This window comes from Oncorhynchus keta, unplaced genomic scaffold, assembly GCF_023373465.1.
Source record: "Oncorhynchus keta strain PuntledgeMale-10-30-2019 unplaced genomic scaffold, Oket_V2 Un_contig_14950_pilon_pilon, whole genome shotgun sequence".
Lineage (NCBI taxonomy): Eukaryota > Metazoa > Chordata > Actinopteri > Salmoniformes > Salmonidae > Oncorhynchus > Oncorhynchus keta.
In genome coordinates, this window is record NW_026279044.1 from 367,405 (window position 1) to 496,453 (window position 129,049).

General features: G+C 43.8%; 1 protein-coding gene and 1 pseudogene across 2 annotated transcripts; one reads left to right on the forward strand and one right to left on the reverse strand.

The window, feature by feature from the left end:
* Window positions 1–568: 568 nt before the first annotated feature.
* Window positions 569–53,996, reverse strand: LOC118361450 (poly(rC)-binding protein 4-like). 2 transcript variants are annotated; one of them, XM_035741394.2, is made up of 14 exons: window positions 53,639–53,996; window positions 34,900–35,095; window positions 34,529–34,552; window positions 32,932–32,964; window positions 31,204–31,320; window positions 23,244–23,375; window positions 22,412–22,540; window positions 20,914–20,988; window positions 19,790–19,861; window positions 8,038–8,079; window positions 7,531–7,612; window positions 6,428–6,477; window positions 1,910–2,079; window positions 569–1,669 (listed from the first exon to the last, which is right to left on the reverse strand). In XM_035741394.2, the coding sequence occupies exons 2-14, from the start codon at window positions 35,005–35,007 to the stop codon at window positions 1,312–1,314; spliced, it is 1,392 nt and encodes a 463-aa protein (XP_035597287.1). In that variant the 5' UTR covers window positions 35,008–35,095; window positions 53,639–53,996; the 3' UTR covers window positions 569–1,311. The 2 variants fall into 2 exon arrangements, with proteins under 2 accessions (XP_035597287.1, XP_035597286.1); XM_035741393.2 differs by having other exon boundaries at window positions 8,038–8,094.
* Window positions 53,997–109,108: 55,112 nt separating this feature from the next.
* Window positions 109,109–127,165, forward strand: LOC118361451 (dystroglycan 1-like; annotated as a pseudogene).
* The last annotated feature ends 1,884 nt before the right edge of the window (window positions 127,166–129,049 follow it).

The following is a 129,049-nucleotide window of genomic DNA, read 5'->3' on the forward strand; positions in this document are numbered from 1 at the left end:
AATCGACACGCTGCAGTTTGGTCCGACTCTTCTTCACCATTTGAAAACCGTGACAGTAACCCTGTCTGTGTGCCGGGTATTTGTGAATGCAGGCGGAGCCCTCTGCTCCAGTGGGGTTGAGGAGCCTGTCTGTCTCACTGCAGTTATTGTTCTAGGACAAGAGCACAATGATGCGAAGAGCATCCCTCCAAAAACCTGGCATTTGGAATGACGTGCCACCCACTGGCTCGTGACAGTTAGGGGGGAAATAAAAATAACCTGGCTGGAGGAGAATTGGTGTTATGTCATTTTTATACGGTGTGTAAAGTGGTTTGACAAGCGCCTTCTTCACTGTGGTTTCAAAAATATTGATTAACTGTAAAAGAAAAAAGAAAAGCAGGACCACTACTTGGGTGTTTCATTATATTTTGCAGTATGTTTGGAGCACACTGACTGGCTTTTGTTTTTGAGTGTGTTTTTGTTTGCACATTGACTGTTTGAGCATTTCTTCTGGTTACCACAGGCAACAAAGAAGTTGCAGACTCCACCTTTAATGGACAAAGGTAGAATTTAAAGGGAGACTCATACCTGCAGCTACCTCAAGAAACAAATGCTTTTAATAAACAAAACAACACAAAGAAACAAGATAAAAACTAGTTGCACATTTCAAAAAACCCAACAAAACAACATAACACTGAACAGTACAGTACTAGCTATAGCACAAAGGCATAAAAACACAATATTTTTCTTCCCAAACAGATTTTCTTAAAAACTTCAAGAAGCAATCACAGACATTGTATAAAAGCATCATACAGTTGAGCAGCCATCCGTATCAGATTATAATTTACAAATTCACTGAAGGATAAATACTTTTGGGCCTATTCCTAACTCGAGAGATACACACTTACCATTACATCAGTGCATGATTTACATGAAATTCCAAGTGCATTTCCCAAGTTAGGACTGTGCTCTATACGAGTGATAAATAACAATAGAATGAGGTGGGGGTGAAAGCGGTCCATTAATTCATGGGGAACTCACAAATCATCTATATATGTAATGTATAGTATACCTTATGATAGCTTTCTTCCAAATCTCTGTTGGTCTCTTCCTTGTGGTGAATTATAAAGTACAGCCAAGATAAACTCTGGCAGCAGATATGGCTACATCAGGGCGTGATTGGAAGAACATAGGGCAAGTCTCACATGAAACCCTATTCACCATAGAGTGCACTATGTAGGAAATAGGGTGTCATTTGAGATGTAGCCGTAAGAGACAGTTGTCCTTAATTCCAGCCTTCAGAAGAAGGCTAGCGACGTGTAGTATGTAGCATCAGTAGGGTGCAAACTTCTGCCTGTCGGGTTTCTTGATGCAGTTGGCCGAGGAGATTTTGGTAGTGTAGGCTGCCAGGGAGGCTTGGGAAGGGGAGGCAGTGACAGCGACCTGGGGGGCGGGGCTGGAGAGAGTCAGGAAGGGGACAGACTTGACCCCTAACAGACTGGAGAAGGGTAGGGCGCCATAGGGGTGGCCCATGACGGGGGTGGGGGAGAGGGTACCCATGGCTGCCAGAGTGGAGGCGGTGTGGGGGGAGGAGGCCGGGGAAGCGGGATGTGTGAAGACCATATTAAGGTCAGCCATGTTGGTGGTGGCCATGGAGGCTGCCTGGGCCGTGGATTTAGCTGTCTCTAAACTATGGAGAGAGAAGAGTGGCTTACAATACCATATATTAGAATACAGTACAATGCAATACAGGTGTATGAATTATCTAAGGGGTTATTACCAGAACAAGAGCACAATGACCTCATCACTGCCTATCCCCAAGTTATTTAACCTTTAACCTGGCCTGTTATGGAAACAGAATTCCCTCTACCTGCCAAATCCCCTCTCCTGCTGATTGGTTAGCCTGGATCGCATTGGCCAATGGCCTTACCAGGAGGTGATGAGGTACTGAGCCAGGTTGATGCTGACTGGTGTGCCAGTGATGGTGACGTGTCGGTCATTGGTTCCGTCCAGCTGGCTGCCGATCTTTATCTGAGCCCCCGACACCTGCCTGATCTCATTGATCTTAGTGCCCTGTCGGCCGATGATCGAGCCTATCAGCTGCAAGACATAGAACAATAGGTGGATGGATGGATGGATGGACAACTATATCCAGTGGATATCTATTTAAGCAGAGATTTGCCTAAGAGTTATTTATTACATTGACAGTTGTTTCAAGTCTCAATATTGCAATACATCAAACAAAGCTATTGTAGGCTATATGAAAGTGGTGTTGATGATGATGATGCTAACTATTAATAATGATTAAAAATGCTAACAATAATTGCAAAAGCTTGTGTTGAGAATGTACTTACATGCTATTGTTGGTCTTCTATGGTCTGTGTATGAAATGCACTCCTCTCTAAACATTGTGATCACATTGTTTGTATGTTATGGCCCTGTCATCTATCACGCATGTGAAATACACTGTTTTTCCAACCTCTTCCTTAATTGCAGTGCGCCGTGCCCCGGTAAAAGATACAGGGTAGCGAGAGTCGGCAAATTTGCCTCTTATTAATCTGAGTAGCTAAAAGGTTATTGATTTCCATCACCGTGGCAACTTTCCAAACAAATCACTTCCCAAACACGACCCAGAAGAGAAGCATCTCTTGGCTAATGGAAAACGGAATAGGAAAATAATTCAAAACATGATCTACAGTATAATCCGGACGGTTTGTGTAGTGTCTTTTTGCTGACATTAGTTCACAAGATACTGACATGTGTTTATATTGGGTCTTAGAAGATGTTATCCTCTTTCTATCAGTTTCTGTTTCTAGAGAACAATGGCCAAGGCCGGAGGATCATGCTAGGCCTAAAGATCAGAGTCTATTCCAAGGGTCGAAGGGTGAGTGCAGGGTGTCAGGCCACAATGGCAGGGTTATGCTGTCAGTTATGCTGTCATGCAACACTGCTTCCGTGGCCTCCAACTGCTCTTAAACGCTAGTAAAACCAAATGCATGCTTTTCAACCGTTCGCTGCCTTCACCCGCATGCATCACCACCCTGGATGGTTCCGACCTAGAATATGTGGACATCTATAAGTACCTAGGTGTCTGGCTAGACTGCAAACTCTCCTTCCAGACTCATATCAAACATCTCCAATCCAAAATCAAATCTAGAGTCGGCTTTCTATTTCGCAACAATGCCGCAAAACTTACCCTTGTAAAACTGACTATCCTACCGATCCTGGACTCAATATAGCTTCCAATACTCTACTCAGCAAACTGGATGCAGTTTATCACAGTGCCATCCATTTTGTTACTAAAGCACCTTATACCACCCACCACTGCGACCTGTATGCTCTAGTTGGCTGGCCCTCGCTACATGTTCTTCGCCAGACCCACTGGCTCCAGGTCATCTACAAGTCTATGCTAGGTAAAGCTCCGCCTTATCTCAGTTCACTGGTCACGATGGCAACACCCACCCGAAGCACGCGCTCCAGCAGGTGTATCTCACTGATCATCCCTAAGCCAAAACCTCATTTGGCCGCCTTTCCTTCCAGTTCTCTGCTGCCTGCGACTGGAACGAATTGCAAAAATCTCTGAAGTTGGAAACTTTTATCTCCCTCACCAACTTTAAACATCTGCTATCTTATCAGCTAACCGATCGCTGCAGCTGTACATAGTCCATCGGTATATAGCCCACCCAATTTAACTACCTCATCCCCATACTGTTTTTATTTGATTTAATTTTCGGGCTATTTTGCACACCAGTATCTTTACCTGCACATGTTCATCTGATCATTTATCACGCAAGTGTTAATCTGCTAAATTGTAATTATTCACTCCTATGGTCTATTTATTGCCTACCTCCTCATGCCTTTTGCACACAATGTATATAGATTTTTTTTCTTTCTTTCTACTATGTTACTACTGACGTTTATTGTTTATTGTTTACTCCATGTGTAACTCTGTGTTGTTGCCTGTTCACACTGCTATGCTTTATCTTGGCCAGGTCGCAGTTGCAAATGAGAACTTGTTCTCAACTAGCCTACCTGGTTAAATGGGTGAAATAAAAAAGTAAATAAAAAATGCTGTCAGATATACAGTGAGAGGCCTTGACATTGATGGAGTATCCCCAGTATGTGTGTGTTGGCAGTTTAATGATGGATGACTGATAGTGGCCGCTGCGACACACACACACACGCACGCACGCACGCACGCACGCACGCACGCACGCACGCACGCACGCACACACCCACACACACACACACACACACACACACACACACACACACACACACACACACACACACACACACACACACACACACACACACACACACACACACACACACACACACACACACACACACACACAGTTCTCCTGCTTCTGTCCTTCTCTCTGTATTTCACATTCCTTTCCTGAGAAGTCACAGTCCTGTTTCGCAGCATCAGATTGGTCACACAGAATCCTGGTTGGTCTCTGGCTATTCTTGGCACAGCAGATTATTCTGGGAGCAGCTAGCTAGGCACTGGCACAGCACAGCCAGGCTAAAGAGCAGCCCTGGGAGACAATGAGCACCACTAACACAGACCTCCCCTGCTGGGAGAGTACCTCAGAACAATCCATGAATTCTCAGCAAACTGAACCAATTCATCCTGATGCTTATCTTAAATTGATTGTTAAAAACAAAGTTATGTTTAGACCATTGTAATCCAAAAGCAATGTGGAGTAGAAGGCTCATTTTGAATGTCTGAAGGGCCAATTTCAGAGGTATGTGTAGGAGCTCTAGGGGCTTCCTGATTTAGTGTAAAGAAAGGGAAATACCATGCAGCAAATAGAGCATTGTATACGCTGGTGATTACCAGTCCTAAGCAGGGCATACACAGTACAGTAACACTGCATGCCTCACCTCAACTGTTTCACCTCAGCTGCTACTGTGTAACTGGCCTATATTATCTTAGAATTCCTGCTGAAGTAGTCATTTGGAAAATGACACAGGAAGAAGGATGTGGTGGGAGAGTCACCATTTTTATCCATCCTAAATCTTCCCTAGGCAGAAGTACAGTATATTGCTGACCATGTCTAAGCTCTTCCTCAATGCCTCTGTCTCTGTACCCTAAGGCTACATCTCAATAGTATATGTGACCTATTTACCTCATCTCCTTTTCTTCAGCTGCAGTCCCGTGGGAGGGTAGGACAGGGGAAAGCAAATGCCTCGTATGTCCACAGATTGTTTTTACCTCTGCTATGTATTCAGATCAGTGCAGATCAAGATAAGCTGATGAGGAGAGGAAGCTGTTTCAGACTATTGAGATGGACCCAGCCTAAAACTCCCACTGCACCTCTAAGAATGGATCTTCAATCCTACAGTTTTTTGCTCTGATTCTGAGAGAGAGAGAGAGAGAGAGAGAGAGAGAGAGAGAGAGAGAGAGAGAGAGAGAGAGAGAGAGAGAGAGAGAGAGAGAGAGAGAGAGAGAGAGAGAGAGAGAGAGGGAGAGCTTAGACTCAGCTGTCCCAGTCATGTACCCCACTCTACAGCACCAGCCATTCCACTGATGGATTGGAAGGTTTGGTATTTAAGGGTTTGCTGGGGTGAAAAGCGTTGTCCAACAGTTATGTCTGGTTGGCATGTCATCTTGAATAGGAGAGCTTATTGCATTCTGTCATGGTGTGATTCATTTCAAGACTGTAGAGTACATGAAGTCTCTGATCCATTCAAATAGTCAGACAGCCAGTCTTCCTTTCCGAATGTATTCCAGCATCTCTGTCTTTTGCTCTGATTGGAGAGGCATCACATGCGGTGTCTGAGTGAGAGGGAGAGAATTGCTGGCTGTTTTTTATTGGCTGTTTTGACAGCAGAGAGAGAGAGTGTCTAAGTAGGTCAGGGAACATGAGAGGATTTACTGGGTATTCATGGGAGTCCCTCCGAGACACTGCAACTGGAACCCAGACAATAACACCAGGGGATCCATATCGGCTCAAAATCCCAACGACCTTGGGTTCGTCTGGGGTTATAATGACTTGGATAATTAGTATGTTGCCAAGATGTATCCCCATCTCTCCTTTGAAGTTACCCAAGACTACAGTCTCTCGCCCACTTTCAACCCTTGAGCATCTGTCTAGCTGGTGTCACCTGCTTCTATGAGTTGTTTACGTGCAATGTGATATTTCTGCTTATGCTGCTGTTTGATGTGTTGTTTGGAATGAAGCCTAGAGTAGATTGTTCTGAATAACAGCATTTTGGGTTGCGGGTAAATGCCATTTAAATTCAGTCAATTTAGGAGATTAATTTAAATTCACATTCAATGATTGAAAAGCGGCAATTATTTTCAATTAGTATATTTCAAATTTCCTAGAATTTAATTGCAAGTTCAATTCACCTTCTGAATAGACTTAACCCAGAGGATATCTGAAAAAAATAATTTAAATGTAGAATGTAATATTGTGTTCAATTAACTGCTCACGTCATTTGGAATAAGGAGCTCCTGCGATGTCTGGGAGTTTGATTCCATCCCTAGTGAGAGAAAATATATAACTTAACAATCCCTTTCATACATTCATACATTAAATGTGGTTTGCAGGTCAAGCAAACCAGCCACATGAGGTTGGTGGCACCTTAATTGGAGAGGATGGGCACGTGGTAATTGCTGAAGAGGAATAAGCGGAAAGATATCAACAACATCAAACACAGGGTTTCCTTGTGTTTGATGCCACGCCATTCACACCGTTCCAGCATGTATTATGAGCCGTCCTCCCCAAATCAGAGCCTCCACTGAAACTAGCATAATGATATATATATTTGGTGGTATAACAGCTAGATTTAGCTAAGCAGCTCATTTCCATTTGAATAGACTTATGTTTAACACGCCACCTTTCTCCAGGCTCTCTGAAACAGTGGCGGAACACATCATTTCTTATAATACGTTCCCTTTTCACTGCCAAATATGAAGAGCTGTAGGGAGCTTCCTCTCATCTTCACCGCCACAAGCACATAATCAGTTGGGTTGATGACATGGATCCCTTCACTTAGCATTGTTGTAACAGGATATGTTCTGTCCCTGCAGCTCATCCTTCCCCGACAAACTGTTGATGGTACTGATATTTGGCAGATGATATTAAAATATGACTAATAGAATATAAGACAATTTTGGGGGGGTATTTAATTGTAACTTTATTTAACTAGGCAAGTCAGTTAAGAACAAATTCTTATTTACAATGACAGCCTTCCCGGGGAACACTGCCTTGTTCAGGGGCAGAACAACAGATTTTTAGCTTGTCAGCTGGGGGATTTGATCCAGCAACCTTTCGGTGACTGGCTCTAACCACTAGGCTACCTGCCGCTGCAGTAAGTGTTACAGTACCAGTAAGTGCCAAGCCAAAATCTAGCTGTAGTGTAGTTAGTGGATAATGTTCGCTGGGGACTAACATCAGCCATCAAGAGAGGACATCAGGTTCAGTTTTGCTGCATGCTTTCTGATCCCTACCTCTCCTACAGCTTTTATGACTATTGTTACTCACTGTTAAATGTATTTGACTGCCATTTGGGCTAAATAAAGTAAGCTCATACCAGGGAGAACGGTTGTAGTCGGCTGGCACATGGGACTCTGCTGCATGTTCTGCTGCATGGATAGCTGATGTAGCTTGGCCAACTGAGATACAGGAAGAAAGAGTATCCAAAATATATGTTCAACTTTTACTGCAGTGGGCAGGGTCACACAGAGTGTTTCTTGGTAGTCTTAAACAAATCTACTTTGAAACAAATGTTTACACCTCACACACATAGTTATGGGATTACAAAAAATTAAACACATGTACCATGTCAGTTATAGAGTTGAAATGTATTCCATTTTGAATTCTCATCCCAATATTACACTGAATATACTGTATATTACAGAAAACTGAAATATAATCAAACACCGGATTTTCAACTGTTAAAAAAACATGTTTATTCATTATGAAATGATGAAAAATATGGATAATATTCCACCCATAAGGCCACGTGGTCATTTGACTGCATGAAAGGGCTACATAAAAAATGACAGTGGGATAGGTAGGTTACTATAACCCCACTTACCTCTGTATGTGGAATGCCATATTGGTTTGGTACAGAGTAGGCCTGGAAGAGATCACTCTGCATTAGGCAAATGACAGTAAAAAAACACATTGTTATGCCAATAACCACTTAGAAGACAGTGTACATAAGTGCATCACTGACATATGTAATATTTATACAGTATACTACATCAACAATGGCTAAGTGTGTGGAAGCAAATACAAAAATGCATTTGTTGTGTATTGCAAAGTGGTTATTGAGTAATATACACTTGGTATAGGACTGTATAGCTTGTGGCTCTATAACAGGCTATATAATGCCATAAAATGAATCCATAATGTATTACACAACATAGAAAGTGTTGCACATAGAAAGTGTTTCCAGCATCTTTAATGTGATTGCACTTCAGTCCAGATTGGACATCATCAGGGGTCTGCAATCTTCACAGCAGAGTGCCATTTAACCAACCTTCATACTCTGTAACGTGCCTCCTGTAATTTCTCTCTCTCTCTCTCTCTCTCTCTCTCTCTCTCTCTCTCTCTCTCTCTCTCTCTCTCTCTCTCTCTCCCCTTCCTGTCTCTCCTCTCCTCTCCTCCCACCCATCCTCTCTCTTTCGCTGCTCCTCATCCCTCATAAGTTAGGGTGGTGTCCATGTATCCCCATTGTCAGGCCAGACAGCACTTAGCTAAACTCAATTCTGACCGACGGCAGCAGTCTGGCTAGTATTACCACTCCATGGAGACGCAATTCCCTATTATGCACCAAAATGACACAATCAACTCCAAGCACAGGAAACAATGTCAAATCATTGGTAATACTGTCATATTTTTATCACTAGAAGAGATACAGCAGGATCAATAACCATGATCGACTTAAGGGAAAATTAAAAGCTGAAAAGTCAATAAGTATTCTACCCCTTTCTAATAGCAAGCCTAAATAAGTTGATGAGTAAAAACGAGCTTTAGAAGACACATAATAAGTTGCATGGACTCACTCTGTGCAATAATAGTGTTTAACATGATTTTTGAATGACTACCTAATTTCTGTACCCCACACATACAATTATCTGTAATTATCTGTAAGGTCCCTCAAATAATGAATTTCAAACACAGATTCAATTACAAAGACCAGGGAGGTTTTCCAATGCCCCACAAAGAAGAGCACCTATTGGTAGATGGGTAAAAAAATAAGCTGACATTGAATATCCCTTTGAGCATGGTGAAGTTATTAATTACACCCAGTCACTACAAAGATATAGGTGTCCTTCCTAAATCGGTTGCCAGAGAGGAAGGAAACCGATTGGGATTTCACCTTGAGGCCAATGAAGACTTTAACCTCTTCAACCTATTAGGGCGCTATGTCATTATTAGATTAAAAAAAATGTGCCCGTTTTAAGCGCAATATTTTGTCACGAAAAGATGCTCGACTATGCATATAATTGGCAGCTTTGAAAACTTTGCAGTTTTCAAAACTGCAAAGATATGATCTGTGAGTGCCCCAGAACTGATAGTACAGGCGAAACCAAGATGAACGAGCTTATGCTCTCTGCCGTTCGTCCAAGATGTCTGCAGCATTGTGACGTATTTGTAGGCCTATCATTGGAAGATTGGCCATAAGAGACTACATTTGCCAGGTGTCCGCCCGGTGTCCTTTGTATAAATTGGTGCGCAATTCTCAGTGGCACTCATTTTACCATGCGATACAGAGGGAGAAGCACACTTCCAGGAACGATACATCATGGAAGAGATATGTAGAAAAACACCTTGAGGATTGATTCTAAACAACGTTTGCCATGTTTCAGTCGAAATTATGGAGTTATTTTGGAAAAAGTTCTGCGTTTTTATAACTGAATTTTCGTTTTTTTTTTGGTAGCCAAACATGACGCAGAAAACGGACCGATTTCTTCTGCACAAATAATCTTTCAGGAAAACTGAACATTTGCTATCTAACTGAGAGTCTCCTCATTGAAAACATCCAAAGTTCTTCAAAAGTAAATGATTTATTGAATGTTTTTGCTGGTTTTTGTGAAAATGTTGCCTGGTGATGCTAATACTAAATGCTAATGCTAAATGCTAACGCTAAATGCTAAATGCTAGTTTTGCTATGGTAGAGAAGCATATTTTTGAAAATCTGAGATGACAGTGTTGTTAACAAAAGGCTAAGCATGAGAGCTAGCATATTGATTTCATTTCATTTGCGATTTTCATGAATAGTTAACGTTGCGTTATGGTAATGGGCTTGAGGCTGTAGTCATGATCCCGGATCCGGGTTGGCTCGTCGCAAGAAGTTAAAACAATTATACAGTTTAATGGCTGTGATAGGAGAAAACTGAGGATGGATCTACAACATTGGAGTTACTTCACAATACTAACCTAATGAACAGAGTGAAAGAAGGAAGCCTGTACATACAATGTTTGCAACAAGTCACTAAAGTAATTCTGCAAAAAATGTGGCAAGGAATTAACTTTTTGTCCTGAATAAAATGTTATATTTGGGGCAAATCCAATACAACTATTACGTTTCATGTAAGACCCAGATGCAGACAAAGTTGAAGTAACAACAGTTTATTAATCCAACAGGGGCAGGCAAAAGACACGTCAAGGGCAGTCAGGGGTCAGTAATCCAGATAGGTGGGGAAAAGGAACAGGATGGCAGGCAGGCTCAGGGTAGGGGTAGGCAGAGGACAGTAATCCAGAGGTTGAGCAAAGGTGCTGGATGGCAGGCAGGCTCAGGGTAGGGGTAGGCTGAGGTCAGTAATCCAGATAGGTGGGGCAAAGGTATAGGATGGCAGGCAAGCTCAAGATCAGGGCAGACAGTGAGGTCAACACCGGGAAAACAAGAAAACAGGAGCAACCGAGAGACAGGAGCAGAGGAAAAAACACTGGTAGGCTTGACGAACTGGCAACAGACAAACAGAGAACACAGGTATAAATACACAGGGGACAATGGGGAAGATGGGCGAAACCTGGAGGTGGGTTCGAGACAATCACAAAGACAGGTGAAACAGATCAGGGTGTGACAACACATTACTGAGTACCACTCTCCATATTTTCAAGCATATTAGTGACTGCATCTTGTTATGGGCATGTGTCACGAGTCCGACCGAGGGTGGTTCCCCTTCCCGGGCGGGTGGCGCTCGGCGGTCGTCGTCACCGGCCTATTAGCTGCCACTGATTGTCTTTCCTCCCCCTCCTTCTATGTTTATTGGTAGCACCTGTTTATGAATGATTAGTTTGTCTTTATTAGACAGCTGGCCCGCCTGGTTGTTGTGCGGGATTATTCAGTGTAACCTTCGGCTCTGTTGTAGAGGTACGTGTTAGTGCCTGGCCGTGCATTTTTCCGTTGTACATTTTCATCCCCTGTGTTTGGGGCCGTTAATATTGTGAGCACCCTGTGGTGCGTTGGTGCTATTAAAGAAGCACACCATTGCACTCTCTGTCTCCTGCGTTTGACTCCACACACACGACACCCGGGGCATTACAGAATCCCGCACCACAAATTGAATAGAGTCAGCAGGAGCAGCAGCCAACCCTCTCCCATCGATGGAGGAACGGGTTCTCCACCACACCACCGTCCTCCATCGGATCGGATCCGCGATGGATCAAGTGATGGAGAGAATGGACCGATGGGAGAGGAGTGGTCTCTTCTCTCCACCTTCGGCACCCCCGGCTCCGGACTCCCCATCTCCCGACTCCAGCACCCTCCGTCTGACGCTACCGAGGGCTTATGATGGAGCGGCGACGGGTTGCCAGGGGTTTTTGCTTCAGCTGGAGCTATACCTGGCCACGGTCAGACCCACTCCTTCAGGAGCGGAGAGGGTGAGTGTCCTCATCTCCTGCCTCACGGGTCGTGCTCTGGAGTGGGCGAACGCAGTCTGGAATGGCCCAGACTCAGCACGGGAGCACTACCCTGAGTTTTCCCGACGCTTCCGTGCAGTGTTTGATCACCCTCTAGACGGCCGAGCGGTGGGAGAACGACTATTTCATCTCAGGCAGGAGAGGAGGAGCGCCCAGGATTACGCGCTGGAGTTCCGGACCTTGGCAGCAGGATCTGGGTGGAACGACAAGGCCCTTATGGACCACTACAGGTGTAGTCTCCGAGAGGACACCGCTCTGTCACTGGATCAGCTGATTGACATGTCCATTCGACTGGACAATCTGCTGGCTGCCCGCGGGCGTTCAGAGAGGGTCCTGTGCGTTCCACCACCCAGCCCCTTCGGTCCCATTCTGATGGAGTTGGGAGGGGCTGCGCCAAAGGGTACCGGAGGAGGAGGCCTTCCCTGCACCAACTGTGGTCGGAGAGGACACACGTCTGATCGGTGCTGGGGGGGGGTCCGTCTGGGAGTAGAGATGGCAGGCGGAACGCTTCTCGGTCACCCCAGGTGAGTCAGCATCAAACTCACCCAGAACCCCCTGTTGGTCACATGTTTGTCTTAACTTTTTTCCTTCACTTTTCTCCCTCTTCCCAGCATAGGGCGCTAGTCGATTCAGGCGCAGCTGGGAACTTTATGGATCGCGGACTCGCCCTTAAGTTAGGGGTTCCGCTGGTGCCGATAGATTCTCCTTTCCCCGTGCATGCCCTAGATAGCCGGCCATTAGGGTCAGGGATGGTCAGGGAGACCACGGTCCCACTGGACATGGTGACGCAGGGGAATCATAGGGAGCGCATCAGTCTTTTTATTATTGATTCGCCTGCGTTTCCAGTGGTGCTGGGGATTCCCTGGCTGGCCCGGCACAGTCCTAAAATTTCGTGGAGACAGGGGGTTCTCCAGGGGTGGTCAGGGGAGTGTTCTGGAAGGTGTTTGGGAGTTTCCATCGGTGCCACGTCGGTGTAGAGTCCAGACCAGGGTTCCACGGTGTGCATTCCCCCTGAGTATGCCGATTTGGCAATCACTTTCAGTAAAGCGACTAAATTACCACCTTATCGACCGGGAAGGGAATGTGCGATAGATCTCCAGGTAGACGCTGCGCTTCCCAAGAGTCACGTGTACCCGCTGTCCCAGGAGGAGACGTTGGCAATGGAGACATATGTCACGGAGTCGCTGGGACAGGGGTACATTCGGCCCTCCATCTCACCCGTCTCCTCAAGTTTCTTTTTTGTGAGGAAAAAGGAGGGAGGTTTGCGTCCGTTTATTGATTATAGAGGTCTAAACGCCATCACAGTGGGGTATAGTTACCCTCTACCTCTCATCGCTACGGCGGTGGAATCATTCCATGGAGCGCAGTTCTTCACAAAACTGGATCTCAGGAGCGCGTATAGTCTGGTGCGTATTCGGAAGGGAGACGAGTGGAAAACCGCATTTAGTACCACATCAGGCCACTATGAGTACCTCGTCATGCCGTATGGGTTAAAGAATGCTCAAGCCGTTTTTCAATCCTTTGTAGATGAGATTCTCAGGGACCTGTGTAGGCAGGGAGTGGTTGTTTATATTGATGACATTCTGATCTACTCGGCCACTCACACCGCGCATGTGTCTCTGGTGCGCAAGGTGCTTGGTAGACTGCTGGAGCATGACCTATACGTCAAGGCTGAGAAATGCGTGTTCTCTAAACGAGCCGTCTCTTTTCTGGGTTATCGCATTTCCACCTCGTGGGTAGGGATGGAGGGCGACCACATTAGGGCCGTGCGTAATTGGCCAACTCCGACCACGGTAAAGGAGGTTCAGCGGTTTTTGGGTTTTGCCAACTACTACCGGAGGTTTATCCGGGGTTTTGGCCAGATAGCGGCTCCCATTACCTCACTGCTGAAGGGGGGCCCGGTGCGGTTGCAGTGGTCAGCAGAGGCGGACGGAGCATTCAACAAGTTGAAGGCGCTGTTCACTGATGCACCCGTGTTGACGCATCCGGACACCTCTCTAGCATTCATAGTTGAGGTGGACGCGTCCGAGGCTGGGGTGGGTGCCGTGCTATCACAGCGCTCGGGTACGCCACCAAAACTCCGCCCCTGCGCTTTCTTCTCAAGGACGCTCAGCCCAGCGGAGCGTAACTATGATGTGGGGGACCGGGAGTTGCTAGCGGTGGTTAGAGCTCTGAAGGTGTGGAGACACTGGCTTGAGGGGGCTAAGCACCTCTTTCTCATCTGGACCGACCACCAGAACCTGGAGTATATAAAGGGGCAGCTAGGAGACTTAACCCACATCAGGCAAGGTGGGCCATATTCTTCACCCGGTTCCGGTTTACTTTGTCTTATAGACCGGGCTCCCAGAACGTAAAGGCTGACGCACTGTCCCGCCTTTACGACACAGAGGATGGGTCCACCGAACCTACTCCCATCCTTCCCGCCTCAAAGCTGGTAGCACCAGTGGTATGGGAGGTGGACTCGTACATCGAGCGGGCGTTACGGGCGGAACCCGCGCCTCCTCAGCAGTGTCCAGCGGGGCGAAGGTACGTGCCGCTTGGTGTTCGGGACAAACTGATTCGGTGGGCTCACGTCCTACCCTCCTCGGGTCACCCTGGGGTAGACGAGGACAGTGGAGAGCCTTCAGGGGAGGTATTGGTGGCCTACTTTGGCTAAGGACGTTAAGGGTTATGTCTCCTCCTGTTCAGTGTGCGCCCAGAGTAAGGCTCCTAGGCACCTTCCTAGAGGGAAGTACAACCCCTCCCCATTCCACAGCGGCCATGGTCACATCTGTCCATAGATTTCCTGACCGATCTTCCGCCATCTCAGGGGAACACCACGGTTCGAGTGATTGTGGATCGGTTCTCTAAGTCCTGCCGTCTCCTCCCGTTGCCCGGTATCCCAACAGCCCTACAGACTGCAGAGGCGTTATTCACCCATGTCTTTCGGCACTACAGGGTACCGGAGGACATCGTTTCTGATCGGGGCCCCCAATTCACGTCTCGGGTATGGAGGGCGTTCATGGAACGTTTGGGGGTCTCTGTCAGCCTGACCTCCGGTTATCACCCCGAGAGTAATGGGCAGGTGGAGAGAGTGAACCAGGAGGTGGGTAGGTTCCTGCGGTCGTACTGCCAGGATCGGCCAGGGGAGTGGGCACGATACATTCCCTGGGCTGAAATGGCCCAGAACTCACTACGCCACTCCTCTACTAACGTGTCCCCTTTTCAGTGTGTGTTGGGGTACCAGCCGGTCCTGGCACCATGGCATCCGAGCCAGACCGAGGCTCCTGCGGTGGAGGAATGGTACAGCGCTCCAAGGAGACCTGGAGGGCCGTCCAGGAATCTCTACAACAAGCGAGTGGACGGCAGAAGAGGAGTGCTGACCGCCACTGCAGTGAGGCCCCCGTGTTTGTACCGGGGGACAGGGTCTGGCTCTCGACCCGAAACCTACCCCTCCGCTTGCCCTGCCGGAAGCTGGTTCCGCAGTGTGTAGGGCCCTTTAAAGTCCTGAGGAGAATAAACGAGGTGTGTTATCGATTACAACTCCCTTCCTATTATTGTATTAACCCCTCGTTTCATGTGTCTCTCTTCAGGCTGGTGGTAGCTGGTCCCCTGCAGGACAGTGAGGTGCCGGAGGTCCCTCCTCCCCCTCTGGACATCGAGGGGTCCCCGGCGTTTACGATCCAGGCCATTCTGGACTCAAGACGCCGGGTGAGGGGCCTGCATTACCTCGTGGACTGGGAGGGGTACGGCCCGGAGGAGAGGTGCTGGGTACCGGTGGGGGACATCTTGGATCCATCCATGTTGAGGGATTTCCATCGCCTCCATCCGGATCGCCCTGCACCTCGGGGGGTACTGTCACGAGTCCGACTGAGGGTGGTTTCCCTTCCCGGGTGGGTGGCGCTCGGCCCCCTACTTGTATGTTTATTGGTAGCACCTGTTTATGAATGATTAGTTTGTCTTCATTAGACAGCTGGCCCGCCTGGTTGTTGTGCGGGATTATTCAGTGTAACCTTTGGCTCTGTTGTAGAGGTACGTGTTAGTGCCTGGTCGTGCATTTTCCCGTTGTACATTTTCATTCCCTGTGTTTGGGGCCGTTACTATTGTGAGCACCCTGTGGTGCTATTAAAGAAGCACAGCATTGCACTCTCTGTCTCCTGCGTTTGACTCCACACCCACGACACCTGGGGCATTACAGCATGCTTGTAATCGTTAAGGCCTAGGGAGTTTTTCAGGATAAAAAAGAAACAGACTGTAGTTAAGCACAGACAAAATCCTAGGGGAAAACCTGATTCAGTCTGCTTTCCACCAGACACCGGGAGAAGAATTCACCTTCCATCAGGACAATAACCCAAACCACAAGACCAATTCTACACTGGAGTTGCTTGCCAAGAAGACAGTGGATGTTCCTGAGTGGCAAAGTTACAGTTTTGATTTAAATCTACTTGAAAATCTATGGCAAGACCTGAAAATGATTGTCTAGCAAGGATCAACAATCAATTTGAAAGAGCCTAAGAATTCAAAAATAATTATAATTATGTGAAAATGTTGCACAATCCAGGTGTGGAAAACTCTTAGAGACTTACCCTGAAAGACACAGCTGTGATTGCTGCCAAATGTGACCGACCGCCTTGATTCGGTCTTATGTAGCAAAATTTAAAATTGTGTTTTTTTTTACATTGGATAAAAGCAGAGACAGAGATACAACATGGTATATCATACACAGGATTTGAGGAACAATGGGAAAGTAATTCTACATTGAAAGTTGATAAACTTGTAACCTCCTCGTTCACACGCTCTTAAGCTTTAGCCCCACCCATCTCTTTATGCAGATGACTTCGTCAACCATTTTGAAAAGAAGGTCGACGACATCCGATCCTCGTTTGCTAAGTCAAACGACACCGCTGGTTCTGCTCACACTGCCCTACCCTATGCTCTGACCTCTTTCTCCCCTCTCTCTCCAGATGAAATCTCGCGTCTTGTGACGGCCGGCCGCCCAACAACCTGCCCGCTTGACCCTATCCCCTCCTCTCTTCTCCAGACCATTTCCGGAGACCTTCTCCCTTACCTCACCTCACTCATCAACTCATCCCTGACCGCTGGCTACGTCCCTCCCGTCTTCAAGAGAGCGAGAGTTGCACCCCTTCTGAAAAAACCTACACTCGATCCCTCCGATGTCAACAACTACAGACCAGTATCCCTTCTCTCTTTTCTCTCCAAAACTCTTGAGCGTGCCGTCCTTGGCCAGCTCTACCGCTATCTCTCTCAGAATGACCTTCTTGATCCAAATCAGTCAGGTTTCAAGACTAGTCATTCAACTGAGACTGCTCTTCTCTGTATCACGGAGGCGCTCCGCACTGCTAAAGCTAACTCTCTCTCCTCTGCTCTCATCCTTCTAGACCTATCGGCTGCCTTCGATACTGTGAACCATCAGATCCTCCTCTCCACCCTCTCCGAGTTGGGCATCTCCGGCGCGGCCCACGCTTGGATTGCGTCCTACCTGACAGGTCGCTCCTACCAGGTGGCGTGGCGAGAATCTGTCTCCTCACCACGCGCTCTCACCACTGGTGTCCCCCAGGGCTCTGTTCTAGGCCCTCTCTTATTCTCGCTATACACCAAGTCACTTGGCTCTGTCATAACCTCACATGGTCTCTCCTATCATTGCTATGCAGACGACACACAATTAATCTTCTCCTTTCCCCCTTCTGATGACCAGGTGGCGAATCGCATCTCTGCATGTCTGGCAGACATATCAGTGTGGATGACGGATCACCACCTCAAGCTGAACCTCAGCAAGACGGAGCTCCTCTTCCTCCCGGGGAAGGACTGCCCGTTCCATGATCTCGCCATCACGGTTGACAACTCCATTGTGTCCTCCTCCCAGAGCGCTAAGAACCTTGGCGTGATCCTGGACAACACCCTGACGTTCTCAACTAACATCAAGGCGGTGTCCCGTTCCTGTAGGTTCATGCTCTACAACATCCGCAGAGTACGACCCTGCCTCACACAGGAAGCGGCGCAGGTCCTAATCCAGGCACTTGTCATCTCCCGTCTTGATTACTGCAACTCGCTGTTGGCTGGGCTCCCTGCCTGTGCCATTAAACCCCTACAACTCATCCAGAACGCCGCAGCCCGTCTGGTGTTCAACCTTCCCAAGTTCTCTCACGTCACCCCGCTCCTCCGCTCTCTCCACTGGCTTCCAGTTGAAGCTCGCATCCGCTACAAGACCATGGTGCTTGCCTACGGAGCTGTGAGGGGAACAGCACCTCAGTACCTCCAGGCTCTGATCAGGCCCTACACCCAAACAAGGGCACTGCGTTCATCCACCTCTGGCCTGCTCGCCTCCCTACCACTGAGGAAGTACAGTTCCCGCTCAGCCCAGTCAAAACTGTTCGCTGCTCTGGCCCCCAATGGTGGAACAAACTCCCTCACGACGCCAGGACAGCGGAGTCAATCACCACCTTCCGGAGACACCTGAAACCCCACCTCTTCAAGGAATACCTAGGATAGGGTAAGTAAGGGTAAGTAATCCTTCTCACCCCCCTTCTCCCCCAAAAAAAAAAAAGATTTAGATGCAAGTGGCTGTTCCACTGGATGTCATACGGTGTATGCACCAATTTGTAAGTCGCTCTGGATAAGAGCGTCTGCTAAATGACTTAAATGTAAATGTAAATGTTAATGGGTTAATCCGAGCATTATGTCCTAACAACAACAGGCAAGCACCCAAGCTAACTGGCTAACGTTGGCTAGCTTCTTCCAGACACAAATGAGAGAACAGCTCACTGACCATTTTACTCGCCCTAGCAGAGCTGAATAGGCTGTTATGTTATCCAGAGCGCTGGTGACCACAACTGCGCTGCTGGAAACAATTTTACGCTGACACCGGCCATATTCAATGAGTGTTGAGCGTTCGTAAATTCGTAATTTATTCTGTATTACTACGTGATACATGTTTTTTTTAAAGCCGCTTTAGACAGGATTACCTACGCATACAGACCAGCCCAAATAGACAGAAGATTGCTATATGGCAGACCAATCTGAATTCATCTCTCGGCATACCCAGCCCACTCATTATCTCAGCCAATCATGGCTAGCGGGAAGGTTGCCAACATTTTCTGTGGCTAAACCAACTAGGCTTGTAATTTTAACAATTTTATTCGTATTTACAGATGGCATACAAGTCTGTTATTAAGGCACATTAAGGCACATGAAAGTTTACAATTTCCAGAAGGCCAATAAACAACATTTTTTACATAAAAAAGTTTACGTTCAAATGCCTCTCCTGTGATGTAGTGACCTGCAACATACGCCTAGTTTCATGAGACGAGTCACAAATGTGCTTATACAAAGCATTGACTCAGAGGTCTGAATATTCATGTAAATTAACTATTTCTGTATTACATTTTCAATACATTTGCAAAGAATTCTAAAAACATGTTTTCACTTTGTCCTTATGGGGTAGTGTGTGTAGATGGGCAAGAAAAAAAATCTATTTAATCCATTTTGAATTCAGGCTGTGGAATAAATCAAGGGGTATGAATACTTTCTGAAGGCACTGTATGTGTCTTCTGTAGTTATAAAGAAAGATCCTTCTGTGACATCCCAGAACAGGACTAAAAGTAAGAAAAACTGTCATTTTCAAAAACTGCAATGAGTTTCTAGCCAGAGGGAGTGTATTTTCTTTCTTCCCATGTACCCGCGAATCTTAAAGTGAAAATCACTGTTTTTAAAATGTTTTAACTGTTGATGATGTTTTCGGATAGAACTTTTTAACTTTATATTTTTATCTACAAAAAGTAGAAATGCACCATTTCCACCTATACACTGCTATTGTGCTGGAGATAATGAAATTGCCCTTTAAGACCACTTTTGAGGTATGAAAATGAAAACTATTCACCATTAAAGGTGTTGGTGACATCAGATCATCTGACACTCACCTGATGCAGGTCAAGACCACCCTGGGAGAGAGAGTACAGAGGGTGGGGGGAAAAGTCTGATGCCTCAAACACCTAAACACACACAGGGAACACACATTATTACTATTCTTTACCTTTATTTGACCAGATAATGTTAGTTAGCTCATTAATTACATACTGTAAATTCAGTTTATCTAGGATATGCTAAAATCATGTAATTAATCAACAAGAACTAGCCTTTTAATGTGTCCTCCTAGAGCACTTTCAACATCATATACCATACAAATATGGGAAATTCCCACTGACTACATTAATTTTCCAACTGAAATGTATCACTGAAAACCCCTTTGGTTCCACTGAAATGTAAATGAACATATATTAATGTTTTCTTCCTTCCTTAGATCAAATAGGTCCCGAGTGGTCCTTGGAGCTCCATGTCAAACTCTCTCACCTACTAACTGGCTTATGGTATGAGTCACCATCCAGCCATGTGTTTTCCCATTCCTGTTTATCACAAACAAACACTCCTTATCACTGCTCTGGATTCATTAAAGTGCTTCATCTTCCTCTGACCATAGATTCACCCAGCACTTTAATTTGATATGTTATTATGAGCACTATCTCAACACAACACCACATTAAACATTTGAGAGAAATGCTCAGACAGCTCATATGCTGTAATAGGTTTTGGATCACCAGCGCAGGCAGGCATAGAAGCCAGGATCCATCGCAGTCGAGCCAAACGCTAAAGGTCTCTAGACTGAGTGGCTAAAATGTTTCACTCCATGCATCCTAACATCACCCCCACCCACCCACCCCCACACACCCACCCACCCACCCACACACACACACACACACACACACACACACACACACACACACACACACACACACACACACACACACACACACACACACACACACACACACACACACACACACACACACACACACACACACACTACAACCCCCAAGTAGCAAAACTACCTCATATCTTCATGGGTTGAGTCATGGGGTGGCATTGAGGTGCATCATGTACCATATCTTACATAGAATAGTGCTCTAAAGTCCCTCAATAAGTACACTGGACTATATTTCACATGATACGTCTATAAAGGGTGTAAATGGGTTTGTGGCTTTCTCACTTGGTTGCCAGAGATGAGGAGGGCTCCTGGGGAGGGGCTGGGCCGGTAGGGAATGGTAGCACCCTTCGGGGGAGACTGGGGAGTCAAACATAGGTCAAGGGGTCTGGTGTTGTGAGATATCGAAACACATTTATCACCAAAATAAATATGACAGATGCAAGTCAAAACATGTGGCATTGAACTATTAAGCACATAAAACACGAGGACAATTAATAGTGTATTAAACTGCTAATGACAGTTACATGATATGTGTTCCTTTGTTTTTCTTCTGGTGACATTAGTCATTCATTTACTGTAACAGTTCAACCATTATATTATTGAAACGGCAGCTCTTTAGGGCTGATTGGATTGTTCTGGAGTTTGTAATCTCAGCCTTTGGCTCAAGTTGTTCAACATTCCTTTGGATATTTGAAACGGGTGCATGCACTGTACAGACAGACAGACAGACAGACAGACAGACAGACAGACAGACAGACAGACAGACAGACAGACAGACAGACAGACAGACAGACAGACAGACAGACAAGACAAGACAAGACAAGAAGACAGACAGACAGACAGACAGACAGACAGACAGACAGACAGACAGACAGACAGACAGACAGACAGACAGACAGACAGACAGACAGACAGACAGACAGACAGACAGACAGACAGACAGACAGACAAACAAAACTCCCCTTCAGAGAGAACTCATGAACTCGCCAATTACAAAAGGAAACAAAAACATTGTTAAAACATCAGACCGGAAGTTGTATAATTCATCATAAGGATGCAGGGTTTTCCGGAAATGTGGAGCATCTTTTCTGTGGGAGCAGTCAAAGCCGATTCTTTGTATAACTTTGCATAATTTAAATCCTGAAGGCCCCCTGGAAGAGAATCCAAATGAAAGTTGCAAGCCTTTGAAGAAAGCCCTGGGAAACTGGATCAAACTAGCAATTAGGCAGTCCGGTCCAACTGCAATGCAAAAACAAAAAGGACGGCATGAACGCAATGGAGGGAAATAATCCTTTGGGTTGTTTCTTCCCTTTCCACCACTCCTGTTTCCACTTAAGAGAGCGGTTGTTTGAAGGAAAACACACTTTGCTGCAGGTCAGTTTGTTTTTTTGGGCCAGGGTTCTTTCCTCTTGTCTCAGGATCCAACAAGGTCAAAACCAGAGGAACCTGTCTAATGTCTACTATGCCTAGGAGAAGTCAACTATAGCTGGCTCTTCAGGAAGGATACCACATTTCCCTAAGGCTCAGGTTAGTATAGCAGCAAATACAATTCTATTATCCCCTTCTAATTGTATTCTTGGTAGGGCAGTAATTCAATCAAATCAACACTATGGATAATAAATACCAAGGCAGGAGAAATATAACATTGCTACGAAAATACAGAAACATTGTTATTGTTACTCCGGTGGCAGTGGAGTGTGGGTTTGATTGAATTCCACTCTTGGTTATGGATGTGTGTGAGGGGGATAGGAAAGGGAGAAGGAGATAAATGTCACCCTACCTCCAGGATTACAGTGCAGATGAGCTTGACACACTGGATTACCGAGTCCTGACTCCCCAATATCGTCACCCCTCGCTCAGTAGAGTTGGGCAGCAAATCTCCTGCCACCTGTATCTGCGCTCGCGTGCTCTGTCAATGATAGCAGTTTTAAAGAAAGGATTACACCGATTCAGAAAGACATGGTATTCTAATAATCACACTGACATGGGTCCACCTCTGTGGTTTGTTGACCTAATAAATATGAAAGCTAAGTACTAAACATTGGGTGGTCATGGATGGATGGATGCAAAGATCTGCATACAAATTGTAGTGATCTGCAAATAAAGTCAGCTTGCAGTAAAATCAAATAACAGGGCAACTCTATGAGAACATTCAGAGGACATAATGCATCCTGACCACAGGATATCGTGTAAGATTGCTATAGAAGCTTGGTGCCCTTGAAATAAACACAAACCAGACATGAAACAGACTGGCATATAGTGGTCTCGAGGGCTGATCAGGGAAGGAACTAGCTAACTCCGCAATCTACAGTCAAGTGAAATGGCTGCCTTTTTCTAACTGTTAAGGGTCTTGTTTCTTGCCTGGATTGCCCTGTTGCAATGCAGGAAATGTTTTACTTGAAGTGTATTTGAAGTTTTAAAATGCTTCTGAAGTTTGACATTTCCACTGACATTTCAGACTTAATTTTCCCTTATATAAGACCCCACAAAAATGTCCATTAATTATAATCCACATAATAATTCACATTTCCTGTTGTTGCAGGATTATTTTCCTGCTGCAGCAAACTGGCTCAAATGAAGATCCTACAGCTGTTCTGTATTAGTCTATCCACCTCTCTGATCTCCTTGATCTTTGCCCCTCCCTTGCCAATGAGGGAGCCACACTGGCTGGCTGGGATGACCAGTCGTAGGGTCACTGGGGGCTTGTTGCTGATGGTGCCGTTGGCCACCAGTGTGGTGAGGTCCTGGGGAGAGGGAGAGAAAGAGGGGGAAATTATAGGGAAATGATAAACCCCACTTACGACTTTGATTGAATTGGGCCCTTAAGTGGCCCTGTAAAGGTAGCCGTGGCCTCAGTCATCGCCATTTCCTATTTTCCCTCATCTGACCAGGTAGTAAATAGCCTCTCCTTCAAGTGTGGTAATTGGTAATTCTCTCTCTCTCTGTCTCTCTCTTTCTCTGTCTCTCTCTCTCTCTCTCTCTCTCTCTCTCTCTCTCTCTCTCTCTCTCTCTCTCTCTCTCTCTCTCTCTCTCTTTCTCTTTCTCTCTCTCTCTCTCTCTCTCTCTCTCTCTCTCTCTCTCATTTTCTTTCTCTTTCTCTCTCTCTCTCTCTCTCTCTCTCTCTCTCTCTCTCATTTCTCTCTCTTCTCTCTCTCTCTCTCTCTCTCTTCTCTCTCTCTCTCTCTCTCTCTCTCTCTCTCTCTCTCTCTCTCTCTCTCTCTCTCTCTCTCTCTCTCTCTCTCTCTCTCAATTAAATTCAATTTGCTTTATTGGCATGACATAACAATGTACATATTGCAAAAGCTTCTTTTGGATATTTACAAAATAAAAAATAAAAATGAGAATCAAAATGGTCAACGGGACAACAGTAACAACATTAACCATACATTCAACAATAAGCATACGGTAGAGTACATGTGCAGGTTGATTGGTCTGTCAGACACCCTGAAAAAGGGTTTCAAATTTGGGGAAATGACACTCTCTAATTGTTTTATATTTTTGTCAGGAAATGCAGCTCCGTCTCAGGTTCTGATGTTGTGCAGTGGTTGCACAGCCTTTCGTCTACAGGGAGCCAGGTTTTCCTGTGTCTACCCTTCTCAATGGCAAGGCTGTGCTCACTGAGCCTGTACTTTGTCAAGATTTTTCTAAGGTTTTTATCAGTAACCATGGTCAAATATTTAGCCACAGTGTACTGTCGATTTAGGGCCAGATAGCACAGCATTTTGCTTTGTGTTTGTGCTTGTGTTTCCCAATAAGTAATATAGTTTTGTTTTGACTGTGTTGTAATTTGGTTTATCCTGATTGATTGGATGTTCTGGTCCTGAGGCTTCAGAACTTGGAGGGCTTGGTAATGATATGAGAGGGGTCACTGTATTTTAGATGTTTCCAAAACGTAATTGTTCTTTTTTGAGTTTTTATTATTAGTGGATATTGGCCTAATTCTGCCCTGCATGCATTGTTTGTCGTTTTCCTGGACATGTAGGATAATCTTACAGAACTCTGCATGCAGGGTTTCAATGGGGTGTTTGTCCCATTTGATGAAATCTTGTTTTGCAAGTGGACCCCACACCTCGCTGCCATAAAGTGCAATTGGTTCAATGACATATTCAATTAGTTTTAGCCAAATTTTAAAAGGTATTTCAATTTGAATTAGCTTTTTAACCTCTCTCTGTCACGCCCTGGTCGAAGTATTTTGTGTTTATCTTTATTTATTTGGTCAGGCCAGGGTGTGGCATGGGTTTGTGTATGTGGTGTGTATGTATTGGGATTGTAGCTAGTGGGGTGTTCTGGTTAAGTCTATGGCTGTCTGAAGTGGTTCTCAATCAGAGGCAGGTGTTTATTGTTGTCTCTGATTGGGAACCATATTTAGGCAGCCATATTCTTTGAGTTTGTCATGGGTGATTGTCCTTAGTGTCTTTGTTCCTTGTTCTGTGTGTATGTGCACCAGTATTAGGCTGTTTCGGTTTTCATTTACGTTTATTGTTTTGTAGGTTTTGTATTTAGATTCGTATTACGTTTGTTCATTAAACATGGGATCGCAATCTACACGCTGCATTTTGGTCCGACTTTCCTTCACACCTAGAAAACCGTTACACTCTCTCTCTCCCTCCCTCCCTCCCTCCCTCCCTCCCTCCCTCCCTCCCTCCCTCCCTCCCTCCCTCCCCTGGCAGAATGGCAAACACGCCACATGTATTTCAAACAGAATGCATTAGCAAGTCGGTGTGCAATAATAATATTAACTTCACGTACTTTACAGAGGTGCCCTCGCGGGGATTTGAGACAAAATACATTTATTTCTCCAACAGTTCTTGTGGGCCTACTTTTCAATTTAAAACCCATGTATCTATCTAATGCGGCTATGACACCTGGTTTTCTCTCTGTGTCTATATTAAGTGAGGCGGATGGTTAAGGCCGCAATGCTGGTGTGTTGTTGTCTCATTAAAGCTCTGGGCGTCATCTCCCATAAATGATCTAAAAATATGCATCATATTATAACAACTGTGAACGGCCCGATCCTTCCATACTCAGTGAGCGACATTCCAAAAGGAAATTTGTGGAAATAAGTCCGGGGGTTACAAGAAGCTGCAGTCACACAGAGAGGCACTGAGCTTAATCCCCCGTGTATGCTGTGGTTAGGACAATAAGACATCAATGGAGAATGACTAACCTGCAGCAAATAAATGCTCTATTTCCTTTCTTAGGAGCTGAACTGTGGTCCTTTGTGATTAGAGAGCTGTTCTGCCCAGACTCAAGTTTGGCCTATCTCTTTCCTTGTGCTCATATAATGACTCGATAAAATGTATTTAATTGACCGCCTTAATGATTATATCATCATGATCAAGTCAACGCTGAGAGTAGATAGTAGAGAACAATATGACTTCTTTACCCATTGGCCAAAAAGAGTTGAGATGTTTTTTTTTCTTCTTTTGATCCTTTAATTAAAGATGTCAGACACAACACTCAGGCTTGGTGAGAGACATGCCGCTGTAGGTCAGCCAACAGGTTGCCATGACAACTCGGGAGTTTCGGCTGACAGTAGGGTTGGAAAGAGGTGAGAGCTTAACATTTTTAATGAATGATGTTCCGCGCGCTCCCAGCCAGCATTTGTTAAGACACCGTTGGCCCGACTATGCGGGGAGTAACTGCAGGTAGACCAACCGAAATGTTCCTGAATCTACCATGTTAATTAGTTTGCTGATGGATAAATATAAACACAAACCTCATCTGTTTAATTAATTAGCATGTTAACACATTATCATCTGATCTTTCATCAATGGACCTGGAGCACTGATGCATGTTCTCCCTCAATGCAATATACTGTCTATAAAAGTAATGGAGACACTTGTCTGTTCCTCTCCTGTTGTCTGAGCTGTTCCAATGTGAAGCTCTTTTGAATAAGTTTCTATGCTGCATAAAAGACACCAATGCTAAATACACTTCACACTGCAGTATTATAATGAGAAACTAAAAGGCTCTTGCACTAAGAGCAGCAAACGTCTAACTGGTATCCAGTGTCAAAATAATCAGCAGTAGAAGCCAACCTCGGAGGAAACCTTGCTATTAAATGTGACTAATGATTTTCCACGATATCTTCAATTTGTATGATGAACTGTACAGTATAAATAAAAACATTTTACCGAATTGGAAACCAGGAAATTATACAGTACCAGTCAAAAGTGTGGACACACCTACTCATTCAAGGGTTTTTCTTTATTTTGAATATTTTCTACATTGTAGAATAACAGTGAAGACATCAAAGCTATGTAATAACACATATGGAATCATGCAGTAACCAAAGAAGTGTTAAATAAATCAAAATATATTTTAGATTTTAGATTCTTCAAAGTAGCCACTCTTTTCCTTGATGACAGCTTTGCATACTCTTGGCATTCTCTCAACCAGCTTCACCTGGAATCCTTTTCCCACATATGCTGAGCACTTGTTGGCTGCGTTTCCTTCACTCTGCAGTACAACTCATCCCAAACCATCTAAATTGGGCTGAGGTCAGGTGATTGTGGAGGCCAGGTCATCTGATGCAGCACTCCATCACTTCCCTTCTTGGTCAAATAGCCCTTACACAGCCTGGAGGTATGTTGGGTCATTGTCCTGTTGAATAACAAATGATAGTCCCACTAAGCACAAACCAGATTGAATGGAGTATCATTGCAGAATGCTGTGGTAGCCATGCTGGTTAACCTCTCTGCGCACCGAACCCGTTAGCGTGATTAAATTTGACAACATACGGTGATCACTCCATAAATAGTCATATTAAACATGAATGAAAATACAAGTGTCTCACATGGGTCAAAAGCCTAGAATCTTGCTAATCCAACTGCGTTGTCAGATTTTAAAAAAGGATTTACTGCGAAAGAATACGATGTGATTATCTGAGGACAGAGCACCATAAAAAATAACTATTTCAACCAGCACAGGTGTAACAAAATCACATATTGCAATAAAATAAATAGTTTACCTTTGACGATCTTCCTCTGTTTGCAATCCCAATGCTCATTGTTGCACAATGAATGGTCTTTTGATTGATAAATTCCGTCTCATTCCATATTCGACAACACATTCGATGTAAATACACACACTAAACGTGACTTTATCCAGTCATGTTTGGTTTCATTGCAATCAACTGGTTTGTTTGTAACACAACCAAACTTGATGGGTCATTTCGCGGGACATATTGACCATACCGATTTAAAGACAACAAGTAATGACATCATTGTGCACCAATGATATAACCTCTGTTTCGTTGATTGACTGTATTTCAGCCCAATGACCACTGATCGTCTTGAAATCTAGCTGGGTAGATAGCCAATGAGCTGAGGTAAACGGCAATATGTAATGTTTATGTGTTGGAAGACCAACCCATGTAGTGAACTCCGGCGTAAAGAGGGTCATTCGCCATTGAAGATTCATACTGGAAGGAGCCAGGCATGTTACGCACAGCAATATTTTGGTTAAGCGCATCTTCAGCTGTTTATATATTTAATCAGTATGGTGAATAAGTCAGGGAAAGCTAAATCTAAGTCTAGATATACAGATGTACACACAATTTTAGAAGAAATTGATCGGGAAAGTGAGACAGAGATTGTTGGAGGACGATTCATTTAGCTAGCATAGCTTTGATTCCCAAATGGAGGAATATTTTTTGAACGGAGAGGACATAGTTTTGGATTGGTAAATTCTTCTCATGCTAATGCCGTTGTTTGAAATTAACAATATAAAATATTATTTGTGATTTAAATTTTTTTTTAGTGGCAATGTATAAAAATGTAATGAAATGTGTAAAGTACACATTGGCTATACATTGTGGGTGGGGGTATGTTTGTATGTATGTGTATGACCCATAGCCTATGTTTGTATGTTTGTGTATGACCCATAGCCTATGTTTGTGTGTGTATATATACATATTGTGGATTAGAGGGAGCATGGCTGAGATGCGTGTGTCTGCCGCTCCACCCCACCCCACCCCCACATGAAATAGCCTATTTGAGGCTGTTGAGGGGAGGGGCAGGCCCATAACAATGGCCAAAGTGAAATGGAGACAGTAGATACAGCTGGTCTGTCATAATATAATAGAGACAGTAGATCTAGCTTAAATGTTCTAATATAAAATAGACAGTAGATCTATCTGGTCTGTCATAATATAAATGAGACAGTAGATCTAGCAAGTCTATAATAATATATTCAACCTTATGTTCCCTGTACTCTATATACATCTGTTTATTATACCTGTTGATACAGGGCTGATATGTAAAACTATTCTAACTGAACATTTTCTTTCACAGTGACACTGACTCCGAATGGGAGCCCCCAGTGCCAAGGTGTCCATCCCCCACTGAAGCTGGTTCATCCAGCCGGACACCTGTTGTCTCAGCGCTACTGGGGCATGGACCGCAAAAAATGTCCCCATTCCAATTGCAATAAAGGACTACAATAAGGGCATGGGAGGTGTGGCCCTGTCAGATGCGCTGATAGGCTATTACAATGTTCTCCATAAGACGATGAAATGGTACAAAACCTTCTTCTATCATTTCATCGACATTGCTGTGGTGAATGCATTCATCCTACACAAGGAAATGGCTAAGAGCTGTGGAAAGCCCCCATCTCACAGCTAGCCTTCAGAGAGCTGCTCATCAAGGAGCTTGCTGGCAACTGCACCCCAGCACCACTGCACCACGTTCTGGCCCCTCTTCCTCTGCCACAAGTGGTGTTCATCTGCCCTAATTTATTTCTGCAGGCATGGATGTGCCTCAGGGCCAAAAGGGCACAGCATGGAGGCGTCGCTGTGTTCTTTGCTAAATGAAGTCCCCCATCACCTGCACCACATGTTTGGTGACCCTCTGTTTTACAGCAGAAAGAGACTGCTATGGCACCTGGCATCAGCAGCACAATATTGCATAGAGGACTGAGGGTCTTCCAAATATTGAAAGTGTTATTTTGTAAATGTATATTTTTTCCCCCCATGTTATTTCTCAATTTTCTGGGGGGTTGTGTTATAATACCATTTTGGTATTTTGTATATAGTTACTCCATTCAAAATATATAACTTCACCAATTTGGCCACTTGGGTACATTTGGGCTACTTGTGTGGGACACCTGGGTGACTTCATGATAAATGTCATAAACTCATTTTGGAAGTTATCATTCTGAAACTTTGCACAAGTACTCTGTTGCCCTCTTCTGTTTTTCACTGAAATTGTCCCCATCATCCGATCTGAATGTTTGTTTTGTCTTGTTCATTTTAAAGATGATGATACAACAATAAAAATAAAAAACATGTTTTTTCCATTGTATTATCTAAACCAGATCTATTGTGTTATATTCTCCTACATTTAATTCACATTTTCACAAACTTCAGAGTGTTTTCTTTCAAATGAAACCAAGAAAATGCATATCCTTGGTTCTGGGCCTGAGCTACAGGGCAGTTAGATTTGGGTATGTCTTCAGGCGGAAATTGAAAAAAGTAGGGGGGTAGAGGTTTAAGTGTGCCTTGAATTTAAAATAAATCACTGACAGTGTCACCAGCAAAGCACTCCCACAACATCATACCTCCTTCTCCATGTTTCACGGTGGGAACCACACATAAGGAGATCATCCATTCACCTTATCTGCGTCTCACAAAGACACGGCGGTTGGAACCAAAAATCTCAAATTTGGACTCATCAGACCAAAGGTCAGATTTCCACCGGTCTAATGTCCATTGTTCGTGTTTCTTGGCCCAAGCAAGTCTCTTCTTCTTATTGGTGTCCGTTAAAAATGTTTTCTTTGTAGCAATTCGACCATGAACACCTGATTCACGCAGTCTGCTCTGAACAGTTGATTTTGAGACGTGTCTTTTTTGCTTGAACTCAGTGAAGCATTTATTTGGGCTGCTATCTGAGGAGCAGTTAAATCTAATGAACTTATACTCTGCAGCAGAGGTAACTCTGGGTCTTCCTGTCCTGTGGCAGTCCTCATGAGAGCCAGTTTTCTCATTAAGATTGATGTTTTTTGCGACTGCACTTGAAGAAACTTCAAAAAAAATTCTGGATTGACTGACCTTCCTTCATATCTTAAAGTAATGATGGACTGTCATTTCTCTTTGCTTATTTGAGCTGTTCTTGCCATAATATGGACTTGGTCTTTTACCAAATAGGGCTATCTTCTATATACCACCTCTACCTTGATATACATTCTACAAATTAACTTTTAACAGGGCACACCTGTTAATTGAAATACATTCCAGGTGACTATCTCATGAAACTGGTTACGAAAATGCCAAGAGTGTGCAAAGCTGTCATCAAGGCAAAGGGTGGCTACTTTGAAGGATATCAAATATATTTTTATTTGTTTAACACTTATTTGGTTACTACATTATTCCATATGTACTGTTTCATAGTTTTGATGTCTTCACTGTTATTCTGCAATGTAGAAAATATTCAAAATAAAGAAAAACCCTTGAGTTGAGTAGGTGTGTCCAAACTTTTGACTGGTACTGTACATCAAATCAATTGAAGCCGAGGGGCAGCTTTGCCCCGCTTAAGAACATCTCTTAGGGAAACAGTGATTGTGTTGTCTTACCTCTTCCAGTTTGTATGTGATCATGGTGAATGCCCTGAAGACACAGTCTGTAGAGCCGGTGATGGTGATGATCCTCTCTGGACATGATCCCTCTGAAATGTTGACTCGTGCACTGCTCTATAGGGAGACAGACCAAGAACTAGGGTCCCACTTTAGTAACATTATATTAGAAGAGGGAAAGGGATGAGAGCAGAGCACATGTTGGGTGGATGGAAAGAATAGGGTGAGGGCCACATGCAAGGTAAGGAGGACAGAATGGGATTAGCATGAGTAAGGAAGTAAAGTAAATGGAAGTGATATGGGTAAGGGGAAAAGAGTCATATGGATGAAGGACAAAAATAAAAAGTCAAATTTAGCAAACTCCAGACCAGTAAATACACCCTGTCCTACAGATAACTAACAATAAATAGCAGGATCATCATACAGGGAATTGACCTCGCTTTAATTTAACCCCAGGCTGGTAGTCTGATCCCTCCATCCAATGTCATTTCATTTATCTCCAGAGCCCTGGGGAATGGAGAGTGGACACGCGTGTAGCAGAGGTATGATGGTACTTTAACCTCTATGATGTTTATTACAGTTATCCCACTGAGTCATTCTGACAATGTGGAGACAGAGAGGGCCTGGGGAGGAAGCCAAAGAGCCTCACATAGGGGGAACTAATTAAAGGCCTGTTTGTCTGACTGACGGACTGGGTGGACGGATGACTAGCATGGATGACTGATTCACTGGCAGACAAATCCGGTGGCTGTATAGGGCTACATGCTTCCTCAGTCTAACTGCCCATGTTTATCATTCTGCTTCATAAAGTAACATATAATAGCTTTGCATCAGGAGTCAGAGTAATTTGAACCAACACAATGGCAATCTAATTACTTTTTGTACAGAATTAATCAAGTGCCATCGGATCAACTGCACCCTTGGGGTTTATGAGGGAGAAATAAGAGAGAGACATAAAGGGAGAGAGAGGTGTAGGCAGAGATTTTTTTTTAAACTGGAGAGAGGGAAAGAGAGACTTAGAATAAAAAAGAGACAGGGAGAAAGAGAGCTTGACACTGAGGCAGATTATTTTTTTTTTTAACTAGGCAAGTCAGTTAAGAACAAATTCTTATTTACAATGACAGCCTACTGGGGAACAGTGGGTTAACTGCCTTGTTCAGGGGCAGAATGACAGATTTGTTCCTTGGCAGCTCTGGGATATGATCGGGCAACCTTTCGGTTACTGGCCCAACGCTCTAACCCTTCGGCCACCTGCCACCACAAAAATGGAGAAGAAGATATGGAAGGAGAGAGTGTGACGAAGGGAGAGATTTATTGAAAGAGAAGAGTGGCCAATGGGCAGGTCAGTCTATGAGGCTGTTCTGTATCGCCAGTCAACCTTCTCAAACATCCACAGAGGGTTTTTGGGTTTAATATTAATGGAACTCTACACCACGCATCGCAAACAATATTAGACACTATCTCCCGTTTGATGTTTTGCCTTGAACGATAACCTTTTTTTTGTGATGGTACACTTCTGTACTACACAATAACTGGAACATAAATATTTCAGATAAATAAAGCATATTGACGCAGATACCAGATGTGATATTGATAGCTTTGGAGCTAGATGATATACATTTATTTAATCAATCAATGACAGGCTTTACACTGGATGCATTATGGTAATGTCGAGCACTCGTACACATATGATGGGCAGTGTTGATAGATAGGAAGCTGGTAACATACCTCCTCCCGTATTCTTTTCACCGTCTCTCCTTTCTGGGAAAGAGGAAGATGAAAGACAGCGTTGAAGTGAGGTGTGTGGTTTGTTTATTAAAAAGTACTGGCCTCTCAGTGTGTCCTCAATTTGCAGCTGGAAATCTGCCTGCACTTCCAATCCCTATTAAACTGATACCTTTCTTCATGTTGACTCTATTTCCCCTCCATTGAAAAGTAACCTAAGCTGTCATGGAATAGAAAAGTAGAGTCCTTTTTCAGTCTGAGACGTTTAGCACAAAGCCACTGACATACAGTATTCTCATCACATCCTAAATGTATAAAATGTAGTAAATACAGTAAAAACTGCCCCTTTTTGTTCACATCTATATCTACTCTTCTATTATCGACTAACGTCTGTCCTGTCCTTGTGAGATCTTTTCTGTGTGGCCAGCGGTCAGGTAGCCAGCCAACCAGTCAGTCACTCCACCCAGGCTCAGGAGTAAAATGAAGTCACACCTCTGTCATGCCTCCTCTGCCAGCTTTAGATTGCCACTCCATCTGTCACTTTTATATTGGCCTCAGCCCATCATTCTCTCTTCCTGCTTCTAAACGATTCTACCAACTACACCCATGACATTGACAACCGGATGTTTTCTAATACAAACGCACCCATACTATTTTGTGTACTCAGCCACACTGTTATTTCATACTAAATAGAATGCTGGTGTGTCATTTGGGATACTGTAGAGGATGTTGGGCTGAAGCCTAGCCGAGAGATAGAGATGAGGAGGGAGAATGGAGTTATTAACACACGTGGATGGAGAGCCTGGTTACCGCCACACACAGCATTTCTCACCTTCCCACTTCTTCTCCATATCTATTTATCCCCTTTTTTCTCTCTCTTTTCTCTCTCCCTCTCTCGTTCTCAACCCCTCTTTTTCTCAATCTCTCATCCCCTCTGTGTCGGTTTCCCCCTCGTTCCTTCACTCTCTCTTCCCCCATATTTATTTACCCCTCTCTTAGCCTGTGCTCTATTTCAAGGCTGCAGGGCTAGTGGGAGCCAGCGAAGGGGTAGAGAGCACCCTACACGCCCTCCTAGAAGACACTAAACTGATCACAAGGGTCTGACAGTAATATTCCTTTTGGAGCTCCGTTTCAACCGGAGGTTTGCAGTCAATGCACTAATGTTTCTGTTTGATGGATTACCATACTGCATTAGGGAATGGAGAAGGTTTTAAGTGGGTTGGTTTAAAGCAATTACATTTGCAACTGGGAAATACAGTTAGCAAAGTGTGTCAGGAGGCCTTATGTTTGTTTTGCTTCTACAATAGAATGGAAAGATATTGACTGATTGGGAAAATCAATCCACATAGATTGGCTTATGAATACTTACAAAATGGCATGGTTTCAAGTGTCTATTTTTAATACAGGATAATTCCCATAGTGCAATTTATAGTACAATATTAATACAACTCTAGAAATAGTCTTCATTGATCTGAAAATAGTCATCTCTTTGTGATAACAGCATATCTCAAGGATCAAAAAGCCCTTCTGAATACTGTATCTCTTCAGAAAATAGTTATAAATAACATAAACGATAGAAGAAAAAGATAAGCCTTCTCACCTTGCCAATGATACTGCCAACCTCCTGAAAAGCCCAGAATAAAAAAATACAAAATTCATAAATTAAAGATATACAAGATTTATTGAAATATTTAAACACAGACTCCTTTAAACATACCATATCAACCTCTTTATGTGCTAAATCAACATAAATATCTTAAACAAATCTCTCATTTGTATTATTTAAATTCTACAGACTAAGCAGAGCAGGGACACGAGTCAATAGGAAAATCATATTACATACTGTAATTACATCCTAATACTTTAACTAATCTCTTACAGATAATTCCTGTATGGCTACAGTTCTTCCAACAACTATTCTTATATATTCTCAGATAGTTCCATTCACTTAAACCATCACCTCATACGTACCTTGCCGTGCATGAGCAGTCGGAGGGTGAGGGTCACACCCAGGCCCCCGTCTCCAAAGTCCTGCTCACAGTTCATAGTAATGTGGGAGTTGCACACAGGGAGACGCATGAACGAGGCTCATCCAATGGTCACGCTGTCAGACGAAGGCTGCTGCTCCCTCTTCCTCTTTCTCTCTCTTCTCTGTCCCCCCCCAGTCCTACAAAGTAAAGAAAATGCAATATGTCAGATTTGATACCTGTTTGGTATCAATACAACTAGATATCAATACAAACACCCTTACTGATTTGTTGTGTTGTTTTACCTCAACATTGTAATGATGTGATATGATTTAGAATGTCACTTTCCAATAGGAAGTCAATGGAGAAAATATCCGGTTTGCATGGCAAGGCCTTCCCAAGGCAGAGCCACCATCACATCTCAATCTCATAATACAGGATGCTTGAAAAATAATCTAAATTCAAGTACAGGGTTAGGGAAGTACAGGGTTGGTTATAATATATATAGCTGGCTGCCACACCAGTAGCAAACTACGTGCAAAGTCCCAAAGAACAAATGAAGAACTGTGAAATCACATGCTGGTGATTTTGATAAATCACTTTTTATCGAGTTATTCTCCAGTCATTCACTCAATGCCATTCCAGCCCCAGCCAAGTCAGGAAGTAGTAAAAAAATACAACTGTAAATGGAAAATTGCCAATGTTTTTACCATGGGTATTTTCAAGTGATGTATTAAATTGCATTCATTTCCTGAAATTAATTGGAATCGACCCCAACTGTCACATTATATGCACTGCAGTCCACATAATAACTCACAGACACACACATTAGTCCCAGCCCTCTACACTAACACTAATAATGATACGTCTAATTTGCACGAGGCTCTCTGAGATACTCAGAGCAGTCCAGCCGACAATGGAGTCCTTACATGTGGATTATGTTCTGCACTTGTCCCCTCTAGAGTGACTCACGTATCCCATCCTCCCTGTCTGGTCAAGGCCACTTGTTTTAATAGGACCGCAGCTGACTGTCCGCCAAGTGCATTCCACCTAGCCTACAATACCCCAGTATGCTGCTGTCCTAGTGTTGGAGCCATCACTGAGAAACACGATCGCTTCCTCCGACTTCCAGCAGGTGCCTCCGTATTTATCAGCCAGCCTCTTCATATCCCTTTATAAATTGGTCGAACTGTGTTAGGGCGGCATGTGGATGTAAATGTGTTCATGTTGTTTTTGTGCAGGCACATTGGGGTATGTCATATGTGTGAAGGTCATGTTAAATCAAATGGCATTTTTGATGAGGTGCTATTCCTGAGACATCCATTCTAGGCAGGTTTATTGTCTTCACTCAACTAGCTATCTGTTTATTTATGTACTCTATGCATGCAGAGGCTTAAACCTAACATGCCACCCCTCTCTGACTATCATATGGTAGCTTGGCTACTGCTTGCCTAAGCCTGTGGTGTCCTGTTCATGACCACAGCATAGCAATGCTTGTCTGTCAGAATCGGCCAGAGAACAAAGTAGAGTGGCGGTGATAAGATCTAGAAACAACTTGTGTTTTAAAGAGACAGATTGACTTTGGGGGTTTAGGCTGGGTTTCTGTCATGCCCTGACCTTAGTTCCTTTTTTTATGTCTCTAGTTTAGGTTGGTCAGGGCGTGAGTTGGGGTGGGCATTCTATGTTTTGTTCTATGTTTGTATTTCTATGTGTTTGGCCTGGTATGGTTCCCAATCAGAGGCAGCTGTCAATCGTTGTCTCTGATTGAGAACCATACTTAGGTAGCTTGGTTTCGCCCTTGAGTTGTGGGTAGTTGTTTTCTGTTTTGTGTGTATCACCTGACAGAACTGTTTTGTTCTTGTTATTCCTCGTTGCTATTTTGTTTAGTGTTCAGTTTGATTAAACTTACAACATGAACTCTTACCACGCTGCGTTTTGGTCTACTTCTTCTTCCACCAACAACAACTGTTACAGTTTCTGTATAAGCACTTTGTGATAACTGCTGATGTGAAAAGGGCTTTATAAATACATTTGATTGATTGACTTGATAAAATTATACAGGCTTGACTTGATACAATTATACCGTGGGTTGTTGGGATTGAGCGTCCCAAGATTAACACAGAGACAGGGAGGTTTAAGTCCGCAAAAACAACTTTACTAAGACAGAAAATAAACATAACAAACAAAATCACTTAGGTTTGGCTCGGTCCTTCTTCTCTACTGTGGCTTGATGTTAGTCTCTCCCCAATCTCCCTCGCGGTGTGCCACCGTGCTCCTTTTATTTAGCCTCCACGGCTGGTTGGCACTTTCCTGTCCATGTCTGGGTGCCCAGCTCCCGTATTCCCAGCAGAGGGAGCCAACATCGCCTCACGTACCTCTCATCTATTACCATCCCCCGGGGTAGACCTCCTGGGATACCACAGCTAATTTACTACTATATAGTCATGCCTCATGAGGGATGTGTGAAACTTATTCCTCAGCTTGAGGTGTCCCCAATTGCGCCAGTGAATAGCTAGCTTTTTGCCCTGCGCCGACGCTTCAGCAGGGTGTTCTCACGTGCTAGCAAGGCACAGGTTCCGAGTTTGTGCCAGGTATGGGCCCGAAACGGGAGGAAGTGGTACTCGCTAAGCAAGCATTGTGACGTCCTTTACAACTATCTGTTGTTACACAAAATTGTGGCCAGAGGATGCTTTCTACAGATAAACAGAAAAACAATCATTCACTCTCTTATCTTTGAAAGAATTATAATTATCATAGCACATACATTTACGTAACGGCACGCTAACTAACGGCACGCTATTACGCTGTAGGGCACGGTGGAAATGTTAGCACTTTATTGCATTAGGAGTTAATGGGTGGAAGGATCATTATGTGCTGCTCTCTGGACTGGTAACAGGGCATGTGCTCTGTGTCTGCAAGGTGAGGGGACAGTGGTGAGCCTCTGAACTAACCCATTCCCAAAATCCCAAGCACCAGCGTTCCAGAATGAACAGAGCCCCTCTGTTCTAAATTAGAACTCAAATCTACTCAGAACTAAGGGCAGGGGAAATAGCGAGGAACCAGACTGCACTGTAGGGTGAGGACAGGGCGGAGGCAGGGTGGAGAGCAGCTAAGGCAAATACACAAGTCCTGTTTGGAGTGCCAACAGAAGAAGAACATCAAAGGTAAGGCATTTTTTATATCGCTATTTCTGACTTTTGTGTTGCACCTGCCTGTTTGAAATATGTTTTTAATGTGTTTGTATGCGGGACGCTGTCATCAGATAATCGCAGGGTTTGCTTTTGCCGTAAAGCCCTTTTGAAATCTGACACGGCGGCTGGATTAACAAGAAGTTAAGCTTTATTTTGATGTATAACAGATATATTTTCCAGAATGTTAAATATCTGAATTTAGTGTTTTTGAATTTCGTGCTCTGCAATTTCACTGGATGTTGGCCAGGTGGGACGCTACCATCCCACCTACCCTAGAAAGGTTAATTACCTGGGTACATCTTAATATTCACTAAAAAAGTTTTAAAGTCATTACGCGAAAAACATTCTAACATTCTAACATTCTCCCCCCAAAATACATTTTACTTTCCACTTGGTTATTACACTAACTAAATCACTAAATGACACACAATTTTACTGCAGAGCCCCTAGTCCTGCTCAATATATCTCAGATAGCCCCCTTGTCCCATCCCCCACGTGCGGAGTTCCGCACCTAGCTTATTTGGTGCCTCCAGAGATGCAACCTCGCTCATCGTCACTCAATGCCTAGGTTTACCCCCACTATACTCACACCCTACCATAACCTTGTCTGTACACTATGCCTATCCTACCACCCCCAGAAATCTGTTCCTTTTATTCTCTGGTCCCAAAGCACTAGATGACCAGTTCTTATAGCCTTTAGCAGTACCCTCATACTACTCCTCCTCTGTTCCTCTGGTGATGTAGAGGTTAACCCAGGCCCTGCAACCCCCAGCATCAGTCCCATTCCCCAGGCGCTCTCATTTGTTGACTTCTGCAACCATAAAAACCTTGGGTTCATGCATGTAAACATCAGAAGCCTTCTCCCTAAGTTTGCTTTATTCACTGCTTTAGCACACTCCACCAACCCTGATGTCCTAGCCATGTCTGAATCCTGGCTTAGGAAGGTCACCAAAAATTCTGAAATTTCCATCCCCAATTACAATATTTTCCATCAAGACAGAACTGCTAAAGGGGGAGGAACTGCAATCTACTGTAGATATAGCCTGCAGAGTTCTGTCATACTATCCAGGCCTATGTCCAAACAGTTCGAGCTTCTACTTTTAAAGATCCATCTCTCCAGAAATAAGTGCCTCACTGTTGCCGCTTGTCATAGACCCCCCCCTCAGCTCACAGCTGTGCCCTGGACACTATATGTGAATTGATTGCCCCCCAACTATCGTCAGAGTTCGTACTGTCGCAGTTGTAAATGAAAACTTGTTCTCAACTGGCCTACCTGGTTAAATAAAGGTGAAATTAAAAATAAGAATAACTACTAGTCTGAACAACAGACTTTCTGCATGCTTAACACTGACACAAATGACTGATGGTTTTCACCTGCAATATCAGTTCTGTTATACTCACAGACAATATTTTGACCGTTTTGGAAACTTTAGAGTGTTTTCTATTCTAATCTGACAATTATATGCATATTCCAGATTCTGGGCCTGAGAAATAGGCAGTTTAATTTGGGTACGTTTTTCATCCAAACATCAAAATACTGCGTGTCTATAAGAACAATGTATATGAAACACAAATGGTATAGAGAGAAATAGTCGACGCGTCATAATTTCTATAATAGCTACAACCTAAAACTTCTTAACTGGGAATATTGAAGACTCATGTTAAAAGGAACCACCAGCTTTCATATGTTCTCATGTTCTGAGCAAGGAACTTAAACGTTAGCTTTTTTACATGGCACATATTACACTTTTACATTCTTTACCAACACTGTGTTTTTGCATGATTTAAACCAAATTGAACGTTTCATCATTTATTTGAGACGAAATATAATATTTTTTATGGTTAAGTAAAAATAAAAGTGTTCATTGTTCATTCAGTATTGTTGTAATTGTCATTATTGCAAACATATATATAAAACATCAAGGCGGTGGCCCGTTCCTGTAGGTTCATGCTCTACAACATCCGCAGAGTACGACCCTGCCTCACACAGGAAGCGGCGCAGGTCCTAATCCAGGCACTTGTCATCTCCCGTCTGGATTACTGCAACTCGCTGTTGGCTGGGCTCCCTGCCTGTGCCATTAAACCCCTACAACTCATCCAGAACGCCGCAGCCCGTCTGGTGTTCAACCTTCCCAAGTTCTCCCACGTCACCCCGCTCCTCCGCTCTCTCCACTGGCTTCCAGTTGAAGCTCGCATCCGCTACAAGACCATGGTGCTTGCCTACGGAGCTGTGAGGGGAACGGCACCTCAGTACCTCCAGGCTCTGATCAGGCCCTACACCCAAACAAGGGCACTGCGTTCATCCACCTCTGGCCTGCTCGCCTCCCTACCACTGAGGAAGTACAGTTCCCGCTCAGCCCAGTCAAAACTGTTCGCTGCTCTGGCCCCCAATGGTGGAACAAACTCCCTCACGACGCCAGGACAGCGGAGTCAATCACCACCTTCCGGAGACACCTGAAACCCCACCTCTTTAAGGAATACCTAGGATAGGATAAGTAATCCTTCTCACCCCCCCCCCCTTTTAAGATTTAGATGCACTATTGTAAAGTGACTGTTCCACTGGATGTCATAAGGTGAATGCACCAATTTGTAAGTCGCTCTGGATAAGAGCGTCTGCTAAATGACTTAAATGTAAAATGTAAATGATAAAAATGGGCAGATTAATCAGTATCGGCTTTTTCTGATCCTCCAATAATCTGTATCGGTATTGGCGTTGAAAAATCATAATCATTCAACCTCTAGTACAGATACCCCCAAAAAACGACTTAAGTATTTTTACTTAAGTACTTTACACCACTGGTTCTATCATTGAGCTGTTCCTGTCTATTAATGTTATTTATTATGTTATGTTTCATGTTTTCGTGACTCCTGCTCCTGTGCCTGCTCCTCCTCCCTGACACTCGAGGGCACCAGGCTACCAATCATTATGCACACCTGTCACCATCATTACGTGCATCAGCGCTCATTGGGCTCACCTGGCCTCCTTCACTTGATTGATTGCCCCTCTATATCTGTCTGTTCATCAGTTTGTTCCCCGTGTCAGCATTGATGTCATTATGTTTTCCCCTGTTCAGATGCTGTCATTGTTTGTTTCCTGTCTGTTATCCATTAAATGTTCACTCCCAGTACTTGCTACGTGTCTCCGAGCATCGGCCCTTACAGAATGCTGACACCACTGTCACGCCTTGGTCTTAATATTTTGTGTTTTCTTTCTTTATTTGGTCAGGCCAGGGTGTGACATGGGTTTATTTTGTGGTGTGTTTTTGTATTGGGGTTTTAGTAGGTATTGGGATTGTGGTTGAGTAGGGTTGTCTAGGAAAGTCTATGGTTGCCTTGAGGTGGTTCTTAATCAGAGGCAGGTGATTTCGTTGTCTCTGATTGGGAACCATATTTAGGCAGCCATATTCTTTGAGTGTTTCGTGGGTGATTGTTCCTGTCTTTGTGTTTGCACCAGATAGGGCTGTTTCGGTTTTCATTAATTTAATTTCATTATTTTTGTAGTTTCTGCATGTATAGTTTTTCCTTCATTAAAATATATCATGAATCATCATCACGCTGCATTTTGGTCCGATCCTTGTTCCACCTCTTCGTCAGAGGAGGAGATAGAAGAAAGCCATTACAGAATCACCCACCACAACAGGACCAAGTGGCGTGGTAACAGGCAACAGCAGCAGCAGGAGCAGCGCGACAAGAATTTCTGGACTTGGGAGGAAATCCTCGACGGGAGAGGACCCTGGGCTAAACCAGGGGAGTGTAGCCGCACCAAGGTGCAGCGAGAGAAGGACTGGACATGGGAGGACGAACTGGACGGTGAAGGACCCTGGGCTCAGCCTGGAGAATATCGCCGCTCCAAGGAAGAACTGGAGGCAGCGAAAGCGGAGAGGTGCTGGTATGAGGAGGCAGCACGGCGACGCGGATGGAAGCCTGAGAGTCAGCCCCAAAAATTTCTTGGCGAGGGGGCTCACAGGGAGTATGGCTATGCAAGGTAGGAGACCTGCGCAAACTCCCTGTGCTTACCGGGGGGCTAGAGAGACCGGGCAGGCACCGTGTTATGCTATGGAGCGCACGGTGTCTCCAGTGCGGGTGCATAGCCCGGTGCGGTACATACCAGCTCTTCCTATTGGCCGGGCTAGAGTGGGCATTGAGCCAGGTAAGGTTGGGCAGGCTCGGTGCTTAAGAGCTCCAGTGCGCCTGCACGGTCCGGTCTATCCAGAGCCACCTCCACACACCAGTCCTCCGGCACCAGGCTTCCTGTGCATGTCCTCGGTCCAGTACTACCAGTGCGAGCACCACGCACCAGGCCTTCAGTGCGCCTCGCCTGTCTAGCGCTATCAGAGCCTTCCTCCTCTCCAGCGCTGCCGGAGTCTCCCGCCTGTTCAGCACAGCCAGAGCCTTTCTCCTCTCCTGCGCTGCCGGAGCCTCCCGCCTGTTCAGCGCTGTCGGAGCCTTTCTCCTCTCCTGCGCTGCCGGAGCCTCCTGCCTGTTCAGCACAGCCAGAGCCTTTCTCCTCTCCTGCGCTGCCGGAGCCTCCCGCCTGTTCAGCGCTGTCGGAGCCTTTCTCCTCTCCTGCGCTGCCGGAGCCTCCTGCCTGTTCAGCGCTGCCAGAGCCTTCCTCCTCTACAGCGCTGCTGGAGTCTCCTGCCTGTTTAGCACAGCCAGAGCTGCCAGCCTGCATGGAGCAGCCTGAGCTGCCAGTCTGCATGGAGCAGCCAGAGCTGCCAGTCTGCATGGAGCAGCCAGAGTTGCCAGTCTGCATGGAGCAGCCAGAGCAGCTAGATCCGCCAGTCAGCCAGGATCCGCCAGTCAGCCATGATGTTCCAGATCTGCCAGTCAGTCAGACTCTTCCAGATCTGCCAGTCAGCCAGACTCTTCCAGATCTGCCAGTCAGCCAGACTCTTCCAGATCTGCAAGTCAGCCTGACTTTTCCAGATCTGCCAGTCAACCAGACACTTCCAGATCCGCCAGTCAACCAGACTCTTCCAGATCCGCCAGCCAGCCAGGATCTGCCGGAGCCAACTACCTGCCTGAGCTTCCTTTCAGTGCTAAGCTTCCTCTCAGTGCTGGGCTTCCTCTCAGTGCTGAGCTTCTCCTCAGTGCTGAGCTTCTCCTCAGTGCTGAGCTTCCCCGCAGTGCTGAGCTTCCCCTCAGTGCTGAGCTTCCCCTCAGTGCCGAGCTTCCCCTCAGTGCTGAGCTTCCCCTCAGTGCCGAGCTTCCCCTCAGTGCCGAGCTACCCCTCAGTCCCGAACTACCCCTCAGTCCCGAGCTTCCTCAGCCCCGAGCTGCCCCTCAGTCCCGAGCTGCCCCTCAGTCCCAAGCTGCCCCTCAGTCCCGAGCTAACCCTCAGTCCAGTGGGGTTCTGGGTGAGGACTACTAGGCCATGGTCGGCGGCGAGGGTCGCCAATCATAGGACGCGTTACAAGGGGACTAAGACTTGGTTGGAGTGGGGTCCACGTCCCGAGCCGGAGCCGCCACCGTGGACAGACGCCCACCCGGACCCTCCCCTATGGGTTTAGGTGTGCGGCCGGTTCTGTCACGCCTTGGTCTTAGTATTTTGTGTTTTCTTTCTTTATTTGGTCAGGCCAGGGTGTGACATGGGTTTATTTTGTGGTGTGTTTTTGTATTGGGGTTTTAGCAGGTATTGGGATTGTGGTTGAGTAGGGTTGTCTAGGAAAGTCTATGGTTGCCTTGAGGCGGTTCTTAATCTGAGGCAGGTGATTTCGTTGTCTCTGATTGGGAACCATATTTAGGCAGCCATATTCTTTGAGTGTTTCGTGGGTGATTGTTCCTGTCTTTGTGTTTGCACCAGATAGGGCTGTTTCGGTTTTCATTAATTTAATTTCATTATTTTTGTAGTTTCTGCATGTATAGTTTTTCCTTCATTAAAATATATCATGAATCATCATCACGCTGCATTTTGGTCCGATCCTTGTTCCACCTCTTCGTCAGAGGAGGAGATAGAAGAGAGCCGTTACAACCACAACTTGAAGCATCAGGGAGTGTTTGTTTTTTGTTTTTGTTGGTGACGTCGGGTAAGGGTGCTGCTGGTGAAGGAACCGGGGGTGCCTCAGCTGGCTCGTCAGGCTTCCACGCCTTAGCTGGTTGGCTTGGCAAGCTCCCACCCCATGTCATGCCTCAGCCGGTTCGCAGGCTCCCACGTGTCCGCTGGCTCGTTGGGCTTCCACGCATCCGCCGGCACATCTGACAGCCATGTCTCGGCCAGCCCGTCAGGCTCACCCAGGTGGGACACCGGGTGAAGCCCCAAGAGGGGGGATACTGTCACGCCTGCTCCCGTTTCCCATCCATGGCACTCGAGGGCGCCAGGCTGCCCATCATTACGCCCACCTGTCACCATCATTACGTGCATCTGCGCTCATTGGACTCACCTGAACTACTACACTTGGTTGAATAAAATCGCAACCAGTGAGTTCATTTAAAAAAAGCATTGTTATAGCAACAAAGGTATTCATAATTCATGTATTGAACTATGTACTACAGGCACCGCTATTTTCGAGAGTCAGAGAGATCTCGCCACCACATTAACCAGCAGAAAAGTATACACCTCCCTGTTTTAGAGGGAGACCACTCGTCCACTCCACACCCTAATGAGGGAGACCCGGCCTGTCTTTGTGCTGCAGTAGGCTCCAAACATAATTATGAAGGAAAAATAGGATAATCAAAATCCCAAAGATAAAGGGGAAGGGTTCATTTTGACAGGGATGACTGGAACAGAGTGAGGATGGTGATGATTTGATGTTGCCTTTGGCAGAATCCAATCAAGACACAACACATTCTTTAGCTCTAAGTGAAATGAAAAATAAGTCCATACTGTAGAAATAAAGAATTTGGCGAGTTCTAAACTTAAAGACGTTCCACTCGAGGATGCAACAGTGCCTTGATTATGGCTGCTTCTCCCTTTCCCTCAGAGAGAGAGAGAAGAGAGAAAGACCGAGAGAGAGAGAGAGAAAGAGAGAGAGAGAGAGAGAGAAAGAGAGAGAAGAGAGAGAGAGAGAGAGAGAGGGAAAGAGAGAGAGAGAGACAGAGAGAGAGAGAGAGAGAGAGAGAGAGAGAGAGAGAGAGAGAGAGAGAGAGAGAGAGAGAGAGAGGGCTTGGGATGGAAACTGCAAAGAAACAAGACAGGCTTGAAATGAAAGACCAGTGTTTTACCAATTCAATTCAAACGTAACAATGTACATATTGCCAAAACTCATTTTGGATATTTACAATATAAAGATGAGAATCAAAATTGTCAACGGGACAACAGTAACAACAATAACCAAGTGTCAAAATAACCATACATTCAACAATAACAATCACATAACAATAACAAATAACAATAATTTATCTCTCAGTGTCCTTCTCTGTTACTTCTAATGGAAGTGGTCAAACCTCTGCACAGGGTGGGGCTTCCCTCTTCTATCCTTCCCTTTGCTTCAGATCCAGTATTAATCTGGAACGTAAGCCAGTTTACTGCCTCAAAAAGGAGTCAAACAGCCTTGTCCTTCCCTGGTACTCTGCTGGCTGGTCATCTAAGCCTTAGCTCACTTTGTGCTCCCACTGATGTGGTTTTCTAAGGGAAATATATTTCACATGTAATCTGAGTTCATTCTCAGGCAAATACAGTCAGAGCACAAGTGTTCATGTTGCGGAGCAAACATAGCATATGGGATATGTAATTGAACAGCACCCAAATCTCACAGAATTATACAAGGAATCAATATTATGGGATGCATTGTGTCATGGCAACTTGTAGAAACATATCATGATGGTTAGAAGAGAGTGACAGCCCTCTCTGACACTATCACGAGACTTGTGTTTGTGAGCTTGATTTGTATTATTAGTGGGTGGGGGTGACAACTGATACCATAAAGTCAGTATGCCACTCTGTTACTACATAAAATGCCCGTTGTCTCTGGTTGTCCTGTCAGCCCTCAATCCATACTAGCTCACGCACTGTGAAAGGGACTCATAATTTGCAAGCAATACACAACAAGACCCAAGTGAAACAGACTGGTCTCATAGACTAGACGCAACACAGTAAACGTAACTCCAGAACACTCAAATTAGTATGATATATTACGTTTCGTATGGTTAACTAAGATAGAAGGTTACTTAAGGTAAACACGATGGGAGGGTGAATGGGTGGGCATTAAATGTGAACAACGCAAGGGTTGAGTGGTCGAAATTCATCACACACAACTTTAGCATTTTAGCTAATTAGGAACTTTGCAACTATTTACTACCTTCTAGCTAATTTGTGTCTACTTAGAATGTTAGCTAACCTTTACCCTAACCTTAACCTTTTAACCTAAATCCTAACCTTAATCCTAACCTTAACCCCTAACCGCTAGAGCTAATGTTAGTCAGCAAGCCTAACGTTAACCACAACAAATTGTAATTCATAACAAATAATTTTGTTTTTGAAATTTGTTTCACAGTAAAAAATATTTTGCATCTTCAAAGTGGTAGGCATGTTGTGTAAATGAAATGATACAAATCCCCCCAAAGATCATTTTAATTACAGGTTGTAAGGTAACAAAATAGGAAAAATGCTAAGGGGGCTGAATACTTTTGCAAGGCACTGTATGTTCATTTGTGTATGATATTTTACAAATTACAATTGGTATGATGTGTTATGAAGTTTAAAAACATACAATATGTTACGAATTTCCAAAACAACATGTATACCATACATCATACTAAATAGTGTGTCTCAGATTTATGCACAGAATAATACATAATGCTCTGAGACCAAGTTGAGTGGAAACAAGCAAAACAGGGGAGAAAACTGATCATTCTTTCTGGTTGACATTCACAATATCAAAAGTCTCCATGTAAGATGGTGACGGAGAAGAAGGCAGACGTTTTACGTGCCCCCAAATGATTGTATTTTTTGATTGTTTATTTGCATTGTTTGTAACTTATTTTTTAAACAAATTTTGTACATAGTATTGCCACTACCGTCTCTTATGACCAAAAATAACTTTTGGACATCAGGACTGCGATTACGCACCATGGACTGACAGAATCCTTTTTTCCCTTTAATGAGTCTGACGAGGCCGATGCGATCGATATACTGCTTTCTCGGGAACAGGCCCAGATCCCTGTGATTTGCGTGAAGAGGAGGCGGAGAAAAAGGGGCCGGAGGACAGGCCGCATTCTGAGAATTCGTAGGCGATCAACAAAAAACCCCACTTCCTTCCATTCTGCTAGCAAACGTGCAATCTTTGGACAATAAAATAGATGACCTACGTGGAAGATTAAACTACCAACAGGACATTCAAAACAGTAACATCTTATGCTTCACGGACACATGGCTGAATGACGACACTATCAACATACAGCTGGCTGGTATGCTGCACCGGCAGGAGAGAACAGCGGCGTCTAGTAAGACAAGGGGCGGCGGACTATGTATTTTTGTAAATAACAGCTGGTGTACGATATCTAAGGAAGTCCCGAGCTATTGCTTGCCTGAGGTAGAGCAGCTCATGGTAATTTGTAGACCACACTACCTACCAAGAGAGTTTTCATCTGTATTTTTCGTAGCTGTTTACTATCCACCATATTCAGAGGCTGGAACTGACAGCATTGAATGGGCTGTATTCCGCCATAAGCAAACAAGAAAACGCTCACCCAGAGGCGGCGTTCCTAGTAGCAGGGAAACTTAAATCCGTTTTACCAAATTTCTATCAGCATGTTAAATATGCAACCAGAGGGGAAAAAACTCTGGACCACCTTTACTACACACATAGAGATGCATACAAAGCTCTCCGTCTCCCTCCATCTGGCAAATCTGACCATAATTCTATCCTCCTGATCTCAGAGCAGTTTGTTTTCATCGGTACTTACATCTGGCACACTACATTTAGTATGATATCTTACGTTTCGTATGGTATGTATTAATTTGTAAATGTACATCATCAATTCTGTATGATATGTTACAAATGACAATTTCTATGACATGTTACAAATTACAATTTGTTTTGGCTAGAAGGGCTAATGCTAATGCTAAATTTAGCTAGATGGCTAATGTTAGCTAGGCTAGGGGTTAAGGTTAGGAGTTAGGTTAAAGGTTTAATGTTAGGTTTAGGGGAAGAGTTAGCTTAAAGGTTTAAGGTTAGGGTTAGAGGAAGAGTGAGCTAACATGTTAAGTAGTTGTAGAGTAGATAAAAATCAATAAGTACTTGTCCATGCTGAGATTCAAACCCGGAAACTTTGGATTGCCAGACATTTCTGTTATACGCCACCGTTCCCACCCAACCTCCTTTTGTTTTTGCCTCAAGTAACATTCTGTCTTGTGTAACCATGCCAAACGTAACATATCATACTCATTTGAGTGTCCCAGATTTAAATGTACTATGTTAGATGATTATCTAGCATGCTTTGGGTACTGCTATAATGCAAACTGATTTTGGGAGAATGTAAAAAAAATAGAGTAGTCCTTAACTGGTTTAAAAAAATCACTGACTATAGCAGTTGGATTATATTTTTTGAAAAACAGGACCCAAAAACAAAGCTAGAATTTCTTTCGTTAATTTACCTTGTTTTCACTTTCAATTGCACATCTTCTATTATTAGAGAGCTTGCATTTGCACCATACATAATTCAAAATACTTTTTGGCATCAAACTGAATACACTTTGGCATTGGTATTAACTCAAGCTTTTATCCCAGTCCTGGATGAAGGTCAATCTTTCTCTCTGCAGAATTACTTTCCCCCTCTTCATCTGCTCTTTCATTACTTCCTCACACTTTCCTCCTGTCCAGAGTCATGCCCAATAGGGGAGCTTGCCCGCTCAGATTTGTCCTGTTTAAAATAAGTATTTTTGTTTTGTTTTCTCAGAAATACTACTAGCCGTTTTATGAAGTTGGCTTTAGACATATATATATTTTTTACATAGAATTAAGCATAAGAATTATGGCTCTAGAATTGCAGGACTGCATGCGAGTGGGGGGCAGAGACCGCCTCCCGAAGAGGCCGGAGAGGCCCAAAACAGACTATGCGAAACCAAATTACTGCATAAAAGAACAAACAATACTGAAATACCTTAATGTTAAATATAATGGAATGGCATTTGGCGCCACATCCGGTATATTCCCAACCCCTGCTGTCATTCAAAGTAACCTTGCATCATATTGAAAACGGCAGCACATGCCTGATTGGTAAAACACACTTTACTTCAGTTAACCAACAGAGCCTTTGTCTGAGAATGGCATACTTACGCCAAACACTACCATGTGTGGAGGGTTGAAACACAACAGGTTATTACATAAGCTCCAAAACAAACGGAGTACAAATCCCAAAATAGTGCAGTCCTTGTTAAATATTTCAGGCACTCAGCAGCTGAGGATGGGGGAGTTCTCCCTCCAGACGCGGTGTGTGGTTGCGAAAACACACTGATGCAGAGGGCCGGTTGAAAGAGAAACCTTCATTTAATGCACTGCCTTATAGATTGGCTCCACAAAGCAAAGCGGATTACTGTCACTAAGACAGCCCCTTAGCTCATTTTCTTCATATATATACACTACTTCACACCACTTACTTTTGAAGTGCTGTGGTGTATACTGCAGCAGTTCAGCCTCTTCATTGTGGGTCTATGCACAGCTTGTAAGTCACTGCATAATAATGTCTGCTGACTGATTAAAGTGTAAAATACTGGTCTGTGTAAGCCATCCTCATGAGACTGAAATTCACTACCAGGATTCCACCTGTTAGTGGTAGCAGTAGTAGTATTATTACTAGTAGTATTAGTAGAAGAAGTAGCAGTAGACGAAGAAGTAGAAGAAGAAGTAGCAGTAGTAGTAGTAGTAGCAGTAGCAGTAGTAGTAGTAGTAGTAGTAGTAGTATTAGTAGTAGTAGTAGCAGTAGTAGTATTAGTAGTAGTAGTAGTAGTAGTAGCAGTAGCAGTAGTAGTAGTAGTAGTAGTAGTAGTAGCAGTAGTAGTAGCAGTAGTAGCAGTAGTAGTAGTAGTAGTAGTAGTAGTAGTAGTAATAGTAGTAGTAGTAGTAGTAGCAGTAGTAGTAGTAGTAGTAGTAGTAGTAGCAGCAGCAGTAGCAGCAGTAGTAGCAGTAGTAGTAGTAGTAGTAGTAGAAGTAGTAGCAGCAGCAGCAGTAGTAGCAGCAGCAGCAGTAGTAGTAGTAGTAATAGTAGTATCAGTAGTAGTAGTAGTAGTAGTAGTAGTAGTAGTAGTAGTAGTAGTAGTAGTAGTAGTAGTAGTAGTAGTAGTAGTAGCAGCAGCAGTAGTAGCAGTAGTATCAGTAGTAAAACAATCTGATTACTTGACCGAAGAACTACTCCAGAGTATTTGACAAAAGTAAATACTGCAGAGCGGGTTAGGGAGCCACAATAAATACAGTAAAGTATTTTATTTAAGGGGAATCTCCCGTCGGCTGTCAATTATTTGGGTTCAAACCTGAGATAGGAAAGAGAGCAAGACTATCATGTTGCATTTCATCAAGAGAAACTCTTCAAGATGGTAAAACAATTGAGTTACATGTATTGTGCACTCTTCAAGCCTTATGAAGGTCTGTGGGGAAGAACTGTTCACAGATCAATGCATTGTAAATTGGTAGTATTCATAGTGGAGCTGTTCAACAACATCTTGTCAAAACATCATTATTAAGAAAGCAGTACTTGCAACACAACATCTATTTCAATCGATGATGTGGGAGGCATTGGTTGTTCCCTACAGGGTCTATATTCATTACACACTGACAAACACAGGTTATGGACTCAAATAAAGGAGAGATTTATCTAAAATACACAAAGAAAAAATGTATATGTGTAATATGAAAACCACTGTGACAACAAATGCAAGACATTACTAAGAACATAGCTGACTGAATATTAATTGTTCTGCTTTTATATTATTGACGAGCCTTTACATTTGAACACAAATCAACAGTCAGGACATAATAAGGTATAGCGCAATATAATTGGTTGAATTGAATCTTTGAATTGAATCTGTATGACTCAGTTCAGCTCTTATGACTCTCAACTAATAAGCCTGCATCCTTTAACAAATCCCCTCAAGATCCCCACCTCTCTTTACCTCCTCTTCTGAAACACTATTACCCAGAGTCACCATACAGATGGTCATGGTTTGCAGCTTACACCAATTCGGCAGAGCTACTGTCTATACTCCACAGCCTTACCAAGACCCTCCTCGTTGACTAGAACATTGCTTATTTACCTCTGACTGAGCAGGCAGGCCTGGTTGTAAATTAGGAAGGGTATTGGCAGTTTCCAGCCATTGGAGCAGCATGTGTCAGTGCTAGAGTCTGTTATTTATGAGTCCTCTGAGCCCTCAGCCCTCAGCCCTTGCTGCTGCTGCAGAGATGCTGATTCAGTTTTATTATTGAAGAGGCCCTTCCACTCCTTTTTAGATCTTTGATTCTTGGAGTGCATTAAGGAATTACATTTAGGTTGAGAGTCAGCATCAGCCATGCCTGATGGCCTCTCTCCCTCTCTCCCTGTCTCTGAGTGAGTAGTGACTCTCTATCTCTCTCTTTCAGAAATAAACGTATAGATGGACAGACATGGAAAACATTATCCCTCTCTCTGTCTCTCTCTTCCATTCACAAACAAACAAACAAACGCATATGCACAAACACACACACACACACACACACCATTCTGTTCTGATTTGATTTGATATTGATCCTCACTATCTGCCAGGGAGAGATCACCTTTCTATGGGGGTATTCTATCCCATCCTTATATTTCCTCAATGAACAAACAAAATCCCAGAGAGAGAATTATTTTAAATAGGAACACTGTATGTAAGCATGCACTAATGCCAGGTCTCTCTCGGAAATTAGGTTCTTAACCTCGAGATCTCCTCGTAGAATAAAATAATATCAAAAACTCTGTTTACAAAAAGATGACATAAGAAAAGATGACTCGTACAGGATCATTGATATGCATGACTTATGTCTCTCGTCATACCGGTTTCCAGCAGTGTAATAGGATTGACCAGGCTTAAAATAGACACTAAAACAGAATATAGGAAATCCTTAATTGCAGTTGGTACAAAGCTTTCTCTAATCAATCAGACCATCCACATGTGGATGCTATTTCATTGACCTTATTGTTATGGAAAGTCCATGATGATCAACCCACTAAAATTCAATGGTGCCTTTTGTGTTATAATTGGTCTAACTCATTATGCCTTGATAAGTGGTAAACACAGACAATTTCAAATAAATATAAACCATAAACCTTTTAGAGGACTTTGAAAAGGACTTTGACCATATCCTGTTTGTGCGCAGCTTCAGTAAATTGGAGATCCAAAGCTTTAATGCCAACATCAAGCTGATTTTTGATATTGGTAGCAGCATTGGAGTATTTTGAGGAAGATCATAAGTTTTGGTGAATGATCAATTTTCACTATAACATATTCCTATCTGATTAGTGATTTTATTTACATACCTGACTGTCTGTGTACCCTTTGTTCACAGTAAAGCTTTTGCTGAATTAAAATTATTCTAAATGGCAAGAGGTTGAAGGAGGTTGGGAAACAGTAAACCTGCAGTGCCAATCAAACAAATGATGGCTGACACACACACACATAACAATACAATCCTGTGCATTTGGGGGGAATCCACTATATAAGATTTGTTGATTAAAATAAATACTTGGTATTAAAAAAAATGGAAAATGGTAGGTATTTTATTAACTTGTTCTTTAATAACATTGTTTGTTACTAGAGTTGTATCTAGTAAGGATATTTAAAAAAACACTTTTAAAAAACTTTTAAAAAATATTATCACCAATCTGTTTGACCATTGGCAGCATTAGAGTGTTGAAATAAATACATAAATACATACAGTATAAGACAACATGAAATTATTATAGTGGAATCTGCAAGTAGAATTTTCCTTGGCGCGCGTACATTTTGGTCAATTCATTAGTCTTTCCCTTCAGCCGGCATGCCAGTGAGTGATGCGCCTGTCGCGCGCGCACACACAAACACACACGCGCGCCTCAGCACTGCCATTCTTGTTGAGCGTGATCGATCTTTGTGCGTCTTGAACTGGCCTATAGTCAGTGGGGTCATCTTTCGTTATCATAAAGAGTCTTTTTGAGGACGTCTGTACTCAATCCCAATAAACTACTGCTTGTTGTTCTTTGAGCGCATATGTCGGGATTGTACTATTTTTCGTGGAGTTCAGCTAAAAATAAGTGTCTTTATATGGCATCCATTTCAGGTTTCTTTGAATAGGCCTACTGTGTCTATGCAGAAAAATGACATGGATGTGTAGCCTCATTTATTTATTTTTTAATTCAAAGACCACATTAGAAAATACAAGAATGAGCAATTTAGGTGAGCTGCCAAAGTGAGACCAAATATTGCCCATATAATTGATTTCATATATTATTTTTGAATAGCCATACATGTACACCTCAAGGGAGTTTTCTATCATTATTTGAAATAGTTCGGCATTTGAGAATAGGAAGACACAGCAAGATACAGGAGAGGTTTTTGAAGTTGGAGAAATCACCAGATAATAAGAAGTGGCCGTTTGAATTGATAACTCAAAACTCGTATCTTACCTGTTAATATGCAGGGTCGTCAAGATGATTTCCTCTAAAGTATCCCCATGAAACGTTATAAAGCAGGTTTTGTACACATTAAAGTCCACTGTGAGCTTGTACGGATTCTCCTCCCTGTATCACGCTGAAAGGACAGAACAGGACTGAGTGCAAGCCGCCTGTGCGTGGAGACCGGGCGTCTCGATGGAGCGAGATGCATGCGGCTCGAAACGAATGTGACAGACTACCCTTTCGGATTGCGAACGAAGGTGAAGTTGTCAGTGTGTAGCCTACAGTGCACTCTGGGTAAAACAGTCTGCCCAACTATCCAACCACCCCTGTTTCCGCTGGTGCTCTGTCTCTCGGGCGAGTGTGATGGTTATCCCACGGGATCCCTGAATGAATTTGGGCACGTCTCACGCTCCCCGCTGCGCGTCGCATGACCAATCGGTTAGTTCGATTGATGGGAGCCCTATTTGTCTATCTCTCATGTTGAAGAAGATTACAATTACGGAAAATGTGCTTGGTCATAAATTACAATAATTGTCGCATTTGAATAGCTTAATAATAAAGCTTCCCGGGACCACCCATACGTAGAATGTATGCACACATGACTGTAAGTCGCTTTGGATAAAAGCGTCCGCTAAATGGCATATATTATTATATTATATATTATAATGTAGGTTAGCTCCTTGGAAATAATTAATAGCCTAATAATTAATATGTTCAAGTCTTGGGAATTGGGACCAGTGCGCATCAATTCGCACAATACTTGATGGCTTTTATTCTGTCAATATATCAGAGCGTTGGCGAAGTTAAAAGTGTCAAAGGGTTGTCTAATACCCACCCGTGGAGGTCTGCTGTGGGCGGTCCAGAAACATGCTCTCCTACTACTTGCTCTCATACTGCCATCTAGTGAAGACTTCAGCTTGTCATATTGAACTGTAACTTTTTCTATTGCTGCCACAATTTCATTTTTCATCATGAGAGTTAGGCGATACTGTATTTTGTTGACTTCCATTATGGTTAATGCTATTTTACTCTGTGAGGTTATTTATAGACAGGTCTATAGCCACCTATTTAAAAAAAAATCTCAAGTCGTACATTCTCAGTCCAGTCTGTAATGGTTTAGTAATATCCTGACTAGGGTTGCAAAATTCCACATGTATTTTTTTTTATGTATTTAATAAAACAATTTATTGAGCTAGGCAAGTCAGTTAAGAACAAACTCTTATTTACAATGACGGCCTACCTAACTTTCAATAAATTCCCTGGTTATCCCGGTTGTAGGATTCATGGAATCAGGAGGGAATAAGTAGGACATCTGAAAACCTCCAACTAGGATTTCTGGAATAACAGGAAATGTATTCAAAGTTCCCAGAATTGTGCAACCCTAATCCTGACTGTGAAGCATGACATCAGATAACAACCTCTCTGTCCTTTGGTCCTCGTCAGACAGGGGGTATTGGGGTAATTGGAAGATAACAGGTTCATTTATTTCACTGATTACAGACAGACAGGTGCAGGACATCAGTGCTTACTGACTGACTGAAAAATTATTGAGTATATAATTGAATGCATACAGTTAGTGACATTTTGAATAGACAAAATAAGTGTTATCAAAACTGGTAATACTATTGTAACAACTTAGCAATGTTGATCTCCTGTGGCATATCATTCAAAAGTCTACAAAGTCTAATGGCAAATTCCCAATCACCTTTAGTTTTCAACATATAGACTTTGCGATGTTCAACAGTGCCTTGACAGAGGATCTCAGGCTGCGTCCTGGTTCATAGGGAGATAAAATATCAGAGGTATAGGATGGGGCTAAACCAATCCTTGCCTAAAAAGTGGTTAATACAATTTTAAAATATATTCTAAAAGTGACTGGTAGCCAGTGTAGATAAGCTAAAATAGGTGTGATGTGGATAAATGTTTCTGGTTCGTGTCAAAAGTCGAGCTGCAACATTTTGAACTAACTGTAGAAGATGGGAGTGATTTCTGTAGGCCTATATAAAGAGATACAGTGACAACCTTCTATAAATATAACTTCAGGTTTAGGTCAGGGTCTAAGAAGACACCAAGGTTTCTGGCTGTAGGACAGTCCTGCAATGTTATTTTTGGCGTATGTGACACAGCTCACTTGCCAGCCATGGTCCTAGCAATTTTGCTACACAATAGTGTCAAGGTTGTGCGATATTGGTGGAGAAGTCAGGTGCAGGAGAGCAGAGAGTTGTGAACAGGCGCACACTTTATTAAGGCAGAGGCAATAAAACAGACAGACGCCACTGCGTCAAAACCACCAGCCAAAGGTAAAAAGTGCAAACATTCACAAAAATAAGCAAATGTTTAACAATTAAACATCCTTCATGAAATCCACGGAATACAGGGAAAAAAACAGCCTGGCGCGTAACATGAAACAAGTAACAAAAACAATTCCACACAAAGACATGGGGGAGAACAGAGGAATAAATACATGCAGTGTGATTAGAGAATGTAAACCAGGTGTGCAGGGAACAAGACAAAACAAATGGAACAATGGAAAAATGGAGTGGCGATGGCTAGAAAGCCGGTGACATCGACCGCCGAACGCCGCCCGAACAAGGATAGGAGCCGACTTCGGCGGAAGTCGTGACAAATAGGCAATATCAAGTGCTCAAAAATAACTTAAGAAATACGTTAAATTACCTGAGATTCTCACATGGCCTTTATATTGTATAACAGCCACTATGCTAGATGTACTTTCAAGAGAGCAGAGTTGGAGAGACTTGCACTTTCCCTTAAGCTATTTTTTATAGCCTAACTTTTAGGAGTGGGAAGATTTTCAGACAGAGAAATATGGGTGATCAATATTTAGGCCTATTTCTAGGCAATGTAGTAAACTAAAGCCTAATCATAGGCCTATTTAGGAGGACATTTTAGGAGGACACACGCACACCTAATCTAGCAAGTATGGCTACTGAACTGGAGGCAGCAAGAATAATAAGAGTGAGACTTGCTATGTCTTGCATAGTCCTATAGGATATAGCCTATCTTTTGTTAGCAGTTGATATTATTCTTCAATAACACAGACCCCAAAGCAAATCAGGGGGAGAAAAATAGGTTTATTCAAAGAGAACAAATCATAGTTGTTATGCTGGGAAGTAGATGACAGCTGTTCCTTCTTCCCTGTCCTCAGTAATTCTCCACAGAACAAAGGGATAGGATGTCATTTATAACCCAACCCGGGTGACTGTATTGTGGGGGTTTCAGGGTAGAGGTGTACATTTGACCTCCATCATCATCATTGTGTTGGCAGGGTAGCCTAGTGGTTAGAGCATTGGACTAGTAACTGGAAGGTTGCAAGTTCAAACCCCCAAGCTGACAAGGTACAAATCTGTTGTTCTGCCCCTGATCAGGCAGTTAACCCACTGTTCCTAGGCCATCATTGAAAATAAGAATTGTTTCTTAACTGATTTGCCTAGTTAAATAAAGGTAAAATAAAAAAAATCTAGGATGTGACAATGGTAAATAAAACCTCTTAATTTTTGCCAAATTTTTCTGGTCTTGCAGGCCTCCTCGTGCAGCTGCAACTGCGAGCACATTTGTAATTCAAGACCTGTCTTGAGTTGGGCTCTGGGGTGGTGCAATTGTTGAGTAAGTGAGCTTATGGTTGTCTAGGGGTATGGGTTGAGTGTGTGTGTATGTGTGTATCCCACAACTGTTGCAAGAAGTAAAAGATGTTAGGGACAATAGAGGATGATCCACAGCTATATATGATACAAATCGAGGTGAGGGTGATGGAAATGCATTTGGCAGTTAATCTACTTCAATTTGGTAAATGGCACTGTGTGCTCTTTCCAAAGGATGGATCCCAGTCGGTTATGGGTTATGGGATACAGGGGGTCGAGGGTGGTCTGCCGGGCATTGGGATGACAAACCAACTCAGGATGAGGAGGGCTTTTAGCGGGTGGAATAGTAGGGACCAATTGGAGGTTTACTTAGTAGAAAGGCAAAGATCATGGTACAGCTATATAGACACTCCATCATCACGTTACTTTTTAATGGTACGTTTACAAACAGAATAGAATTGAAAGTTGTGTCTCATTATGGTAAGTGGTGAAATAAGTATAGCCATTTACAATTGCAATGGCCTAGCAGATAATAAGAAAAGACAATCAGTATTTACCTGGTTAAAAGAGAAGGAATATAATATTTATTGTTTACAGGAAACCCATTCAACAGTTTTAGATGAAGTTTTGTGGAAAAAGAACTGGGGGGCGAAATATACTTCTCCCATGGGCAAAGAAATTCAAAAGGGGTGATGGTTTTAATTAACAATAATTATGATCCAAAAGTGCAAATTGTCCAAACAGAAGGTAGATGGATTATTTCAAATATGTTATTGGACAATAAACAGATATTAACCTATACGGTCCAAATAATGATGATCCAAGCTTCTTTGAAAATATATATAAGAATCTATCAACTCTATAAGCAACACTAGACTCTATTATTATGGTGGGAGATACGGTCTTAAATACCTCTATGGACCGGAAAGGAAATCACACTACAAACTATCACCCTCAGGCATTTAAGGAAATCATGAATGTCATGGATATATTGGAATTAGTGGATATATGGAGACTTAAATACCCTGACCTAGTGAGATATACATGGCGGAGGCTTAATCAAGCTAGTCACCTTGACTACTTTCTTATACCATTCTCTCTGTCACCAAAAGTTTAAAAACGTGTTGATAGGGGACAGAATGAGGTCGGATCATCACATAATTGGCATATATATTACTCATACATAATTTCCACGTGGGCGAGGATATTGGAAATTTAATCAAAGCCTACTAGATGATAAATTGTTTAGAACTAGGACAGAACAATTTATAACTGACTTTTTCAGACATAACATAGGTACAGCAGATCCCCTTACTGTATGGGACACTTTTAAATGTGCCTTTAGAGGCAATGCAATACAGTACTCATCTATAAAACAAAAGCAATTTAGATCAATAGAGTCCATATTAACAAAGGAAATTGAAGGACTAACAGTATAGTTAGATAGCAATAAAAATGGTACTATAGAGGCACAGAATAAGTTAGAGGAAAAACAAAAATAAATGGAGGAACTTATTCAAGAAAGATCTAGTGTAATATATTATAAAAATAAAGCGAACTGGATGGAATATGAGGAAAAATGCACCAAATTCTTTTTCAATCTTCAATATAGAAATGCTACCAATTATATGAACACAAAATATTCATTTTTATTTGGAACGGCAAACCAGATCAAATTAAAAGGGCCTATTTATATAACGAATATGAATTCGGTGGGCAGAAATGATTAAATATTAAAGCATTAGACCTCTCACTAAAGGCATCAGTCATACAAAAGTTATACTTAAATCCAAACTGGTTCTCTAGTCAATTGGTACGAATGTCTCATCCTATATTCAGGAAGGGCCTTTTCCCCTTTATTCAGATTATACCTGCTCACTTTCGGTTGTTTGAAAAGGAAATAATCTCCAAAATATCTTTATTTTTTAAACAAGCCTTAGGAAGTTGGTTGAAATTTCAGTTTAATCCACCTGAAAGGACGGAACAAATAGTACAACAAATATTGTGGTTAAATTCAAATATACTAATTGATAAAAAAAACTGTATTTATCGAAGAAATGTTTAAAAAATGTATAAATTTAGTGAATGATATCATAAATAGGACTGGTGGAGTTATGTCACACATGCAGCTAACACAGACATATGGAAATGTCTGCTCTACCCAAAATTACAACCAATTATTTGCTGCATTACCACAAAAATAGAAGAGGCAAGTAGAAGGGGAAAAAAGTAAGGAACTTGTATGTCGGCCCTGTATTAAAGAACATAAATGGTTAAAGAAAAGTGTGATAAATAAAAACATATACCAATTTGATGTAAGGACCAAAAACTGACAGCTGTGCCATATATATTGCAAAATAGTTGGGAAGAGACTTTCGATGTATCCATTCCATGGCACATGGTTTATGAATTGATACGCAAAACAACGCCAGATTTAAAACTTCACATTTTTCAATATAAATTACTATACAAAATTATTGCAACTAATAGAATGTTATATATATGGGGGATACAATCTTCCCAGCTCTGCAGATTCTGCTGTGAGGAGGCAGAGTCATTAGATCATTTATTTTGGTATTGTCCATATGTAGCTAATTTTTGGTCACAGGTCCAGGAATGGCTGAAGAATTGCAACATTTGCCTAGAACTAACACTACAGATAGCAATACTGGGTGATTTGAAAAGCCAATCAACCAATAATATAATAATTATTTTAGCAAAAATGATTATTTTTAATTTACAATCTGTTGAAGCTATGATAATAGGAAAGTTCAATTATTTTGTGAAGCATCACAGCACAGTTGAAAAGTATATGGCAAGTAGAAATCCGGAATGGATGATGTTGAGAGACAGATGGGAGGGGTTGAGTGGAGCTGAAAGGTGGGACTAATAACAAGATAAACAATGTAGGGCATAAGGGATCTGTAGACTGTATATAGGTTTGGAGCTTTTGTGAAATAGTATAGTTACAAATAGAAATCAAACTGGATGGACATCAGAAATAGAGGAAGGACTAAGAACAAACAAGAGAGAACTATTGTAAAGTAGACTGTGTCTGTATAGTGTGTATAAGAGATATGGATTGAAGGTAGAAGCAGAAGTGTTTATTAGTTTACTCCAATTGGGGGATCGGCGGAAGGGTTTGCGGGGAATAATAATAAAGGTATATTCTTTCGAAAAGTATGTATGTCTATATAGGTATGTGTATGTATATATGTGTATATGCATGCGTGTATGGATATATATATTTACCCAAAAAATATGGGGGATTGGAAATTATGCAGACAATTACATTGGAAGCAACATTATTTCCGCAATATTAAACTGATCAGCCCTCTAAAAAAAAGAAAAAATGATAACCCAACCCTAGCCTGTGTCATGACTCTCCTGTGAAGATCTGAAGGATCAGGTTACAGTGGGTCTGCTCTACAGCGCCCTCTCTCTCCCGCAGAGGGGGACAGGGGTGAAGTTGGCTGTTTTATGATGGTCGTAAATACCAGCAGGAACTCTCTCTCTCCCACACAATGAAAGGAAAGTTAAAAATCCCTTCGTTACAACAGGAAGAGATTTTGTAGTACTGTGACATCCAAGATTGGACAATGAAACAATATTGCTGTAATCCAAAAAGTTGGAAGGGTCCATAGGTACTTAAATAACAATTATGTCAGATCAGTTGTTGTTTTCCGGATCTCATTAAGGATGGTATAACAACATAACTTTATCTCTGAATGTTTATTTTTCCCAGTAGTCAGGTTTACATCCAAATGTTGGGGAATTTATAGGATTAAATATAAAACTATTTGTGAGAAGATGAAATGTGATCTTAGCCTTCTAAATGAGAAAATGTTTTTTCATGTAAAGTTTATCCAGTCAGTAACCACGCCCACGTGAGCACACACATTATGCCAAACGTAATTGAATGCCCTTTTCCCCCAAGTGCTTAAAAAAGGACTCGCTGAAGATTTAACATATTAGACCAAAACACGCCTGGTTGCTGCCGGCGTGTGAAGTTGTCCAGCTGAATATGAACAAGACCAGAAAATAGTAAGACACTCGGAAACTCTCGAGTGAAGACTTCTGATGAACTACTCTCCACAGACGGATTTCAACAGAGAGACAACAAAGACATACAAACTTAAATATGTGTTGCATTTCTAAATCCGAATGAGGGTTGTGAGGGTGCTGCAAATCTATATTTACAATGGGCGTATTTTCCAAACGAATGTACAATAAGCTCTATCTCTCCCACTCTCTTTTCTGCTCTTTATCTGTCCCCAACCCCTTTCTATTGTCTCCCAAGCCATCAAATCGGTTAGTCCACTAGGGACATTTCATTGCATTGTGTAATAATCCATGTGTAAACTATCCTGTTTGTGTGTTTATATACAGTGCCTTGCAAAAGTATTCATCCCCCTTGGTGTTTTTTCTATTTTGTTCTATTTTTGCATTACAACCTGTAATTTCAATGGATTTTTATTTGGATTTCATGTAATGGACATTCACAAAATAGTCCAAATTGGTGAAGTGAAATGAAAAAAATTATTTGCTTCAAATAATAATAATAAAAGAACTGAAAAGTGGTGCATGCATATGTATTCACCCCTTTTGCTATGAAGCCCCTGAATAAGATATGGTGCAACCAATTACCTTCAGAAGTAACATAATTAGATAGATTGCACACAGGTGGACTTTATTTAAGTGTCACATGATCTCATTATGTATACACCTGTTCTGAAAGGCCCCAGAGTCTGCAACACCACTAAGCAAGGGGCACCACCAAGCAAGTGGCACCAGGAAGAGCAAGGAGCTCTCCAAACAGATCGGGGACAAAGTTGAGGAGAAGTACAGATCAGGCTTGAGTTATAAAGCAACTCTCGCTATATTATGGCAGCATAACTATGAAGATTATCATCACAAATAGTAGGCAGTCTAAAGTATTTGGCTCGACAGAGGTTGAACAGCTAGGTAGCCTACATCTGCGGTACTTAAGGAAGTGGATGGCTGCAAACTTTCTACTTTTAAACTCGAACAAAACAGAGATGCTTGTTCTAGGTCCCAAGAAACAAAGAGATCTTCTGTTGAATCTGACAATTAATCTTAATGGTTGTACAGTCGTCTCAAATAAAACTGTGAAGGACCTCGGCGTTACTCTGGACCCTGATCTCTCTTTTGAAGAACATATCAAGACCATTTCAAGGACAGCTTTTTTCCATCTACGTAACATTGCAAAAATCAGAAACTTTCTGTCCAAAAATGATGCAGAAAAATTAATCCATGCTTTTGTCACTTCTAGGTTAGACTACTGCGATGCTCTACTCTCCGGCTACCCGGATAAAGCACTAAATAAACTTCAGTTGGTGCTAAATACGGCTGCTAGAATCCTGACTAGAACCAAAAAAATTGATCATATTACTCCAGTGCTAGCCTCTCTACACTGGCTTCCTGTCAAAGCAAGGGCTGATTTCAAGGTTTTACTGCTAACCTACAAAGCATTACATGGGCTTGCTCCTACCTATCTCTCTGATTTGGTCCTGCCGTACATACCTACACGTACGCTACGGTCACAAGACGCAGGCCTCCTAATTGTCCCTAGAATTTCTGAGCAAACAGCTGGAGGCAGGGCTTTCTCCTATAGAGCTCCATTTGTATGGAATGGTCTGCCTACCCATGTCAGAGACGCAAACTCGGTCTCAACCTTTAAGTCTTTACTGAAGACTCATCTCTTCAGTGGGTCATATGATTGAGTGTAGTCTGGCCCAGGAGTGGGAAGGTGAACGGAAAGGCTCTGGAGCAATGAACCGCCCTTGCTGTATCTGCCTGGCCGGTTCCCCTCTTTCCACTGGGATTCTCTGCCTCTAACCCTATTACAGGGGCTGAGTAACTGGCTTTCTGGGGCTCTCTCTGGAAGGGGTGCGTCACCTGAGTGGGTTGATTCACTGATGTGGTCATCCTGTCTAGGTTGGCGCCCCCCCTTGGGTTGTGCCATGGCGGAGATCTTTGTGGGCTATACTCAGCCTTGTCTCAGGATGGTAAGTTGGTGGTTGAAGATATCCCTCTAGTGGTGTGGGGGCTGTGCTTTGGCAAAGTGGGTGGGGTTATATCCTTCCTGTTTGGCCCTGTCCGGGGGTGTCCTCGGATGGGGCCACAGTGTCTCCTGACCCCTCCTGTCTCAGCCTCCAGTATTTATGCTGCAGTAGTTTATGTGTCGGGGGGCTAGGGTTAGTTTGTTATATCTGGAGTACTTCTCCTGTCCTATTCGGTGTCCTGTGTGAATCTAATTCTCTAATTCTCTCCTTCTCTCTTTCTTTCTCTCTCTCGGAGGACCTGAGCCCTAGGACCATGCCCCAGGACTACCTGACATGATGACTCCTTGCTTTCCCCAGTCCACCTGGCCGTGCTGCTGCTCCAGTTTCAACTGTTCTGCCTTATTACTATTCGACCATGCTGGTCATTTATGAACATTTGAACATCTTGGCCATGTTCTGTTATAATCTCCACCCGGCACAGCCAGAAGAGGACTGGCCACCCCACATAGCCTGGTTCCTCTCTAGGTTTCTTCCTAGGTTTTGGCCTTTCTATGGAGTTTTTCCTAGCCACCGTGCTTCTACACCTGCATTGCTTGCTGTTTGGGGTTTTAAGGCTGGGTTTCTGTACAGCACTTTGAGATATCAGCTGATGTATGAAGGGCTATATAAATACATTTGATTTGATTTGATTTGATTACTTGCATGATCATTAAGTGTTTAAAAACACAGATAGTTTTTTGCCCCAATGCAAAACTCGAGTGGGGAGTGACATTATTTTTTCAGGAACTCTGGCTAGTGGCTACGATATGGCAAAAACTATGAAGATTAGCCTACATTATCACACAAAATGCTGATTGTTTTCAGACATAGATAGGCTACATAATCATGGTTCAGAAGAGGGCGAGTAAAGAGAGAAATGTGAAGGAAGATGGAGTGTGAGCAGTCGCTACAAAATGCGCAGAAAATAACACATGTGCAGAAGGTGATCCAGATCCTTAGATTTGAGAAAGAGGTTTCGGTAGGGCAGGAGGGGGCAGGGCGAAAACTCTGTATTCGTAGCCACAGCCTTTTTCAAACAGCTCTTACACAAAAAGGGTATTATCATTTTCACAATATCAGTGTTATTTTGACCTCATGTAGTGGAAATATCCCGTTTTCAACTGCAGTGACCATTTAAAGACTTCCTCCAGCAAACTTTAAAAAAAAGCAATATTCCAAGCAGAAATACACTAAAGTACACACACTAAAGGGTTGTATGTTTTTTTTAGACAGAACTACAAACTGCAAGGAGTAGGGCATTCAAGGAGTTGGTCTGATAGGGATGCCATGTCATGCCATAGCTTAATGATGATAAGTTATGTAAATGTGTACAGGAGGCAAAACAGTCTCCCTTTCATGTTCATCACATGGTTGAGCTGTGAACATCAGAGTAGCATTCTAACATATTATCCCTGCCTTCTGACTCCTATTCCTAAAAAGATGAGATTCAAGGCAAACCTATGAAATAAATAACAATTGAGAAAAACAGAGAAACCACAAGGATTCAGGCAAGTGAAGACCAAAAGATACTGGAATACAATCTTAGCCCCCCATCATGTTGGTTCTGAGGCACAAATGTTTATCAGGACCATGTTGAGAAACTCCAACCAATTATATGCTGGTGTTAAACCATGTTTGTGCTTGTTTGTATGTGAGAGTATTGGAAAGAAAAGGTTAGATATTCCATGGCTGAGTAATTGTAGTTGCTGCCCTAGTGTCATCTCATTGTTTCAGTGCCATTTAGTGTGAGAGGCATTTGTTAGGCCTGAACGCCTCTAGACAAAAAAGGGTCACATACATTGCTTACAAAGTAAGTTAGGGTTGCCATTGTAACAGGGCTGACTTCCTTCCTAACACTAAAGAGAACAACTTCACCATCACAGATGAAATACTTTTTTTGATTGAAATCTTAGAGGATGTGAATGAATTGGTTTTACAGCACTTTCAAAACAACAGGTTGTTATCAGCTAGATAGTATGATGGTGATATATATATATATATATATATATATATATATAAAAACAATTATATATACATTTGCTAACATTTCAAAAAATCTGTTTTTGCTTTGCCATTATGGGCTATTGTGTAGATTTATGAGGGGGAAAAAACAATTTAATCCATTTAAAAATATGGCTGTAAAGTTACAAAATGTTGAACAATCCAAGGGGTCTGAATACCTTCCGAATTCACTGTACATCTAAGATTAATTATTTGAAATGCAATTGTTGGTTTGTTTTATTACCATGAGCACGTAGACCAGGGGTCTCCAACCTTTTCTAGAATGAGAGCTATATAAGAAGCTACATGCGAGCTATTCTTTTTCTAGCTTTCAAATAGGAACATTGTTATCGTCTACTCTCCACTGCAACTCTTCACCAGGTCCTTAGTGTACAAGAGAAAGTAGTGTAATATGTTTTCTGTCAATATACCTTGTAAAATAACGTTATTTAAACAATTCTAATGGGAGCCCTATAAAAGTGATTCTTTCCCCCAAATGTATATGATTTTCACTCTCAAAACTACTATTGTTTATAGAGAAACAACAAAATGGTATGTTCTGAGACCATGTCAATGCTTAAATCACATCATAAGAACCTTTTTCTTTAGGTCTGGGAGGAAATGAATCTAAGCCTAAAATGTCAGTCTGTTGTCGAGAGAATACTTGAGGTACTGCAGGATTACAGGTAAATGATGTGTGAGTGGTTTAACTGTTATGTTTATCTGTCTGTGTTTGAGTTACAGGCTTCTGAGTTGTACCATTGGATTTGTCTATTTCTTCTGCATTCGTCGGTACCAATAAATAACCACAGCCGAGGTTCGAATGGTGTTAGTGAGACTCGGGTGGATCCTGAATGTTATTTTTACAGAAACGTCTGTAGAATCCAAGTGGTTTGAGCAACAAACTATCTCACATTTTGCCCTCACAAGCTGCACAAATGTTGTTAGAAGGAAAGGGGTTCTTCTACATAGAAAATCATAGGACATCCAAGGACATGGTGTCTATAATACTGTAATGAGCTCCCATAGTCGACTAAGACAGCCCCCAGTACCTCTCTGATTCAGAGGGGTTGGGTTACATGCGGAAGACACATTTCGGTTGAATGCATTCAGTCCCAAATTCCAAACTTCACTCAGTTGTCACTGATTAGTTGGATATTAATATCCCGTTGAGCATACAATTTCTGTACTTATACCATTCATGTAAATACTTTAAAAAAAAATCAGGTTTATGCTTTGGTGGACCTTATCTTTTTTTATTGACATTTGTCAATAAAACTCATGAATGCAAATTGTTTTGTATTGGTTGTCCTGAAAATAATAGTAAAATGCGTAATTGTTAGGCTAAATATAAGTGCTAGACATGCAAATGAATGAAATTCAGATCAATTAAAAGCCGTTTTTACTGGGTTCTCGACTGATAAGTTTAAACTTTGACAGATTTGTGATGTCGGAGGAGGAGAACACTTGGCTTAAAAGCTTCCATCAAATCAGGCATCATCTGAGTGGCTTCAGCTCAGACACGGAGCAGTTCTTTTTCACTTCCTACGGCAAAACATACGATCATCTCAGGGAGTATGTGGCTCAGATATTTTCTGAGTTCCGCATTGGAAGTAAAGTGACATTCGTTACACTTCTACGAAGTGTAATGACCTTTAATCAAGAGTCGGTTACAGATTGCTGAGTCGTGGCCAACCATATGTCTCACTCTACCATAATTTGCCTCGTAATACCAGCCAGGCCCAGTTACTAAATGAGGGACAAATTAATCCATGATCCACTGTTAAATAAATGAAGTGTAATTACTTTAAAATTCACCCGTGTATGTGTGTGTCATTAAGGTCACATTTGAGTAGTTATGGAGATCTGAGGGTCTGAAGTTTCAGGTAGCCTGTGGATCGATGAGTGAGAAGTGGGACTCATTGATTTGCATTGGGTTCCCAAGCGCAATTCCAGGACCAGCCACAAGTCGGCACTAGGGAACCTTTGTAAATCATTAGTTCTCAGGTGCTATTCCAGGACCGGCCAAAGGGTGGCACCTGGGAACCCAATGTAAATCAATGAGAGAGCTTGGCTGAAGAACGACTAACTTTCGCCCCCAGAAACTAAGTCCAGCCGTGCACAGGGTGGCCGGATTGGTTACTAGGTGTTGATGGGGGAAATGTATCCAGGGGCCCTCAGGGGTTGGGTAGGGCTCCATGGCCGGGTTGGGGGAGACCCCCTAACACCCCTATACGGGACCAGACACAGGAGTACACAACTTGTTGTTCTAGGCCATTTTAACCATGGGCACCTGGGAACCCAATGTAAATCAATGAGAGAGCTTGGCTGAAAAACGATAAGAGTCCCACTTCTCTCTCATCGCAGTCCAGCTGTGCACAGGGTGACTGAATGGGTTACCAGGTATGACCATACTCCCTGGACCTACAGACGTCCAGGCATATAGGCCTCCAGGCCTACACTCCCAGTCTGCCTGCCTGCCATCTCCCTGGGCCTGAGAGTGTTTAGCTTCCTGCCTTGACCATCCTGACCTCCAGACCTATAGGCCTACACTCCTAGTCTGCCTGCTTGCCCTCTCTCTGGGCCTGAGAGTGGAGGAAAAACAACAGAGTCACACTTCTCATGACCTTCCTGACCTCCAGGCCTCCACACCTATTCTCCCTACCCAGGTCAATACCCCTCTCTCTGGGCATGCGTCCCTGCCGGGGCTTACTCACCTCCATAACCTCGCCCACCAGGCGAACCGGGGAACCCACACTTAAGCACACCTCCCCGGACACTAAGATGTCTATAAACCTGCTTTCACCAAATAACGTGCACCCGGTAACATGAAATAGGCTTTGTGCACCTGGTTACCCAAAACTGTCTCTGTGCACCTGGTGACCTGAAACAGGCTCTTTGCACCTGGTGACCTGAAACAGGCTCTTTGCACCTGGTGACCTGAAACAGACTCTTTCAACCTGGTGACCCGACTGCTTTTCCACTCAGAAAGTCCACACATATGGGTTGCCAGGTGCTGGTGGAACCTTCAACTTGCATCTCACCCTTTACTCACCTGCCTGCCCTCTCACTCTGGCCCCTGGTGACCTGAAACAGGCTCTGTGCACCTGTTGACCCGTCCACCAGGTGCTGGTGGACCTTTCACCCCGCGTCTCCTCCTCTACACTTCTGCTTCCTTCTCACAGACTGGCCTCTGACCCATATAGTGTGTACTTGGTAACCCAAGTATTCTTTAAAAAAAACGTTGATTTTAGTCGGAGCTAAGGCCCATTTCAGGTCATGTTTTAGTTTTATAGGACGGCAGTAGGTCAGTTTGGAGCCCAAACCCAAGCGATGATAGAGAGGGAAGCGGGGGTGTGAGCCCCCTACCCTACCCAGCCGACAGGAAGTCTGACAAACCGCTAAAGTTGACTTCCAAACTGCATTAAGTGTTGATATAGGCTTTTCCCTATGACACAAAACATTTAAAACAACAATGTGAGGAAGACCTGGTAGAAGCTATTGATGATTATGAATGGATACAGATATGTTTGAATGCCCAGTCATGTTCATATAATCTCAGACATAAATTACTGCATTTTAAGGCCATGCATAGAATGTACCATATGCCAGTGAAACCGAATTACCTGCACTCGGAAATGTCATTCCTCTGCTGGAGGTGTAAAACACAAAAGGGGTCATACTTGCACACACTGCCATCATCTCTACGGACGTGCAGTAAAGCCTGCAGTGACGTGTGTCCAAAATAGCCCCTCTCTAGCCAGGGCAGTGGTCATATTTATTGGATGGAATAGAGAAAATATGCCACTATAAGTCACATTAGCGCACTTTAGCAACAACCGTCCCGGTATAGGGACACCCATCCCATAGAGGCTAAATCTACTGTAGCTAGTCATCTTGTTGTGTCTGCTTGGTTTGGCTGGATGCAGGTTGTGTACAGGGCAGGCAACCTTTGAGAATTGTTTTTTAACTGGTGAATGTTAGTACAGCTGTAGCAGTAAACAGGCAATAACAAGTTAAAGGAGAAGAATTAATAAATTGTTTAACTCTAACCTATTTTTCTGGAATTTGTCTTCAGCATAAAATCATCTGCTTCTCCTCCACCAGTGAAAGCATGAGGGTGAACAAGCAGTACTTCAGATATTTTGTCTTTGTATTGCCTAACCCTTATGATAATAGATCATTTGAAAGATCAGGCTTTGTGGTCAGATTGATAAATAAATCATCCTGCCTGGTCTAGCTGGTTTGTGACTTTGCTTCTTACAGGCAAATATGATCAGTTATGGACTATCAGATATTAAATTGTTACATGTCATCTCAAAATGTATAGTGAAAACTTTAGGATTATAACATGTGACTACACAATTTCCTTCCATTAATGATCCCCTTTCTTATGTTAGGTTCTTATTTTTCAGAGTAAATAACTCACTGACACTAGAGAAGTTTTAACCAAGTTTAATTCTGCCTAAATGTAACAGAATAACTTTACGTCCTTCCCCTCGCCCATACCCGGGCGCGAACCAGGGACTCTCTGCACACATCGACAACAGTCACCCTCGAAGCATCGTTACCCATCGCTCCACAAAAGCCGAGGCCCTTGCAGAGCAAGCGGAACTACTACTTCAAGGTCTCAGAGCAAGTGACGTAACCGATTGAAACGCTATTTAGCGCGCACCGCTAACTAAGCTAGCCGTTTCACATCCGTTACATAAAGGTTCTGTACAGCTGTAATCAGACAACCTAACATTTGTCCCATCCATACAAATGCTGAAGGGGGGACCGGTGCGACTGCAGAGGTTGGCTGAGGTGGACAGGGCTTTTGGTCACCTGAGGGCTCTGTTTACCTCGGCTCCCATGCTGGCTCATCCGGATCCCTCTTTGGCGTTAATAGTGGAGGTGGCCGCATCCAAGGCTGGGATAGGAGCCGCACTCGGGTACGCCCCTGTGCTTTCTTTTCGAAGAAGCTCAGCCCGGCGGAGCAAAACTATGATGTGGGGGACCGGGAGCTGTTGGCTGTTGTCAAGGCTCTGAAGGCGTGGCGATATTGGCTTGATGGGGCTAAACACCCTTTTCTCATCTGGACTGACAACCGCAATCTGGAGTACATCCGGGCGGCGAGGAGACTGAATCCTCGCCAGGCAAGGTGGGCCATGTTATTTACCCGTTTTGTTTTCACCCTGTCCTACAGACAAGGTTCCCAGAATGCTAAGGCAGATGCATTGTCCCGGATGTATGACACAGAGGAACGGTCCATAGATCACACTCCCATATTTCCGGCCTCTTGCCTGGTGGCACCGGTGGTGTGGGAGCTGGACGCGGACATCGAGCGGATGTTGCGTACCACTACCCTCCAGTATCCGGCTACATTCTGTCTGCTGTCCGCGACCATTTGATCTATTGGGCCCACACATCACCCTCCTCTGGTCATCCTGGCATCAGTCGGACGGTGCGCTGTCTTAGTGGGAAGTACCGGTGGTCCACCTTGGCCAAGGATGTGAGGGTTTATGTTTCCTCCTGCTCAGTGTGCACCTAGTGCAAGGCCCCTAGGCACCTGCCCAGAGGGAAGTTACAGCCCGGCCGTGGTCGCACCTATCGTTGGTCTTCCTCACGGATCTTCCTCCCTCACAGGGTAACACCATGATCCTGGACGTTGTGGATCGGTTCTCTAAGTCCTGTCGTCTCCTTCCTTTACCCGGTCTCCCTACGGCCCTGCAGACTGCGGAGGCCCTGTTTACACACGTCTTCCGGCACTCTGGGGTGCCTGAGGATATAGTGTCTGATCGAGGTCCTCAGTTCACGTCAAGGGTCTGGAGGGCGTTCATAGAGCGTCTGGGGGTCAGCCTTACCTTGGGTTTTTACCCCGAGAGTAACGGGCAGGTGGAGAGAGTTAACCAGGATGTGGGTAGGTTTCTGCAGTTTTATTGCCAGGACTGGCCAGGGGAGTGGGCAGCGTTCATTCCCTGGGCAGAGATGGCCCAAACTCGCTCCGCCACTCCTCCACTAACCTCTCCCCTTCCAGTGTGTACTGGGGTATCAGCCGGTTCTGGCACCTTGGCATCAGAGCCAGATCGAGGCTCCTGCAGTGGACGAATGGTTTAAGCGCTCAGAGGAGACCTGGGACGCCGCTCATGTGCACCTGCAACGGGCCTTGAGGCCTCAGAAGGCGAGCACCGACCGCCACCGCAGTGAGGCCCCGGTGTTCGCACCATGGCCTTGACCCGAAACCTGGCTCTCGACCCGAAACCTGCCCCTCCGCCTCCTCTGCAGGAAGCTGGGCCCGCGGTTTGTGGGGCCATTCAAAGTCCTGAGGAGACTGAACAAGGTGTGCTAAAGGTTACAGATCCCCAAGATTACCCCATTAACCCCTCATTCCATGTGTCCACTCCAGGAGTCTGAGGTGCGGGAGGTTCCTCCGCCCCCTCTGGACATCGAGGGGGCCCTGGCGTATGCTGTTCGAGCCATACTGGACTCGAGGCGTCGGACAAGGGGCCTTCAGTACCGCGTGGAGTGGGAAGGGTACGGTCCGGAGGAGAGATGCTGGGTGCTGGTGGAGGATGTTTTGGACCCTTCGTTACTGCGGGAGTTCCACCGTCTCCATCCGGATCACCCTGCGCCTCGTCCTCTGGGTCGTCCCTTCCATCGAAGTTGGTCCCTCTCCTTGTTTGGGCGGCGTTCGGCGGTCGACGTCACCGGCCTTCGAGCCATCTCCGTTCCACTTTTCATTTTTCCATTTGTTTTGTCTCTGTTTGACACACCTGGTTTCAATTCCCCAAATACATGTTCATTATTTAACCCTCTGTTTTCCCCATGGTTTTTGTGCGTCAATGAATTCTTAGTCTAAATAGTTAACAGGGTGTATACCACCACCAAATCAAATCAAATGTATTTATATAGCCCTTCGTACATCAGCTGATATCTCAAAGTGCTGTACAGACACCCAGCATAAAACCGCAAACAGCAAGCAATGCAGGTGTTGAAGCACGTTGGCTAGGAAAAACTCCCTAGAAAGGCCAAAACCTAGGATGAAACCTAGAGAGGAACCAGGCTCTGAGGGGTGGCCAGTCCTCTTCTGGCTGTGCAGGGTGAAGATTATAACAGAACATGGCCAAGATGTTCAAATGTTCATAAATGACCAGCATGGTCGAATAATAACAAGGCAGAACAGTTTAAACTGGAGCAGCAGCACAGTCAGGTGGACTGGGGACAGCAAGGAGTCATCATGTCAGGTCGTCCTGGGGCACGGTCCTTGGGCTCAGGTCAAGGCAGAACAGTTGAAATATCACCTCCACCCTACCTGACACCCTAGACCCACTCCAATTTGCTTACCGCCCAAATAGGTCCACAGACGATGCAATCTCAACCACACTGCACACTGCCCTAACCCATCTTGACAAGAGGAATACCTATGTGAGAATGCTGTTCATCGACTACAGCTCGGCATTCAACACCATAGTACCCTCCAAGCTCGTCATCAAGCTCGAGACCCTGGGTCTCGACCCCGCCCTGTGCAACTGGGTACTGGACTTCCTGACGGGCCGCCCCCAGGTGGTGAGGGTAGGTATCAACATCTCCTCCCCTCTGATCCTCAACACTGGGGCCCCACAAGGGTGCCTTCTGAGCCCTCTCCTGTACTCCCTGTTCACCCACGACTGCGTGGCCACGCACGCTTCCAACTCAATCATCAAGTTTGCGGACGACACAACAGTGGTAGGCTTGATTACCAACAACGACGAGACGGCCTACAGGGAGGAGGTGAGGGCCCTCGGAGTGTGGTGTCAGGAAAATAACCTCACACTCAACGTCAACAAAACTAAGGAGATGATTGTGGACTTCAGGAAATAGCAGAGGGAACACCCCCCTATCCACATCGATGGAACAGTAGTGGAGAGGGTAGCAAGTTTTAAGTTCCTCGGCATACACATCACAGACAAACTGAATTGGTCCACCCACACAGACAGCATCGTGAAGAAGGCGCAGCAGCGCCTCTTCAACCTCAGGAGGCTGAAGAAATTCGGCTTGTCACCAAAAGCGCTCACAATCTTCTACAGATGCACAATCGAGAGCATCCTGGCGGGCTGTATCACCGCCTGGTACGGCAACTCCTCCGCCCACAACCGTAAGGCTCTCCAGAGGGTAGTGAGGTCTGCACAACGCATCAAACTAGGGCAAACTACCTGCCCTCCAGGACACCTACACCACCCGATGTTACAGGAAGGCCATAAAGATCATCAAGGACAACAACCACCCGAGCCACTGCCTGTTCACCCCACTATCATCCAGAAGGCGAGGTCAGTACAGGTGCATCAAAGCTGGGACCGAGAGACTGAAAAACAGCTTCTATCTCAAGGCCATCAGACTGTTAAACAGCCACCACTAACATTGAGTGGCTGCTGCCAACACACTGACTCAACTCCAGCCACTTTAATAATGGGAATTGATGGGAAATGATGTAAAATATATCAGTAGCCACTTTAAACAATGCTACCTAATATAATGTTTACATACCCTACATTATTCATCTCATATGTATACGTATATACTGTACTCTATATCATCTACTGCATCTTTATGTAATACATGTATCACTAGCCACTTTAACTATGCCACTTTACATTTACATTTAAGTCATTTAGCAGACGCTCTTATCCAGAGCGACTTACAAATTGGTGCATTCACCTTATGACAACCAGTGGAACAGCCACTTGCATCTAAATCTTGTTGGGGGAGAAGGGGGGTGAGAAGGATTACTTACCCTTACTTACCCTATCCTAGGTATTCCTTGAAGAGGTGGGGTTTCAGGTGTCTCCGGAAGGTGGTGATTGGCTCCGCTGTCCTGGCGTCGTGAGGGAGTTTGTTCCACCATTGGGGGCCAGAGCAGCGAACAGTTTTGACTGGGCTGAGCGGGAACTGTACTTCCTCAGTGGTAGGGAGGCGAGCAGGCCAGAGGTGGATGAACGCAGTGCCCTTGTTTGGGTGTAGGGCCTGATCAGAGCCTGGAGGTACTGAGGTGCCGTTCCCCTCACAGCTCCGTAGGCGAGCACCATGGTCTTGTAGCGGATGCGAGCTTCAACTGGAAGCCAGTGGAGAGAGCGGAGGAGCGGGGTGACGTGAGAGAACTTGGGAAGGTTGAACACCAGACGGGCTGCGGCGTTCTGGATGAGTTGTAGGGGTTTAATGGCACAGGCAGGGAGCCCAGCCAACAGCGAGTTGCAGTAATCAAGACGGGAGATGACAAGTGCCTGGATTAGGACCTGCGCCGCTTCCTGTGTGAGGCAGGGTCGTACTCTGCGGATGTTGTAGAGCATGAACCTACAGGAACGGGACACCGCCTTGATGTTAGTTGAGAACGTCAGGGTGTTGTCCAGGATCACGCCAAGGTTCTTAGCGCTCTGGGAGGAGGACACAATGGAGTTGTCAACCGTGATGGCGAGATCATGGAACGGGCAGTCCTTCCCGGGAGGAAGAGGAGCTCCGTCTTGCTGAGGTTCAGCTTGAGGTGGTGATCCGTCATCCACACTGATATGTCTGCCAGACATGCAGAGATGCGATTCGCCACCTGGTCATCAGAAGGGGGAAAGGAGAAGATTAATTGTGTGTCGTCTGCATAGCAATGATAGGAGAGACCATGTGAGGTTATGACAGAGCCAAGTGACTTGGTGTATAGCGAGAATAAGAGAGGGCCTAGAACAGAGCCCTGGGGGACACCAGTGGTGAGAGCGCGTGGTGAGGAGACAGATTCTCGCCACGCCACCTGGTAGGAGCGACCTGTCAGGTAGGACGCAATCCAAGCGTGGGCCGCGCCGGAGATGCCCAACTCGGAGAGGGTGGAGAGGAGGATCTGATGGTTCACAGTATCGAAGGCAGCCGATAGGTCTAGAAGGATGAGAGCAGAGGAGAGAGAGTTAGCTTTAGCAGTGCGGAGCGCCTCCGTGATACAGAGAAGAGCAGTCTCAGTTGAATGACTAGTCTTGAAACCTGACTGATTTGGATCAAGAAGGTCATTCTGAGAGAGATAGCGGTAGAGCTGGCCAAGGACGGCACGCTCAAGAGTTTTGGAGAGAAAAGAGAGAAGGGATACTGGTCTGTAGTTGTTGACATCGGAGGGATCGAGTGTAGGTTTTTTCAGAAGGGTGCAACTCTCGCTCTCTTGAAGACGGGAGGGACGTAGCCAGCGGTCAGGGATGAGTTGATGAGCGAGGTAAGGTAAGGGAGAAGGTCTCCGGAAATGGTCTGGAGAAGAGAGGAGGGGATAGGGTCAAGCGGGCAGGTTGTTGGGCGGCCGGCCGTCACAAGACGCGAGATTTCATCTGGAGAGAGAGGGGAGAAAGAGGTCAGAGCATAGGGTAGGGCAGTGTGAGCAGAACCAGCGGTGTCGTTTGACTTAGCAAACGAGGATCGGATGTCATCGACCTTCTTTTCAAAATGGTTGACGAAGTCATCTGCAGAGAGGGAGGAGGGAGGGGGGAGGATTCAGGAGGGAGGAGAAGGTGGCAAAGAGCTTCCTAGGGTTAGAGGCAGATGCTTGGAATTTAGAATGGTAGAAAGTGGCTTTAGCAGCAGAGACAGAGGAGGAAAATGTAGAGAGGAGGGAGTGAAAGGATGCCAGGTCCGCAGGAGGCGAGTTTTCCTCCATTTCCGCTCGGCTGCCCGGAGCCCTGTTCTGTGAGCTCGCAATGAGTCGTCGAGCCACGGAGCGGGAGGGGAGGACCGAGCCGGCCTGGAGGATAGGGGACATAGGGAGTCAAAGGATGCAGTAAGGGAGGAGAGGAGGGTTGAGGAGGCAGAATCAGGAGATAGGTTGGAGAAAGTTTGAGCAGAGGGAAGAGAAGATAGGATGGAAGAGGAGAGAGTAGCGGGGGAGAGAGCGAAGATTGGGACGGCGCGATACCATCCGAGTAGGGGCAGTGTGGGAAGTGTTGGATGAGAGCGAGAGGGAAAAGGATACAAGGTAGTGGTCGGAGACTTGGAGGGGAGTTGCAATGAGGTTAGTGGAAGAACAGCATCTAGTAAAGATGAGGTCAAGCGTATTGCCTGCCTTGTGAGTAGGGGGGAGGGTGAGAGGGTGAGGTCAAAGAGGAGAGGAGTGGAAAGAAGGAGGCAGAGAGGAATGAGTCAAAGGTAGACGTGGGGAGGTTAAAGTCGCCCAGAACTGTGAGAGGTGAGCCGTCCTCAGGAAAGGAGCTTATCAAGGCATCAAGCTCATTGATGAACTCTCCGAGGAACCTGGAGGGCGATAAATGATAAGGATGTTAAGCTTGAAAGGGCTGGTAACTGTGACAGCATGGAATTCAAAGGAGGCAATAGACAGATGGGTAAGGGAGAAAGAGAGAAAGACCACTTGGGAGAGATGAGGATCCGGTGCCACCACCCCGCTGACCAGAAGCTCTCGGGGTGTGCGAGAACACGTGGGCGGACGAGGGAGAGCAGTAGGAGTAGCAGTGTTATCTGTGGTGATCCATGTTTCCGTCAGTGCCAAGAAGTCAAGGGACTGGAGGGAGGCATAGGCTGAGATGAACTCTGCCTTGTTGGCCGCAGATTGGCAGTTCCAGAGGCTACCAGAGACCTGGAACTCCACGTGGGTCGTACGCGCTGGGACCACCAGGTTAGGGTGGTCGCGGCCACGCGGTGTGGAGCGTTTGTATGGTCTGTGCAGAGAGGAGAGAACAGGGATAGACAGACACATAGTTGACAGGCTACAGAAAAGGCTACGCTAATGCAAGGAAATTGGAATGACAAGCGGACTACACGTCTCGAATGTTCAGAAAGTTAAGCTTACGTAGCAAGAATCTTATTGACTAAAATGATTAAAATGATACAGTACTGCTAAAGTAGGCTAGCTGGCAGTAGCTGCGTTGTTGACACTACACTAATCAAGTCGTTCCGTTGAGTGTAATAATTCTACAGTGCTGCTATTCGGGGCTAGCTGGCTAGCTAGCAGTGTTGTTTACGTTACGTTGAGTTAAAAGAACGACAATAGCTGGCTAGCTAACCTAGGGAATCGGTCTAGACTACACAATTATCTTTGAAACAAAGACGGCTATGCAGCTAGCCACGATCAAACAAATCAAACCGCTGCACTGCAATGAAACGAAAATGTGAAACCACCTGACCGGGTTGTTGAATTCAAAACAGCAGACGTTGGCTAGCTGTTAGCAGTTAGCTGTTGGCTAGCTAGCAGAGTCTCCTACGTTAAGGACGACAAATAGCTGGCTAGCGAACCTCAGTGAATTAAGATAATCACTCCAAGGCTACACACACTAAACTACACAATTATCTTGGAAACAAAGACAGCTATGTAGCTAGTTAACACTGAACTAATCAAGTCGTACAGTTGAGTGAATAGCACTACAGTGATGCTAATCTGTGTGCGTTAGCTAGCTCCTGGGCGAATAGCAGTGAAGGCTACGTTAGGGCGACGAACTACGATAATTATGCAATTATCTCTGATACAAGGACGGCTATGTAGCTAGCTAAGAAGAATTGCTAAGATTAGACAAATCAACCGTTGTACTATAATGAAATGTAATGAAAAAGTTATAAAAAGTTATACAACCTGCAGAGCGAAGTGCGAATGCGACCGCTCGCTCCAACCGGAACCGGAACACTCGATACCATCTACTGTATCTTGCCTATGCTGCTCTGTACCATCACTCATTCATATATTTACATTTACATTTAAGTCATTTAGCAGACGCTCTTATCCAGAGCGACTTACAAATTAGTGCATTCACCTTATGACATCCAGTGGAACAGCCACTTTACAATAGTGCATCTAAATATTTTAAGGGGGTGAAAAGGATTACTTTATCCTATCCTAGATATTCCTTAAAGAGGTGGGGTTTCAGGTGTCTCCGGAAGGTGGTGATTGACTCCGCTGTCCTGGCGTCGTGAGGGAGTGTGTTCCACCATTGGGGAGCCAGAGCAGCGAACAGTTTTGACTGGGCTGAGCGGGAACTGTACTTCCTCAGTGGTAGGGAGGCGAGCAGGCCAGAGGTGGATGAACGCAGTGCCCTTGTTTGGGTGTAGGGCCTGATCAGAGCCTGGAGGTACTGAGGTGCCGTTCCCCTCACAGCTCCGTAGGCAAGCACCATGGTCTTGTAGCGGATGCGAGCTTCAACTGGAAGCCAGTGGAGAGAGCGGAGGAGCGGGGTGACGTGAGAGAACTTGGGAAGGTTGAACACCAGACGGGCTGCGGCGTTCTGGATGAGTTGTAGGGGTTTAATGGCACAGGCAGGGAGCCCAGCCAACAGCGAGTTGCAGTAATCCAGACGGGAGATGACAAGTGCCTGGATTAGGACCTGCGCCGCTTCCTGTGTGAGGCAGGGTCATACTCTGCGGATGTTGTAGAGCATGAACCTACAGGAACGGGCCACCGCCTTGATGTTAGTTGAGAACGACAGGGTGTTGTCCAGGATCACGCCAAGGTTCTTAGCGCTCTGGGAGGAGGACACAATGGAGTTGTCAACCGTGATGGCGAGATCATGGAACGGGCAGTCCTTCCCCGGGAGGAAGAGGAGCTCCGTCTTGCTGAGGTTCAGCTTGAGGTGGTGATCCGTCATCCACACTGATATGTCTGCCAGACATGCAGAGATGCGATTCGCCACCTGGTCATCAGAAGGGGTAAAGGAGAAGATGAATTGTGTGTCGTCTGCATAGCAATGATAGGAGAGACCATGTGAGGTTATGACAGAGCCAAGTGACTTGGTGTATAGCGAGAAAAAGAGAGGGCCTAGAACAGAGCCCTGGGGGACACCAGTGGTGAGAGCGCGTGGTGAGGAGACAGATTCTCGCCACGCCACCTGGTAGGAGCGACCTGTCAGGTAGGGACGCAATCCAAGCGTGGGCCGCGCCGGAGATGCCCAACTCGGAGAGGGTGGAGAGGAGGATCTGATGGTTCACAGTATCGAAGGCAGCCGATAGGTCTAGAAGGATGAGAGCAGAGGAGAGAGAGTTAGCTTTAGCAGTGCGGAGCGCCTCCGTGATACAGAGAAGAGCAGTCTCAGTTGAATGACTAGTCTTGAAACCTGACTGATTTGGATCAAGAAGGTCATTCCGAGAGAGATAGCGGGAGAGCTGGCCAAGGACGGCACGTTCAAGAGTTTTGGAGAGAAAAGAAAGAAGGGATACTGGTCTGTAGTTGTTGACATCGGAGGGATCGAGTGTAGGTTTTTTCAGAAGGGTGCAACTCTCGCTCTCTTGAAGACGGAAGGGACGTAGCCAGCGGTCAGGGATGAGTTGATGAGCGAGGTGAGGTAAGGGAGAAGGTCTCCGGAAATGGTCTGGAGAAGAGAGGAGGGGATAGGGTCGAGCGGGCAGGTTGTTGGGCGGCCGGCCGTCACAAGACGCGAGATTTCATCTGGAGAGAGAGGGGAGAAAGAGGTCAGAGCACAGGGTAGGGCAGTGTGAGCAGAACCAGCGGTGTCGTTTGGCGTTTCTTTTCAAAATGGTTGACGAAGTCATCTGCAGAGAGGGAGGAGGAGGTGCTTGAGGCAGAGAGGCAGATGCTTGGAATTTAGAGTGGTAGAAAGTGGCTTTAGCAGCAGAGACAGAGGAGAAAAATGTAGAGAGGAGGGAGCGAAAGGATGCCAGGTCCGCAGGGGAGGCGAGTTTTCCTCCATTTCCGCTCGGCTGCCCGGAGCCCTGTTCTGTGAGCTCGCAATGAGTCGTCGAGCCACGGAGCGGGAGGGGAGGACCGAGCCGGCCTGGAAGATAGGGGACATAGAGAGTCAAAGGATGCAGAAAGGGAGGAGAGGAGGGTTGAGGAGGCAGAATCAGGAGATAGATTGGAAAAGGTTTGAGGAGAGGGAAGAGATGATAGGATGGAAGAGGAGAGAGTAGCGGGGGAGAGAGAGCGAAGGTTGGGACGGCGCGATACCATCCGAGTAGGGGCAGTGTGGGAAGTGTTGGATGAGAGCGAGAGGGAAAAGGATACAAGGTAGTGGTCGGAGACTTGGAGGGGAGTTGCAATGAGGTTAGTGGAAGAACAGCATCTAGTAAAGATGAGGTCGAGCGTATTGCCTGCCTTGTGAGTAGGGGGGAGGTGAGAGGGTGAGGTCAAAAGAGGAAAGGAGTGGAAAGAAGGAGGCAGAGAGGAATGAGTCAAAGGTAGACGTGGGGAGGTTAAAGTCGCCCAGAACTGTGAGAGGTGAGCCATCCTCAGGAAAGGAGCTTATCAAGACATCAAGCTCATTGATGAACTCTCCGAGGGACCTGGAGGGCGATAAATGATAAGGATGTTAAGCTTGAAAGGGCTGGTAACTGTGACAGCATGAAATTCAAAGGAGGCGATAGACAGATGGGTAAGGGGAGAAAGAGAGAATGACCACTTGGGAGAGATGAGGATCCCGGTGCCACCACCCCGCTGACCAGAAGCTCTCGGGGTGTGAGAGAACACGTGGGCGGACGAAGAGAGAGCAGTAGAAGTAGCAGTGTTATCTGTGGTGATCCATGTTTCCGTCAGTGCCAAGAAGTCGAGGGACTGGAGGGAGGCATAGGCTGAGATGAACTCTGCCTTGTTGGCCGCAGATCGGCAGTTCCAGAGGCTACCGGAGACCTGGAACTCCACGTGGGTCGTGCGCGCTGGGACCACCAGATTAGGGTGGCCGCGGCCACGCGGTGTGGAGCGTTTGTATGGTCTGTGCAGAGAGGAGATAACAGGGATAGACAGACACATAGTTGACAGGCTACAGAAGAGGCTACGCTAATGCAAGGAGATTGGAATGACAAGTGGACTACACGTCTCGAATGTATCCTTATGTACATATTCTTTATCCCCTTACACTGTGTATAAGACAGTAGTTTAGGAATTGTTAGTTAGATTACTTGTTGGTTATTACTGTGTTGTCGGAACTAGAAGCACAAGCATTTCGCTACACTCGCATTAACATCTGCTAACCATGTGTATGTGACAAATAAAATTTGATTTGATTTTAACCCAGTTTAATTCTGCCCAAAGTTTCTGTACAGCTGTAATCAGACAACCCAACATTTGTCCCATCCAGATATTTATATCCCACTTAAGACACTCCTCCTTCTCTCCAATCCTTACATGTTATGGCTCTACAGTAAGCTAATAAAGAGGGTAACAGGATACCAAACATTTATTACTCTCTTCAGAGAATCTGTCCTCACATCCTGCCCTCGACCCCTCCTTCATCTAATCCACATATATTCATCTGTCTTCCCTATATCAACACGTCGCTCTCCTCTCCTCCATCAAACACATTCCAAAGCCTTCTGGCTTTTTACAGAGAACCCATAACCTTCTCCTGTGAGTGTATGCTTCTTCTCTATCATTTATTTAATATCTCAATGTTCAAAATGTCGAACCCAACACTTATGTGCTAAAGGGGCGTCACTGAGGAAGGCCTGCAGGATGAGGAACACCATGATGTCATGAACGTCTTGGAGGAAGATTCTTTTGATGAGGAGCTACTTGGTGAAGACGAGGACGAAGAGAGTGAGACACACACACAGGACAGACAGGTGAACATCAACTGGCATCGAAGCAGCTGAACTGGTTCCCCTAACCCTCCTAGGTTGATGCTAGAGGAAGAGGCTGCCATACATACCAAGCTGATGATGCAGGTCATAGAAATGCTGTAGCCTGGTCCCATATCTGTTCATGATGTCTTGCTAACTCCTAATGTATGATAGCTGTCATGCCATGTTACCATAGGAGTTGGCTACATAGCACAAAAAGATCGAAGCCCCTACTAGCATTTGGCTGAATGCCAAAACAGAAAGAGGGAGACTTCAATGTACTTGAGGCCTACTCTAGAAATTGTTGGCTTTGTATCAGGAAAGATGGAAAGTGGTTGTGTATGATGTTATGGTTACGATAGGGATGCAACTTGCACTTGGTTTTCAGGTTTGAATGAGACAATGCATTCCCCTAACCTTATTCTTTCAATAAACGTAAGACTCAATGCTTTTTGTAATTTGCTTTGGTGAAGATGTTTAATTTAATATCCACATAAGAAAGTGTCTGATTGCATAAAAATCCATAACATTTTTGAAAAGTACCATCAGTCACTAAAACAGGTGTTCCTTATTTTGTGACCAAATAGAAATACAGTACCTTTTACTGTGAACGAGTTATACCTTCCAGAGCTCAAGTTGTAAAACAATAACTTAAAAAGAAACTTACATGCTGTGATTTTGACATTAATTATCACCTTGTTTAAGATCTGTTTATTATGTTATGTAAATAACTGGCAAGATAATTTGTGAAGAATGACAACCTTTCCTTTCAGTCTGGTTTCTTTATTTACTTTCAACAACAGAAAACAGTAAAAAATGTAGAATTCAAGAGTGTTTACTCATTACAAAAATTAAAATAAGTTATGAAATGATGAAATAGACTTTGTGATGATACCGAAGATTATAAGTATCACTCACTGTGTTTGGCCTATAGAGACAGAGGCCTATAGTCCGCCCTGTAGATAACCATGTCCTGCAATCAACAGACAGTAGACAGGGTATAGGCCAGGATGGTCCACCATGAAAACGGGCTGATCTGGTCTGGTGATATACTGCATATTCTGGTGACCATCTTCCTGTGCTATTATGTGTTTTCTTTTGCGTTATTTGTAACATATTTTGTACATAATGTTTCTGCCACCGTATCTTAAGGCAAAAAAGAGCTTCTGGATATCACAACAGCGATCACTCACCTCAGATTAGACAAATATTTTTTCTTCAACAAGCAGAAAGCACAGGATATACTGTGAATGCCCAACAAGGCAGACATCCCGGTTATTGGCAAGAGAAAGAGATACAAGTACAAAGGGCACAAAACAGGGTGCCTCGTAAGAATTCGGAGAAGGGGAGTGGGAAAGTTGCCGTTACGGTCAATAATTCTCGCCAATGTACAATCATTGGACAATAAATTAGACGAGGTACGATCACGAATATCCTGCCAACGGGACATCAAAAACTGTAACATCTTATGTTTCACAGAATCGTGGCTGAATGATGACATGGATATTCAGCTAGCAGGATATACGCTGCACCGGCTAGATAGAACAGCACACTCCGGTAAGATGAGGGGAGGCGGTCTGTGTAAACAGCTGGTGCACGAAATATAAGGACTCTAGATTTTGCTCGCCTGAAGTAGAGTATCTAATGATAAACTGCAGACCACACTATTTGCCAAGAGATACATCTATATTTTTCGTGGCTGTTTATTTACCACCACAGACGAATGCTGGCACAAAGACCGCACTCAGTCTGCTGTATAAGGAAATAAAAAAACAGGAAATTGCTCACCCAGAGGCGGCGCTCCAACTGTCCGGAGACTTTAATGCAGGAAAGCTTAAATCAGTTTGACCTAATTTCTATCAACATGTATTTAACTACCAGAGTGGAAAACGCTACCAGAGGGAAAAACATTCTAGATCACCTGTACTCCACACACAGAGACGAGTAGAAAGCTTTCCTTCGCCCTCCATTTGGTAAATCTGGCGACAATTCTATCCTCCTGATTCCTGCTTACAAGCAAAAATTAAAGCAGGAAGCACCAGTGACTTGGTCTATAAAAAAGTGGTCTGATGAAGCAGATGCTAATCTGCACGACTGTTTTGCTATCACAGACGGGAATATGTTCCGGGATTCTTCCGATTGCATTGATGAGTACATCACATTAGTCACTGGCTTTATCAATAAGTGCAGCGAGGACGTCGTCTCCACAGTGACTGTACGTACATACCCCAACCAGAAGCCATGGATTACAGGCAACATTCACACTGAGCTAAAGGATAGAGCTGCCGCTTTCAAGGTGCAGGAAGCCTTTAAGAAATCCTGCTATGCCGTCCGACAAACCATCAAACAGGCCAAGCGCCAATACAGGGCTAAGATTGAATCATACTACACCGGCTCCGACACTCGTCTTATGTGGCAGGGCTTGCAAACTATTACAGACTACAAAGGGAAGCACAGACATGAGCTGGTCAGTGACACGAGCCTACCAGACGAGCTAAATCACTTCTATGCTCGCTTCGAGGCAAGCAACACTGAGGCATGCATGAGAGCATCAACTGTTCCGGACAACTGTGTGATCACACTCTCCATAGCCAACGTGAGTAAGACCTTTAAACAGGTCAACATACACAAGGCTGCAGGGCCAGACGGATTACCAGGATGTGAGCTCAAGGCATGTGCTGACCAACTGGCAGGAGTCTTCACTGACATTTTCAACATGACCCTGCTTGAGTCTGTAATATCAACATGTTTCAAGCAGACGACCATAGTCCCTGTGCCCAAGAACACACAGGCAACCTGTCTAAATGACTACAAACCCGTAGCACTCATGTCCGTAGCCATGAAGTGCTTTGAAAGGCTGGTAATGGCTCACATCAACAACATTATCCCAGAAACCCTAGACTCACTCCAATTTGCGTACCGCCAAAACAGATCCACAGATGATGCAATCTCTATTGCACTCCACACTGCCCGTTCCCACCTGGACAAAAGGAACACTCATGTGAAAATGCTATTCATTGACTACAGCTCAGTGTTGAACACCATAGTGCACTCAAAGCTCATCACTAATCTAAGGATCCTTAGACTTAACACCTCACTCTGCAACTGGATCCTGGACTTCCTGACGGGCCGCCCTCGGGTGGGGAGGGTAGGTAGCAACACATCTGCCACGCTGATCCCTCAGGGGTGCATGCTCAGTCCCCTCCTGTACTCCCTGTTCACCCACGACTGCATGGCCAGGTACGGCTCCAACAGCATCATTAAGTTTGCAGACGACGCAAAAGTGGCAGGCCTAATCACCAACAATGAAGAGACAGCCTATAGGGAGGAGGACAGAGACCTGGCCATGTGGTGCCAGAATAACAACCTGTCCCTCAATGTAACCAAGACTATGGAGATTATTGTGGACTACAGGAAAGCCGCACCGAGCATGCCCCCATTCTCATCGACGGGGCTGTAGTGGAGCAGGTTGAGAGCTTCAAGTTCCTTTGTGTCCACATCACCTACAAACTAGAATGGTCCAAACACACCAAGACAGTCATGAAGAGGGCAACACAGAGCCGATTCCCCCCAGGAAACTAAAAAGATTTGGCATGGGTCCTCAGATCCTCAAAAGGTTCTACTGCTGCAACATCAAGAGCATGGTTGCATCACTGCCTGGTATGGCAACTGCTTGGCCTCCGACCGCAAGGCACTAGAGATGTTAATGCGTACAGCCCAGTACATCACTGGGGCTAAGCTGCCTGCCACCCAGGACCTCTACACCAGGCGGTGTCAGAGGAAGGCCCTGAATATTGTCAAAGACCCCACCCACCCCAGTCATAGACTGTTTTCTCTACTACTGCATGGCAAGCGGTACCGGAGCGCCAAGTCTAGGACCTAAAGGCTTCTCAACAGTTTTTACCCCCAAGCCATAAGACTCCTGAACAGGTAATCAAATGGCTACCCGGACTATTTGCATTGTGTGTGTGTGTGTGTGTCCCAACCCCTCTTTAACGCTGCTGCTACTCTCTGTTTATCATATATGCATTGTCACTTTAACCATACCTACATGTACATACTACCTCAATTAGCCTGACTAACCAGTGCCTATATATAGCCTCGCTACTTTTATAGCCTCCTTACTGTATATAGCCTCGGTACTGTTATTATTCACTGTCTTTTTACATTTTTCTTTTAATTTCCTTACTTATCTATTGTTCACCTAATACCATATTTTGACTGAAAAATTGCACTGTTATTTAGGGCCTGTAAGTAACCATTTCACGGTTGTATTTGGCGCACATGACAAATAAACTTTGATTTGAAAACAGTAAAACAACGATATTGCAAATTAAGATGCGTGATGCGTTGATTGATTTCAAAACAAAGTAGCCTCCACACCCGTGGAAGTTTATCGCTTTCAGGGTCTAGCTTGACAGGTTGAATACCATGTGCCGTTGTTGTTGTTGTATTTAAGTGGTTAAAGGGGATGGGCTCTAAATTCGATTCTATCAGCCAATCAGAGCTGTATTTGTAAATATGTTCAAATGTGTATCCCCATGCCCAAACAGTCAGACTGAGCATTTCAGTGGCATCAGAAAGAGTAAAAGATATATATACAGTATATATATACTTTGGAGTTTTGTGTGACCCACAGTAGGCTCATATGCTTATTTGCCAGCTTACACAGCACACGCATGCAAGAGCACACAGTACACACACACACACACACACACACACACACACACACACACACACACACACACACACACACACACACACACACACACACACACACACACACACACACACACACACACACACACACACACACACACACACACACACACACACACACACACACACACACACACACACACACACACACACACACACACACACACACACACACACACACACACACACACACATACACACGTCCTGATTCTGGTCCCCTTGATAGTTACAATGCACTAGTAGCCATTATTTACATGCAACAACTCCGCATAATTGCAGTGAGGACAGGGATTTTAAATATGGATTATGTGACTGCTTTGAAGCTAGCTTTTGAAAGAGAATGATTGAAGTGATCAAGACAGTGTAACAACAGAATACATTGTTGACGGAATACTAATCGTGTCACGATCGTCGTCAGGGTGGAAATGACCGGACCAAGGTGCAGCATGGTGAACCAAATAGAGAAATAAAACGGCTCTCTAAGTTCAGGGTGTGACAATACCCCCAAAGGTGCGGACTCCCGGCCGCAAACCTGAACCTATAGGGGAGGGCCCGGGTGGGCATCTACTTCCGTGGTGGCCCCGGTGCGGGAAGCAGATACCGCTCCTGGCTCACCCCACTTTAGTGGCGCCTCTGGTGCGGGGACCCTTGTCGCCAACCCCGGACCCTCTCTGCAGGCCCCGGACTGGGGACCCTCGCAGGAGGCTCCGGACTGGAGGCCATCGCTGGAGGCTTCGGACTGGAGGCCGTTGCTGGAGGCTCCGGACTGGAGACCGTCGTTGGAGTCTCCAGACCATGGATCCTCACTGCAGGCTCCGGGCCATGGATCATCACTGGAGGCTTCGTGCCATGGATCATCACTGGAGGCTTCGTGCCATGGATCATCACTGGAGGCTTCGTGCCATGGATCATCACGGGAGGCTTCGTGCCATGGATCATCACTGGAGGCTTCATGCCATGGATCATCACTGGAGGCTTCGTGCCATGGATCATCACTGGAGGCTTCGTGCCATGGATCATCACTGGAGGCTTCGTGCCATGGATCATCACGGGAGGCTTCGTGCCATGGATCATCACTGGAGGCTTCATGCCATGGATCATCACTGGAGGCTTCGTGCCATGGATCATCACTGGAGGCTTCATGCCATGGATCATCACTGGAGTGAGGAGACGTATAGGCAGCCTGGTGCGTGGAGCTGCCACAGGGCTTACCAGGCTGGGGAGACATACAGGAGGCCTGGTTCTGGGAGCAGGCACAGGACTCAACAGGTTGGGGAGACATACTGGAGGCTTGGTTCTTAGAGCCCTCCCAAATATTGTTAGGGAGTGGCCTCCCGGTCTTTTGTGCCAGCCGTGACCCTGTGTAATCCTGGGCCCTTTTTCCTCGCTACCTCAGCCATCCTCGCTGCTTCCACCTGCTCCCACAGCAGGCAATCCTTTCCTGCCAGGATCTCCTCCCACGTCCAGGATCCTCTCCCATTCAGGATGTCCTCCCATGTCCAGTCCTCCTTACCACGTTGCTTGGTCCGTTTGTAGTGGGTAGTTCTGTCACGATCGTCGTCAGGGTGGAAATGACCGGACCAAGGTGCAGCATGGTGAGCGTACATTTCTTTTTATTATTAAATGTTGTCAACAAAACAAAGAATAAGGAAACGACCGTGAATCTTACTTTGGCTATACAGGCCACTAACACAGACAACTACCCACAACTTAGGTGGCAAAACAGGCTGATTGGGAACCACACTCGGCCAAACACACAGAAATACAAAATATAGAATGCCCACCCCACATCACACCCTGACCTAACCAAATAGAGAAATAAAACGGCTCTCTAAGGTCAGGGCGTGACAAATAGATGGTTTAGTAATTAGTAAAGAACAAAGGCTTCTTGCACTTCATATCTATTCACGTCATATTTTTAATGAATCATGATTTACTGTACTGTATATTGCAAGAGCTTGGGCAGTGTGTGAAAAATCACATATAGACCCTGTAGTTAAATTATACTAACTAGTACAGAGATAGAGAGAAAATTGAACTGCTGTATCATCTTGTTTAATTAATTTATTACATGAGTCAAATTCCTGTGACTCATTTAAAAAAAAATCAACAATACCCTTTCAAATAATTCGACTAAATTATACATTTCCTCCCTTTTTCGATTTGTAACAGTTGTTATATTGGACTCTATTGAGTCTTACTTCTACAACATTTTCATATTAAATACACACACAACTCTAACCTGAGCAGCAACTGTTTACTTTAATACACAACATCCCAAAGTTTGTTCATTATGTTCATGGACAGAGTAACATTTGAAAGTTGGTTACAAAAGTGTTCATCGACCACAATGCTTTGTGATTTCCAATGTTCTGTGAGAAGTAGATGGTGTAGACTGGTGAAGGCAGAAATTGAAAGTCTGTGATATCTGCTGTACAGGGACATAGCATATAAATCACATTCATATTGTCCATTATTTACAATATGACACCAAACACCACATAACACTCAAGGACCCCTTGATTTAAACAGTGAGATGGAAACGAAGATTTCTCCTCTGTCTGGAGGCTGCTTCCCAGTTCTGTAATGCTACGGTATATTCTACTACCGTTATAAGAGATGCAGCCCTTTATTGGGGTTCTCTTTCATTCCATGATATTGAGCTCCTCTGAGACTTAGATAATACACGTTTTATTCAAAGGAAACCCACCGTTTTTAAGTATGGATGTGTGAGTCACTGGCAGAGAACTCAGACAGCAAAGCAAAGGCACCAGCTGTGTGTTTAGCTAGGATTAGGCCTGGAATTTTAGCTATGGTTTGGGCTAAGACAGGAATTTGTTTAGGAGGTCTTTCTAAGTCAGCTAAGACATGTTCTTGGGTTAGATGTATTACATGGCTATGTAGCTACAGTTGGAGTTTAGTCAGACTTAGGGCTGGAGTCTTATTCAGACTAAAGTTTAGAGACTAACGGTTAGTTTAAGGGTTAGATAAAGTACATAGGCCGACACTTAAACAATCGTATCCCAAACAACACAGATCACACCAACTTGTATCAAAATACACCCCTAAATGGTTAAAGTGACATTTGAGTCTCTCTTCAGAAATCCCAACTCCACGGCACTGAGACAGGGTTTAAACCACAGTCCGGCGCCAGAGGCCTTCATAGCTTATCCAGTTTTTGATAAGAGAGGATGAGGTCATGGCAGATGGGGGAGGAAGTGTTCCCGCAGGCTATGTGTTTCAGACTGTCTAGTGCAGACCAGCGGACGCTTTATCATCCACAGGCGCTCACATATTCAATTCAGGGCAGCATTATGACTATGTTGTGGTTGGATATACCCAGCAGGCAGGAATGAGATTAGATAAAAGGGGGATAGTGTGGAAAGGGGGTGCATTCACAATGACTGTAGCCTATATAGGAATGAACAAAGCCATCAATCACGTGACACCATTCATTCCTCCATCCAGGAAGTGACATTGCTGGCTAGCTCAGTCCTCCCCCTGTAATTAAGTAACTCAGGTTGAAGGCCGACCGGGGTACTCATTAGCAACTAAATTATCTGTATAACTTCTTCAGTGTCTGAAGAAATAATTGGTTCAAGGAAATACAGTGGGTGTATTAAAAATGTATTATTGGTACTATGATTGTCTACGCAACATTTTTATTTACATAAAGATTGCCATTTCTTCTATTCACGATAAATGGGGATCCTGTTTTCTGCGAACAATGCCTGCAGTACCACGATTGGCCATGAACCTCTGTGGCTTCAATTAGAGGGGGCAGTCGTTCTAACCTGTGTATTCATGACAGAGATATGCCTTTGCGGAGAATAAAAGACAACCAGGAAGCAGGATTAAAGTTGAGTTGAATCTGCAGAGATTTGAGAAGATTATATGTAATTATAACATTTTCTAAATTGGTCAAATTTCAACATTTCAAAAGTCCTTGTTCACTGAAACCAGTCATTTCACAATGGCTCATCTTAGACAAACCATTCGGTACCAAATAGAAATTGTTGGGTCAAACCCTATACAAAAGCCATCCAATGGAAGAGAATGAAGTGTGTGACCATTGTAGCTTTTCATATGGTGGACATAGGTGATACAGATGATATGATGACCTTTTCCTGACTTTGTGACCAGGAAAATTGTAGGGCTGTTATAGGCTATTAGTAGAGGGCCATTTGTTCTTCCTCAGGAAAAACTCCAGACTCTAATGGTGTCAACTCAATAATCCCTAAGAAAATGAGATCATTCTTTCACGGTCTATTCCCTTGTGCCTCTTTCTAATACAAATGATAAATAATGAAATAACCACATTACATATTAGTAAACTAGAGTCAAAATCTTTTTGAGGTTAGAGGTATAAAGCCATGAGAGAATATGAGAAGATATCCTCAAGGCTTAAAGAAAGCTGCATATGTTTGTATACATTCCAGGAATGTTGAGAATGGTGAGAGAACGACAAGAGAGGACTTGTCTCCAAAGGTCTCTCTCCCGGACTTTGGCAGGAATGCATGGATTCTGTCTGTAACGTATTGAGCTTGTTGCTCTCCTACAGTGTAGACCACAGTTTGAGAGCATATAGCTAGTGGAGCCAGGCAACACAGACAGCCTTGGACCAAGAAGGAACTTCAGACTCATTCATTCTCCTTGAAGGTTTGTTTTTTACTGTCTTTCTATTCAGCTTTTATCAAAAAATATGATTGTCACCTGGGATAATGAGGGATATGCCCTAACTTCTCGATCCTCTTCCACACTTCCTCCCTCCTACACATCACCTGGATGAATTTGTTGCGGTGGGTGCTGCTCGCCTGTGACTCATTCCATCTCACTCTGTCCTTGATCTATGTGAATGTGCAGGCAATCAGCCTGGCAGAAATGCATCCTGAAGCTCTGACTCATGATTTGATCTGGCTGTAGCCTCTCTCACCCCGGCCTGAAATTGATAGGTAGTGGTAAATGCACACCAGGGACCCGGCAGTGCACTCTCTGGGCTCCCATCCTCTGTCCCCTAGCCCAGGCAGTGTACAGACATTCATATCGTAGGACACACGTCAGCACACACAGACATAATGAGACAGGGCTGCCTGCCAAGTTAGGCGTGTGTGCCACTCACAGTCAACTCCAATGGCTGAAACTGGAGCAAATTCCTGAGACCTTACGCAGGCTCTGAGGTTAATAAATCTCCTGCCCTATTCAGAGAGAGAGGGAGAGACAGAGAGACAGAGTGAGAGAGAGAGAGAAAGAGAGAGAGAGAGACGAGGTTGGATCACCGCTTCTCTCTCTATCTGGGAGGTAACAGGAGAGGACAGTGGTTCATGTTGCCCCTGACAGGTATATCACACGGTGTCAGAATTTAGGACTCAGAGGTATGTATGCCTATTGAGACAAGCTTTACATCCAAACCTAATACTAGGATTGTACAATAGAGTAGACTAAAGGGAATAATGATGTAATGTTTTCTACCTGAGCAATCATTTGAAATGGTGCAAAGGTAATTTACTTAATTTGTTGTTTCTGTTGATCTCAAGAGAAATAATTATAAAATAGTAGACATTATGGTCCAACTAAAATGACCCACAACGTATAAATGCTTTATAAAGCATTCATCAAGTCTTCACCGAAGCTAGGCTGACAGGTGCAGTACAGTTGTCATTCTGTGGGAAGTGTTGGCTGTATTCAGCTCTGTTGAATACCCACATTTAATATCCACTTTATCATCCTCTGTCTTGAGAGATTTTATGTGCATTTACGGGTCTTTCCCATATAACCATGAGAGAGTTACAGTGCTGATTCTGGGGTTATAGAGCTCCCATTTAGTTGCCGCTTTAGTCAAGGCTTCGATTTCTCTGTTTTTCATGGGGGTCACTCAGTGGCCATCCCCTTAGCTGATCTGTACATTTGCTGATGTCCTTTTGATTCGAGAAGCATAAGGCCCATTTGTCTTTGATAACAGAAACTATTGCCTCAGTCACAAAAACCCATTAGAGTGGTTTAAACTGACCTCCATTTAACGCTATTGGAAATGTGCATTGCACAGGACTCCTAGAGAGAAAGTTGTTTATGCTGTAATGGAGAGGCCTTCCCCTCTACCTCTGGTCCATTGCACAGGATAGTTAATGACCAATTTCTTGTAATTGCCTTCTGGGGTCTCTGATGGTAATTTGCGAATAATCAGCAAAACTAACTTGTGTCAGCAGCACTTGGACTTAGAGTTTAAATTACACTGGAATATATGCTAATAGGAGGAAAGGAAATTGTATCCTAGAACGCTATTCAAACACACCCAGGATCTGGGGGAAATGTCATTGCTGCTGTTTACCAGATTCAGGGTTTGTTTGAATAGCACACTGTTTTTCAAGTCCACAAAGAACCGATGATAGTGCCTCTTGGGAAATTGTATTTTTGTGCAGAGACTTAGGCAGAGAATAACTTGGGGAAGGTACAAACAGGCACAGCAGTCTCTGTACCTTCTGAGACTAGGAAATCCCCCTAATCCTTGTTAGACTTCAGTGCAGCTTTTGACATTATTGATCATAGTCTGCTGCTGGAAAAACGTATGTGTTATGGCTTTACACCGCCTGCTAAAATGTGGATGAAGAATTAAGAGTTACTTATCTACCAGAACACAGAGTGTGTTCTTTAATGGAAGCCTATCAAATATAATCCAGTCCAATCCAATAATATAATCCAATCCAACAAGGAATTCCACAGGGTAGCTGTTTAGGCCCCTTGCTTTTTAATTTTTTTTACGAACGACATGCCACTGACTTTGAGTAAAACCAGAGTTTCTATGTATGCGGCTGACTCAACACTATACATGTCAGCTACTACAGCGACTGAAATGAATGCAACACTCAACAAAGTGCTGCAGTTAGTTTCAGAGTGGGTGGAAAGGAATAAGTTAGCCCTAAATATTTCTAAAACTAAAAGCATTTTATTTGGAACAAAACACTCACTAAACCCTAAATCTCAACTAAATCTTGTAATAAATAATGTGGAAATTGAGCAAGTTGAGATGACTAAACTGTTTGGAGTAACACTAGATTGTAAACTGTCATGGTCAAAACATATTGATGCAGCAGTAGCTAAGATGGGGAGAAGTCTGTCTATAATAAAGCAATGCTCTGCCTTCTTAACAACAATATCAACAAGGCAGGTCCTTCAGGCTCTAGTTTTCTCACACCTTGACTACTGTTCAGTCGTGCGGTCAGGTGCCACAAAAGAGGACTTATTGTCACGTTCGTCATAATGAGGAGACCAAGGCGCAGTGTGATAAGAATACATTCTTCTTTATTTAAACGAAGAACACTAAACAAACGAACAAAATAACAACAAAAAAATTTGAACGTGAAGCTATAAACACGAGTGCTGACATGCAACTACACATAGACAATAACCCACAAAACCAAATTGGGAAATGGCAACCTAAATAGGATTCCCAATCAGAGACAACGATAAACAGCTGCCTCTGATTGGGAACCAATTCAGGCCACCATAGACCTACATTTACCTAGACATACCAAAACCCCATAGATGTACAAAAACCACACACAAGAGAAAAACACACATACCACCCTCGTCACACCCTGGCCTAACCAAAAATATTCAAGAAAACAAAGATAACTAAGGTCAGGGCTTGACACTTATGGAGACTGCAATTGGCTTAGAACAGGGCAGCACAGCTGGCCCTTGGAAGTACACAGGGCACCAGTATTAATAATATGCATGTCAATCTGACTTCATCACTGCTTTTATTTACTACTGGTACACAGCTCGGACACCATGCATACCCCACAAGACATTCATCAAGAGGTCTCTTCACAGTCCCCAAGTCCAGAACAGACTATGGGAGGCACACAGTACTACATAGAGCCATGACTACATGGAACTCTATTCCACATCAAGTAACTGAAGCAAGCAGTAAAAAACATCTTATGGAACAGCGGGGACTGTGAAGCAACACAAACATTGACACACACACACACACACACACACACACACACACACACACACACACACACACACACACACACACACACACACACACACACACACACACACACACACACACACACACACACACACACACACACTATACATACGCATGGATTTAGTACTGTAGATATGTGGTAGAGATGGAGTAGGTGCCTGAGGGCACACAGTGTGTTGTGAAATCTGTGAATGTATTGTAATTTTTTAGAATTGTATTAACTGCCTTACTTTTGCTGGACCCCAGGAAGAGTAGCTGCAGCCAGGAGATCCATAATAAATACAAATCCCCCTGTTCCCTTTACAGCATCACATACTTTATTTTTTACCTTCATTTAACTAGGCAAGTCAGTTAAGAACAAATTTTCTTATTTACAATGGCGGCCTAGGAACAATGGCAGATTTTCACCTTGTCAGTTAATTGATTCAATCTAGCAACCTTTCGGTTACTGGCCCAACGCTCTACCCACTATGCTACCTGCCACCCCTGTAACAAATAACAGCTCATCCAAGTCCAGTCTTTATACAAAAGTAAACATCAAAGCAAATTAAGATTAATAACTGGAGGCAGATTCCATCACAGTATCTACAACAATGTATAGTCACTGCTAGTAACCAACTTTGCAGATATTGGCATGACCTTCTAGTGTAATAAATGCAAACCTGAAAGATCTTATGCAATATACAATTATAGTATTGCTTAAATAAAAAAGAACATTGAATACATATTTGTAGTTTCTTTGGTGTATGTAACGAGAGAGAGAATGGTTAAAGATAACCCCAACAACAACCCCGTACTCAGTGCTTGACTTGGGCAGGAACTCACCGGAGCTGAGTACTGGTACTTCAAATGTTCCACTGCTTGAGCACCTGTTCCTCTTATAGAATACAGGTTAAACATTATTGCAGTGTTCCTGCACCTAAATTTGATCAGTGCAGGCACCCGAAAAGAGTACCGGCACCTATTTCAGTCCAAGTCAAGCACCGCCTCTACTCCCCCTAGCCCAATAGTCTACTCTCTCTTGCCCTCCCACGAAGTCTCTTGGAAGGACATGGGGTGTCAGCTGATTCCTAATCTGCTCCCCTTTTCGCTCTGTGCCCACACATTAAGCGTCAGATTGATCTGTGCAATCACATGGAAGTCCCTTGACTGTGGGGCAATCATGATATGTTAGATCTGCACAAGGAGTGTGTGTGTGTTTTGTGTGTGTGTGTGTCTGCGTGTGTGTGTGGGGAGATCCATTTATTGCAATCAGGTGAAGTAATTTACTCGTGACTTACTGGTCCACTGTATCGAGGGAGGTTGGCTGGAAAACAAACATTTTCTGACGAGATGATTTCAGTAACATGCCTTACTTTGATTAGTTTAAGAAAACCCACAATGAGATCAAACACAAAAATAGTAACCTTATGTAATATGTGGTACTGTTATATTAAGGACAAGGACCCACAGACCACCAATCTTTATGCACATTCAAAGAAGGATGATGTAAGTTTTATTTTGTGCACACATTTGTGCACAGTACAGTATAGTTATGTAATGCTTTATAATGTTAGATATTCTCTCTCTTACAGACACACTCTCTAGCTCCCATTTAAGCAGATACTGTGCTCTCTCTCTCTCTCTCCCTTTTTTTTCTATTGTATCATATCTCTTTTTCAAGGCTGAGGGTAACTGTGATTCTTGTCAGTACTGGGATCATAAATCAAATCAAATTGTAATGGTCACATACACATGGTTGGCAGACGTTAATGCGAGAGTAGCGAAATACTTGTGCTTCTAGTTCCGACAGTGCAGCAATATCTAACAAGTAATCTAACAATTCCACAACTACCTGATATGTATATATAAATATATGGATGTGCGATGACCGAGAGGCATAGGCAAGATGCAATAGATGGTATACGATACAGTATATACATATTGTGGCAGGGAGTGGTGATTGAGGGGAGATATCTGGCAGTCCGTTGGCTCCACCCCCAGGCCTTATATGGACTTCTTGCCCCAACGAGGCAAGACTAACTCGTTAAGCCAGGGAGGTTTTGGAGATAAAAGGGGGAAGCAGCCTGCAAAACAGGGGAGAGTAGGAGAGAACCAAGCGTGATATGAAGAGTGGGAGAAGAGAACATACTATCTGTGAGATTACACATTGTGACCTGGACTGTCGGGTTTACCCCCTTGTGTACCGGACTGGATTGGCTGAAACCCGAGTGTGAGGATTACCCCAGGGAAAAGGGACAGACAAAGAGAACAGCTTGTGGACTGTGGGGCGATTTGTGAATTTCCCCATGTACAAAAATCCCTAATAAACTTCCCCTTAGAATTCTATTTGTGCTACTATTGCCTGTTTGTTATTGAACTTGGTGACGTGGAAACCCCACACCCTTTATTAGGCTAAAATGTACAGTCGTGGCCAAAAGTTTTGAGAATGACACAAATATTAATTTTCACAAAGTCTGCTGCCTCAGTTTGTATGATGGCAATTTGCATATAGTCCAGAATGTCATGAAGAGTGATCAGATGAAGTCCCTCTTTACCATGCAAATTAATTGAATTCCCAAAAACATTTCCACTGCATTTCAGCCCTGCCACAAACCTGCCACAAAAGGACCAGCTGACATCATGTCAGTGATTCTCTCGTTAACACAGGTGTGAGTGTTGACGAGGAAATGGCTGGAGATCACTCTGTCATGCTGATCAAGTTCGAATAACAGACAGGAAGCTTCAAAATGAGGGTGGTGCTTGGAATCATTGTTCTTCCTCTGTCAACCATGCTTACCTGCAAGGAAACACGTGCCATCGTCATTGCTTTGCACAAAAAGGGCTTCAGAGGCAAAGATATTGCTGCCAGTAAGATTGCACCTATATCAACCATTTATCGGATCGGCAAGAACTTAACGGAGAACGGTTCAATTGTTGTGAAGTCCAGCAAGCGCCAGAACCGTCTCCTAAAGTTGATTCAGCTGCGGGATCGGGGCACCACCAGGACAGAGCTTGCTCAGGAATGGCAGCAGGCAGGTGTGAGTGCATCTGCACGCACAGTGAGGCAAAACTTTTGGAGGATGGCCTGGCGTCAAGAAGGGCAGCAAAGAAGCCACTTCTCTGCAGGAAAATTATCAGGGACAAACTGATATTCTGCAAAAGGTACAGGGATTGGACTGCTGAGGACTGGGGTAAAGTCATTTTCTCTGATGAATCCCCTTTCCGATTGTCTGGGGGATCCGGAAAAAAGCTTGTCTGGAGATGACAAGGTGAGCGCTACCATCAGTCCTGTGTCATGCCAACAATAAAGCATCCTGAGACCATTCATGTGTGGGGTTGCTTCTCAGCCAAAGGAGTGGGCCCACTCACAATTTTGCCTAAGAACACATCCATGAATAAAGAATGGTACCAACATTCAGAGCAACTTCTCCAACCATCCAGGAACAGTTTGGTGACGAACAATGCCTTTTCCAGCATGATGGAGCACCTTGCCATAAGGCAAAAGTGCTAACTAAGTGACTCGGGGAACAAAACATCAATATTTTGGGTCCATGGCCAGGAAACTCCCCAGACCTTAATCTCATTGAGAACTTGTGGTCAGTCCTCCAGAGGCGGGGGGACAAACAAAAAAACACAAATTCTGACAAACTCCAAGCATTGATTATGCAAGAATGGGCTGCCATCAGTCAGGATGTGGCCCAGAAGTTAATTGACAGCATGCCAGGGTGGATTGCAGAGGTCATGAAAAAGAAGCGTCAACACTGCAAATACTGACTCTTTGCATCAACTTCATGTAATTGACAAAAATATCTAAAGACACTGAAGCAGCAGACTTTGTGAAAATGTATATTTGTGTCATTCTCAAAACCTTTGGCCATGACTGTACACATATGAGATATGTAAACATTATTAAAGTGGCATTATTTAAAGTGACTAGTGATCCATATATTAAAGTTTCCAATGATTTGAGTCTGTAAGTAGGCAGCAGCCTCACTGTGTTAGTGATGGCTGTTTAACAGTCTGATGGCCTCGAGAAAGAATCTGTCTCTTGGTCCCAGCTTTGATGCACCTGTACTGACCTCACCTTCTGGATGGTAGCGGGGTGAACAGGCAGTGGTTCGGGTGGCTGTTGTCCTTGATGATCTTTATGGCCTCCCTGTGACACCGTGTGCTGTTGGTATCCTGGAGGGCAGATAGTTTGCCCACGGTGATGGGTTGTGCAGAGACCGCACGACCCTCTGGGGAGGGTGGTGTAGTTGCCGTACCAGGCGGTGATACAGCCTGACAGTATGCTCTCAATTGTAAAAGTTTGTCAAGGTTGTAGGTGACAAGCCATATGTCTTCAGCCTACTGAGGTTGAAGAGGCACTGTTGTGCCTTCTTCACCACACTGTCTGTGTGGGTGGACCATTTCAGTTTGTCCGTTATGGGATAGGGCAGTGTGCAGTGTGATGGCGATTGCGTTGTCTGTGGACCTGTTGGTGCATATGCAAACTGAAGTGGGTCTAGGGTGGCAGGTACGATTGAGGTGATATGATCCTTGACTAGTCTCTCAAAGCACTTCATGATGACAGATATGAGTCATTTAGTTCAGTTACCTTTGCCTTCTTGGGTACAGGAACAATGGTGGCCATCATGAAGCATGTGGGAACAGCAGACTGGGATAGGGAACGATTGAATATATCCGTAAACACACCAGCGAGCTGGTCTGCGCATGCTCTGAAGACGCAGTTAGGAATGCCGTCTGGGCAAGCAGCCCTGTGAGGGTTAACACGTTAAAATTTCTTACTCACGTCTGCCACAGAGAAGGAGAGGGGGGGCCCACAGTCCTTGGAAGCGGGCCGCGTCGGTGGCACCGTATTATCCTCAAAGCGGGAAAAGAAGGGGTTTCGTTTGTCTGGAATCAAGACATCAGTGTCTCTGACGTGGTTGGTTATTTTTGTAGTCCATAATTGCCTGTAGACTCTGCCACATAAACTACCATTAAAAAGTTTAGATTCACTTAGAAATTTGTTGTGTTAGCTAACCCAAGTTTATAATTTTAAAATTATAATTGATTATTAGAAAACCCTTTTGCAATTATGTTAGCACAGCTGAATTATGTTGTTCTGATTAAAGAAGCAATAAAACTGGCCTTCTTCAGACTAGTTGGGTATCTGTAGCATCAGCAGTTGTGGGTTCGATTACGGCCTCAAAATGGCCAGAAACAAAAAACTTTCTTCTGAAACTCATCAGTCTATTCTTGTTCTGAGAAATGAAGGCTATTCCATGAGAGAAATTAGCAAGAAACTGAAGATCTCGTACAACGCTGTGTACTACTCCCTTCACAGAACAGAGCAAACTGGCTCTAATCAGAATAGAAAGAGGAGTGGGAGGCCTCGGTGCACAATTGATCAAGAGGACAAGTACATTAGTGTCTAGTTTGAGAAACAGAAGCCTCACATGTCCTAAAGTAGCTTCATTAAATACTACCCGCAAAACACCAGTCTCAACGTCAACAGTGAAGAGGCGACCCCGGGATGCTGGCCTTCTAGGTAGAGTTCCTCTTTCCAATGTTATTTTTCCCATCTTAATCTTGTATTGGGCCGTCTGAGATATGGCTTTCTCTTTGCAACTCTGCCTAGAAGGCCAGCATCCCGGAGTCGCCTCTTGAGACTGGTGTTTTGTTTACTATTTCATGAAGCTGCCAGTTGAGGACGTGTGCACTTTTCTTTCAAAAACAAGGACATTTCTAAGTGACTCTAAACTTTTGAACGGTAGTGTATGTCTCGTGTCTGAGCCGTTGAATTGCGACTCCACTTTGTCCCCTTTACCTAAATGTTGCTTGTTTGATTGCCTTGTTGAGGGAATAACGACACTGTTTATATTCGGCCATGTTCCCAGTTAACTTTCCATGGTTAAACGGTCCAGGTGTTTGGAGACAGAGAGTGTTGTGTGTTGGGAGGTCCAAACAGCTAACTGAACCCCTCCCCCATTGAGTTGTCCAGCAGAGAGGATGTCGCCAGCGGCCCCAGAATGTTTCTCTCCCCTGGAGGATCTAACCCGCTGTGACATCTTCAGGGACCATATCCTCTCTTGTAGCTACAGCTTCTGCGTATCCTGCCTTGAGCAGACCTGGAGGCCAGGAGGGCCAACCTGGCCCTGAGACCCTGCTGATGGAGAGGAAGCGGTCATGCAGGTGTTGTAGGAGGATGGAGGAAAGAATGAAGGAGATGAGAGAAGTGATGTCAGACAGGATCTGTGAGAGGCTGGTGAGGATCAGTAAGGGTCAGTGAGTATCCATAAGGAGAAAACCAAAAACTTGCTTCCGGATCCATAGCTGGCCTTTTGACCAGAAGCACTGATTTACAAATAAAGATGTTATTGTTCTTAAGAATGAATTCTATTAAATAAAGATATGGTCACATTTAATGGCCAATAATTTTTATATATAAGTCATTCATAACCTGTTTATAAGTAAGGTACTGTACAGTATGTACTATTAACACATGACAAGTGTTACTGGATGTTGATTTGACAGTAAAACCAAACCGGCACACTAAGGGCAAGAATCGACCAGCGTGAAAACAGCTGCCATCTGACAAAACGGACTAACTGAACCTTGCTCCCGAGGAATTGCTGCACTGATCAATGCATGAGTGTCTTACTAGCAAGTGATGTCCCACTTGACACAACAATCAATAGCATTATTCCTGGCTAATAAGACAACGTTTCCCATGTCTGTCTGACAAGCCCTGACCAACTACGCAGCCAGAATAGGCACCTTTCCCTTTTTCCAGAATGGCTTGTTAAATCAGAGAAGTCTCTTCACAGACAATTGTGCAATTGCTCAATTATTCAGAAAGCATATTGAGATATTGTTGTACCATGGTGTTTAGTGCACTACTATGAGCATACTTTTCTGTTGACTTGGAAAGTCAATGTGCACCGCATGTATGGTTTGCCTTGGCCCTTTAAATTTTCAACATCCACATTGTATTTGAACCTTCTGATCTTCCAGCTAGGTGTTCTCTCAGCCAATAACTGCCTTTTATGTTATTGTACAAATGGATCATGTTTGTAGGCCTGTTGGTTTGGATATCATTACACGCTTGTTATCATCTCTCAGAGCAGATACAGATAAATCAATGTCATGATCATGAATATGACTTCATCTGGACATCTGGGACTTTTTCTTCCACTACCCCATGAGGACCCTGCAGATCAATTAACAAGTGTGTTTTGTGGTGAGGTTTATAGGAAAAACCTATTGGGAAGCCACAATGGAATGTTTGCATAATAAATGAAAAGACAAGACACTGGCCACAGGCACTTCCCAAAAATGAACTTAAAAGAAGTAGCCTATGCATTTTGCACAAACAAAAAATCTGTACCACTCCACTTGTAAATATTTCCTAATCTTAGTTGCCAATAACAGCAAGACAGACATAAACCTTCAGATGTAATAGTCAACTTGTTTCTCTTTCTATAGTTTTTTTCCCAGAGGAATGGATGATCATGACTGACCGGCTGTTTGATGACAAGCAGTACATTTCAACCAAAGAATCACCAACCATAAATAGATGGCTTCTTGAGTGCATTTGTTTATGGATTCATGATATATATTAATATTTTTAAGTAACCTATACCCTTAAACTTTGAATATAACATTAGAGAATTCATTTTTCTCTGGCAATTCATCAGAGAGATCACATTTTTATGTAAGGTAAAAAGGCACATGGAAAGGGATACCTTTACATTTTTCAATCTTCATTATTAAATGAAAAGTGTGAATGGAGTGCAGGGGTCCAACAATAGCTTTCATTTTTGACTCATGTTCGTCAATTATTTAGTAGGGAATGTGTTCCACTCAAGGACTGTTCGGGTTAATTTAAGTAGAAGTGCACCTCTTATTAGGTGGAAGTACAAAGTTCTTGTGCAATCATTCCCAATCACATTTGAATATAACATACAAATAAAAACAGCATTTGTTATGTTATATGATGATAAAGACTATGGTTAAAATGCCATCATTGAATGTATCAAATAATGTTGGCTAAATGTTGTATAAGCACATATCTTCTTCTCAAACTATAGTGTTGCAAAAACAATTACCACCTTCCCACTGGGGACACATGAAATTATGTTGAACCAATGTGGAATAGACGTTGAAATCTTGTATGTGCCTGTGGGTTGTTCCTTAGAGGGTTGAGGATTATTTTTTAACTTTCAAGTACACTGAAAAAATATAGACGGACCATGCAACAATTTCCAAGATTTTATTGAGTTACAGCTCATATAAGGAAATCAGTCAATTGAAATAAATGATTTCACATGAATTGAAATCTATGGATTTCACATGAATGGGAATACAGATATGCATCTGTTGGTCACAGACACATTTTTAAATAAGGTAGGAGCATGGTGGATCAGAAAACCAGTGAGTATCTGATGTGACCACCATTTGCCTCAAGTAGCACAACACATCCCCTTCGCATAGTTGATCAGGTTGTTGATTGTGGCCTGTGGAATGTTGTCCCACTCCTCTTCAAAGGCTGTGCGAAGTTTCTGGAACTGGAACACATTCTCAATGGGTGAAATGTCTGGTGAGTATGCAGGCCATGGGAGAACTGAGAAATGTTCAGCTTCCAGGATTGTGTGCAGATCCTTGTGACATGGGGTCATGCATTATCATGCTGAAACATGAGGCGATGGCAGCGGATGAATGGCACAACAATGGGCCTCAGGATCTTGGCATTGATCTGATGCAATTGTGTTCATTGTCCATAGCTTGTGTCTGCCCATACCATAACCCCACCGCCACCATGGGGCACTCTGTTCATAACATTGAAATCAGCAAGCCGCTCACCCACACACGCTATGTGCCATCTGGCCGGTACAGTTGAAACCAGGATTTATCCGTGAAGAATACACTTCTCCAGAGTGCCAGTGGCCATCGAAGGTAAGCATTTTCCCACTGCTTGTTATTTGACATACCCCCTATGTCAAGGTCAAAATGGATAAGCATACTTACTACTAGCTAGCTAAATTACTTGCCCTGCAACTAGCTAGCTGTTCAATGGTTGGGGTCTGACTGGTTAACTTCTTAGAGAGGGATATGGAACATCCAGTCAGTGGGAAAATAACAATTTGTGCAGAAATTCTTTGGTTTTGTAAACAGTTTAATCAGCTGTCCGAGTGGCTGGTCTCAGACGATGCCGAAGGTGAAGAAGCCGGATGTGGAAGTCCTGGGCTGGCGTGATTACACGTGGTCTGCGTTTGTGAGGCCGGTTGGACGTACTGCCAAAATGCTCAAAAATGACATTTGAGGTGGCTTATGGTACAGAAATTAACATTATCTGGTAATGTTACGCCCCTGAAAACAGGGGAGAAATAATCACGAGAGTGATACGGTGTTCTATTCTCAACTTTTAGTTCAATCATTTCAAAAAAGTAACACATTACAAAACAACAGAAAACCCATTATACAAATAACACAGCAAAATATCTTATTAACAACGCACATGTTCATTCACAATCGACATAAGATGGCAGCTACTCTCAGTACGATGCTATTCTTCACTTCAACCGAGCAACCGAACTTCCTCAAGACGTTACTAAGACACACCTTAAACACTCTTGACATGTTAGCGAGTTATAACATTTAAATGACTATTTTATCATCAATAAAGTACCTGAAAACAGGGGAGAAATAATCACGGGAGTGATACGGTGTTGTATTCTCAATTCAACTTTTAGTTCAATGAGAAAAGACCGCGATTTTCCCCAGGAATATGGGTGGAGACCAGAGCAATCGATCTCCGGCTCATAGATTAAGAGCATTTCGTAGATCACAGATTAACACTTTTAGGCACCACAAAATAAAGTAATCAATTTAACGTTTACACATTACTCTCACAATTCGTACCCTTTGACAGATTTGAACTTTAACACAATTATATGAATGTTATCAATCTCTATCAACTAATACTGAATGCATCTTTTTAACCTTAGATGTTTTAAGATCCTCACATACTATGAACTTACTAATACTTTTAATGTATAACAGGCTATGAATATTTCCTTTAACCTGTCACACTAACAGCTCTGGTGGACAGTCCTGCAGTAAGCATCCATGCTCCCTCGAAACTTGAGACATCTGTGGCATTGTGTTGTGACAAAACTGCACATTTTAGAGTGGCTTTTTATTGTACCGAGCACAAGGTGCACCTGTGTAATGATCATGCTGTTTAATCCTCTTCTTGATATGCCACACCTGTCAGGTGGATGGATTACTTGGGCAAAGGAAAAATGCTCACTAACAGCGATGTGTACAAATGTGTGCACAAAATGTGAGAGAAATACGCTTCTTGTGTGTATGGGACATTCCTGGGATCTTTTACTTCAGCTCAGGAAACATGGGACTAACACTTCACATGTTGCGTTTATATTTTTGTTCAGTGTAGATGCATTTATGGCCCCTTTTACCTGGGCCCTGTCAAAAACAAATGAGGGTGCGAATCTGAAAAGGGGAGGAGTCATCTACAGGCAGAAAAATGATGGCCACAACCTGAAGATCCGAAAATGACGGGAGAGCAGAGCAGCAGTGGGGGAGGAGACTTGCACAGTGGTAACCTTTTCAGCTGACTATGCTACGATGTTTAAAAATACCTTGACAACTAAGCAGGATAGCGGTGACTTTTCAGGTTAGACCTACCAATTTGTCTTTATTTCTTGTGACACCCAATACGTTTAAACGATGGATATGTAGGCTTTTGAGTTGGTTTTATTTTCCTACAGATGAGAAAGTGAAAGGGAGAAAAGAGGAATGAATGTCTTACCAAAAATAACAAGGTCAGTTTGGGGTTTCATCTTCTGCATCTCTCAATAGTATAGGTAGCTATTTCACAAAATTAATCAGTTGTATCATTCAGCAGTGTCATATTTAACGTTATTTCCTAAATGATTAGTCTCTTTCATTACCATCCATTCTAAAGACTAACTTAGCTAGCACACTCCTCGATTAGACTGCATCTTCTCAACGGAAGGTTAACAACAGTGGTCATACTTCGTTTCTCGTCAACATCTCTCAAATAATGGATGGAAACGGGAGAAAATAAGCCACACGTTCGTATTTTGCATTGAATCGATTGTCTACGTGGATTTCATAACTAACCTAGTTAGCTAACTACTTTGGGCAAGATAGGGTTTTAGTGTAGCTTGAGCCTACCTCGGTCGAGCACACGACTAGCTGGCTAAAAGCGCGAGCCGTTTTCCGCGTATAACAGGTGCATCTCTCGCTCGAGCACTGTAGTCTGCATGGAATTATTTCCAAATACTTTATTACAACTCATTTATTACATATTTGCAACCAAAACAATCCACTCACGTTCGAAAATGCATTTTCGACGATAAAAGGTTGCGTTTCGATTGACGTGTTGCAAGTGTTTAGCTAGCTAACGTTATAATGTTCAATTCTAAAAAGGAACTTAGCTAGTTAGCAATGTCTAGCTTGCGAACAGTCCACGCGAATCGGGACAAGTAGGGCCCTCCTTTTTAATGACAGATTCTTATTATTTTGATGTATCTGGACTATTTCGAGAATTCAATGTTAAATAATTGATGACCTAATTTAGTAGCTATGTTAGCCGTTTGTCAGTTCTGTGAATATAGGGTTATTGCTAGCTATATGAATATGAACGTATTTAAGTAACGTTAGCTACTTATTTTTTAGCGCGCATATTTTGCATACCGGGGGTCTTTATTTATTTGACCTAGACTCGTTTAGCTAGCTAGATATTTAATTTAGGACTAGTTAGCTACATTGTCTCACCCTACAGCTAATCGTTTGGCTTTCAGACCTGGGATGTATTCATTACGGTAATTCTGTTGCCAAACGCTTCATAAACGGAAGCAAATGGGACGAAACGGGAGGGATTTGCTCTAATTTGTTTAGTATAATCTCTCGTTTTAGTTGAACGTTTTTCAACAGTTTGGATTCATTCTTACACCCCTGATCAACTCAAATAACTCGCTAAATCAGTTGAGTTCTCTCTAACTCTATTTTATTGGCTATATTGTCTTACAATTTTAATCGCAAGACACTGCTGCTTGGATTTCGCAGCAATGTTAGTTTACTTTCACCCCTTTTAAAGGTAGCTTACATACCCCCTATGTCAAGGTCAACATTGATAAGCCTACTAAATGCTAGCTAGCAAAATTACTTGCCCTGCAACTAGCTAGCTGTTCAATGGTTGGGGTCTGACTGTTTAACTTCTTAGAGAGGGATATGGAACATCCAGTCATCTGAGATTGCAAGGCACACTTGTCTAGTGGATATATTTAATATTCAGATCATGTGTTATCCAATGGCTGCTTTGGTGGATGTGTTGTGACAAAACTGCACATTTTAGAGTGGCCTTTTATTGTCCCCAGCACAAGGTGCACCTGTGTAATGATCATGCTGTTTAATCCTCTTCTTGATATGCCACACCTGTCAAGTGGATGGATTACTTGGGCAAAGGAAAAATGCTCACTAACAGCGATGTATACAAAAGTGTGCACAAAATGTGAGAGAAATACGCTTCTTGTGTGTATGGAACATTTCTGGGATCTTTTACTTCAGCCAATTAAATTTGCTCTTAATGCCACTGCATTTGAGGCCCAATTATTTTTTATTGTTTTAAATTATTTCCCACTGTACAGGTCAAATAACAGGCAAATAATTGTAAAGGGGAATGAAGCATAGAATGTAATGTAAACTCTTCTTCCTTGGTAGTGACCGTATGGAGCAGACACTCTATATGGGGATGAACAGAGCTATACTATTCTGACTGCAAATATACAGTAGATAGGAAACCATTGGCATGGTAATAACATTTGCTTTACCTTACGCAAGACATTGAAGGCCTAACATAATTATTTGCACAGCCCCAAGACCTTATTCAAATTATTTAAAAAAAGCTTTTTGGTTTGAACCCTTTGTTTTATGTTATTGTATTAGTGGGGAGGATCTATATTCACAGTTTGGTTGTGATTTAGGTGACTGACAAACCTTCTCAAGATTACAACTTTCCCTGATTGCAACTTTGCCAAACTTGAAATCTTCAAAGTATCAATTTTATAAAGCTTCCAGAGGACGTTCTTTCTTAGGCCTATATCACCAAGGCCTATTATAGGATGATGTGTGTTACTCTATAGTGAAATGCTCCTTGGCATTTTGTTGAATATAAAGCACCTGCTGTTTAACAGATGGCCTAATCTTGGCTAACTGAGGCTTCCAACTAGGGCCTATGTCAATGATCTATGTTCTCAGGAATGGCTGTTGGATATAGGCTACGACTGAAAAGATATGCACTTGTTTTAGAAGAACAGACAGACACAATAGACACATGAATTAAAATTACTCAAGTCTTTACAATTGGGTGTGACACATCTGACTCCTTATGAAATTCACTGCTTTTGTGTTTGTTTTGATTGCATTATATCCCTCCTTGCTATTGCACTGTAGTTACATATGGTGCGAACAGCAACACATAAAATACTTGTCTTGCTTGTTTAGGAAATGGGCTTTGAAATCAAGCCTTGGTTTGAACACATGATTGAATCATGTTCAGGAAATGGGAATATGATAGAATCTAGGCCACAGTGACTAGAGCGCTCGCTTTGATGCATACTGTGGCACAAAGAGATTTTTGTAGAGCATTGCAAGGTGTATTAGCTAAACAAAATAGAAACACTTTTATGTAAAAATGACAGGTGTGTTTTACTTGTTTGTGCTCTTACATTTTAAGTAAAGGGAAGTGAATTGGATGATCGAGTCTAGCAGTCCATAATGTAGGCCAAGGGCTGTTTTTCTATTTATTTGGAATTTAACAACCTCTTTGAATGTAGGCCCTACCAGTTTGCCAGCTTGGCCTTGTTTCTTTCAAGGAGGCAGCTTTAGAAACCTATAGAAAGCATGACTCAACTGTGTTTCTATTCAGACTGCTCTGAGTCAGGGTCTCCTAGCAGAGGAGAGGAGAGAGCCTCATGCGGGGAGAGTGCAGACTAGAATAATCTCTGATGGTTTGATTGGGATCTGTAGCCTACTTTTGCATGTCTCAACATGTTTAAGGAGTAAGGCATCAGTGGGCCAAAAAAATAAGCCATCTACTGGTCAAACAAATGGTTAACAATCTTCTGAAGTTGAAAAGCAGATGACTGACAACTCAGTCTAATAGATATTTAAGAACTTGCCAATTGCTTAAAAATTATGCTTCATCAACAAATGGGAAATATGTATCCTTGCCTTGTAGCGGTACATTTTTGAGTAAGCCATGCATTTGATATGGTGTTGTGTCTGCATCCAGCAAGGCAGATTAGAGGCAGGACAGTGCCGATCGAAGGAACCCTGTGGATGGGGCTTAATTTAACTTTCCAGTTTACCCAGGTGGTGATCTAGTCATAACAATCCCATTCTGTGGCAAAAACACTAGTGCTTGCTGCTGGCAATGGTCTATCTACCTCTGTAAAGATATCCATCTCTATCTACCTCTGTAAAGATATCCATCTCTGGGCCTCCCGAGTGGTTCGATCCGAGGCTGTGTTGCAGCAATTGGCCCAGCGTCGTCCGGGTTAGGGGAGGGTTTGGCCAGCCGGGATGTCCTTGTCCCATCGCGATCTAGCGACTCCTTGTGGCGTGCCGGGCGTATGCACGCTGACTTCGGTCTCCAGCTGTGCGGTGTCTCCTCTGACATATTGGTATGACTGGCTTCCGGGTTAAGCGAGCAGTGTGACAAGAAGCAGTACGGCTTGGCAGGGTCGTGTTTTGGAGGATGCATGGCTCTTGAGCTTCGCCTCTCCCGAGTCCATAAGGGATTTGCAGTGATGGGACAAGATTGTAACTACCAATTGGATATCACAGAATTGGGGAGAAAAAGGGGTAAAATAAAAATAAGATGTCCATCTATACCTACCTCTGTAAAGATATCCATCTCTACTTACCTCTGTAAAGATATACATCCATCAAAAAGTGTAGAAGCAAGAGATGGTGCCCGACTGAGATTAAAGGTATGATATATTGAATGAATCAAAGCACGAAAACGTTACAATTTTCTTTCCATGCTCAAATGATCGGCTCTCATCTTTGACTGTAGACTGAATCACTATGAGTGAAGGCTCCCTTGGAAAGCTCTTAACCCTAATTTTAGATGATTTGCTGCCTTTGCATCTAAGTTGAGGTTCTGCCATCGATCGCATCTGACAGCGAAAGCAATGTGATGACAGCGTTTGGCCTCTGAGCGGGCTGGCGAAACAGAGTCAATATATATATTTATATGTCTGTGGTGCTGAACTTTCTCCTTCAATTAGCAACCAGGCGATAACAGCAGTCAGAGTTGTAAAGAGTAGGTCTAATTTTCCCCATTAGGTCATGTAAATGCTCTTTTCTATGCAAATGTTCCTCCTAAAGATGGTCTGTTATAGTTCTGATGAGCTGAAGTCACAGCCTAGCTTGCTTAGCATTAGGATTCCAGGCGATTGGCCGACCCTGGGCTGCCTGTCTCAGCACTACAGGATTGTGGTTGGCACAGTCGAGGCTCTAATACCCACCCCAAGGGCACCTAATTAAAACTTACAACCAAAACAAATGACCGTTTACTCTGTCTACCATTTCACGAGAACTGCTATTCTAAAAACTCCATGACATGCAAAGAGGAGATCAGTGGGAGATCAACATACCCTCTTAGCAAATTATTATGGCACTTGAAAAGTTTTGATTTTCTCAGTCAGTATTGTAATACTACTTTTTGCTTGGTCTTCTGTATTTTTTTCGCACCTGTTTGTACTTAATCTATTGTTTTAGATTCTGCTTGTTCATTTAGTCAGACCTCCCATTAGATTGCTAGTTCATCATTACTGTGACAAAGGCTAAAACAAACTTGTACATATGTAAATATACTCGTAAATATGTTTTAGCTCCCAGTTTTGCCCCAGTCGTTTGTTTTGTTGCCATTGATACATTCGCCCACTTCATGGGCCATTGCATTGAAATATTGTTGGCAAAAGGTTCTTTCTCACTCTCTAAAAAATGTGTAAAACCCAACCCTGAATATCTGTTGAGAATTTTCTTTGTTATTATACAGTTGAAAAAGGTCATGCTCGCACAAGCATGAGAGGTCTTTTGGAGGCAAATAATGCTTGATGAGTTTATTAATTTAAAAAACGATCAGATTCTTACACAAGTTGATTCTCTTTCTTTGCAGTGGCTGACTAACATGGCTGACTAACTACCTGCCACGGACTCTTCATGGATAATAGAGGAAAACAACAAAGGAAACACAAAATAAAACCTCATTAATTATCAACAAAGACATTAAACGTCCAGAAATAACAACCCACCATCGTTCCATCACTTTGACTTCCAGTGCATGTGGCCCTGAAACAGTCCTAAGAGAGGAGGTGGGGAACACTTAGGCCTACCACTATGCACTGTAAACAGAGAGGCTGGGAATATGGAGGTGTAGGGAGAACCAGGCCTCTAGGCAGAACTATCCTCCTGGTGCTGGGTGTCCTGGTGGCTCTGGTCCAGGGCACTGTACCTGGGGGACCGGTAGTGGAGGGCCTGGGGGAGATGGTGTTGGTGGACCTGGAAGCCTCCATGCACTCTTCTGTCCTCTCCAACTTGAATGCTGCAGCCTCTGTCACAGAGGGACCTTCCATGGGTATCCCAGAATCCCTGGCTGCGGTCACAGAGGTGGCCGCCGTAGGCATCCCAGACTCTTCAGCGGTGGTGGGCCAGGGGTTCCAGTTGAGGATTCCACCCAGGTTGACGAATGGCAGTTGTAATGTTCAGGTAAGCACTCATGAGTAGGATGTTACTACCAAATAGGATTACTAAGACGTTCCTATTAAATTATTAGAGGGGCTATTGTTATGTAGTAGGTAGTGTAGTGTTAGCACACAGGTAGGCAACACACTATCTAGGTAACATATCTAGGTAACACTTCCACACTTGATCCCAGGTGGCAGCAGCCGGGTCCAGGGGTTGCCACGGTTACATTAAAGGGATACTTCAGGATTTTGGCAATGAGGACACAGAGTCCGATGAGTCCGATGAACTTGTGGATAGCATTTTTATGTGTATGCGTGCAGTTTGAAGGAAGTTGCTGCACGCTAACGCTAGTTAGCCTTGGCTCGCAAAACTACCTCTAACTTCCTTCATACTGGACACAGAGACATAAAAATGGTATCCACGAGTTCATCTGACTCCGAGGAAGTAGATAATAGCCAAAATCCCAAAGTATCCCTTTTTAGCACAGGTCACATTTCAGTTGAAGGCATTCAGTTGTCCAACTGACTAGGTATTTCCCTTTCCCTTTCTGCCATTTTAACATGGTTGTCAGTCAGTGTCCCAGCTTGCAAGCCATTTCATGGCCATGAGGCCTTTGGTTAGTTTTTTGAGTCTTTAGTTTGGGCATGCCTTTTGTATTTCTCCTTTTTTGTACGTATTTATGTTTCGTCACCATCTGAACAATAGTAATCCGCTTGGACTGGCCTACCAAGGTCAAGAGAGACAGAGCTGGACCAGTAGCGGTGCTAGGTGAAATTACAGAGGAAGCCAAGCCATTAAAAAATCCATATTACAACCTATGTTGTGATAATTGTGTTGTTTGCTCTATAATCTATTAGTTCATACGCCAGCGTGATATACAATAAGGCCGTGACAATAAAAAGACAACAGTCACACAGTGGCAGAATAAATTAAACTACACAAAAGTTTGCTTCATTAATAATGAGAGAGCAACGTCTGTCCGGTGAAGTCCACAAAGTAAATATTGCAAGTAACAAACAGTTTATATGACCCGCAACATGGTCAAGCAAGCTAATATTTGATAGTTTACCTAACAACTACTGATTTAGAACCACGGAGTTACTACAAGTCAACAGGAGCACTGCCTCCACTATTTCAGCCCCAATTCCAACTTAAACATTTTAAACATCATCAAATCAACAAGGTTAAGCATTTAGACCCCTTCACCTTTTCCACTCAACTGGTTGTCCTGGCTGTGTGCTTAGGGTCGTGTCCTGTTGGAAGGTGAACCTTCAACCCAGTCTGAGTTCCTGAGCGCTCTGGAGCAGGTTTTCATGAAGGATCTTTCTGTACTTTGATCTGTTCAGCTTTACCTCGATCCTGCCTAGTCTCCCAGTCCCTGCTGCTGAAAAACATCACCACAGTATGATGCTGCCACCACCACGTTTCACCTTAGGGAAGCTTGGCATTCAGGCCAAATAGTTCAATCTTGGTAACAGACCAGAGAATCTTGTTTCTCAGATCCCCAGATCTGTGCCTTGACACAATCCTGTCTCTGAGCTCTACAGACAATTCCTTCTACCTCTCGGCTTGGTTTTTGCACTGACAACTGTGGGACCTTATCTAGATAGGTGTATGCCTTTCCAATTAATGTCCAATCTATTGAATTTACCACAGGTGGACCCCAACCATGTTTTAGAAACATCTTAATGAGGCTCTCAAGGAGAGTTTTGAGGTGTCCCCAGTTTGTGAAGTTACTCATGTTCAGATTAGTGCTGATTTGAAACTAGATAGGGAGGATAATTAGTTGTGTGGGGACTTTCTTTGTCAAACTAGAAAGTGGTTTCCAGGAAATGGTTCTCCCCAGTGAGAAAGGTGCTTCTTGTGTCTCTAGCTGAGACCTGGGCAGAGATATCATATCTAGTGTACCCTCTGAAGGTTGAGAATAAGGTTGATTTATGTGTCAATTTAGGAGCGACGTTCTTTGTTGGGTTGAGTGACACTGATACGCTAGGCTCTATTTGTGTTCTGAGAAGATAGTTGGTTTCCCCAAGTGATCTGTTGAAGTCAGTTTATCAGTGAGTCTTTTGTTCTATTAGCTGACATGTGCTTTGTCACAGTAGAGGAGGTTCATCAGGTATTGACTTAGCTGACACTTCTCTGTGTGCTATTTTTTTATATATTTTTTATTTCACCTTTATTTAACCAGGTAGGCCAGTTGAGAACAAGTTCTCATTTACAACTGCGACCTGGATAAGATAAAGCAAAGCAGTGCGACAAAAACAACAACAGTGTTACACATAAACAAATGCACAGTAAATAACACAATATAAAAATATATATACAGTGTGTGCAAATGTAGAAGATTAGGGAGGTAAAGGCAATAAATAGGCCATAGAGGCGAAATAATGACTATTTAGCATTAACACTGGAGTGATAGATGTGCAGATGATGATTTGCAAGTAGATATACTGGGTTGCAAAAGAGCAATATGATAAATAACACTATGGGGATGAGGTAGTTGGGTGTGATATTTACAGATTGGCTGTTTACAGGTACAGGTAAGCTGCTCTAACAGCTGATGCTTAAAGTTAGAGAGGGAGATATGTGTCCAGCTTCAGTCATTTTTGCAATTCGTTCCAGTCATTGGCAGCAGAACACTGGAAGGAAAGGCGGCGAAAGGAAGTGTTGGCTTTGGGGATGACCAGTGAAATATACCTGCTGGAGCGCGTGCTATGGGTGGGTGTTGCTATGGTGACCAGTGATCTAAGATCAGGCGGGTCTTTACCTAGCAAAGACTTATAGATGACCTGGAGCCAGTGGGTTTTGCGACTAATATGTAGCGAGGGCCAGCCAACGAGAGCATACAAGTAGCAGTGGTGGGTACTATATGGGGCTTTGGTGACAGAACGGATGGCACTGTGATAAGACTACATCCAGTTTGCTGAGTAAATGACATCGCCGAAGTCAAAGATCGTCATGAGGTGAATGCACCAATTTGTAAGTCGCTCTGGATAAGAGCGTCTGCTAAATGACTTAAATGTAAATGTAAATGTGATCAGTAGGATAGTCAGTTTAACGAGGGGATGTTTGGCAGCATGAGTGAAGGAGGCTTTGTTGCAGAATAGGAAACCAATTCTAGATTTAATTTTGGATTGGAGATGCTTAATGTGAGTCTGGAATGAGAGTTTACAGTCTAACCAGACACATAGGTATTTGTAATTGTCCACATATTCTAAATCAGAACCGTCCAGGGTAAAGGTCGACCGATTAATTGGAACGGCCGATTAATTAGGGCCAATTTCAAGTTTTCATAACAATCGGAAAACAGTATTGTTGGGCGCCGATTTCCGATAATTTTTTTCATATATATATTTTTTATACCTTTTAATTAACTAGGCAAGTCAGTTAAGAACACATTCTTATTTTCAATGACTGCCTAGGAACTGTGGGTTAACTGCCTTGTTCAGGGGCAGAACGACAGACATTCACCTTGTCAGCTCAGGGGTTCCAATCTTGCAACTGTACAGTTAACTAGTCCAACGCTCTAACCATTGCACTCCACGAGTAGCCTGCCTGTTACGCAAATGCAGTAGAAGCCAAGGTAAATTGCTAGCTAGCATTAAACTTATCTTATAAAAACCATCAATCATAATCACTAGTTATAACTACTAATCCAGTTTAGCAGGCAATATTAACCAGGTGAAATTGTGTAATTTCTCTTGCGTTCATTGCACGCAGAGTCAGGGTATATGCAACAGTTTGGGCTGCCTGGCTCATTGTGAACTAATTTACCAGAATGTTACGTAATGATGACATACATTGAAGGTTGTGCAATGTAACAAGAATATTTAGACTTAGGGATGCCACCTGTTAGATAAAATACCGAACAGTTCCTTATTTCACTGAAATAATAAACGTTTTGTTTTCGAAATGATAGTTTCCGGATTCGATCATATTAATGACCAAAGGCTCGTATTTCTGTGTGTTATTATGTTATAATTAAGTCTGATTTGATAGAGGAGTCTGACTGAGCAACAGCAGGCCCGTAGTCATTCATTCAAACAGCACTTTCGTGCGTTTTGCCAGCAGTTCTTTGCAAGCACAGCACTGTTCATGACTTCAAGCCTATCAGCCTAATGGCTGGTGTAACCAATGTGAAATGGCTAGCTAGTTAGCTGGGTGTGCGCTAATACTATTTCAAACGACACTCGCTTTTAGATTTGGAGTAGTTATTCCCCTTGCGCTGCAAGGGCCGCGGCTTTTGTGGAGCGATGGGTAACGATGCTTCGAGTGTGGCTGTTGTCGATGTGTTTCTGGTTCGAGCCCAGGTAGGGGCGAGGAGGGGGATGGAAGCTATACTGTTACACTGGCAATACCATAGTGCCTATAAGAACATCCAATAGTCAAAAGTATATGAAATACAAATGGTATAGAGAGAAATAGTCCTATAAATACTATATTAACTACAACCTAAAACCTCTTACCTTGGAATATTGAAGTCTCATGTTAAAAGGAACCACCAACTTTCATATGTTCTCATGTTCTGAGCAAGGAACTTAAACGTTAGCTTTTTTACATGGCACATATTTTACATGGCACACATTATTAAGTGTTAATTTAGTATTGTTGTAATTGTCATTATTACAAATAATCGGCCGATTAATCAGCATCTGCTTTTTTGGGTCCTCCAATAATCGGTATCGGCGTTGAATAATCATATTCGGTAGTAGTGATGCTAGTCGGGCGGACGGGTGCAGGTAGCAATCGGTTGAAGAGCACGAATTTAGTTTTACTTGCATTTAAATGCAGTTGGAGGCCACGGAAGGAGGCGAATGGCATTGAAGCTCGTTTGGATATTTGTTAACACGGTGTCTAAAGAAGGGCCAGATGTATACAGAATGGTGTCGTCTGCGTAGAGGTGGATCAGAGCATCACCAGCAGCAAGAGCGACATCATTGATGTATACAGAGAAAAGAGTCGGCCCAAGAATTTAACCCTGTGGCACCCCCATAGAGACTCTCAGAGGTCCGGACAACAGGCCTTCCGATTTGACACACTGAACTCTATCTGAGAAGTAGTTGGTGAACCAGACGAGGCAGTCATTTGAGAATCCAAGGCTATTGAGTCTGCCGATAAGAATGTGGTGATTGACAGAGTCGAAAGCCTTGGCCAGGTCGATGAAGACGGCCGCACAGTACTGTCTTTTATCGGTGGCGGTTATGATATTGTTTAGGACCTTGAGCGTGGCTGAGGTGCACCCATGACCATCTCGGAAACCAGATTGCATAGTGGAGAAGGTGCGGTGGGATTCGAAATGGTTGGTGATCTGTTTCTTAACTTGGCTTTCAAAGTTTTTAGAAAGGTAGGGCAGGATGGATATAGGTCTATAACAGTTTTGGTCTAGAGTGTATCCCCCTTTGAAGAGGGATTGACCGTGGCAGCTTTCCAATCTTTGGGGATCTCAGACGTTACAAAAGAGAGGTTGAACAGGCTAGTAATAGGGGTTGAAACAATTTTGGCAGATAATTTTAGAAAGAGAGGGACCAGATTGTCTAGCCCAGTTGATTTGTAGGGATCCAGATTTTGCAGCGCTTTCAGAACATCAGCTGTCTGGATTTGGGTGAAGGAGAAGCGGGGGAGCTTGGGCAAGTTGCTGCAGGGGGTGCAGAGCTGTTGGCCGGGCTAGGGGTAGGCAAGTGGACAGCATGGCCACCAGTAGGAAAATGGTTATTTAAATGATCGATTATCGTAGATTTATCGGTGTTTCCTAGCCTCAGTGCAGAGGGCAGCTGGGAGGAGGTGCTCTTATTCTCCATGGACTTCCAGCTTTCCTTACTGACTGTGTATATTGGTTCCTGAATTCCCTGAAAGTTGCATATCGCGGGAGCAATTCGATGCTAATACAGAACGCCACTGGATGTTTTTGTGCTGGTCAAGGGCAGTCAAGTCTGGTGTGAACCAAGGGCTTTATCTGTCCTTAGTTCTACATTTTTTGAATGGGGCATGCTTATTTAAGATAGTGATGAAAGCACTTTTAAAGAGCAACCAGGCGTCCTCTACTGACGGGATGAAGTCAATATCCTTCCAGGGGACCCGGGCCAGGTCGATTAGAAACGAATGTTTCAACATTAGTGAGTATTCACAGGAAGACTGACTCTGGGGTTTTCGGGGTGACATAGCTGTGTCTTGTGATGAGAATCAGGAGCTGGCGGAAAAGCTAGAAACCCCCGGTTTTGTCACTTTTTATTTTATTTGACCCCTTTTTTCTCCCCAGTTTCGATCTTGTCTCATCTCTGCATCTCCCCAACGGGCTCGGGAGGTTGAAGGTCAAGTCATGCATCCTCCGAAACATGACCCACCAAACCGAACTTCTTAACAGTCGCCTGGTATGTCGGAGGAAACACCATTCAACTGACGACCGAGGTCAGCCTGCAGGCACCCGGCCTGCTACAAGGAGTTGCTAGAGCCAAGTAAAGTCCCCATGGCCAAACCCTCCCCTAACGACACTGGGCCAATTGTGCGCCGCCCTATCGGACTCTGATCACGGCCGGTTGTGATACAGACCGGGATCGAACACAGGTCTGTAGTGACACCTCTAGCACTGTGATGCAGTGCCATAGACCGCTGAGCAACTCTGGAGGCCCTTCTGGTTGTTGAGGAGCTGTTAACAGTTCCTGCAGCATGTAGACCTAGTGGGTCTGCTGTTAAGGTGGAGGAAAGTGAGGAGAACATGGCTAACAGTTCCATTTCAGTGAGTGTTTCTGGCTCAAAAATGTTTTACCTGAGTACAGAGCTGTGATTTTGATGGTTTTGTTTTGACTGGGTTCTGGATTTGAGAATGGCTTTCTTGAGGGTTTTAGTTGTCCGGTTGTGTACCTGCAGCTCTAGGGATTTATAGTGTACATATTTTTTCTCTTCAGATAAGAAAGTTTTATGGAAAGAAAGAGAAAAAATCTATAACTGTTTGGAATGTTAAGGGAAATAGATATGGGTGACCTATAGCTAGGTTTCCATCCAATTGGCGACAGATTTTAATGCAAATATTCTAAAATCTATATTTTTTGTTTCCACCAAACTGACTTGTTGAAGATAAAAATCAGTATGTGATGACGTAGTGCATACAATGCACCTTTTTGTTTAAGTTTTCCTGTACCGAATAAAAATGTAAAGTTCAATGTTTCCATTGCATTTTCAACTCTGCTGATAGTTTTGTCACAAAAACTTTTGCGTTAAATAGCAAATGCGCCTACTCTGGTCTTGGCACATGCACTCCAGCCAACAGCACACAGATATGGTGCGTGCATGCTGTGCAGGGAGGCTAGTCTACATGATGAGATTATTATGGATAATATTTTTCTTTGTCAAACTGCAGTCAAGCATTGATCATCATGTCACCAGAATAAGATCCTCAATATTTATTGGAAAGGAGCATAGTTTAATCAGGAAAATGTTTATGTTGATTGCACTGGGCCTTGAAAGAGTCCTGATGGACTTCATATTGAAAATACAAACAAGATCTTTAGTTTTCTCTAGAGGCGATAGCATGAACATATGGTGCATTCGGAAAGTATTCAGACCCCTTGACTTTTTCCACATGTTGTTATGCTACAGCCTTATTCTAAAATGTATTCAATACATGTTTTTCCTCATCAATCTACACACAATACCCCATAATGACAAAGCGAAAACCGGTTTTTAGATTTTTTAGCAAATATATAAAAATGAGGGATGCACCGATATGAAACTTTCGGCCGATACCGATATCCGATATTTTCCTTGCCAAAAAACCCGGTACCGATAACCAATATAACATTTTTTAGCGCCCTTAAACATTCTAGTACAGTTAAATATTTGAAACACACACACAAATATATAGAAAACAGAGATATCTAAAGCCAGGGTGTGACAGTACCCCCCGTCCGGGGTCTCCGGCGACCGTGGATGTCGCCGAAGACCCCGGACTGTGGACCATCGCTAGAGACCCCGGACTGGGGACCGTCTCTGGATGTTTCAGATTTTGGACCGTCGCTGGAGGTCCCGGACTGTGGACCGTCGGTGGAGGTTCCGGACTGTGGCCCGTCGTTGGAGGTTCCGGAAGGCCCGGACTGGGAACTGTCGCTGGAAGCTCCGGACTGGGAACTGTTGCCGGAAGCTCCGGACTGGAAACTGTCGCCGGAAGCTCTGGACTGTGGAGGCGCACTGGAGACCTTATACATGGGGCCAGCACTGGTGGTACCGGGCTGGTGACACGCACCTCAGGGCGAGTGTGAGGAGCAGGCACAGGACGTACTGGACTCTGGAGGTGCACTGGAGGCCTGGTGCGTGGGACCGGTACAGGTGGCACCGGGCTGAAGACACGCACCTCAGGGCGAGTATGAGGAGGAGGCACAGGACTTACTGGGCGTGACACTATCCTTTGTGCAAACTTTCAACAGTATCCAGCACATTGCTAGTATGTTAACTATTGAAGGTTTACTTTTGTAAAGCACTTTCCCTAAACTAAATGAACTCAGTGAGTAGATTGATTGGCACTTCTTTTTGTTCATTATGTGCTGTGTGAATGTATCAACTTCTGTACAGCTCGAGAAGTTGTGGCTCGCGGGAGCATGGTGGTGCTTGAATGAACATCCTATATCTCAAATACAAATAGCACGACATTCCTGCATGTAGCCTTGATTTGTTTGCAATGGTAGACCACCACAGGGCAGGTAAATGTTGAACTGGAAAGCAGAAATGCGCAGAGAATTTACTGACCTGACTGCGGGCCATTGTTAATGTCAGACCCTGACTCTGTATTAGAGGTCGACCGATTAATCGGAATGGCCGATTAATTAGGACCGATTTCAAGTTTTCATAACAATCGGGAAATCTGTATTTTTGGGCCCCGATTTCCGGATTTCAAAAAATCTATGTATTTTTTATACCTTTATTTAACTAGGCAAGTCAGTTAAGAACACATTCTTATTTTCAATGACGGCCGAGGAACGGTGGGTTAACTGCCTTGTTCAGGGGCATAACAACAGATTTTCACCTTGTCAGCTCGGGGGATCCAATCTTGCAACCTTACAGTTAACTAGTCCAATGCAATAACGACCTGCCTCTCTCTCGTTGCACACCACAAGGAGACTGCCTGTTACGCGGATGCAGTAAGCCAAGGTAAGTTGCTAGCTAGCATATAAAAAACAATCAATCATAATCACTAGTTAACTACACATGGTTGATGATATTACTAGATATTATCTAGCATGTCCTGCGTTGCATATAATCTGACTGAGCATAAAAGCAAGTATCTGACTGAGCGGTGGTAGGCAGAAGCAGGCGCGTAAACATGAATTCAAACAGCACTTTAGTGCGTTTTGTCAGCAGCTCTTCGTTGAGCATCAAGCATTGCGCTGTTTATGACTTCAAGCCTGTCAACTCCCGAAATGAGGCTGGTGTAACCGAAGTGAAATGGCTAGCTAGTTAGCGCGCACTAATAGTGTTTCAAACGTCACTCGCTCTAAGCCTTCTAGTAGTTGTTCCCCTTGCTCTGCATGGGTAACGCTGCTTCGATAGTTGCTGTTGTTCTTGTGTTGCTGGTTCGAGCCCAGGGAGGAGCGAGGAGAGGGACGGAAGCTATACTGTTACACTGGCAATACTAAAGTGCCTATAAGAACATCCAATAGTCAAAGGTTAATGAAATACAAATGGTATAGAGGGAAATAGTCCTATAATTCTTATAATAACTACAACCTAAAACGTCTTACCTGGGAATATTGAAGACTCATGTCAAAAGGAACCACCAGCCTTCATATGTTCTCATGTTCTGAGCAAGGAACTGAAACGTTAGCTTTCTTACATAGCACATATTGCACTTTTACTTTATACTCCAACACTTTGTTTTTGCATTATTTAAACCAAATTGAACATGTTTCATTATTTACTTGAGGCTAAATTGATTTGATTGATATTAAGTTAAAATAAGCGTTCATTCAGTATTGTTGTTATTGTCATTATTACACATTTTTAAAAATTGTCCGATTAATCGGCATCGTTTTTTTTGTGGGGAGGGGGGGGGGGGTCCAATAATCGGTAATCGGTCGACCTCTACTCTGTATGTTCCTCTACCTCATTTCCGTAATCCTTGGTGCCCAACTGCTTGATCACAATACCGTACTTCCAGTCTTCCTGTTTATGCTGAAATACGTTTGAGGAGTTTACCTTGCACATAAGAGCCAGCTCTCTTTGTAATTGTGAACAGCCATTACAGCTCAACAAAAAATTACCTTAAATCTGTGTGTGGATGGAGAATGGAGAGAACCAATACTTTTTGGGAAGTATTGTAGTCCAGCTCAACAAGCTTAACTTTACGTAACCACAAACGCTTGATTATTTCCTATTTCCCCTTCTACTTCTCTCAGCTGAATGGCTATTTTGAACCTGACGGCACATTTTTCTATTTGATATTTAACATACTCTAGGCCAGATCATTCTGTTGCAGCAATTTGTTTCAGCCTTAGGCTTCTCAATAACTAGCCAAATATTTACATATTTGCAATGCTATGCATATTATTATGTCTGTGTGTTTTTGTCTCTCACTGTATCACTGCTGAATGAGTTTTACTGTAGTGCAATTTGTTCAATAAGGAGTTTATGAATGGGACAAGATTTAATATAGGCTCCTTGTATTATTGGGAATGATATCCTGTCACATCGTAATGTCTCAAAATGAAGGGGTGATGACTCGGGCGGCTGTCATTTTGTGAATAGGTGGTAACTGAGCAGAGCTTCCTGCTCACTTCAACAAAAGGTTGGTAGAGACAGCAATACACAGATGAAATGATTGAATGGGAAAAGTGAGACTGGGTTTTCCATCTTCAGGGCTGTATGATAAACTCTTTTATGATAATACCCTTAAGATTACTGTACAGTTGGGTAAGTTTTTATTGGCAGAATCTGCCTTTTGTGTGAAACACCCTCTCTTTTCAGTGTTTTATCTATGAGCCATAACTTCCCCTCATCTCTAAAGCTTTCTTCTCTCCTTTTGCAGTTAACTGAGGTGGGAAAGGACAGCTTACCCTCCTGGCTGCACTGGGACACTGGGAGCTGCATCCTACAAGGCCTAGCCCTGGAGCAGGACAAAGGTGTCCACCATATCTCCTGCTCTGAGATTAACAGTGGCCATGGTCTGGAGGCCTTCTCTATTGAGGTGCATCTAGAAGAGCGAGCCGACACTGAGCCGGCCCTTTTTGCCCTCCAGGCTGAGAGCAACAACCTCCAGTCCTTCATCTGCGGCAACGAGGAGCCCGTCACTGTCCTCACCATCATCTTGGATGCTGACCTCACCAAGATGGACGCCCAGCAGAGGGTAGGCCTGCTGGCCAGCATGAAGAAGTTTTCCGGTGTCACTCTGGAGCACATGAAGGTGGTCCCCGTCGTCAACAACCGCCTGTTCGACATGTCCGCCTTCATGGCCGGGCCTGGAAATGCCAAGAAGGTGGTGGAGAATGGGGCCCTGTTGTCGTGGAAGCTTGGCTGTGCCCTTGACCAGTCCAACATTCCGAATATCAACAGCGTCCAAACACCTGCCAAAGACGGGTCCATGTCGTTCAAGTTAGGCTACCCAGTGGTGGGCTGGCACATCGTCAACAAGAAGCCCCACTTGGTAAAACGGGTCAGGAGGCAGCTGGGAAACACCCCCACTCCTGTGCCCTCCCTTCTCCCCCAACGACTCATTCCGAGCCCCCTACTCGTATCATTCCTACCCCCACATCCCCTTCCATCTCCCTAGCCACTGACAGCTCTGTCCCCCCTGTCCGTGGCCCCTTGCCCTTGCCGGTGAAGCCCACTATCAGGCTAAGAGATCAGATAGCCCACACTCCTACTATAGGGGTTCCTCAGCCCACTAGGATCCTGGGCACCACCAGTACCATCCTTATACAGCCTACTATGACCCAGCCTGCTATTCCAGAGGCTACTGCTCTGCCCACCCCACCAAGCACCACTCGAAGGCCCAAGACTTCCACCAGCAAGAAAACCAAGAAGCCCAAGATCTCCACTCCAGCGCCTAAGGAACCTAAAACCACAACTAAGCCACCCAGACGCACCACCCATTTGTCTCCGGTTCCTGACTACAACAACGAGAAGCCCCAGCTACGCAATCCCATCGACGAGGTGAACGCCTGGGTCGGGACCTACTTTGAGGTGAAGATTCCTCCAGATACCTTCTTCGACAAAGAGGACGGCACCACAGACAAGCTGCGTCTGACTCTGAGGAAGAACCACAACGAGGTGGTGAGCGAGACCTCCTGGATCCAGTTCAACAGCACCATCCAGCTCCTTTACGGTCTCCCAGAGAGAGAACACATGGGCAAACATGAGTACTTCATGCTGGCCACCGACAAGGCAGGCATGAGCACCATAGACGCCTTTGAGGTCCATGTCAACCGTTTGTCAGTCAACGACAAACCCTCTGTCGTTTTTGCTGCCCGTTTCTACGGCGAACCCAATACACTGACCAACGACGTCCACAAGAAGATCCTCCTGACTAAGAAGTTGGCATATGCACTGGGCGACCGGAACACCAGCACATTGACCCTACGGAGCATCACCAAGGGCTCCATTCTGGTGGAGTGGACCAACAACAGTCTCCAGCAGAGCCCCTGTCCCAAGGACCAGATCACCGTCCTCAGCAGAAAGATCTCCGACCCCCAGGGCAGGCCAACTCTGGCCTTCTCCAATGCCATGGAGCCAGACTTCAAACCCATCAATATCTCCGTTCGTGGCACCAACAAGTGCCATACCTACACGTTTGTGCCCCCAGGAGAGGTGATTATCCCTGTTCCCCCTCCAGCCACTCCTTCCCCTGGCACGGGTCGTAGCACCAGTGATGATGTCTACCTGCACACGGTTATCCCGGCTGTGGTGGTGGCGGCACTACTGCTGATCGCCGGCGTCATCGCAATGGTCTGCTACCGCAAGAAGCGCAAGGGCAAGATGACCATTGAGGAGCAGGCCACCTTTATCAAGAAAGGCGTGCCCATTATCTTTGCAGATGAGCTAGACGACTCCAAATCCCTCCCGCCCTCCAGTATTCCCCTAATCCTGCAGGAGGAGAAGCCACCCCTGCCCCCTCCAGAGTACCCCAACATGGCTGGCCCTCACAGTACCCTACTTAACCAGGATCTCCTGGAGTACTCCATCTACCAGGATGAGGACCCCAATGCACCCCCCTATCAGCCCCCTCCACCATTCACTGTCCCCATTGAGGGGAAAGTGTCCCGCCCCAAGAACATGACATCATACAGGTCACCACCTCCCTACGTTCCTCCGTAACGCTCTCAAAAGCCTTGGCTTTGGGATGGATGAGAGCAGTTGTTTGTATGAAAACAATTTACGTAGGGATTTTACACACGTACTGTAGATTAAGATGGCTTCGACATGGATGGAGTAGGCGACCACACCTGTATGAGCGACCACTATGAAAACGTACTGTATAAGTCTACTACTGGCACAGGAAAACTGTACAGAGGCAGTTTGAAACTCCAGCACTCTTTCTTTTGTTGTCCATCATAGTTGTGCTTTCGAATCTTGCTTAATAATCTTTTTTTAAACCGGTTCTTGCCAAGAATAATCATTTTTATCTTTGAAGATGTACTGTTTCTATTGTATAGAAAATAATGAAAATGCGGAAGAGCAGGCTGCAGAGGCCTTGGATCAAATGTCACCATGACAACAGACTAGGAGGCTGTCATTCACAAAGTGAATCTTTATACAAATTACATTGTGTTGCTTTTATCTTTCTTTGGGCTAGATCTACTAAGATTTTGCCACTGTTATTTTTAGTATGGAGTAAGACAAAAAGGCAGACTAAAACCATGTTTTATTTACATCATAATCGTACATTTATATTATTCTCTTAATCTCTAGCTACGTTTCCATCCACAGTTTTTCTCAGAGTATAGTCAAGCTGTATAAATAAAGATAAAAATCATGGCAGCTGTGATCGAAACAGGTAGTTTCGGTTCCATTTTATAAATCATATTGAAGTTAACTTGGGAGTCACACAATGATATGGTGTGTGTGTGTTGTCCTCCATGCAGTTTATTAGGCTACAGATTAAATCATTTATGACAAACTTCACAGGATGGTGAAAGTGCATGGTGATCTTGATGCTCTTTTCTAATAAATATTGAGTGTCTTATTCTGATGACAATGATGATCGATGCTTGACTGCCATTTGACAAAAATATTCTCGCTCTTATCCATAATAATCCCATCATGTAGACTAGCCTACCCGCACAGCATACCCGCATTGTATCTGTACACATACTGTACCAAGGTACATATGCTATTTAACAGTTTTCGTGACAAAATTATTGGTAGAGTTCAAAATGCGATGGAAACACATTGAACTTAAGCGAAAAAGTACATTTTGTGTGCACTTTTTACATCACGCACTGATTTGTATCCTCAACAAGTTCATTGGGTAGAAAAACACCACTGATGTGAAAATGCTCATGTCTCCTTAATGCCATTTTTTCTCCAATTGGATGGAAACTTATCTTATGTTACCATTTGTTTATCCTTGTAGGTTGTATCCCCTCTTGAAAATAACAGGTGTAAGACACCTAGTAAAACTAGCCCTTTGTGTCTTGTAGAACTAAACATTTGTTACTGGTAGCCTAAAAAGGACATGATTCAAAAAAAAAATTTCTTTAACAAATCATGTGACTGAAATATTCTCTGCTATACAGGTACTTGATCAACAAGTAAATCATAGACTCATAGTGAGTGACCCACACTTGTTATTAATGTAATGGGATTACAAAACAGGAGTAATAATGACATTATATTCAGCGTATTAACTTGCTGCTGATCTCGTCCCTGAAACGGAGAGATCACTGAGTAGGCTAGCTGACTTTGATTATTCCGGGGTTGCCAAGGTAGTGACAAAGCAAAGCATGGCTGGCTTGGGCCCACAATGCTGGGCCAATGAGATGCTGTGACTAGATAACAGAGAACTGACGGAAGTAAAGAATAAGGCTACTAGATTGGTCAACTGTTTGTTGCTGTTGTTGATGCATGTTTTGGGGACCAGGTCTCCCTTGGACCAGAGAGGTATACTACAAAGCAGGATCAATGAGTAGGGTAGCTGACTTTGATTTAAAAAAAAATATATATATATATATATATTTATATTATATCGATTTTCTGGTTCATTAAGAAAGCTAAACATAGACATGTGTTTTTGGTTGTTGAGTCATTTAGACCATGCCCATTTCAAGCTCATCTTTCCAAAAATAAGTTATTTCAGAATATGTTAGCTGAATAACTCATTGATCCTGCTTGTAGTATTACACCCCCCGGTCTCTTGCAAAAGAGATTTAATCACAATGAGAGACTAACCTTCATTAAGTAAATGAAATAAGAAAATTGAGGAGGAACGTACTGTAATATCACTGCTCTCTGCCTCTATGCTGCTGCACTGTATCGTTAGTGTTCTGCCTGCCTCTGTCATTATTAGTTGAGACGAGGCATGGGGACAAGTATATGTACTTAATGGTGTGCCTATGAAACTGAAGATCTCCAAAATGTTACTGTTTTATCAGTAGAGTTGGTTTGGGTGGAAATCATTTTATATTTTGTTTGTCTAGATTTAAACAAAAACAACTTTAATAGTTTGTGGGGGAAGGGAGATACATTTTTATTTTACTTTTCCATCACCTGAAAATATTGCATCCTGCAAAGAATACGATGGGGGGATGAAAACAAGTGAATAATGTAAGTTTCACATCTTATATCATGAGGAACAATGGTTGAAAAAATCTAATGTTTTTACAGATTTTTTGATACAGTCTCAAATTTGTTTTATGAAAAAATATGAATAAAGTATATTAATATATTAATAAAGATGAACTACTATTTGTAAAGCCTCAAAGACACTGTATGTTCCCTTCTCTGTTCAGTCTTTTTCCTTGGTGAAAACTGAATTTCACCACCACTGGTTTTGAATTATCACGTTACCATTTCTTCTATTTTTATTTTTATTTTTTACCTTTACTTAACTAGACAAGTCAGTTAACAACAAATTATTTACAATGACAGCCTATGGACAGTGGGTGTGCCTTGTTCAGTGGGTGTGCCTTGTTCAGGGGCAGAACGACAGATTTTACCGTGTCAATCTAGCAACCTTTCAGTTACTGGCCCAATGCTCTAACCACTAGGCTACCTGCCGCCCCTATTTCAAGGTTTGTAAACATTTTCTCACATTTCATATATTAATACTTCCATGAGATTGGGTTATTAGCTATGGTTAATGTCCATAAGATTTAACATGTTTACAGTATGTGTACTTAGAGACAGTATGGAGACTGAGACATTAGCTAGTGAGGCATTTTACATGATCACAATCCTGATCAGATCAATATGTGATCTTGCAGTTGAATGAATCAGCAACACATTTTCTCTTCACAAACTAGCTATCGGTATTTTAAATTGCGTCATTACTTTTCATAATCATAAACATATGTGAATCTACAAATACCATGAGTTCATTTTTGTTTTGGATTAAAATGCATGTAATGGGCCTATTTCTGCACAACCATTTTAAAGACATGCTCTGGTACTTTGTCGACTAAGAAAGTATTTTTTAAACCTCCAGTTTTGGGTTCAATGTGTCGGTGTATTTCATACATGCATAATCTATGAGCAGAATTACTGTTTTACATCAATTAGCCACAAAATCCCTAGTTTTTCTTGAAGCCGTGCTGTGCGATCTTCCCTACATTTCCCCCCGCCGGGGGCAAGCCCCCCTATCAATTTAGAGTTCTAGCCACTGAACTTCAGCCCCTCACATTTGAGGCCTAACTAGTGTTATCCAATAAGGTTGCGGGTGGGCCCAACGGCTCAGTGCAGACAGCAGAGCGAGCAATAATGTCATGGTGCCCATATCTGCACGTGACGTAGTACACCCTTTTCGGGGACCACTTTTGATTCGTGAATGCTACTTTCAAAAGTAATGGAAAATCTCTTTAAGGGACATGCAGTTGCACAATTCATTTATTTTCACATGAACAGGTGCACAAGCTACAAATGTGTATAATGAATGCAAATCAGAATCTTATTTAATCATACACATTGAACACGTGTGTCATTGTGAAGCTACTGTAAACCAGAGGAGTTGTAGCCCTTCAAAAGGCCTATATTAAGTGTGCCCTACTTTGTCAAGGTTTTAATTAAAACTGCAGGTTTTTTGTACCTTTATCACTAAATGTCGTCCTCTTGTGAGAAACCATGGAGTGGTTGTGTCTACTCTGCATTATTCATGACGATGGTTTGGAAAGGTCTTTGTATTTTACAAACGCCACTGTTTAAGTGCAAGAGTGATAGATTAGGGCCAGTGTTAGGGCCAACCACTATCCAGCACTGCTACTACACAAGCCATTACAAGGCACAGGCAGGACCTTGTAAGGACTAAGCACACCACATTTATTCTGCCTTAAGAACTACTGAGAGATGGGCTTTTACTTACTGGTGTTCCTGACTGATCTGGAATTCCTGATAGTTTGACCTTATAAAATCAGGACTGCTGTTTCGCACACCTGTGTCTAACAAACAAAGTTGACCGATAGCCTTTCTACCCATGAATTTATTTTTTATTCCAATCACATTCCTGATTATATGCCTGATTACTGTAGTATAAAAACAATATTAAACATTCCAGTTCCTAGCTGGCTACTGCAAATTGGTTTCCACATACAAGCTCCACACATTTGTAGTAGAAATTACTGCATATTTATGTAATGTAATTCTATTGAAATTT

Coding starts and splice junctions, on each gene's coding strand:
- LOC118361450 (XM_035741393.2), bottom strand. CDS start 35,007: ATGCGTCTCCCTGTGTGCAACTCCCACATTACTATGAACTGTGAGCAG. Junction 34,553..34,899: donor GACTGCTCATGCACGGCAAG/GTACGTATGAGG, acceptor TGGGCTTTTCAG/GAGGTTGGCAGTATCATTGG. Junction 1,670..1,909: donor CAGTACCTCATCACCTCCTG/GTAAGGCCATTG, acceptor CTCTCTCCATAG/TTTAGAGACAGCTAAATCCA.